General features: G+C 41.1%; 1 protein-coding gene across 2 annotated transcripts; it reads left to right on the plus strand.

Annotated features, from left to right (window-relative positions):
* Positions 1 to 19736: 19736 nt before the first annotated feature.
* On the plus strand, positions 19737 to 80763 carry SEPTIN7 (septin 7). 2 transcript variants are annotated; one of them, XM_069007611.1, is made up of 13 exons: positions 19737 to 19839; positions 53241 to 53347; positions 59276 to 59376; positions 59999 to 60133; positions 63097 to 63214; positions 64929 to 65021; positions 66246 to 66342; positions 68411 to 68462; positions 69366 to 69491; positions 73607 to 73627; positions 76376 to 76511; positions 79057 to 79196; positions 79747 to 80763. In XM_069007611.1, exons 1-13 carry the CDS (start codon positions 19830 to 19832, stop codon positions 79784 to 79786), a joined length of 1176 nt encoding a protein of 391 aa, XP_068863712.1. In that variant the 5' UTR covers positions 19737 to 19829; the 3' UTR covers positions 79787 to 80763. The 2 variants fall into 2 exon arrangements, with proteins under 2 accessions (XP_068863712.1, XP_068863713.1); XM_069007612.1 differs by lacking the exon at positions 73607 to 73627.
* Positions 80764 to 126628: the final 45865 nt, after the last annotated feature.

A 126628-nucleotide genomic window follows, 5' to 3' on the forward strand; every position in this document is an offset into this window, starting at 1 on the left:
AGGCATTTTTCTGCCTCTCTTGGAGTCCATGTTTTTCCATGTCACTTCTGTACTGCAGCGGACGTTTATCCCGGCTGGCAACAGCATTTCCGAGGAGCCAATTCAGGGTCTCAGGGACGTGCTAGCCCAGCCTAGGCGGTAGGGCTTGGCAGTGGGATTCCCAGGGTACACAAGCATCCCTCCGGCCCCCTAGAAGGATTTTACCTAGTGCCTGCCACCAGCTGCCTTCAAATGGTTTGGTTGTGGGTTGGCTTGTGGGTTTGTTTGATTTTCAATGAGTCCTCATTCATTACGGGGTACTTGAGCACCCAGTCAGGACTCCGTGCGGGGAGCAGAAAGTCGAGCGCCGCAGTGCCGCAGCCCGAGGCTCCCCAGGGATGAGGGCGGCTGGAGGGCCTCGCTCGCCCTGCCCATCCCGATGCCCATCCCGATGCCCCTCTCCCGCCGGCCTCTCCCCACGCCACCTGCATGGGCGGGCAGCCGCACGGGGCGCAGCGGCCCCGGCCCGCCGCGGGCCCCGCCAGGCGCGCACGGAGCGGCGCCGCTCCGAGCACGGCCCCGGCGCGAGCAGGGGGCGGCGCCACCGCCTTGCCCGGCGCGCTAAGCCCGGCGGACATCTTTGATCCGGGCAGAGCCGGCCCGCCCGCCGTGCGGCCTTCGCGCTCCCGCAGCGTGCGCCCGGCTTCAAAATGGCCTCCGAGCGGTCTCTCTGTTCTCCGGCGCGGCGCGGGAGGAAGTAACAGCGAGACCGACCCCGGGCTGGGAGGGGCGGGGGAGAGACGTGTGGACCGCGCCGGGCGGAGGGGCTGAGCCGGAAGCCGCTGCGTGCTCGGAGAGGCGGGCGGGGAGCGTGTGAGGAGCTGGGCGGAGGCGGCGAGGGAGAAGGAGGAGGAGCAGGCGGAGGCGGCGGCGGGAGCGGAGCCGCTAAGTCCGTCCGGCTGCGGGAGCGCGTAGGCGCTGTGTGCGGAAGGGCCGTGGCCCCTCGGCGGAATCGGCGTAGGGGGCGTTGGAGAATCGCCGCCGGGTTGGCTGGCGGGAGGCGCTCGGGGAGGAGGGGGCGGCCCGCTCGGTGCCGCCGCGGCTGAGGGAGGCAGGGCGGGAGGACGAGCAGCCAGCCGGAGCCCAGCGTCAGCAGCGGCAGCCGCACCGCCGCCGGCCAGCGCCATGGGTGAGTCTCCAGCCCGGGGCCGAGGCGCGGCAGAGGGGCCGTGACAGTGCGAGCCTGCGGCCGTGGGGTCTCCGCGATGGGTGGGCTGAGAGGCAGCGCGGGGGGGGATACAGCGGGCACCGCCGAGGCTCCCATCCCGGTGGCCCCGCCGCGGGGCCCCCCGTCCCTCTGGCCGCCCCCCGCCTTCCTCCTCCTCCTCAGATGTGGCTCCAGCCCCCCTCACCACCGCCTCTCCCCCCCCCACCCCCCTCTCAGTCACTTCCTGCCTCGCCGAAATTGTATAATGCCTGCGCGGGGCTTGGGGAGCCGGGCGGCGAGAATGCCGGAGATATTTCTTCTCCCTCGCTTTTCTTCCCTTCCCCCTCCATCCTGGTCCCTCCTCCCCTTTTTCTCCTTTTGCGCCCAAATTTGGGAGGGAGGAATTTGCTGCTGCAGGAATTAAAGCAGCCTTTCAAATATGCGGGAGAGGAGCGGGTGGGACTGGAATCGCGGGAGGAGGGGGAAGGAAGGAAGGGGGCGCCCGTGCGCGGGTGGGAGCGTGTGTGGCAGCGGGAGCCCGCCAGCCGCCTGCCCGCCTCGCTTTCTGGCTTCTCCTGCCTTTTTTTTTTTTTTGGCCTTTTTTTTGGCCTTTTTTTTTTTTTTTTCTTTAGGGCGTTTTTGGAGGGCTGTATGTCTCTTGGATCCGGCTTTTACTGGCCGCTGCACGGGCGGCCGCCCGCGCTGCCCCGCCGGCCCTGCCCCTGCAGCCCGACGGGGCCTCGGCCGATCGTTTCTAAAAAAGAGAAAGTAGAAATTACAATTTACGAACAGCTGTCCCGGGAGTCTGTATGAAACGCCTTTTTTGAGCAGTTTCTGTTTGATCCGCTCGCTTAGCGAACCAGTCTTGCAGAATAAATTGGAGGAGTGCTTAGTGTTTCAGGAGGGTGGCTGGGAAAAGGGGCGATTATGCACGAAGATTTTTTTAATGGGCGACTTAAGGAAAAGCAGCTAAACTTATTTTAGCGTGAAGTTGTTCACGCTGAACCAGTTATGTGCAAATGTAATTCCGAGAAAAGACAGCGTTCAGGAATCTTCTGCGTGCAGTTTGTGTGCCGCCTCCTGCAGATGAAATATGAACAGAAGACTGTCACAACTACCCATTCACTGAATGTTTTTTCGTGGCCATTGTAATCTCCCTCTGATTGGCAGTGGCTTCAGGTTATGTTCAGTGAAAGAAATGCTTCCATATGCAGAAATACCTATGGTCTGTATTAATATCATGACCAAAAAAATATCAGTTCATGTAAAGTATTGCAGGTTCAGCTCCCATGAAAGTTAGGTGGGCCACTGCTATGTAGCTGGGCTTAAAAGGTACACCATACCTTCTTATGGAAGTGAGGTTTTTTTGTAGTAATATCTTTCCAGTGCTAAATGATAATTTAATTTATGACTAGAACTTTCACTGAGATATCAAGCTAATATTATTCTTTATAATTCTAAATATATTGTAAAGCTTTTGCCTGCTGAAATGTTAGGACATAAGGGAAAATGTATTTCTGTGTAGTGTTTAGCATCTTTCACTTGATACCTGCTTAGTTGGTGGGATTACTAACATCTTTGGCTGTTGATTTGTGAACATAGGAGCAGTAGTTCAGTCTGACTTTGGATGACTCCATTTTTTTTTTTAAGCTGACTCGTGAATAGCAAAAATCAATAAATAGAATTTTTTTACCTTAGGAGAGTGGGTTTCAAGAAGCCATTGCTTTAAAGGTCAATTACTACCTTGTCTGTGTTGAAACCTGAATTGGAATCTAAGAGCGTCACCTGTTCTGTGTTTGCTGCTATGGAAGAGGGAGTTGTTACTCAAGTCATTTTGATGTTGAAGCAGATGTAACAAGAACTGTGCATATCATCCATGCACTGATAATAATTTACAGCATTTCCTTCTGTTTGCCCATCCGGACAAGTAACTGGTCTCAGTTAAAACAGTGCTTCAGATATATACTTAGTGCATGTGTGTTTTTGTGTATATGGATAAAAACGTGACTGTTTATCTTGTGCAGAAATAAAGGATCAGATTTGTCTGCTTTATAAGCTAAAATACAATAGTTTTTGGTTTTTTTATTTCATAGAAATGTCTAAATGTGCACAGCAGAATTGTTTTTTTTTTTTCTTTTACTGGCTGTCAGCTTAGTGGTACTTAGTCTCTTCCATGGGGCAGGCTCATACTTCGTGTGCTCTACATTGTGCAGTTCTGGTGCTCAGTGCTGCTGCGGTGGTGTTTTTATTACTACCTTAGAATACCCATTAAGACAACAATAGTTACAAAATATAATGGCTGCAGATTCAAAACCTCGTTTTAAACACAGTCAGTGAAGGAAAATTTGCCTCAGAGAAGGTGTAGGAGAGAGAACTGTGGTATGTAGAATTGTAGTATGACACACAATTTTAGCTTCAGTTTATTGCCAGACTATTCACTTAACCTGTCTAGACCAGAGATGTGTATGTATGAGCGACGTTCTGTTTTCTGTAAGTTGGTGCTCCAGCTCCTGAAATGAGCTAGTTAATTGCAAATGTGTGCTCTGTAATTAGAATGGCATTTAGTCACCATTTAAGTAGTTTAGTTAAGCCTCGTTTAAATTAGTAATTCAAATTTGGGGTAGTGTTAAACTGTAGGCGGTCACAAACTATTCCCTAGGAGCGTTTGAATGTCTTGAGCTGATGTTTGTGGAATAGATGTCTTGCAGAGGTGGGGAGGGTGGCATAAGTGAGGTGAAGGCATTTCTCAACTGCAAGGGCCAGGAACTCAGTTCACAGAAACCAGTGACTTCCTGTTCACCTTGGCAGAGTGAGTTTCATGTTTGGCAGGGATGAGTCAATTTTTTTCCCAGCCCTGTTTTAATGGTTGCATACTGATAGCTCTGTAATGTCATCAGGTAGCTCTTTTCTATTCTGTGGGGTTTTTTAATAGGAAAGAACCAAGTCAGCATTTACTTATATAACTTCAGTTTAATGCAGCAGCCCTGCAAAAAACAGGTATTGCCTTCATTGCGTGGACATGGCTGTGAAACTCCTGTAAGCTGCAACATCCTTACTTTACATTAAAAATCAAAATGTAGCCAGTAGGTTCATAAGCACTTCAGAGGCCAATGTGTATCCACTTTCCTTTTGACAGAGTTTGAGTTAGAGCAATGTAAAACACACGCCTGACTAAACCTTGTTCTGATGTGCATCCTGAACTTCCTTCCCCCAACAGCCACTTAATCTTCTGCTTTTTGTGCATCGGTGCTATTCCACGCTTCAAATGTGCCTTACAGGAACCTGCTGGTCGCACGGGCTGGCAGGGCTGCTGCCCAGAGCCACTGCCCAGCAGCCCTTCTTAAAGCCACTCATGGGGAACAGAATAGTTCTGTGTGTCTTATTTTCAAATGGCTCTTTGTGTGGCTGTTTTCATGCCACATTTCTGTCATTTAATGTAGTGACATATTCAGTACACATTTGAAAATAATATTGGAAGCAGTATTGCTGTACAATATCACTTTGGGTGTTTCATTCAGAAGCACTTAAGAAACTAAAGTAGAACTGAATTATTTCTTAGTGGCACAGAAGATTTAGAGGGTTTTTTTTTTTGGTCAACATTGAAAATAACACCTCTAGATACAGCTTTTCTTAATTACCTTTTTTTTTTGCTTATTACTATTATTACTGTTATTACTTACAACTGTTAATAGTTGTGTACTTCTTATTTTTTAATCTGGATACTTAAGGTGTTGACTTAAACCAGGGGAAGGATTGATTAAAACATTAGGTAGATTTCTTCCTCCCATGACCCATTGTAGCTCTAGGGGAATCAATATTAAGATACAGCACATAGTTTTGGTCTGGCACTTGTAAAATAGAGCTTTTTAAATGGAAAGATTGCATCATACTCACAAAAGACATGAAACCTGAAGAAAAGAAAAATTACTTTAGACTGCTCTTTTGTTTGACCACGAAAAAGATCAAAGGATGGCAGTGGTCTTTAGAAGTGTGCTCTTAAAGCAGAGAATAGCCCATATGAGGCTTTTTTTCCAGTTCTGTGGGGTAAAGCATGACAGGAGAATGACCAGAAAAATAGAAATACAAACTAGGTATATGAGGTGTGCTCTTCAACATTGTTAGCGAGTGTTGAGCTACAAAGTAGTAGTTTATCAAATTCCAGCCAAAACAGTCAATATATGCAGAAATCAGTCAGTCATGCAGTGGTGTTATTCCAAAGAAACCTTTCAGAAAGGCAGCTGAAGTCCTTGATGGCAGAATTTCTGGAGTGACATTTGTCTGAGAAAGCATTGTAGGTCATTGCAGTTGATGCTGAGAGAAATTTAAGATGGCATGAAGGTTGGTACTGCTGCCAGTGGTTGTCACTGAATTATGGGCAGGTACATTCTTAGAAGAACAATGCATTAAATATTGCATATTTTTATATATTGTACATTTAAAACGCTATTCATGTAATGATTCGAGTTGAACTCTAAATAAAATGAAACTTGACCTAGTGAGGTGGTTAAAATTGCCAAGAATGGTTACGTTAACATTAACGTAAAGCTTAAGTGAAGCCTCTTTCAGTGTGGGCCAGTTGCAATGTTTTAATTTCATTTATGTGTAATTCTGTCACAGTGTGCAGGAAATTCTAGTGTGCTCGGCAGTGTTCTCTGCTTTCCTTTTTGTTCTTTTGTAAGAATCTTACCATGTGGTTTTATAGCTTACACTGATACATAACTGGACTGCAGTTGAAAAATCCTGTCTTGATTGTATGTTTTTTCTACACACAGTGTAGAAAAGCTTCCAGTGTTCATATAGTGGTGTGATTAGATGAGCTTGCTGATGTAATGGAAAGTTAACCTTACAGTAGAGTAGTTTTCAGCTGGGCGTGTGAGCTAATCTCACTTGTTCCATGTTGTGCAGTTATCAGAACTGATAGGAGGGCAGCCTGAGCTCACCCCCGGTGGTGCAGTTCCTGGGTAAACCTGTTGGCCAGCTGCTTGAAAGGAAGCAATTCTGCTCTGCCCACCCTCCTGCCCCTTCAACCCAGTAGTGAGTCAGTTCGTGGAGCTCAGCTCACAGGATCTGCCTGTTTTTTCTTGTTCAAGACGATTTTTCTTTCTATTGGTTGAGTTCCCTGAACCTTTCATAGTACGTGATTGCAGAAGTGTTGGCATGGAAAAAGAAATGCAAGTGAGCTCAAGGCAAGAGATGGAACTTCAGCTGACCATTTGGGCAGTAGAGAGATACATTCTTGGTTTAGTGAGATACAGCCTTGGTTTAGCCTGTGCTTTAGACTGGTGTAACATGGCGCTGCTGCAGAGAGAAGAGAGCTTGATTTTCTGTTCCCACCCAAACACTGAATCTTAACGTAGGCTGACAGTTGCTGTGTTAGTGTGCCCAAGGCACAGAGATACATGGTAGTTGATCTAGTTGTACAACTTGTTTATTTCCACTCTATCAGTGGTTGAGATAGGGAAGGAGGAAGACTGTATCCTGTTGGAGGAATTAGTGCTAGTGGTTGAGAATGTAGTACTCTCCCCTTGGTGAGAGCTGGTGACTTATCTGAGGATAAACACAAGTGGGCAAAGTTTAATGTCTTTTGTTTCAGCTCCTGTCGCTTACTCCTTGATCACTGAATGGGGTGAGGTGCCTGGCTTTTTATTACTGGCTGTTGAATCATTGCCTATGACGTTTATGGTAATAGTATATTAGAATTAGGACTTTTCTGGTGATTTGCAAAACTAAGGCCCTCATTAGTGACGGCTGGAGAAGTCTTCCAGTGCAGAAGGTCTTGTAGTCATGACCAGATCCTGACTGTGATGGTATCTTAAGTTGAGATACCAGTTTTAGCTGGCTTCCTATTATAAAAGAAAAAAAAACAAAAGGCAGTTGTGAGGCATTAAAAGCTGTTGCTGGAGAAATGTAATTCTGTGCAATCTTTCTGACAGCAGAGGCTTTTCTGAATGTGTGATCTTGCCAATATATACTGTAGTAAAATTCCAGATGCTGGCTCAAATGTAGTATAATGCTTTCACATTTGGGACAGTGAAAATTTCCAAAGTAGACTGATGACAAGAAATCCTTTCTCTTAATTCTCCCCATCCCTTGCTTCTGGAAACAAACACATCCTAATTGTAGTCAGTAAAGGTGTACTAACAAATCAAGAGATTCAAGATTATCTTAGTTTCTTCTTGGGAGGCTTTGCCAGATGGTGTAAAATCAAGGTCTGAGTAATCTCTTGATGATGGGTAAAGAGAAGCCATCCTGTTGCCTTCTGTGTTCTTTATTTTTGTAGCACTTAGTTGAGGGAGAACTTAGCAGAGAATAGGCTGCAAACTGCTGCAGTATGGTACTGAAGTTGGCAGTCACCTACTGTTCAGCTGTGCCAAATTGTGACCTTCAGTGCTCTTATTTGCAATTCTGTGGACATCTGCAAACCAGTAAGTTCTCAGAGCAGTGGAAAGAACCTGCAGTTTCTGTGTGAGAGAGACTGAAGCAATGAGGAACAAGACCTTCAGGAGACTGGGGCAAAAACCATAGTATGTGGTTGTTTGTTGTACAGTTGAGGATTGTGAATAAAAGGAATCTGCTTTTCAGTCAGTTAAAGAAAAAATGCCTGAATGTTACAAGTTCAAAACAATGCTGAAGACTAGATGCATGAAAGGAGGAGAAAGTAGGGGTAATGAGCCCCCATCCCATAAAAATTTGGCAAGGAAAGCTGGGATTTTCAGCAGGGAGTTTCTCCTTACCAGCAGTTTCAAATTGAGCAAGTTAATTTTTGAGCTGGGTGGTGGTGTTCCTTTCATGTGTTTAATAACAGGGACTCTGTAGAAGGTCTTTTGAGGTTTGTTGTGTTCAGAATTCTTGAACAGTTGAAACTTTCTGCTGGTCAGTTCAAAATTATATTAATACTCAGTATTTTATGCAGACCAAGTTAAGTTATTTGAATGTCAGTATGTTAGTAATGAAGGGTCACTGACATCTTCTTTGTCCAAAGACATGCAAGAGTTGATTTGGAGAAGACTTTGCAAGTGCTTAAGACACAGCTTCTGTGAAGAAGTGTTCAATGGATGGCCTCTAACCTGGTCCCTTAATGATTTTCACTTGCCCCGGCTTTGTGTCTCTGGCTTCTCACCTTGTGATCTGCCTGCAAGGCATCCAGTGTCCCCCTAGGTAAACGTGATTCTTTTTTGGTATGTTCAGTTCTTTGTCGCTGTGGGCATCAGCAATGAGCCCGGGTTTCCTGTTGCTTTGAATTGTGTTTCTGGTGTGGCAACAAGGTGTGGAGAGGATTTAACTCCCACTCGAAAATTTGGCAGGGCTAGTCATGCAGGATAGCTGCTCTGCTGGTATACACGTTGGACCATGTAGTGCCTGCTCTTCATAGCCAGCTTCCTCACTAAAGCCAAAGCCAAAACCAAAAGGACTTGGGAAGTTGAGAAACCAACGGCTTTGGTGCTGTTAATCACTGGGATGGTTTACAATCCAGCTGTGGCTTCACTCCTTACAGTCTTTAGTTTTGTCACCCAAAGCAGTTTGACTGCTGGTGATTTGGTTGCTCTCAGATGTGTTGCTTTCCTCTTTGAAAAACGCGTGCAGTAAACACCAAGTTAAAAATCTACAGGTGAATAGCAGTTATACCAGTTCTATATTGTTACAATCTTAATATTAAACCTGGATGATAAATTTTACTGTAGATATGGAACATTCTTTTTATCAGTTGCTATTGCAACCCACAGGGAAACAATCTTAACTTTTACTTACTATCTTCCTTACACAGTAATTATAATGGGAGCTATCTTTCTGTGGTATCTCTCTAGCTTAAAAATAAAGATAATTAAAAACAATGCAGCCAGCCAGCTGTGTTTCATAACATCTAAATTTAACACATGGAGAGGTTTTTAGTACTTGGCATAATTCTTTGAAATAACACCTGTGTCTTTTTTTAATCATCTTGGTCTCATTAGAATTCTTAATATTCTAAATGGAGAACTCAGTGTGGACATAGTTAAAAGGTAAAATTCTCTTAAGTATTAGTAATGTAGTAATACCCCTAAGGACCACTCTCAGGGTTTGATGAACCTTGTAGTAGAAGTATTGAAACACAAAAATGAACATGATTTCAGCATATCATGAAAACTCAATTTATAATTAAAAAGCCTCAATTCTGTATTTTGGTGTCATTAAAATATGCTCTCATGGGGGGAAAATGGGTGCTGTGGAGAAATACCTACCCTGCTTCAAGTGATAATAAATACTGTAACTTAACTTTAAACTACCGTTATGCTTCTCTTCATAAAAGACATTTTTAAACGATTCATTGGTGACACCTTGCTAATTGAGATAGTCGCAAGATATATTTTAATTTTGTCCAAAGAAATTGTTTGAGACAGAGAAGTTGGTGTTTTCAGAAGTATTTGTGTTTCACTGTTCTGTGGTGGTAGTTTGCTACTGCACAAAACTGCAGTAAACTTCAAAAAACAAGGGACAGGGTTATGTGCCTTAGAATTTTAGCTCGAAATATCTGTTTTGGTGAAACCTGCAGGACTTTTGAAAGCTTCTCTGTGGCAGAGGGTAAGGAGTTAAGCATAGATACTAGTATAGGAAAATATGAATATACAGAAAACCAGATGACTTCCATATTGGAATGAGTTGCATCCACTCTACAGAAATATATGGTAAAAGCCCTTCACCCTAGTTACTTTCCAAATGAGAATTGTCCACGTTAACAGACGAATCAGGATGAAATACTGTAATTTGTCTCTTTAAGGGGAACATGCTTCATTTAGATTATGTTGAATGTACTTGAGTATTTTTGCATGAATGATTCACCTCTCATTAGCATTTCTGCACCTACATGTTCAAGAAATTTTACTAGATCTGATAGTAGCCCTTTGGGCTAGAAATGTAATAATGCAATTTCTTGTCCTGCCATCCTTACAGCTGCTTGATGAGGAGGGAGAATGGGATGTGCTGCTGGGGAGTTCATTTCTGAGGATTCAAGGCATCAGACAGAAGGAAGTGCAAAGTGCACACCTGTAAATGCCTTTTTCAGAGTGCTTTGGCTGAAATACTGCCAGTTGGATTGCAGCAATCTGCTCTTCTGAGCAGTTGACTTCTGTGCTTGGGCATATATGAGATGCCTGTGCTGTTGCTGCTGTTTCACTCAGGGATTTGGTGTGGGAATCAGTTTGGGTTTGTTCTTGAGGTGTTTTTTTTGTTTGTTTGTTTGTTTGTTTTTTTTTTTGTTTTTTTTTTTTTTTTCTTTTTTGGTGTTTTGATCACCACCTGCTGAATCTTTGAGTTAACTGATCCATCTGTATGCAAATTTTGAAGGAAAATGCGGTGTTAAGGTGAACCTGAAGGAACTGAAAAATGCTTGACAGTGATTTGGGTGAAAAGGATATGTCAAAGCATGACATGTTACTATGTTTCTTAATACTTACTGTGCTTTGTTGTTTTCTCCTACTGTGTTTCCAGTGCTAAGTGAGACTCTTGAAATGGTCTCCATGTAAGAGGCACTAATTTACTTGGGGGGGAATTTCCATTTCCCTAAAGATGGCTCTTTTCAAACCCATGGTTTAGTTGATGTCATAGGAGATGAAAATAGTGTGAGATAAAACTGAAAGGTGCCACCATTTTGGTATTGGTTGTTGGGTTTTTTTTTTGGTTTGGGGTTTGTTATTTTTTAAATTAATTTAAAATCTTTTATTTATATGTCTTTTGGGAAATATCCACAAGCTAAATAGGAAAGAAACATGTTAAATATGAAGTGTAAGAACGGATAGTTCGTTTTCATTCTTGTTGGAGTTGGTTGTTTGTGTTTAGTGTGGTTTTTTGCCTTGGAGGCTTTGTATCCAGGGATCTTCCACAGTTAGTTTGGTTTGGTTTTTTTAATTTCTTTTTCTTTTGTAGCTTTCATCTTGAGCCCTTGGTTCAGTGTTTGTACTGGAATAAACATTCAAGGATAGCAAAACTGAGGAGGAGGAGGAAAAGAGGTTAACAGTGGTGATCGACGCACCGAGTGATGTGTGGTTGATGCATGATCTGATGCTGTTCTTGACACCAGGTCCCCAGCTGCCATTTCGTTTCGACCCCTACTTTATAGAGTGGAAGATAATCGGTCACTTCACTGTCAAATGTGATTCCGAGTTGGTCATTTCAGTTGGATGCAAGTTGCTGTGTGATGGTGGTTTGTGTGCTGCTCTCTGCAGGCAAACTGAGGGTTTTTTTAAAGCCAGAATAAAGGGGGAAATGCACAAAAACTCAAGAAGCTTTCAAACTGTATTCTTGTACTTTAAAATTTCATTTAAATTGCAAAAATGGTTTACTTTATTTTCAAGGAATTCGTTGTATAGCTAATTCCAGTGGAGGTTGAAATATTACAAAACAGTTGTCAACATGTGTGGCTGTCCTGAATATTTTGTAGGGTCATCATGGGTAGAACTTTTAATATTGTATGTTTTAGTTATACAGGCCTGCTTTTATAGTTGGATAACCTTCCTCCCTCTCTGCCCCTTCACTCCCCCCATTTATCTATAGTTAGTTTTATTTTTCTAAATACTTAACTGGCTTCATTTTTCTGTAGTTGTCTGCTTTCTTGCACTTTGGCTGCCCAAAGATGTGCAGCACTGGCTGTGTTGGCTATAGTTGCTGTGCACATTTATTGTACACTGGCTCTGAAGTCTCTCAGATTTCTTTTTATTAGACAACTTAAGGCTTAGCAGTGTGCCTGGTACATCCTGTTTGTTTTCCTTTGGAGTTTTCTGCTTTCCTCCTGGATATGCTGCTGCGTCCAGCTCAACAGACAGATTATGCTGTCTACTCTCTCTGGTCTTTACAGTGTAGAATCCTTCTTGCAGAATCCTTTTGCTCTTAGACATCACACGTTTCAGCACTATTTTTACTAAACCAAATGATAGTGTCTGGTATGGGAAAAGGAGAGAATCCTGAAGCTCATTCTTCACTTGTACTCACTCACTATGCCTAGTGACATTTTGAGGAACAGTTGAATTAGTGCATTCAGCGGATCAGTGCTTGAAGTCAATAATTAATGACTTATTCAGATTGCTGCTAGACACTGAAAGAGATCCTCATTTCTTATTTGTGGTTATGCATTGAAAGGATTTTCTTTTTTTTCAATCCTTTATGAAAATATTTTTTTGTTTTCTCTAATGTAGGCCATACCCTCAGTTCACACTTGGAAATCAAGTTGTTGTCTTGCAAAGGAAGGCTGCAGCTGATGTCTGTTTGAGGGAATAGAAGTGCTCATTTCCTTTCCATCAGTGCTAGACTTCCATCATGCAGATTACAGCAGATGTTACTAACCCAGCAAATATTTTTACTTTACTCTGAATAATGAAAGGACAAAACATGTTCATAGATGTTCAGCTTAAGTTTAACTTTGCAAATAGATCTGATGAGTTTCCCTTTTATATTGTTATTTCCATACTTTGTTCTTTTGTTGTTTGGGTTTTTTTCTGTTGGTTGTTCTTTTTAATATGGATTGTGTTTATCTTAAGGATTTTTGTAGAGAAAAAAGTCAAGGCTGAGGTACTACATATTATCTTAACAAGGGCTCATGGATTGTAGGAGCATTATTATTCTAAATACTGCTACCTGAAGCCTCTATTTTAAGAATGCAGTAACAAAAACTGTAAGTTGCAAGATGTGCAGTTGCCATCTGTCTCTGGGATGTGGGAGGACAAGATAGGAAGATGTCTCACTTGTTTTCTTTATGTATTGCCTCCATATTGAGAAGTGGAAAAAACGCGAAGTTTGATAAACTAGAAAATTTAAAGGAGTTTTGAAGATGTTGGTAAGGCCTTCTTGCAAGTTTGGGGGGCTTCTCTTTATTGATGTGGAGACTTCAAACAACTAGCAATGTTAGAAAGAAGACAATAAAAAGTTGCCATGTCAGGGATAGTGGAGGAAATAGAAGTAAACAGTGTTTATAGTCTTTCTGCCTAAAACTAGGAACTATCAAACTGGTCATACTCACAGCATGGTAGTAGGACATTGCATAGAAATACTGTGGCTAAAGAGTTTGTAGAAATTTAGCTAAAAGTTCTAAAAAGATGATTTTAATTATTGAAATCATTGTTAGAGCAGGTGCAAATTCTTGTGTTTTAGCATCACTGACATATTTTCAAAGTAAACTGTGTATGAAGAAAACTTGCCCTACATCTAGATACCTTATCAGAATAAATTGACACCATAACAAATGTAAATTGTAGAAAAAAATACTGTGTTCAAAAGGTGCTCCTGGTTCCAGCTGTGTGAAATGAGTTTGAAATGGTCCTCTTTTCTTTTCATTGCTGATGACAACAAACAGTGCTATCATATGCCAAATGTAGGGGATATCTGCCCTTTTTAATATCATTTTATGTTGTGGTCAGATTTCAACAATTTTTGGGTTTTCTGTGACGCTTCTGGGTACTTTAAAAAACAGTATTCCCTAGGAGGTTACTGGAGGAAAAAAATGTATTTCTTTCTCTTAGAAAAGTTGATTGAGTAGTGCTAAAGCCAGCTTTGATTGGAAAGGACAGTGACTCCCCGATGTCACACTGCTTTTCTGTTTGGTCTTCTCTTTTCTCTCCATCTGTCTTCATTAATATTTGCTGCTAGTTTGGCTATGTCATAAATCTTTGAAGAGTTTTCATAACATCATATTACAGGCTGCTGGTTGCTACCAGTGCACAGCAGCTGCACTTACGCATGTTGAGTGCGAGCTGAACTGTCAGGTTGCACATCACAGAGGTAAAAAATGTCTTTAGCTCACCTTGGAAGTCCATCTCCTCTTGATCAGAAGGATAAGGTATGCTCTTTCATCAGGTACAGGACCTTAGGCCAGAGACTGTAATCTTTTGGTCCAGATGGTAATACCTGAAGAATGACTTTAAATTTAGCATTCCTGGACACAATCATCCGAGAATAAAGGAGAAATGTAAATTGCAGTATCTGGGCAATGATAAAGATGATAGACGTATTTTAAAAAAAAAAGAGTTGGTTTGTTTTTTTTTTAATCAGTGTTCTCCTTTAGAACTGCTTGGGAAGCCACTGATGCCTTGTTTCTCTTTTCACTCATTTGCATAGTTAGAGCAGTTTGTTCCTGACTGTTAATTCATTGATTCAGATGATGGATCCAAAAACACCAGCTCTGCAGCTGGTTTATGCAGGCTGTGGCATTTTGCTTGAGGGAAACTTACATTAAAGCAACATGGAGTACACAGAGTGGATGCACTGGAAGTCAGCTAAGGCCAAATTGATAATTGTATGGCTTGCCTTCATTTGTGCTAGCTTAGATCCGAGATGGCTGACAACTACAAGAACATACAAATATTAGAAGACTTGATATAAAATGATAGCTGGAATGCAGCATGGGTGAATGTAAAGTGATAGATATGGGCTGCTGTGCTGCATGCTCAGTGATAAGCTGTGAACATTTTTTAAAGCTCAGGAGTGAAGTCTTGTGTACAGTTCAGTGTCATCAGCTCAGTACTCGTTACATGTTGGGAATTGGTAAGAAAGGATCAGAGAGTAAGAGATAGCACATGATCAGACATTGGATCTGTGAGTGTTTTGCCTCTTGGATACTGTGTGTGCAGCTCTTGCCCTGGCCTCTCCAGAAGAGTACAGAGCTAGAGTTACGTAAGAGCAGCAGGAGACATGAAATGGCTTCTTTTATATGCTGTATGATGGATGATTTGGGCTGTTTTCCAATGAAGATACTACTGTGCAGCAGTTAAGCTATCAGGACATAATTTTGAAATGATAAAGTCCTCCTTTTTAACAATGTACGGATGGAGTGCTTGCCACAGGGACTCTTGTGGATGCTGGTTTTGTGATGATAAGAAGAATGTGCGTAGAAGAGAAACTGGTCAAATGCTGTTTGAGTGAAGAAATAACCCCATCTTAAATGCTTGTGAGATAGATCTTTGGTGACTGTGGAGGTGTTTAGAGAAACACTGCTCTGTTTATCCTGCTGTATGTGCTACCTTAGATGTATGTTTCTGGCCATTGTTGAAGGCAGCAACTTTGGTGTGACCCGTGTGGCTGTTCTTGCTGGATGATAGGTTTTGAAACAGTACTGCTTTTGTCTGGTGAAGGAGGCCCTTCTGTGCACTTGGTGAATTAGTGCTTGACAATGTTACCTTGTTTCACAGATGAAAGCAGTGACGTGCAACATGATACCTGATAGTAATATAGTACTTAAGGTGGCTAATATTAAAATCTTTGAGTAGTGGGACTGCTGCGGGATTTGCAGTATTAGTTGTATTCCAGCTTGTACAGCATGCTCCAGTTCGGCTGCATATGCATCTTCCTTCCAGAGCATCTTGTGCCACCCTTCTGCAGGGCACAGAGAAGGACTGGCGTTCATCAGCAGTGCTTTGCTTTTTTTGTCCTCTCAGAAGAGTGCAGCAGCAGCGTACCCAATGTGCTGAGCTGTTACGGCTCTGGATGCTGATAGAACATGAAGTGAGCTGTAAAAACAGAGGGCTTATATTGCATTAGGTAGAAAAGCAGAAGGGGACTTCAGTGCCACTTTGAACTGCAGTCTCCATCAGAGTGTAAATTTTCTAAAAATAGGTTCAGACTCTGGGACTAAGGGATTGATTAAAAAATTAGATGTTAAAGTGCAGAAGCATCTTAACTGCTGGCCAGATCTGCTATTAAGATATTTTTTCTTTTACTTATTTTTTGGTATCAATACCTTGAAATACTCAAGCATGGGAAGATGTTTAGTGACAAACTTAAAGGATCTTTGTGATACAGCTTTGTAGTTAAGGTATTGTAAGTGGTGTGTTGGAGAACTGTTGTAGACCTCTTGTCATGCACAGAGTTAGATGTTGTTGAACAGACACTTTAACTTGTGCTCCCTACTTTGTTCTTGATTTTATGGCTGTTGAACCATGACAGTTGTGCCCAAGGTTGCAGCAGTGCTCTAGTGCTCAGTGCTGCAAATGAAGTGAATCAGTGCTGTTCACTGAATGTATAAAGTGACTTAGAAATACAGAATCCTGGGAGACATTTGCTCTTTGTACCTTTTCCATACTAAAATACTATGGAGTAGTGTGGTGAAATGAGATTATGTATTCTGGTGAACGCCTCAGAAGAAGAAACACTCCTGTACCCATTGCAGGTTCAGATAGCATATGGCAAACAAAAACCATGTTGAATAACTGAAGTAAAAAGAGCTATTGTATAACTACCTGTATTGATCATTAAATGTCTGGAGTTCATGTAGTATATTACCATGAAATTAGGTTGTTTTATGTATAATCCAAAGTAAATTAAGGTTACTAACAAAGTAAATTAAGGAGACCTACAAGAAGGCTGAAGAGGGAATTTTAACAAAGGCATGAGGTGAGAGGACAAGGGAGGATGGCCTTAAACTGACAGAGGATAGGTTCAGATTAGCTATTAGGAAGAAATTCTTTATTGTGAGGGTGGTGAGGCACTGGAACCAGTGGTCCAGAGGAATTGTGGATGCCCCATCCCTGGAAGAGTTCAAGGTCAGGTGGGATGGGGCTTAGAGCAGACTGATCTAACGGAAGGTGTTCATGCCCGTGACTGCGGGTTTAGAAGCCAGTGTTCCTCAAGATCCCTTCCAAACCAAACCATTCTGTGATTCTGCTTAAAATGCTGTATACTGAGCATACTAGATGGAAAATATTGTGGGTTACTTTGATCAAATGTAAGTAACTTTTTCTTTTCTTTTCTTTCTCACACTGCCCCTGTTTCTTCTCTGGATTGCGGCTGTGCCTGTATGGACTCGCTCCTATGGTTCAAATTCATCATTTTACTGGACTACTTCTGGATGTATTCTATTGACATCTTCAATCCTGAAAATGATGGAAATGTGTTGTTTACAAAGTAGCTGTAAGTATTACTTTGGTGCAGATGTTTTACAGCTAATGTGGAAATAGAAGCAGCACTAGTTTTTTAGTAGATGAACTAAAATTGAGCTTAGGTAGCAGCTGGTTGAAAATCAGGAGGGGATGAAAGTTAAGGGGAAGGTATAAGTATTAGAAACATGAGATCTCATTTGGCACCATGTTCAAGACAGTGGAAGTCAATTCTTTTACAAAAAAGGTACTGAGTTCTTTTAAAAGCTGTTGCAGGAATTAAAGAAACTCAATTCCTAATTTGTTTTGGTCTCTTTAGAAGTAGCAAGTTATGAACAAATATAACCATTTAAAAACCAGTATGTTGAAATCTTCAGTTTCAGTTGGTATACCAGAAATCTGACTCTGGCATCCAGCTGCAGTTTTTAAAAGGCTCTTTCCTATCGATGACAAATGCTCACATTAAACATAGCATTAATGTCCAGTATATCTTCATCTTTCTGGTTAGTACCATTTATATTTCATTATCTAAATTTGTGGGTGTAATTACTGTAGACCCACTTAATAGAGCAAACAACCCAAAAATTCCCATCTGTTCTTTTTTAGCATTTCATACTCAGTGATCTAAAAGTTCTTAGGAGTAGAACTATCCTAAACATGGAGGTCTATATAAGGAGGAAGGGAAAAGAAATAACTTTAGTTCAAGACAAGAATTATATGGAAACCCATTCTTTTAAACAAAAGAAGAATTAGCTAACGAGGGGGTGAGCTGTTTCTGGTAAGCGTGACACACATTAAAAGCTATGTAGATACTGAAAAATGCAGGTGGTTGACAAATAGAACTATTAGGAGTGTCTGACTGTGATTACATATTTAATATGTGGTAGGATGAATAGCAGTTCCATATCCTTAATGGATATTAAGGACCTGCACTGTTAAGCAGCTCTTCAGTATCTTAAAAAGCACTGACCTGCATGTTATGTAGTATCTCTGAAGCATTGGCTTCTGCTCAGGGCTTTAGATTGTGATAAATTCCATTCCTTACCTGTAGTAATAGATTGGAAGATTAAAACAAATATTTGGATTTTAAATTCCTGGCTGATTTTAAAAATATTTTAAAACCTTTCAGATGAGATTATAGCTGCACCAAAGGCTATAATGAAAAAAAAAGCTGCTTTAAAAAAGTTCCTTGATGACACGATGCAAAGATTCCTACATCTAGAGAAGTAATAACATTTGTTGCATTGTGTATATTTAAATTTGAATCTCTAACTTAATCTTTGCAGTGGTGTAGCTTTGTTTGAGATTAATAGTGTATCTGCCAAATGGAGAAATCAGTTGTATGGCTTAAAGCAGAGAGTCCATTCATTGACTAGTGCTGTTGGATTGCCAAGAGGTTAGTTCTTCTTGCATTCAATACTTTAAAGGTAATAGTGGTTTTATATCCTTGCTTTAGTTAAAAAAATATTTTTTATTTGAAAATTCTATGAGTTATTGCTGCGTTGCTTATTCTGTCAGTTTTAGAAAGAAAAAATTTCAAAATAAGCATGAGTCAACCATATACCAAACTTAAATTAACCATACTGTATCCCATACAGAGAAGTTCTGAGGCAATAGTGCCTGTAGTAAAAAATTTTTTTACAAATTATTTTTTAGAATTCCTCTATGCTCATGAAGATAATTTTAGGGAATGGAATTTAAACTTGTAGACAGCACTTCATCTGTGTGGATATATACAGCTCTCTTAAACTCTGAGGCAGTATCACCATCACATAACATCCTCTCAACTTTGCATGGACATAAAGCCTAAAGGCTGAAATCATTGCTCCATGACAAGCATTGCCTCGTGTTGCTTTAAGTAGATATTTGTGTCAAGAAAGTGTTTTCATATTCTTTGGAAAATGTCTAAACTGTCCAATCTCATAAGACAATCCTCAGACCTGCTTCATTAATAAACAGTTGCAGGATTGTGCTGGAAGAGTAGTGCAAAGGTAGCAGAATTGATCTTTGAAAGATTGCTGGGTCTAGTACAGTGAGGAGGAGGCATTTTAAGCACCTCCAGCATTTTCATTAGTGTGGTGGGAAGAAGTAATGGCTAACATCCAAAATTCTGCCCTTGTTTCCCAGTAGGCACTATTTTGGGTAGGTTTTTCAGAGTACAAGGCAGCTGAAGTTTTACCTTTATGGAGAGTTTGTTGCAAGGCATGCTGCTTCAGCGTAGGTCTGGTTTAATGTGAAGGCCTCCAGATGTGTGACTCAGAAGCAGAGGTGTCAGGTTGGTTCCCATCATGCTGAGGCAGTACCACCATGACTTGGAAGTACAGGAAAGGTGCACTCATACTGCTGGCCTGTGTTTCAAATGGGCATTGGTACCAAGTTGATTGTTATAATTTGTTTGCACATGCACACTTTTGTGCTTGTACAAGCAGTCATAATATGACAATTGTATTTGCTCAAAATACTCTTTGTATAGTTGACTTTCTGTGCTATTTTTTTTGGCTATCCAGTCAAAAAAATTTTTTTTTTCTTATTTTTTGTTGCAGTTCATTTCACTGCCTTGAATGTAGACAGCTTGGGTTGTTCAGAGGTTGGGTAGATAGCACTTTTCTACACATGTGAAAATGAAGTGAACATTTCAATAACTAAGAATACAAGCCAATTAAGAAATTACATGCTTTCCTTTTAACTTTTTCTTTCCTGAATATCTCTTGCTTTAGCAACAGAAGAACCTTGAAGGATATGTGGGGTTTGCAAATCTTCCAAATCAAGTTTACCGAAAGTCTGTGAAGAGAGGATTTGAATTCACTCTCATGGTAGTAGGTAAGTTTGTTTCTTTGTTTTGAGTGTTGATCATTAGAAATGTTTTGACATAGTTCTTAAAATCTGTGATAATGATGTAAGTATGTTTTGCATGATCTCATGAGAAAACATGGATCTTCCCCTGCTAGACTGATAAATCTAGGTTGATTAAAAAGAACATGTCTGATCTGCAAGTTGGTGAGGAGACGAGTAAATTATGAGAACTGTATAGTTCATACAGTCATAAGAAAACAGTTTGGTGTGGATCTGGTCTAAAATGCTACTTGCAAGTATGACAGAAGTAATTTGAACTTGATTTTCATTTGAATAAAAAAGAGCTGGTTTTGTGGTTGAGTGCAACACAGCAAACCTTGTACATAACCAGGCAGTAGGATCCTGTATATCCTGCATTTCTGTGGCCACAGACCAAAAATCAAAGCTTTATTTAAACAAACCTTTCTAGTTTGTTTGGTTGCAAAGAAAACCAAATGTAAACAGTTTGTTCCCTATGGACTACAGAAAATAGGAAATTATCCTTAGTAGGAATGAGTAATACCATTCAGAACAGTTCATTTAGGCTTCAGTGATGACCCAAATTTGTCACCTTTACTGCTAGGACATCTCATGTCTTTATTTTTTCTTGCTCTTTTGAGTAGTTTTATGATAATAGACTGTTAGTAAAGTTGGGTACATTTGTGTGTAACTGATGCTACTGGGTATGTGACCCTGTTTTGACATGCTAATGAGCAAAATAATACTAATAGTTTAAGAAGTGTTTTATAATAGCCATCTGTCACTTTGTTATCTGGCTTTATCTTTTGTAATTTGGCTAGCTTGATAGTGCTTTGTTTTGTCATCAGCACAATGGATATCTTGTGCAGACTTTATGTACATGTAGCATGTAACATAATAATACTGTTGACAGAATTAGAAATCAAGGGCAAATTGGTGAAAGCTCATTGTAGATCTCTTCATTACAAAAGTGAGCTAGAATTTTCAAATTTGAGGGTTGTTTTTTTCTTATGGAACTTGATGACAGGTTCCTTTATAGTCTAGCATCCAAGTACATATCATTATTTGGTACTAAACTGTAAAGTCTAAAGTAAAATTTGGTTTTCTGCTATCTACAGATAGGTAAGAATGAGGAGGGGATGAAACTGTCTTCATAAGTGGTAGATGTAGGGATGTGTTAGAACTGGAGAAAGTCTGTAAAATTACCTTGATGTTCTCTTGTTTTCCTGTAGTATAGTTTAAAGCAATTACATTTAGGAAAGCTGTAGAAGATTGTGACCCTCAAGAAGAAAAATTGGTCCAAAATTAGATTGAAGATGAGATGTTGACTAGTTTTACTATTTTTGTGCTTATTACTGAGAATTCATTTGTTTGCATGGAAATCTGTGCCAATGTCTGGAAGCTTACTAGGAGATGTGGCAGTATTTTCCTGAATTAAAAAAGCCACTAATTCTCTTCTTTTGACCCCCAAGTATAGAAATCAGATACTTGACAGTGAGAGTTTAAACAAAATGATAGCTGATCTTTTGGTACTCTGGGGACATTTGAGAAGGGGTGGGGTAGAGAAATTACTTTGTTTCAAAGTTAAGTGCCTGGTAATAGTATGCCCTGAAAAAATGTGTTTGTTTTTAAATATGAAGATGAAATAGTTCTTGTATTACTGATCACTTGTGTTGGTAAGCACTGTAATATAATCTGCAAGTAGATTGCTAGAATTGTTATTCTTTATTGCTGTATTCATCCTGTGAGGTAGTGTGGTAATGACTTGGTGTGCAGTCTTTAGCTGACATAATGATAAAATTCTGTAATAGTAAATGGATCTATAGTCTACTTGGTAAAGTTTAAAAGTTAGAATGTATTGCTTATCTGTGTATGGTCACTGCTGGAAAGATAAGAATCTTGGAGATTATAAAAAACATTCTCTTGCTCCTTCTACTACTAAGAGTCATGTGTGCATGGCTACCTTTTGTTGCAGATTGCACAACTACTGATCTGCTGGCTATGCTTTGTTTGGAGGTACTCAGTGTCAGTGTGTTACCCATTTGTTCTGAAAGGAAGAAAGAGAAAAACAATGCTTGTGGTTGCTAAACAGGTACAATGAAGAAAACAAATCATGTTTGGGGTCTGTGATCTGTGTCCAGCTATTTTCAGGTGGCCATGAGGCTTGATATCGTGGCTAATGCATTTGTATAGAAACTGTTTTCCTGTTGTACAATTAGTCTGGAATTATCAGTTAAACTTAATAGATGTGCATAGTGTTACATCTGGCTTTTTTGTCTTTGGAATCTGTAGCATGAGGATTCACCGGAACAGTGTTTAGGGGGATTTGCCAGTACGGCTGTGCTGTCTTATGTTTCTACTGCTGTAGAAATAATTCTGTTTTCAGTTTAACAGTGTAAGATTTTTGTGATTGAGCAAGTAGTAAGTATAGCATCAAACAGATCTGATGTTTCCAGTAAGAATTTTTGCAGGGAAGTAGATGAGTTTTGCAGAACATTTCCTTTGCCTAAAGTGTGAATGTACTCCATGAAACGCGTATTTCCCCAGTTACTGTGATTGCCCTGGAGTTGATGGAGCTGCCCCATAGCCGTCTGTGGTAACTTCCTGCTCTTCTTTGTGCCAGTGAAGTTGGAGAGTAGGCATTTAAATGTGGGCATGCATAAGGCCGAGTAGTTGTTGAATAGCCTAGAGAATGGTTTCTGGAACAGGTTTTCTCCTCCTTATCTGAGCTAAGTTGGTTGGTGGCATTGCTTTGGACTGATGTGGACACTGTTCTGTCCTGTAACTCGCTCTTTTGAGTCAGGACTTGGTAGGATTAATGTATTTGCGGCTTGTAATGTTAGTGAGCTCTTTTCTCTAAGTGTAGTTGCTGTTTTCCAGGTGTTACATGTTTACATTAAATGTAACTAAGGGCTGAAGTGATTATGAACTGCACACATACAGGTATAAAGAGTGGATGTCAAAATACCTTTTTTGTATTAAATGTTTTAAGAATCATTGAAAAGTAAACCTTAATAGAAACTGGTGTTACTCTGTATTATTTAGCCATAATAAACATTTTGACATTTCTATCTCAAACTGTGTTTGTTTTCTCTAAGTTGTATTGGTTCTTTTGTTAGTGTTTATAAACTTTCCTTGAGAAACTGAAGACTGAGATAGCCCTTTGTTTTCCTTATTAATCAGTTTTCGTTGATTTGTCTTTAATCTTCATGGGACAATTTCATGTTAGTTATTCTCAAGTAGTAGTTTCAATCATGCTGCTTTTGCAACAAGTTGATTTTGCAGAATAAAAACTCACATGCACCTCCTCTGAGGATATAACAAAGTGGGCAGAAATATGCATTTAACTGAGCTCCATTCTTGATGGCTTTCAAAGTAAGACATTTAAGCAGTGGTTTAAAGCAACTAAGTCTACATCTGAAGCATTAAAGCTCAGCAGTGGAAAAAATGTCAAGTTTGCCTTGGTAGCCTGCTTCCTTCATACTCTTGTGTAATCTCTTCAAGTAGAAGATAGTTGCTGAAATACTTGAGAACCTTACATAAATATTTAGTCTGTCTGAAATCCGAAGAGTATTCTCTGTATTTCTCTGCTGTATGGTTTGTACTTTTTTGGAGGAAAGTACATGTTTAAGTCAGATGCTTTAGAAAAGAAAACTTCCAGAAGTAATACTGTGGTTAGTAACTCTCAATTAAAGAAAGTCTTAATTGTGGAATTGCAGTTCTGTCTGTTTATTAGTATAATTACACTTACTTAAGTAGTGGGTGTGTGTTTTTGTTTTAGTGTGTATGAGCTGTGGGACAAATAGTTATTTTTCAGTGTATCTTCCTTCTAAGCACTGAGTCAGGAAATCCCTCTTTTGTTTTTCTTGTATTGAAATGACGCTGGCAATGTGATTTGAACCAACACCCAAGTAGATGCACAGTAATAATTTTTAAAAATTCTTTTCTCCTATGGACTTTATGTACTTACTAATGTATGTCTGTGGTGACTTTTCCTAGAGATACATATTTCAAAGTGTTCAAGCTTCATGAGTTCGCATTAGAAGTTGGACATGTAGGTTTTATTTTTTTTAAAGTCATCTGATTTCCAAAGTACAGAGCACTTACAGTTCAGTGGCTTTCCAGAGGACTTTTCTACACAGTTCCTAGTTCTTGAGCAACTGTTTGGTAGCTTTGACTTGGAAAGTTGTTTTGAAACCTCGGCTATAGTAAATTGTCAGTTTTGTTTTCAAATTGTCGCTTTAGCCTTGTAGATCACCTGTAGATTACAACTTAAAGGAAAATGCCATGCAATATTGTTGGAGTGCTTCATTTGTAATTATATGCACGCTCAAGTGTTTTGGTTTAAACATGGTTTTTTGGCATGGATGCAAAGAGAAGAACTGTATTTTGCAAGACTTGAAGTTACATTAAAGAAGCAGCACACCCTGATTTCATTGTTCACCACTATTAATGTTCACTGAAGAAGGCTTGGACTGGTTTAATACTGGTATCTTCTGCTGATGCATGGTGTTCTGATTAGAATTACCCCCTTCACTTGTTCCCTTTCTGGAGCAGTTTATTCATCAAGACAACCAGTGCTACCAAGAGACTCAGCTACTCACAGATATGTGTTCTTCACTCTCCCTCAATTTTAATGCCAGGAGCAAAATCATTTATTGCAGGATAGGAGGAATAAGTAAATGAAAAGCAACATGTGGATGGGCAGTACAACTGAGTAGGAACTGTTTCAGGATGTTGCCGGTTCTTGTTGATCTGCTGTGATTTGAAATGCTCCTAGTTAAAGTTTCAGTTGTGTCTCTCTACTACCATGGTATCTGAGTAGGTGTTTGTCCTTTGGTGTGACCTGGAAGCTTAGAATCCATGAACTGCCATTGCTGAGTGTACAGTGCCTTGTGCATACAGCCAGGAGAGAGTACAATCTGGTGTACAAGACTGGAGTAGAGTCCTTTTTTTTTTTTTTTTTTTTTTCAGAGAAAGAGCATGTGATGGAAAAGAACTAGCAAGATTTCTTGCATGTGTCCTGCCTCCTTTTCCCCTGTAGGTTCACTTCTTCAGAATACTTGAATTCCTCTAGTTCTCTCATTCTCTGAAAACTGTCCTGTGTGCCATTGTACGTCTTTGGCTGCAGCCTGTTTTGGGCTCCTTGCATGGTGACTGCCTGTCTGGTACTGCTATGCCTGTGGGCTGGGGCTGGGTTAGACAGCACTCTTCCAGTTCTCAGGGTACTTTTTCTATAAAGAAATGTTGAAGTCTGGGTTCAGCTGTTGTGGTGTAGTAGATATAGCTCCTTTAGAAAACTAGATAAAAAATAAAATTAAGTTGCAGGGATTCTGTTGAAAGGATTATGAGGTTTCCATGAAGTATAGATATAGAAAAGAGTGTTTTTAAGGTTACAGAATTCTTTAAAGAAGTAATTTATTGTGTTCCACTGATGATGCCTACAAAGTATAAAAATTGATGGCTGAGTACTTCAACATGTACCTGATAGGGATGCCAAAGCAAAATAGGTTGAATGTAGGAGAATTGGCAGAGGTAAAACCCAAAGAAATTGAAAACTGGTGGAACTCAGAATGCAGCCAGTGCATGCCTAGAGATGACATGCTCCTCTGGAGCAATCTCTGTTTTGGAGTAATGCCTCATCAATAGCCTGTCACTTTTTTTTTTGTGGAAAGAGGTTAATAAAATTTTTTTGAGAGGGCAGAATAGATGAACTCCGAAAATCTTGCATGAAGAAATAAGTGTTTCTTCAAGATGTGAAAGATCAGTAACCTAACAGTGAGTTTACTGGCCTACATGATTTCCCACTTTCAGATGGGAGTTTGAAGTATATATTCATGTGAATAGTTGGCTTCAGTTAGAAAATCTTCTCTCATACTTTTTTGTTGGTTTATGGATGGATTTTTTTCTTTTTTTTTTTTCCTCTCCTCTTTCTTTTGTAATGCAGTGAACTACAGTTGGCAACAAACTTGCTGCTCGTACCTCTTTTGTGGAGTTTTCCTGTTCCTTTTTCTAGTGCTGGGGAAAGAAACCTACACAAAGTCTAAAACCTGATGGAGAAGAGAAACATTTTTACAGTGTCTTATTCTTGAAACTTATTGTCAAGGAAATTCGGTTAGTCTACCTGTTTGAGCTTATCTAGAAACTATAGCTTTTCAAATACTTTCACAAGTTGCTTACAGCATAGTGGCTTTTGATCACTCAGTAGGAAAAAAACGCTGATTTTAATTTTTGTTAAGCTCATTCTAAACATTTTCCTCTCTGCAGTAGCTTAAAGATTCAAATGAACAGAACTAAAGTTGGCATTTAATAGGATTGGTTTTCAATTCTCATTTTTTAATTGTTTGCAATTACAACATTATTTGAATTGTAGTGCTTACTGGATAACTCCTAAAGAGCCTTTGGATTTTTATTTTCTTATTAAGTGTTTGGATGCAAAGCTTCTTGAGCAGATTATATGGAAGCCAACTACAGTAAGGTACTTCTTATTGGATACTTGCTGTTACATGACTCAAGTTCTGACAACTAACCTTAAGTACTGAGTATTAGTATATTGATTGTCTGTAAATGTAACTGGTCTGTTTCTCACATGCCAGTATTTTGGTCAGATCCTAATTTTTCTATTAAAATTCTTTGTTTACTGGCAGAGGTTCTTGTGGGAAGAGACTTCTACTTCCAAGTGTTCCAAGTGGATGTGAACTCATAATTCGGCAAAAATCTGCCTGTAATCTAAATGGCTTGTGTTTTTTTAAAAAAGTGATGATTCTGTTGCAAAGATTTTATTTTTTCTATTCCATATATCATTTTCTTGTCAGTCTCATAACAAATGCTGGGAATTATTTTAGTGGGTCTCTAATAGATGAATTCAGGAAATTTCATTAAAACCATCTAATGAGAGACTGTGCTCTGCAGTGTGTAGGTGTCATCTTCACTTTTGAAGCTTTGTGGGTTTTTTCGGTGGCTCCCTACGTAATCAATCCTGTCACAGTATTAGCTGCCTTCAGGCCATTTGTGCTGTGTTCCTAACTGCATAAATATTTTTGTTCCAGGTGGTTTTTTTTCTTCTCCTACCTTACCAGTTTTCTGGTTTACTTCTAAATAAAAATGTGCTTGTTGATTTTACGTGTCCAGATACGTATGCACGTGCACACAAACACACAGTTACTCTGCTGATACTTAATTTTTTGCAGTAAGCTTGTTCATTATGGTGAGATCAGCATTTGAACCTGGTCCTTGTTCCTGTTGATGACAGGTTTTTAGGTCACAATTTAGTTGAAATGAATGGGTCTGGCATTTTGATACTAGAGTAAGGATAATTAGTAATGTGTGAACGGGAACTCAGAGAAGGTACCAAACTAATGGATAGGTTTTATTTCTTAAATTATCAAGTGGCTGGCACTTGTTTGGTGCTACTCAACAGATTGTTCTGAGCTGTCATGTGCATGGGTAGGTTGTGAACTAAATGTTGCATGTCTTGTAAGCAGTGACCTCTTAGAAGTCACATTAATACTGTTTCCAGTTCCTTAGCCCTGGATAATCAGGTGCCACAATACTGCAGCACTGGATTTTGAAGCCATCATTGCTACAAGCCTAGGGCAAGATTCGAAGTCGGAGTCAGTTTTTTTATCGATAAATATGCTGTAAGTGTTTAAAACTGCTTCTCTTTTCTTGTTGGCTGAAAATGTTAGTCTTGCCTGCTGTATCAAGAAATGCTGACAACTTTATTAAAGTATAGGTTCATATTGTAACCAAAGTGATATTCTTGGATGGAGTATTTGTGGTCTAAATATCCAGTTGTAGTAAAGCCCACGTGACCCATCAAATGTGATTCAATATGATTGTTTTCCCTCTGGCTGATTTTGCAACAGTCAGTTCAGATCTTCCTTGTCAGTCCATTTGAAACACATAATTTTTCTTCCTTTTCCATTATTTTTCTTTATGTACTATGGCTGTCATATGCAACTGTTTCATTTTGGGTTTGGGATATTTTTCTGTTGAGGTTCTGAGCACATTTACCAATAAATTAGAGTTTTTACCATACTCTTGTCTTGAATTTCTCTTATTAAAGAGAATTAATATCTTCTAATAATATTTTTTCTCGCTTCCTATGGTGCATCTGATGGTATTTTCCAGTCATTTACCATAATTAAGGCAGACTATTTAGATTTATCAGTGGTTGGAGGAGAGAAAGACTACTAAAGCTGACTTTTTCATCAGGTTATTTTTTTTGTGTTCGAGTTCTTGTCATCCTTTCATCCTAATTTTTCACTGTAGGTAGTTTACCAAGAGCACAAATTTGAGAACTCTGAGAGTCTTACCTTGGGATGGTACTAAGTTTCTGTCAGTGTTGATTTAAGCTGTGTTAAGTTTGTAATGATGCCATTGTGTAGTTCCTTCCCTCTGTTAAACTTGAAGTGAAAGTTTTTTTTGGAGGGTCCTGGTTTCCTAATTTCACTATCACTTCTAGCTTTATATCAGTGAAGCTTTGATTTTGGTCACAGATGGAACCTTAGCTAGAAGTGTGCTGATACCTTGTAACTGGAACCATGTGTCTGTCAAAGTTAATACAAAGTGCATCATTCTGGTCCTTCTGGTCATAAAATTTCTCCTGTGAAGTCTAAACAAATGTGTTTAATGCTGCAGAGGCTTCCTCAGAAAGGCAAAAATAGTCTGTGATTCAAGGGAATTAAACTCTGCCTTCTGCAGAGTAAGAAGCAATGCAATGGAAGGACACGGATGAATGTGGGCTGGATAAAAACATCAGGTGTCAGTTCTAACAACATCTGGCTATGCTGTTTTAGTGCCTGGGATATGTGGTGTTGCTTTCTGTGTAAGGTGACAGCTTGCTTTTTTGAAAATAATCCGGAGCATTCCCATGTGACATCTTAAACTGCAAACAGCAGTGCCTTTTAAAATAGCAGTTTTGCAGTCTGAGGTCATTATATGTTGAATTTTGAATTTATGGGCTAATCCAGAATCGTGGGCCTATTTTCTGTTGTCAAGATAGTGAAAAAATAGTAATTCAATGGTCTGAAGTAGAAAGATGTTGTTGGATGTCTGTGGAACACTTTTCAGTACAGGATCATGAGCACTGTGTTAAACTGAAGAACTGTGAAACAAACCACTGCTGAAGTATATATTATCAGATAAGCAGTTGTTGATGCTAAAATCAAGTGGCATGGAGTAACATAGGGCATTCACTGCACACATCCATTGATTGTTCCTATGTCTTCTATCTTTCAAGATACAAATACTATGTGTTGTATTCAAAAGCATGGTAGGGAGGAATCTCAGGAATATTCTGAGTTTGTCTCATGAAAGGTATGGGTGGTTCACCTCTGATATAATAATCTGGTAAAGAGCTAGTTGATATTTCATCTGTAAATGTCTCCTTAAACCCTATGATGTAAATCTGTAAAACATTTACTTTCTGTCCGTTCTAAACTGTGATCCATTAATTTGCCTTCACATCTACATGATTTTTCTGATGACAGGATATTGTTAAAGTTTCTGATCCATGTTAGAGGGTTTAAAGGGAGAATTTCTGAGAGTAAACTTCTTTGTCTTGAAAGTCAGCAATTCTCTTTTACCATCTGTTCTTCCTTGGTTTGATGTATGAGACAGTTTGTTGTCAGTTTCCAGTTATTTTTTGCCCCACTGTTTTCCTTATTAGCTATTTTCATCTGCCATTGATGAACATTATTTGGTTTGCTTTCTTTTTCATCCCAGAAAAGGTTTTTCATGACACTGGCACAGTCTATCAAAGAGCCCTTTGAGCAATTCATGTAATACCTTGCTGTAAAAATATCCTCTCTTCACATCAGACTGCACAAAAAAAAAATAACAGAAGGGGCTTTTTAAAGGACCTGAAGACAAGTTTTCTTGGGTCTTGGAAGAAGTGTGATGGTGTTTTGCTTGACAGGTTAGCAACATAAAGTAATATTCAAGTTTAATTGTAATTATTTTTAAGGGGATGTCCCTTCTGAACATTCTGGTCACCAGATTCTAACCTTGTATCTCCAGACTTCTGGCCAAAGACTTGGGGAATGTAGAAACCTTTTGAGATGTTTGCACAGATTTGTGACTAACCATTCTTCTGTGCTCTCAGCAATGGAAGTTATGTAAAGAAATAGTATAATCTCTTTATATAGGTCCAGTGTATGACACTCCCAGCTCTGAAGACGGCAGAGGTAGCTTTGTTAATATGAAACTTCTGATGGAGAAAGAAGTAGCTTTAAATGAAATCACAACCACCTTGTTTCCATGTACTCTGAAGCCTGTGTGAGGGAACTGATGCAGAGGGTTGGTTTGAGCAGGACAAAAGAAGCTGCTTGTCCCACACCCCACCTATGTTCCATGGCAGCACCATTTGTGGCCTGTTGATTAACTTGTGTGAAACTCCAGCAAAATCAAACCTTGAAGAGCATGATCTTGGTTGCTCTGTTAAAACTCCTCCTATATGTAGATTGCTGTATCAATAAAAATAGCATTTTACATTCACTTATTCTGTAAAGTTGTGCTGGAATTTTTCAGTTTTTATTCTGTTGTTATCTTACAGTACGTAAAATTTTTATTTGAATGATTATTTCAAGGATATATATTGTCTCCTATTTCTTCCTGTGTAACTGAAACTAAAAATCTAAGCCAATTACCACTGCAGGGCAATGTCTTTTATCAGTGATTTTGCAAGATCAATACCCACTTCTGCTACAATACAGGTAGGCCTTAATCCAATAATGCATGGTACTTACTAATCCACTTAATAGACTAACACAGTCTAGTAGTTGAAAAACTGAATTCTTAAGAAGAAAAACACTGTGTGCTTCTGAAATTCTTGCTCTGTACAATTTGATCCTTTTAGCCACTCTTGTTTAATAATGAAGTCATTCTATGATCAGATAGTTTTTAGAGACTGAATGCAGAGAAATGAGTTGAGACCTGGATGATTGGGCCAGATTTTAGCTTTAAATATTCGTCAAATTGAAACATTTTGGCTTGAACTATCACAGCTATTTCAGTCTACACAATAAGTAAAAAGGTATGATTTTTATATAGTGTTTGACTGTGGTTTGAAATGAGGACAGTGTCCAAATTTTTATTTGACTGTGAATTTATCTGCTTTGGTTGACTTATGTCAAATGGCAAGCATTCAGACAGCTGAGTAGAATAAAACTGACTCAGTGGAAGTATTTTATGAGCTTTGCAGATACTTGGACTGTTTGAGGTTCTACTCAAAAACAGCTTTTGCTTTAAGTAACAGTAGATGCATTTATTCTACAGCTAATTGCATCACATTTTTAGATACCTGTCTAATTAGAAAGGAGTTGAGACTACCATGCAAGGCAGCAGCTGTGCTATGTAATCAGAAGACAAACTTCTAGGCATTGTGTGTGTGTGAGTATATATGTATTCATTCTTTTTCCCTATTTTGGCTCTCATCTGAAGTTTTCTATTTGGTTTTGTTTTGGTTTTTTTCCCCTCTATAAATAACCTTGATTTCTAAGAAGTAATTTGCTTTTGGGGCACAGTGTAGAATGCTCTAATTGTATTTCTAGTGCCTTTTAAATCGTGTTGAGTGGCTGACAAAGACCAGACAAAGATACAGACAGCAGGATAAGTAGGAAATCAGAAGGGGATCGTCATAATGACAGTAGCTGAAATCATGACATGGTACTAATTTGGAGAAAACAACTCTCTGTAAAGATGAAGAGGTCTCCAATTACATGCCTCCTGCAGTTTGACTCTTCATCTATAGAGCTCTTTTAAAAGGCTTCAGAATAGCCGTCCTGCAAATAAGTGTTAAGCAGCCATTTCTTGCTTAAAGTTTGTGCCTCGCTGAAGTCTGTGCCTTTGGTTTTTGAGAAAGAAATTTTGAGTTTAATAGTGTGTGGGCGTGGCTGTTAATGGTTTCTTGTTTACTATTTATAACTTTACTGGAATGCATGTTGTTAAAAGGTCAAAATAAAGATTTCTGTCAACTAGCACCATAAACTTTGGGGGAGGTCAGTGATATTTCAAGGAAGCATCACTAATTGCTTGCATGCCTTTTTACAGAATCATGGAATAGTTCATTTGGATGGAATCTCTCAAAAGTCATCTGGTCCAGCTCCTGTTCAAAGCACTTTGATGTGCTTTTTCTTGAACATCTGTTTTTGTCCTCTCTCAGGAGACTGGGTTAGATAAAATAAGCAAGGTCTCATTTTGGAGTCACATTTGATGATAGTGATCTGGTGTCAGTTGCATTCTTGAACTTGTGGTGAAAGATAAGCTCTTCAGTTTGATTATTAAAATTACTTGACAGATGTTTCTGTCAAATCCGTTTACGGACTCAGTAGTCCAAGCCTTTCCAGAGATACCTTTGCAGCATCTCATTCCCATGACAAATCTCTACATGAGATGCTGCAAAGGTATCTTTGCCATTCAGCTTTCTCATTTTACCATTGAGGTTGTTAGTTTTGCCTCAAAAAAGGCTGAACTGCAGAAATGCTTTTATATTGTTTCAACCGGAAGTAGAGCTCAGGAAGATGAAAGATGTTGATAGTTTATAGGACTCTGAAATCTTTGTGAATCTAACACTCTTTAGAATCTGTGGTTAAATTTGTGTCCTGACATGCTTTGCAGTTGCTAATCAGGTGAAGTTAGGCCACTCACAGTATCTGGTTAATGAAAATACTTTACTCAAAAGTAGGTTTTTTTAGCCAAAGATGAAATAGAGTTGCCTCAAAATAGATAGAAATTAATAGAAACTAGCATTTGATTTAATGGCATGAAATGACAGTTCATACTTGAATTACACTAATTTTGATATGCAGAATGTGAAGACCTTTTTTGGTGTTTGTCTTTTTAATATACTGCTACAGAAAAGATAACGCAATTAATGAGTAAACCTGTCATTGATTATTTCTCTAGCATCTTAAAACTGACACGTTATTGTGTCTTTTTTGGATTTTCTTGTCACTGAAAAGTTGGGAAACAAAGGCTTCCCTGTTACTATCAAGATGAACTGCTGGCAGATACAGAGAACTTTTTCTGCTTACTCAAATAAGCCTGTGTTTGTCAATATGTGTATTTACCAGTTTCCTTAAAACTGCCAGCTTAAAAAAACCCCAACAATTTAATTCATGTTGAATATGATTAATATTTAAATAAGTAAATTATTACAATGAAATAATAATGATTTAAAGAAAAGCCCAGTAACCATGCTTCACTACTTCACTAAACATGTTGAGTGTTTTACTTGTCTGCATATTTCTAAGTGGTTTCATGTAGATATATCACACTAAGGTTAGGATATCCTCAGCTTGCCAAATGCAGAAATAAGCACTCAGGTTAGGGCTCTAGCCTCAGGAAAGATGATTCTTTTCTTACTGCATTTGATGGTTTTGGGGAGACTTTTCATAACTTCTGTGTGCTGTTCATATTTGTGCTTTATGGAATGCTCCTTCTTGAGAAAATGCCCATATCCAAACATTAATAAAGCAGTGGGATTTTTTTTTGCTTTGCTTTTTTCATGTTATCTGTAGGTTTTTAATATGAAGCAGAAAATTGCTTTCTAATTCTCTAGCTGCTGAGAACTACACCTTTGCAGGTAAGTAGAAGAGTCACATCCTAGAGAACTGTCACATCTTAGGCTGCATGTTTTTGTTTCTGCAAAAAACCAAACCTACTGTTCTAACAAACCTACTATCCATAAACTTCAGATGAAACTTGAAGCTGGTTCTTCTTGGGTAGGAAGAGAGAACCACTTAGCACTTTTAACTCAACAGAAAGGTAAAATATCAACTTTGACACAGAAATATTGCAGATTGTGGTGTCTTTTAGAGAGGTGGGTGTATATGCCCAATTTAGATTGGCAGTAATTGCTGTATATTTCCCCGCAAAGCATCTATCCTGTTAAAATATCCGGGTTTTTTCATGTCAGATATTGCTGTCACATATACTGATAGTATTATCTGAGTGACATGGACAACTCAGTTAATGTTACCTATTTATTACGAAGAAACAGAAATGTGCAGTTTCTCTTAATTATAATAAGCTGCAGCCTCAATTTGCTGATCCCCCTTTTTTGGTTTTTATATAAAGCCTCTTTGTAGAGGAAGTTTTATGGTAGATTCTGTTACATAGAGATGCAAAAATATGTAAACTCAGCTGGGTTTTCTTGATACAATGAGAAGCTTCTAAATGAAGTGTCATTAAAATAATTAAAAATAAACCTAAAAAAAAAAGAGAAATTTTTATTTTCCATCTAAGACTAAGATAACTAGAAAGACTATTTTTGTTTCTGTAGATGTTCACATGTGACTTCTTGGTTAAATTGTATCTTGAATATGTTTATGCTTCTGAGAATAGAAGATCAAAGGCTGTATCTTGCATGCCTTTCTACCTGTTTAGTTCAAGCTGCTGTGTCATAGCAGTACTGTTGAGTGTATTTAGCATTCTTTCATGTCCAGTAAATTGTAGTGATCTTGTTTCTGATGTTTCTGGCTGCAGCTTTTTTGTTGATGCGCTTGAACCCTTTCCGGAAGGCTTTTTATTACTTACTGTTCAAAAACATTTTTAGCTCTTTCCACATATTCTGACAAAGTGACTGCATATGTCAAAGCATGCGTATAGCTTCAGAGTTATCTGCTTCTAGCAGCAAGCAAAAGCTGTGGTTCTTTGAGCTATTCTTGGAGAAAGTGAGGACTTGGTACGCTGGGCATGAAGGTGGGAAAGTACCGAAGGGGAAGGTGAAAACAGGGGACAAAGGAAACTTCTTGTATTGTTCTTAGTGTTGAGATGTAAATTTTGATTTGCAAAAATAATTAGTAATTGAATTTCCATGGATAAAAAGGTGGAAAAATGTGACTAGAACAGATATACTTGCTGTGTGCTGCCCTCTTGGTTTGAATCCCATGATCCAGATTTAGCACTGGGTGCTGCTGAAGAGCTGGAAACCATGTGACTGTCTGGTGATAAGGTGGGCAGGAGCAGCAGAGAGCTGTGGCTCATGGAGAACCTTCTTCCTTGGTTGGATCTGCTGACAAGTGAATTTCTGTTCAGCCTCTTGCAGTATGCCAAAAGCAGTTGTCAGATGGTAGTACCCCATGCCCCACAAGGATTTCTCGTATCTTGAATCTGCTGAATACTGCAGCAGTATCAAACTTTTTGATCAAACTTTGAGGTGAGACCGTTTTAGAATCATGGACTTGTGAAGTAGAGGTGGTATGTTCCATGTTTCCCTAAAAGATTGGGATAAATGAGTTGCCACTTAACAGTTTGTTACAAAGCATATTTTTTTTAGGGAAGGCTTGATGTCTGACTTGAGTCAGGTGTGCCTGGGACTTTGTGCATAGACACTGTTCAGAATCAATGCAATTCCCTATATTCCACTTGAACTTTTTGGAAATGCTCTGATTATTGTATCATGGGGAATTTTTGAAAGCGTGAATTCTTCCTACCTCTTTCATCAGAAGCTTTTTTTGCCACTTTTGTTATGTGTGAGTTCATTGGGTGTTTGCTGTTGAAGCCTTAAATGTGTTTTGGTCCTGCCTTCTCTGTCGTCTAGTATCACTAAATACATGCAGTAATCCTCAGAATATCTCTTCTTCTGACTCATATGATTCACGTCTTACAAAGACAGAGACTGCAAAAGGTTAAGTGTGGAATTGGTTCTTGCACAGATGTAGCGTCCATTTGCTCATGGTCCGAATCATTCTATGGATCTGCTGACTGCTGCTGTTCTGAAGGGTTTTCTTGCTTTTTAACTCATTGAGAAGTTGGTTCAGTTTACTGCTTTCAAAGGTTGCTTGAATCTGAAGTCTCCATCTCAAACTACAGATGGCTGAAAAGAGTGCAAAAAAATCTGTGAAGCTATTCTGAAGCTCTTTGTCTTCATCAGCTCTTTTGAGACATGTAATCCCAATCACATTTGGTTATAGAGACCTTGAGTATCGGATCTGGGGTTTGTATTTTTTTTAATAAACAAAACCTGGATATGGAAATTATGGTTCTGGGTTTTGGCTGTTTAAGAGTCTTACAGAGTAGCAAAGAAAATTTTGAATACTTTGTTGGAAACCTTTTTAATATAAAAAATAAGTTTTGCTAAAATGCAGTAAAACCTTCCCTGTTTTATTTGCTTATATAAGTTGTTGTGTAATGCTGTTTTTGAAAGATTTTTGGGTGTTTTTTAGGATTTATTTTCAGCATGTCTCTATTTGCTCTTGGCCATATTTGAGTTTATGCATAATGACTATGACTTGTACGATGTTGATAATTTACTCAAGCTTGTTGAAACTACTCCAGCTTGCCTTTCAGAACAGGCTTCTTAATATCTCAGTTGTAATCCTGTTAATTAGTAGTCAGCATTGACCATAAATCAAAACTAAGCACTGTTGTGTGTGCTCTGAACAGGATGAATTAAAAAAGCTTTCTGCCTTGTCACAGGCATGTTTTGCTTGGCACTTCTTGTTGGATTATATATGAAATGTAGTAGTTGTCTAATGCTGATCCTTCTCAGTTAAATGCACTGAAGTTGTAAAAACAGTGTTTCTACTATGCTCTAGGTCCACTAGTGATTGTGGAAAGAAGTAAATGAAAAAGATAAAGATGACTTAAAAGCTGCAATGTTGTGGGGCTTTTTTATTTTATTTTTAGTAGTACCAATATATTTACTTTTATATAAGACTTGTATGCAAAAATGTGCTCAAATATGTTTTTTGTGAAGTCCGTGAGATCTGTTATATAATGACGCGTTTCACGTAGGAGTGTGTTTGCTATGTACTGTGTCATCCATCATTTTCAGAATTTTAAGATCCAGAGGTACTAGATGCAGTTCCTTTTAAGACATTCATGTACATTTGCCAAAATACTACTCAAAACAGCCTAACCATATTCTGCAGCATATTGCTGCCTGGATCAATGGACCAATGTTAGAATTGTAAATAAAATGTATTCAGTGGGCTATAAAATCTCTGAGGGTAGAAGTGAGGTTGCAAAAATTGCATGATTTTATGTAGACTCTTTCAGGTTTATTTTCTTGAGTGGGATTCATTAATAGAATTGAATAGAACTAATTTCTAGTCCCTCCCTAATAGCAGAGTCAATGGGTTGCTCCCAGTAATTATGCTCCAAGGCACCAAAGCTATTAAAGTTCTCAGCTTTGGCTCTGGAAGGGGGAGCATCTCTTCTATTTTGTGTGAATATTTTGTGGTTTTGTGCAAACCAAGCACTGTGTTTTGGTGGGGTCGGTGGAATGTCTCTTGACTCGCTGGTGGCTGCTTTAAGCTGTCTGAGGGGATGAGGACTAGAGAGTGCTGTTCTGCTGTAGATGAAACAATGCTTCTGCACCTGAAGGGAAAAGGAGTAAACAGAGCAACAGCAAAGCTCTGTGTAAGGAAGCTGGAGTCAAAAGCATTAATATAGATACATAGAAAATAGAATATAAGGAAAAAACTGTTTTGGGTGTGTTCCTGTTTGGTTGAACAAAGCTTACTTCCTCACTCCCAATTCTGGGTGTGGGAAGACAGACCCTAAAGTTTTGAGGAAAGGGGGAGAAGGGAGGTTTGTTTCCTTTCTGGACTGAATATAAATTATACCCCTATAATTAGATATTGTATCTAGGAAAAAACTTTGAGATAACTAAGGCCAGCAACAGTGATCATGCAAAACAGCCCCTTGCGACTGGGGAGGTATTCTGCATTCAGGTTTTAAAATTACTCCTTTGATAGCCAAACTCAGGATTATAGATGTTTGTGTTAAGTACTGGAGCTATTTTGTCCCCATACATTTTGTCTGGTACCAGAATACTTGTTATTCCTTGTGGATGGAAGTCACAGTGATCAAGGTGTCTGTTCTCAGATCCCTTCTATTCTACCATCTTTCAATGACTCTCGCAGTATTTAAAAAGGTGCTGAAGACTAGAAATGTCAGGTAATTATATAGATGCTGTTGCTGCACATTTTTTGTAGAATTGTGTGACTTTCTCTCCCTGGGAGAGAATATAAATAAGCTTGTTCTATTCTACATTTGGTGTTAGTTGGACAATTTGTTAGCACAAGTGTTACTGGCTAGCAAGTCTCACTTGTGTGCTAGATGGTTGCATCTGCAATTCAGTTTTTGAAGTAGATCTCCCAGTTATGCCCATTTAGTGGGCTTTCATTCATATCATGGGACAGTCTGGCAGCATGTGAATTCGATTTCTTTCAGAAAAAATACTAAATCAGAAGGTCCTGTCAAGGATTACAGCTAAGAGGGTCCATTTGCTGATTAGCATTCAGTCTATCTGCCTTGAGGCTTTCATCCAGGAAGAGAGAGTCCAGAGGGCTGAAGGAGGAACCTGTGTTAACTGTCTGGTAGGAAGGGATGGCCACTGGTGTCTAGAAAACCAAACTTGGTTTTGTGAGTTGTGGAATAACATGTGCAATAATACAATTTATAAACCTTTTTATAAGTCTATACTTGCAATTAAGCCCATAATAACTGCTTACAAATGAGGGCAATTTTTCTGAGCATAGCTGTTTCCAGTAGAAGTGTGGCCTTAGGTGTAGTAGTAAAGTCTTAGTTCCTGTAGTACAGCTTTGTATGCAAATTTGGTAGTGTTTGGCTTTTCTTGTATGTAGGAAGTAGTTCATATTTTCTGTTAGGTGAGGCTGATTTCTTTGAAAGGATAAAAGGAAGCAAGGTGTCTAGTGCAAGCTTTAGAAGTCTGGGGGATTTTTGTGTATGAAAACTCTGAGAAACCATAAAAGCACATGACACATTTAACATACAGGGTGTAAGCTGTAACATAAACATTTCAAATTAGATTGAATTAGCCAGAGCAGTTCTGACTGCATTTTATTGATAGATTACTTTGTCAAGTGTTGCAAACTTCTCAGTGGTAAAAGCTTCAAGCTTATTCATCTTAATTCCATAAATGGTAAGGTGTTTAACATAAACAGGTAATACTTTAAGTCTTGCTGTGGGTTTGCTGCATTTGCTTTTCCTAATGAGGAAATTAGCAGATAGTTCTGTTTCCTTTCTGATGGATGGTGGGATTTTAATGATTCCCCCAACCCCAGTTTGTTCCCGTTTGTGACATCTCAAGAGGGTCGAGTAAGCCTGAAGACAGATGCAGGAACATAGGTGTGGTCTGTCTGTAATAGACTTGACGAGCTTGCAAATATTTGTTAAGTAAAGGCCTATAGTCATAATGATCCTTAAGATAAGGAAATTGATTCTGACAGCAAAGAGAAGTCAGTGAAAATCTCTTAAAAATCTGACCAATTTTTTTGTGCTACTGTACAAATGCCGTGAAATGAATGTAGCATGGAGCAGATCTGACCTGATTTGAAGTAACAAATTTAATGCTAAAAGCATATCTTGTATCAGAGTCACTATAGCTAAAAATGGCTTTTCTGTTTCTTCCTGTGCTGCAGCCATTACAGTTGTTTATCACATTAGAGATCGTAATGTAGCTCTTTGTGGGCTATTTATACTTAAATAAGAAATTTTAAAAAGACATACTTTGGGACTGAAAGATGGCATCCCGGTCACTTTGTGGTTTCCCCAGTCATGGTAATTATCTCTTTTATTCACTGAAATGTCTTTCAAGTTAAACACTGTGGGCCCCTCCCACCAAGAAAAAACAAAACCAAAAAACCCAACCTGGGAATATGTATTTTGTTGGAGTACCTTTAGTACACTTGGTACAAGGACTTCAGGAGTGGTAGTTGAAGTACTTTATTTTTCAAGAAATGTTCCCGTTTAAATCTTCATTGTTTACTTTTAAATGGCTCCTTTCAGAATCAGAGCTGGGGAAGTTTTAGGAAAAATTTTGACCCAGAAATATGCCAACTTTGCATCCAGTCCTTTAGGATTGTTTCAAGCAGCAGAAAAGGCACAGCTTGCGATCATGATGGGGAAAGGGGAAACCCTTAAATCTTAGACAAGACAGGAATCCACATCTCATACTCTTTTTGCAGGGGACTAGGGGCCCTCTGAATACTCCTTTTCCAGTAATTGGGCAGTCAACTAACAGAGAAGGATAATTTTTATTTCTTTTTGAATTTATTGATGTGGTTGAAAGAAACAGTACAGCATTGTGACAGAGATTACAGCCCTGCATCTCCGATGGAGGGGGTGGAACGTGTTGTGAGTTGTAACTGGTGTACAGGTAGCAAGTTGGGTCCAATTACAAATAATTTCTGTTGTCTTCAGTACCTGAATTACCTCAGGAGAAATTTAGGCCTATAATTCAAATGAAGCATTATCACAGATGAGTGGGGAGGTAAAAATAAATCTTAATGGAAATCTGGAAGGAAAGATAATGTATTGCAGGGGTGATAGTGCCAACCTTGATCTTTACAGAATAGAAGAATTAAGATCAAACTGTAAAAAGTAGTTAACCTGAAGCACATGATACAAAGAGGAAGTTTGTTGTGGTTGTTTATGGTGAGTTTATTTTTGGAAGAGCAGAGCACTTATTGATGTACCCTGTAACACAGCTCAGCGCAACGTATTTTTGCTGAAGTTCAAATCTTGCCTAAAACCATTTTCCACAGCTTTCCAATTGATTTTTCTGCAGGACTGTTTTCTCTGCAGCATGTAACTGGATGCTGGGGTGAATGGTGCTGCTCTCCCAGTATATACTCAGTTTGGGACTTTGGCCTTGTTTTTTCTCGGACCAGTGTGCGTGATTTAGGTGCCTCACTGTTGAGATGTCTTGTTCAGAAGCAGCATAGGTTTGGGCTGCCTGTGTGTAGCTGCTGTTTTCAGATACAGTTAGCAGTTTATTTTTCAGTTTTATTCAAACGATCTTGTACCTTTTGAAGACTTACAACTTTCTCTTCTCACAGTTCTCCTCATTCCAGCCCCAGGTTTTCTGTTGATTCTGGTGTTTGACTGCATGCTGGTTTACCTTTGGATGGGTATTGATGTTTGAGGCACCATACAGTGCAGCATAATGACTGAATCTGCTGGCTTCATCCTTTTAATTCCCTGTGCTTTAGGTTGCTTAGTTATGTCTTCATTTTTGTGATCTTGACTTCGCTGTTGTCTTGCCTGTACTTTTGGGAACAGAGTTTTCAATAACACTTATAGGTATTCAAGTACAAAAAAGCACCCTGTTTTTTTCATCATAGTGAGTTTGATCAATAACTGATGTTATTGAAATTGTAAAAGTTCCCCTGTTTACCCCTGTTTTTATAAGGCTGTTATACAACAAGTCATAGCGTTTGGAAATGGCTAGGAAAAACCCAGACTTGCATCTTCCTTTTCAAAACTATTAGAATCAGTGGAAATTCCTTGTCAGTCAGTGCCTTAGATACAACTCTTTGGAGCTCTGTACGTCATCTGGCTGCTTTTTTTTTTTTTCATATCAATACCAGTGGATTTTTTCCCGTGGCTGTTTTTTCCACCAACGAATGTGATGGTGGCAAACTGTCTTTTTCTAGTCTTCCTTAGATCACTTCAATGTTGGTAGATCTGTAACATGACCAGCATAAAGTTACTACTGGAAAATAACTAGAGCTGCTGTCTCCAAGGCTGCTGGGTCCTTAGAGAGGTTTCCCATCAGAACATGGCATGGATGATGAGCATCACAGATGTTAATGGATGAAACACTGTGCAGAAAACCACATTATTTATTGTGGCTCTGGGTTCACTATTAGACTTGTTTATTTCAAGGTTTGTGTTCTCATTTTCTTCTAGCTTTTCAATAATTGCACATCTTTAAAAACTGTCAAACTTGAATGAGTATTTTCATTTAAGTGTCGTGCACTTGTCAGTTGTTTTTCATAGACCAGGTTATGGTGGCTTTTAGGAAAACAAGACTTGAGTACTTTATGTTGCCAAAAAAACCAAAACCCAAACACACAAAAATTACAAATACACACAAACAAAGCCAAACAAAAAAACCACACAAAAAAATCCCAAAACTTAAAAGGTTTGCTTGTTTAATGAAAAACAGAACAAAGTGAGGGGGGAAAAAAAATTATACAGTGCATTCCATATGTGGCCAGCCTCTTTTTGAGTAGTTTTTCTGTAGAGCTTTTTTTTTTTCCTGAGTCCCTGATGTTTTTTACAGATGCTGAAGTTCTCTTTTCATGCTGTTTATTAATGTAGTGGACAGCCCTTTAAAGATGCTTGGATGGGAATATTTGGTTGAGGTTGAGGGTGTCAGTGGCATGAGTAAGAGAATGCAAATGATTCTTCATAATTTTTAAGCACTTGAAAAATCATAATATCCTCAGTGGCATTTATAAAGTTTAAAGTCCTTCTGGTTTAATTAGAAAAACTGTGATCCAACAATAGCAGCTGTGCCTCTAGGCTGAAGTTCAGATTTTAACCTGGCCTAAGTCTATGCTGCTGCTGAAAGAACTAACAGCACTTGGCCTGAATTGGATTAGTGTGCAAATCCAGCTGGAGTGTTTTCTGGGAGCTGCAAGGAAGGTTATTGTTCAGTCTGCTTGCAGCAGGGCAAAGGAAAATCTTGTGTCAGCACAAAGGAGTGGCTTGGAGGCTGGGATTTAATTTTTTTTGCGGTGGCAGTACTCGTTGATATGACAGTTGTGAGGCATTTGTTTCAGAAAGTTGTCAAAATGTGCCTTGGTTGCATTGGACTAATGTTTTGAGTAAAAATTTTGAGCATTATGTAATGTTGTGGTTGTAAAAAGGATCTATGTTTGTCTGAGATATTTTTCCCTGAAGAATTTTGACTTCTCTAATTGGAAGAGCAGCTTATCCTATGGATAACTTCCTACTAAAAATACTAAACGAGGCTATGCATAAGTCAGTCTTGTAGGGTGGAACTTAAAAATATTCCTAGATAAATGCTTAAAAACTATATTTTGTGAATTCTGTATGTATCTGAAATTTTTGAGAGCTCAAGGGAAGAGCACAACCTGTAGCACTGCTCAGCTTTAAGTCCTGCATCAGATCAGCTAGTATTAGTGGATGTACATAACTACTTTGGTGACATGCTTTAGAGTTGACACTACTTTTAAGCATTAGTTGTTGCAGCTGCTGCCCAGTGTGGTGTAGGATGAAGGCAAGTATTTGTTCTTGGTTTTAAAAGTACCACTTAAATGTTTGTAAATGACACATTCTTTAGTATAGTGCAATCTTAGCTTTAAACTAGTTGTGTGTTTCTGAATCAGGGTGTGTGTTTCCAAATGAAACATTTGTGGAGTATGGAAATCTTAGTAGTATGAATTTTCAGATGACTCCAAGTTTTTATCAAATGGGGAGCTTTCACATATAAACTGTCAATAAATAACTACATGTTAATCAGGTCTATCTCACTTGGACTTCCATGCCTCACTGAAGTTTAACTGAATTTTTTTTGTCTCATTACTAAAATGACTATTTCAGGAGAAATATGTATCTGAGATATCACTTTGGACAACAAACTTGAATAGGAATATGATAATTGCTCAAATGAATTTTTAAAGATGGCAGAGGTGTGGGAAGACTTTTGCTGTGGGAGAGCAACATTAAGCTTCTTCAGTTCAGATTTTGAAGTTCAGAGGAAATGAAGATCCATAGTACTGCAAAGGTGATATCCTCATGTTGTAATTTAAGGAATGTAGAAATTATTAGACTATTTCATGTCCTTCTAGCCCTATTAAGGCACTTAACTTTGAAGTCCACAGTGAAACCCATCCTTAGTGTAACATAAATATTGAAATAGAAGATGAGGTGAAACTGTGGTGTTTTGTATTAAAAAGTTGAAGGGGTACCATTACACTGCAGTGGAGAAGAAATTGCAAGATTTCTTTATTTTTTAGGTCTTGAAGACGCAGATGCAGGTAAAAGTGTAGAATATATATAAAGTTGCTAATTTAGAGGAAACTGACTACTGACAAGTATTTATTTACTACTTTTTTGCTACATCAGTGCCAGGCAGAGCAGAAAACAATAGCTGCAACTCAGCAGGCACTGAGACAGAAAAGAGCATGTCAGATTTTCACTTACTTACCAAGTTAGATTTTTTTTTTTTTGGCATTGTATTTGACTGAATGTTTTAGGAATTTATATGAAAAAGTATTTTAAGAATTATGTTTTGTATCTCTCTTGATTAAACTCATTGTTTATCATTCTCACCTTCTGTAAAGGACAAGCCTATGACTTGCTAGGTTCAGTGTCCTTGGCTCTGGGCTGTGTCCTCTGTAGCTGGCAGGAATTCCAGAAGGATTTCTGGTCCACCTCCTGTGACTGTCCTTCAGACTTATCCACTGCAAAACATAGCAAGCACTCTGGACAGGTCTTAGGATACCACCTTATCAGACCTGTCTGTTTTCTTTTCCACTTTGTGAACAGATGTTTCTGTTGTTGTCTACAAAAGCAGCTCAGTTTTCTTCTAAGTCATTATTAGAAAACTGAACTGTGGTGGCAGCAATTTGGAAACAATGGCTTAGCACTTAAGCAAAACAGCTGTTACCATATTAAAAAGGGTGTAGTCTTGACAACACAAGCTTATTCCAACCTTTCTCACCCTTTTTTAGAGCTAAAATACCCACTTTTACAATTCTCGTGGAGGCTGTCTTATGGAAACAGAAGCATGTAACCACCCCCACATAACTGAGGTATCAAATTAGTGTATTTTGCCAAGGTTGCTTAAAAGTGGCAGCAGTGTATCTGGGATAGCACATTGCTGGGATCCTCTTGCTCCTCGGTTGGCTAACACCAGACCAAAGAAGCAGAATCGTCCCAACTTGAAAACAACATTTCCCTAATTTCTCATTCCTTATTGCCACAAAAATCAGATCACTGGGGTGAATTTGCAGAATTTTGTCTAGCTATCTGTATCTTCCTCTTGCCACTTGTGCCAGTTAAGGGTTTTGTCATAACATAGTTTCCTTTGTGCTGCCTGCTATAAAAAGTGCTTCCAAGGACATTAAAGAGAGAAGGCATCAAGAGGGAAGGTATAAGGTATTGAAAGAAATTTTTACTACCACTAGAAATGTTCAAAGTTAAGTCTTCTGACAAATTTTTGTGGATTTGCTTAATAGCAGAGTGTCCCACCTGGGATATTTTGAGAGCACTCAATATACTTCCAGTAGCTTTTATTCTGTTCTAGTGTAAATATTCAGGGGAAGAGCTGATGAAGTGTTGAGTAAGTCAGTCTAAGTGCTCTTTGTACTCTTCTGTAGAGACTCATTAGGTTCCATGTAAATAAAAATAATTTTGGTTTTTGTCCTTCTGAAATTTTCTGTGATACTCATGCCTTAGATGTATCACTTGGGTGGAGTTCTGAGGAAGATGCTGCTTAAAGTGCTCACCTTTCTCTCCTTTTCCTCAAGTTGATGTGTAGAGCTTCTTGTTTTTAAGTTGCATTCGTGCCAGACTGTCTGAGATGTTGCCTGTATCTGTACCAAGTGTTCTAGTCTTAAAGATTAAGTAAAACCCATCACTCTTTCTTTTTTTTTTCATTAGCATTTTGATAGCTGTGTCGGTTTTGTTTGTCCAAGTAATGAAAGAGCCTAACTAATCTGCGATCTGTGTTCATTAATATACCTTTCATTCTTCAGTCAGCAAATGTTAGCAGTTATGTGCTGGAAATGCTGGACAATTGCTTGTCAGCAGTAAAGATGACAAATTTCATGTTCTTATAATCTTTCTCTTTTCTTTTTTTAAATAATTAATATCATCAGGGAATTTAATCAATTATATTTATCCCTGTGTTTCCCTCCATAGAGTAAGCCCAGCTCTGCAGCTTTCTCTGGATGCGTAATTCTTTCAGATCCAGCAGTGGTGTCACACGTTTGCTTTCTTAGCCTTAAACAGAGCATTGTGCTTTAGCATTTTTCACAACGGTTTCTGTTCCTCTTGCTTTGATTTTTGAAGCAATATGGTTTTTTTCTTCTCTTCTGAAGGCTCTTTATTTTGGCTTTGTCAAAGCCTGTGAAAATTTAAGGTATATCCTGGTTATGAGGTTTAACCGTAGACGATTTGTCGTGGAACTCTGCAGCTTCTGTCATTTCCAGTTGAATTCTTCAACCCAGTTACTTCACATAGAGCTTGTGCATTCAGATTTTCCATGTAGGTCAGTTTTGTCAACTTCTTGTTGCTTGTAATGTCTCTAAGGCTGCATTCCAGTATGACTGACTACAGCTTAATCAGACATAGGAGTTTTATTTCATCTAACACAGAAAACAAAGCAAGGTAAGCTTTGGTGAGCCTGGACTGCAGCTGCTAACCGTGGGCTTGTAATTCCATGCAAGCTTGGATACCAAAGCTCAGATTGTTGCCTTTCAGCTGTTCTTGGTACTAGATATGAGCGGCCCAATGCCATGGAGTGTTTTTTTTCATCTGCAGTAGTGTTGAAGATCTAAAAGTGAAGAGAGACTTGTGGTTTTGATTCCTTGGTTTTACTGGACTACAAGCCTTTGCTCAAAATGCTGAAAGATTGCTTCCTGTGCCTTGTGTTAAATTAGGTAATGTCCTATTTTCAATGGCTACTTTGCAGACATGCTGTTTATCAGGAGCAAAGCCTGTATATGCAGTTAGAGGAAATACGACTTTCTTCAGGAAGTGCCACGAATTCTTTGACTTGTGAATTGTTGGTGATTCTTTTGTGACAGAGAAGAGGTCTAGTTTTAAATGCAGATTTTTTACATTTACTCTTGTTTCCAGAAAGAGAGGAGAGTATTTGACTTAGCTTATCTGATGTCATTTTCCCCTCATTTTCCTGTCCTGAAGCCCTATGTGCCCTAGTTTGCTGGATCGCTTCTTGCCTCACATGCTGCATTGTGAATTCTAGTGCAAGAGTTGGACTGGGAGTAGGGGACCATTGCTCTTGGCAGTAGCCAAAATTTCACCTGTGAAGTTAAACCATTGTTTCATGGCTGTTTTAATCTGTCACTTGTAGAAAGCTAGACCTGCTTCTTCTTTGAGAGGAAACAATAGTACTTGAAAAATGGTATGTAGAATCTGTTGCAATATTCTTCTGAAGTATTTCCCTTCCCTGCTAATGGCTTTTCTGAATTATTTAAATGTCATCTATGACAAGAATGATATGCCAAGAGTCTGCCTTCAGTTATTGCACTTTAAGTTCTGCTCTAAGAAAATTGATTAAATTGTCTTACTGTATCCTGAATGCTGAATTTTTGTTGCTGTTGATGCAGTTGCTGATAGGCAGAAATGAATTTATTGCTGCTAGACTTCCTCATTCCTCTGTTTTACTAGGAGCATCTTTGTGGCTCTAACATATGTTGCTTCCATAATTTATGCTTCACATTCAAGTTGTGAAATGGTGGAGCTTTGGCTTTCTTCCCCTTATAAATGTCTATAAAAGACAAAGTTGATCATTTGCAAGATTTCACATGACACCATCCTGCATGGAGTAGTAGATATATGGCAGCAGCATGGTCCTGCTTCCATCCTCTTCCTGACGGTTTTAATTTGGATGTTCTTACATGTTTATTGAATGTTGGTTTGTATTTTGTCGAGCACTGAAGGCAGGAACTAGCTTTTACAAAAGCTTCTAAAATCAGACTTGAAATTAAAAGCATCTTGCAAGCTCCGTTTTTGTGGTTGTCTATAATGACATGGCAGAGCACCATTCCCCCTCAGCAAGAGGGTGGTTCCATCGTATCACTCAGCATAGTTCAGGCTCTTTGAGTATTCATGTAACTTTCCTTCTGTATAAAAGCAAAAACCTGCGTGTTACAGTGTCATCAAAGCTATTGCACATTTGCATAAAGCTGCAGGTGCTGTCGTGCACATAAACTGTGAATTGTACAAGGATGAAAGAAGATGAAATGCATTATTTTTTATGCCTTCTGACAAGCTTTTTACCCTTCTTTGAGTCACCAGCATCAAACTAATGGGATTCTATTTTAAGCAAAAACTGTCACAATAATAAGAATTTATAAAATGGAAAAATTCCATGAAAAAACTTGCTCACCAGCTGAAAATAAAATGCTTTGATGTAAACATTCTGTTTAAGTAGGCTGTGGAGAAGTACAACATTTTCTCTATTGAATTTGATCCCTTTGTAACTCCTTGTGGCTATCAAATGTGCTATCAAATGCACTTCATCACAGAAGTAAGTATTGTTGGATATCTTTATTCTGAAGAAACAGTGAAGCAACTGCAGCTTATGCTTGACTGTATCAAGGAACTCTAAATACACGTTTTTATTTAGAATGCAGTGGAAGCTTCCAAAAACCCTGTGCAATTTGTAGAAACCTGGGTGCCTTGGGGCTTTATTGGTGGTTTATCTCGAATAATCCGCAAGTCCCACAGGGATGAGTTACCTTCTCTCAGCCATCAGTTAGCAGTTAATGCATGTTTTGAATCTGCAGTTCCTGCTGTGTCCAGTTAATAGGGACAGTGACAGAGACTGGGTCATCTCCTTGGTGATGATACATGAAGCAAATCACTTTGAGCAAATTAACTGAAGTCTTGGTTTATGGTGCTGCAAAGCATTTTTCTTGCTGGTAGGTGGTTCCTTGGCAGTCTTGTAGTCCCACCTGGAGCTTAGGAAAGCAACTTGAAATTCCTAAGTACACATAGCACTTGTGGTCATGTTCCCAGTGGTGCAGTTGACTGTCACAGGGTGTAAGCATGAAATACTGTTTCACTGGTAGATAGCCGAGTAATGATACTGAAGGGTAGAAAACTTCTTGTGATTTCTGCAAGGGTAACTTATGATGAAGAGGTAGGAAATAAAGCATGCAGAAAGCACGCTGAATATGTTCAAGATTGGTTGCTTACCTTGATCATTTGATATGTTTAATGAGCTCTCACATGAGGTCATAAACCTAAGAATGCAAGTCATGCTCTTAAGTTCAGGGCTTGGATTTTAGAAAACAAGATCCCAAAAATATATAAGAAAACTGATCCTGGATTTTCAGAATGATGTGGTATCTAGAAGAGGTAGTGTGATGCATTATTGAGGGGCAATTTATGAATGAGAAAACAGCAGTCTCCACCAGAAGTTACAGATAAAGCTGAAAGAAAGCTGGGTTGGACTGGTCTTCTTGCCCATTTTTTGTCGTATGAGTATTTTTGAGTATGAATGGCAGAGGCTGAAAAGTTGGGGGAGGTTGGAAATATGCCACATTCTCAATGTGCCACAGCAATGAATGGTGAAAAAAGCGTCATTAAGGGTAACAATTCACTTCCATCATCACAGGGAGGAGATGCTGGCAGTTTGAGGTTTTTTGTGGTAATAAAGTCATAGCAAGAACTGATGGAAACAAGTTAGATGTGAATAGATTTTCTAACTGATTATCACAGATTAGGATTTCTGGTTCATTTACAGGGAGGGATTTAGAAATGAAGGTGAAAGATTTATGTAGCTCTGTTGAGCTAGTTACTTAGTTTTTTACCTGAGCACTGCTTTCCCCCATTCACATGGATTGCACACCATTGTTGTAGTTTTTTAGTTGTTCATTCCCTTTACTTACTTGCTTTAGTATTATTCTGGAGACTATTTACTTGGTTTGCAAACTATTCCAGTGGTTGCCAGTGGTCTCCTCTGACCCCCAGAGATATGTTTGAGATGCATATGCTTGAGATATAAAAGAAGAAACTGAATGTGTTGGTTTTATTTTTTTCTTGGTCTCCCTTCTCATGTTACAGCTAGTCTTACATGTGTAGGGAAAAAAGGAAGTACTTGATCAGTGTTTTGTTCACAGAAGAAAAAATTTTGCTATCCAAGGTTAATTTTAAATGATGTGCTATGAGCCATCTTTATAAAGATGCTAATGGTCAGAAGGTAATTGTTAACCTAAGTGTATAAGAAGAGTTCCACTCTTTGTACAGCCATTTAGAAATTCATGGACTTTAGAAGAGTTGGAACTTTTGCTAGTCCTGTAAGGGCTCACAAAAGCTCTTCCTTCACAAGACTGACAGAAGTATGTTAGTAAAAGCACATGCTTATTTCTCTCAAGAGTGGCCAGCTCCATGTGTTTGGTTGTGGCTATAAAAACAGCTTGATAAAATGTTAACATTTTGAAACACTAAGTTGCTGATAAACAAGAGACACAAAATAATGAAGAAAAAAAAGAACAATATTCAGAAGAACTTGAAGCCTATGTGAAATATTTAGTGGGAGAGAGAGAGCAAGGTAAAAGCAGGACCTGGATACCAGAAATAATTAACCTTTTGAATTCAGGATTACCCTGCAGAATGTTTTCCTTCTTTTCTTCTTTTTAAAGCAAATTTCTAAAAATCGCTCACTCTAAATTGGGCTCCTAGGTCTAACCACATAATAATTCATTAAGTGATTAGAAGTTACTACTGTTGAAAAGATTCTATTACATTGCACCCTTTGGCCAGTTCATGTAATGGTCAAAGGGCAAATCTCATCAGAAGCGCTTACTGAAAGCGGGAAGATACATTTTATTTGGGATGTACCTTTTTGTTTCTGCCAAGGCAAATGAAACTTCACTTGTTTTCCCTTCTCCCTTGCTGTTTTGTTAGTCATATTCATAGCCTGTTGCATCCTTGGAAGCTGATTTCCCAGCCTTTCCAGTAGGCAATCCTTTCAGGTGAATTTCAGTTGAGCAAGGTTGAGCATGGGAAAGACAGAGGGTTTTGTTTGGGTGTGGACTTAAGGGGGCTTTGTGTGGTTTTGTTTGTTTTGGGGATTTGGGGGGGGTGAATTTTTTTTTTTTTTTTACTTTTTACAATCTTTCTAATGAAGATCAGGATATTTAAATGTGTCCAGAAAGGCTACTAGAACTGTTCAATTACAGTTGATTTCTCTAATCCTGCTTTCTCTGTAGTCAGCAGAGAAATTCTTGTTTTATTACAGTAGAAGCAGCATAATTCCCCATAGTACAATATTAAATGTTCCAGTTAGGGGTTTTGCCTACAGTTTCAGTGCAATTGTTTTATTTGATATTATAGCCTTTTACTACCATTGTAGATGTTGACCCTTGCATCATCTAAGGCACAACTGCATCCAGGATTGGTGCATTGAGGCAAGCTCTTACATGTGGTACCTCAATTACTGGTAGCATTTAAGCAGTTTAAACTGTTATAATCTGCACTGGCTGATTACAGTTAGCATGGTGGGTAAGGATATCTAGGAAACTGGGCACCTTTGGGAACAAGATTGTGCATAAATATCCTTAGCATACTTTCTTTTCACTGATTTCAGTTCAAAATTGTCTTCATAACTTTGCCAGCTGTAAGGGGGCAAAGGGTGAGGAGGGGAACAAACCTCAGATCTCCCAGGATGTAATGCTTCAGCAGTTAGTTCAGGGTCTGCTTGGTATGGAGTGCCAGAACTGCCCAAGCCATCTAAGGCAAACTGCTGGTTTTCCATCACATTCTTTTGAAGCTGAAAATCTTAGTTCCATATGTTGAATTTTAATGACAACTTGACAGGTACTCATTTTCAAGAGAAATGGTTGTTCTCAGTGTTTTTCACCTTAAATTCTTTAGCATATTAAGACCAGCAGTAATCCTAATAGAAGGGAGAAGAAGGGGCAACCCTTTTTGTATGATGAAGTAGAATCTGATGTTAAATTCTTTATTCAATACTGTAGTAGGGTGACTTTTGCAAGATTCAAGTTAAAAAGCAGAGGTCACTGAAAGGATATGAATTGTACATTTAAAAATCAGAGCCAGCCTCTTGAGGGCTTCAGTAGGGTGGATAAAAACCTTCACATTAACTGGAATGGTATGCATTTCTTGAGCAGGGCTGTGATGGAGACGGTTAAGCTTTAACCAGGGTGCATCTATGAGATTGGAAAATTGTGCATTTCAGGAGCTTTTGTGTTGCAGAATTGGTAGGGAGGCCCCTCGGCTGCAGCTGACCCTGCCCTTAAAGTCTTGCAAATGCAGAGTAGAAAACTTGGGTCCTTTATAACCGGACTCGGAGGCACTGTGTTTACTGCGTAGTTCCTAAGTTCCTCATGAATCTAACCACGGGAAAAGGCAAAATTTGCAGGATATTGGTGAAATCTTCTCAGCAAGCGTGTCTCTGCTGGCTTGCATAAACCTGTCCTGGTGGGGTTAGTGTTCATTGCTATCTTGAGACCGTAACTTGAGTATCTCCCTTTTCCTTGGCTGCCGCAGCCCATCAGCCTGGCTGTGGCCAGCCGCTGCTCGCAGCACGGGTTAGCTCATCTGTCCAAGAGGGTGGGGTTTGAAGAACAAGCTCTACTGAGAGCGCAGACAGCCGGCAGGAGCTCTGGTTGCAGTGTTTCATCAGCTGCTAATCCGTTTACCGTGTAGCTAATGAGATTGCTCTGCTCGGTGCTGCAGACACTCTGTGCTACACCACTGTAATCGAGATGGCTGGTGTGTGTCAGCCAGCTCCTGTAGGAAACCCAGATGCCTATTGCAGAGGAGACAATTAGTAACTACTTTCTGTTCTGCAACTCTTGCGTTAACCCAGGACATTTATCTCAAGACAGGCTTGGAAATTTTCTGAGTTCAGTCTCTAAATCAACACTACATTTGTTGAGGCTAGAGGGATTAGTACTTTAGTTAAGTTTTTCCTTTCAAGTATGGGTGCCGTGCAGTTCATTCTCCTCTTTCAGTGAAAGTATATAGTTTGCCCTCAAATTTGTTAGCTTGAAAGCAAATTTCTCTGTGTCTGTTTCTGTTTAGGTAAATGTATTAACAGACTGCATATGAAATTTGAACAGAAAGAAAGCATCATTTTTTTATACCTTTTTCCTTAGTTCTCATGCCAGCGTGAATTGTTGTGTTGAAGTAGTTTCTTTACAATAAAAAATTAAAAGACTTTTCTTTTAAAATACTCTTAAGTAGTTGATCTGAAATTCTTGCCCTTATCTCTGTAGAGCTGTAAATGGAAGGTAATATTTGCTGTGGGGTGTTTAACTGTATTTGCTTGGATTGTCATGGCAGTAGTGTCTCCAGATTCTTCAGCAAGGCTGACTTATTGTTGCTTGTGCACAAATTACCAAAAAAGCCCAAATAAAATCCAGCCCCCTTCTGTGCCCCAACAACAAAATTCCCAGGCAAACCACATAGTTTGAAACTTCATTTTATCTCTTGTGGCTTTAATAGTTACAGCACACTAATCTCAGTCTTTCTCCCTCCCCCCACTCCTACCCCTGCTTCTTTTTTCCCCATCCTGATAATAAAGACACTCAAACAATATTTGAAATAAAGGAGACAACATAATCTGCTTTGGCATTATGATTAGTTTTACCAGGAAGATAGCTTGTGTATAAAATTTAATGTAATATCATCTTTGTGTGTTGTAATGGGAACAATGGACAAAAGTGCTGAATGCACTCAGTATGATCAGAAAAGTAAATGTTTATAGAATCCAACAGTGACAGTGGGATTTGAAAGGTTTTCCTTGAAATTTGAAAAGATGATAGATTCTCAAACTCTTAAGAGTGCAGTGCATGTTTTCAGGTACTATGTTTCAAAAGTGTTTGAAATGTAGATCTAAATGTTTATATTTTACACGATACTCCTGGTTTTACTGAAACTGTTCTGTTTTCTTCTAGGTGAATCTGGACTGGGAAAATCAACATTAATCAACTCATTATTCTTAACAGAATTGTATTCCCCAGAGTATCCAGGTCCTTCACACAGAATTAAAAAGACTGTACAGGTATGTCTGGGGTAAAAAAGGTACAGCCTGAACATTGTAACTTGCAATTTAGTAATGTAAGGTGATACACAGTTATCACATAAGCACCTGAGTTCCAGGATGCATTCAGTCATGATGTGAACCACTAAGAATACTCAGTGTGTCTTTCAGTCTATCTTAGCTATACAAAACTTTCAGGTTCTCAAACCTGTAGCCTGTAGAAATGTGGGAACCCTGAAGTGTTTTGTGTTTTGCCTGTAGATTAGAAAACACATATGTGTGCAGAAATTTTTGAAAATGTAGTGTTTATTATCAATTAAAATAGTGAGTAACTCTGTAGAAATGCATAGATGTGCAGTAAAACCTGTGTGACTGTTGAAAGCAGGCTTTTAGAGGCCAAATACTAAAGGATTTCACAGAAGTGTGGGGACCTGGGGTATGAAAGTATCTGTGAGTCTTCCGCAGACTGTAGTGTTTGTGGTACCTTGTTTACCTGTTACAAGTTGTTATTCTGAAACATCAGGGACTAGGATGAACCTGTCTGACTTTAAGCACTAGACTTACATGGGCAAAGATGATGTTCCTGCAAGTGCATGGTGGAACTGGAATATTTGGTCCAAGGCTGGAAGACTGAAGTTGATCCATTTGTTTTGTATAATAACTTGCTACTGATCAATTATATTTTCTCTCAAAAAAAGGAGCATGTTTCCTGTGTTACAAAAAGATTATTAGAAATAACAATTACCTAATGCTAAGAAATAATAATGTTATGGGTAGTTTAGGAAATCATTGTGTTTGTGGGGTGTTTTCTGCCTCCACAGCTGACCAGCTGAATAAGGTTGCATGAACTCTGCTTATCTGGTTTGATTTGCACTTGTTTAACACTTTGGTGAAGATACCTTATGATAATCTGACTTCGTACAGGTGAGGACCAAGGGTGCTCTCCATTGCTGCTGTTGTCCAACAGTGTTCCTCCAGCTGCCAAATTCAGCTGTGGCTGAAGTGACTGAGCAATTGCAGAGTTGTCATAAAGTGATTAAGCCCTTTGTTGAGTTAGGAGGGTATGCACAGTGCTAAACAGAAGTTGTAAAACAAGTGCTTTTTTACTCATTGAAATTAAGTGATTCAGCTTCAGTGCCATGAACCACTGACCTTACTGCTTTGTGGGACCTCTTTTTTTTGGTTCAGGATTTTAGGTAAGACATTTTTTAATCCAGTGAAAGAACACTGAATAATTACTACAGTACAAGGAAGAAGTTAGTTATGCCTGTACTGAGAAGTTTGAATGGCGATGCTTGTCAATGAAAACTTGAATGCTATGATAAAATGAAGTCATTGCAGAATACAGATTTTTTAATTTGGAGGAAAGCTTTTGAACATCCTGAGTTTGATTACCAATACATTAATACTTTGTAAGCTTTGATCATTTCTGTTAGGGTATCTTATAAGTTTAATGTAGAACCATAGTGACTGACAAAATGGACTTGAAAGCTTGTTAGTAGGGGCATCAGACCATTATTTGTATTAGAAAGGTTGACTGAGATGTTAAGTGGAAAAGAGGTCTTCAAAGAGTTAAACTCTCATATAATATGCTTATTACTGAACTAATCAGTGACTATTCAAAAACCAAATAGAAGGGTGACTTTTTTTTATAGGAAGAGAGATGTAGCGTGATTTCATTACTGATGATTACACACTGGTTTAGCAGAAGTTAAACCAATTCAGGTTATGTTAATAGAATTTTAGTTTAAATAATTGTGGGATGGATTCCCTGTCATTGGAAGATTTTTGGTTTTTTCAGTTGGGAAAAATCTTTGGAAGAATTTGTACACAAGCTAACAAGAAGAAAACCCAGACCAAGACATCTTTCAAAGATAACTCGCTCCCACTCTAGTTAAAGGTGCATCAGTGTAAGAAAAAATAATATGAAACTGTGTGGAATTTCTGGAATTTGAGTTAAGTACTTTCATCTGTTAGGTGACGATTAGATGACCCTGTTCATTCTGACCATCAGGGGTGGTTTGATTTGTAATGATTTACTGGTTGAAGAAAAAGATCCATACCTTTCAGAAAGCCTCACTTAATGATTTTTTTTTTACTGTAAAAAGCTGGGGGGGGGGGGGGTGGGTAGGGAGGGAATCCTTGAACAGAGCTCAGGCTGATAAGCCATTGCATTTTTTTCCTACTTCCACTGTGTGGGCAATAGCTTGAGGCCAAGAGCTTGCCAAAACTATATTCAATAGTAAATTGGGTTCTGACATGACTTAGAAAATAATATGGTGGGAATTAAGTATATTTAAAGACTATCTTCCCCTCTAGAAACTACTGTTTACTTTATCTAATAAGTACTTTCTTTTTGTTTACTTGCAGTGCAACTTTGCTTTCAGTTCCTTGGGATGAATGAAAACTCAGTGTAGCATTTTAAGAAAGAAACTGGGAAATATCTTATTTCAGTATAAGTGAGGATAAAATTGTTTCCCTCTATAAGCTTGAAAATCTGTATGTGCTAGCAACTATGTGTATGATCTGGAGGTGCTTCCTGTCAAATATTGAAGAATAAGCAATGGGAGCTGCTGTTTGGATCTACTGGATTTGTACTCTGCCAGTGAAAACCTTTTTAATTTGAGGGTTTTGTAGGGTAGGGATGAGAGGAAACCACCTCATTTGAGCGTCCTCAAATCTTGGTTGTAATAACCACCTGTATGGTGGGACCAAATTACTGATCAGGAATTGTCTAAAAGGCTCTCACATAGATAAACACAAACTGTGGTTTGGCCTGAAAACCATTGCAGTTTGGAGTTGTTTTGTGAGGCAGGTCCTTTGTAATAATCCCATAGAAAATGCAGAAAAACAGTTAAGACTAAGTGATTTGATGTCAGATGAATTCAAAGGAAACAGAAATGAGGGGCTGTTAAAGGTGTTTACTCTGATCATTATCTGACTGCCTTGAATGCAGGATGTTAAAAGGAGTGTTTTGTCCAATAAAAAGCTATAACAAGCACCAAGTCATGAACGCTGTGTAGTAACTGCCAAGGAGACCCGTGTGACCCAGCTGACTGGAGTGCATGGGAAAATGGCTGTTGGGAGGAGACTTTTCTTAAAAAGTCTTAAATTCCAAGACTTTAACTAATGTTTTCCATGAATCCCTTGGGAATACTTGTAAATCAGATGATAGGATGCAGTTGGATGCTTAACTATGAATGACACTAGTTTACAGTGATTTTTTGGATCTTTTCCAGATGTTGCTGCTTTCTGTGCCTTTGACCATGTATGGACACATCCATCTAGGTTAGAAAAATGCTATTTTGCAGAGGCTTTGTGGCAGGGTCTTCATCTACTGTTTCCTGCCAGTAGAATCTACTGCTTACAAGATATAGTGGATGTGGTCTGATTGTCTGCAGCACAAGCTTAGGACATTTAATTCATCAGCTAATGTTTCTTGTTCTGTAGGTTTGTGAAAACCCCACTCTGATAGCAAGATACCTACATGAATTATGAAAAGTAAGAAAAAAATTTAAATCCTCACCACCCAGTAATGTATTAGCACTGTCTGCAGAGATTCAGTTGCTGCAGACCATTTGTCAGAAGGTGACTTCACAAATTCAGCCACACATAGATTTTACAAGCAGACGGAATCAGGGAAAATGTTTGGCGTGACATTTCTGAGGATCTCCTGACCTTTCTTTTTTCCTTTGTTATAAATGTATGTTCAAGGTAATGTTTTGTTAATTGCTTCTTTTGTAAAAGCATTCCACTGAGAGCCCATAATAATTTAATGGTTCTTGCTGGGAATTTTTGTGCTGGAGAATGAAGCTGATACCTTGTAGCTCTTGGCAAGACTACATCTCTTTAACATTATCTTCTCTAGTATTTTGCAAGTGTTGTGAGTTTCTTATACTCGCAGAGAGTTTGGTAATAGGAGGGCTGTGTGGTTACTATATGCAAGATAGCCAAAAGAATGCAAGGAATCAGAAGTTAATCTCTTGTGTGTTAAAGCTTGTGAGTAGTAAACTCTTGGCTGAGTTGGCTGTGGCTGGGGATTACTGTCTTGAGTTCTGGTATCAATTGTGTACAATAAAATTTCTTTATAGAACTCTTGAGGATGGGGGGAAGTACACTCACCATAATTAAAATGTAAGTTTCTAAAGCAGTGCATATACTCCTAGGCTCTCATGGCTTTCAGCTGCACACTTTTGGAGGGATGAGAGTTGTATAGATTGTGAAAGAGTAACTTGGTGGTGTCTTAGGCTGGTGTGTGTACAGTTTTGTTTGCTTGATTTTAATTCCTGGTTGTTTATACCTTCCTAACCTTGCAGTCAGGCCTGTTCATGTTGGAGTTTGAATTGGGTGGTCTTAAAGTCCAGCCCAACCTGTGACTAGCTCCCTGGTAGCTGTTAACTCTTTGAGAGCTATCAGCGAAAGGGATTGATCTGACTTGGGTAGGATCCCTACTGATGAGTAGATAAAAACAGCATCCTGCATACTCAGAGGTTAAATATGAAGCTTTCTTTGTAGATAGTTGCTGTTTTCTGTGATTCTGTATGTTCTCTTCTGAATTGTAATCAGTGTTTTGCTTGTGCAAGAGGTATTTAGTTCGACTTTCTGCAGTGTTAATTTATCTTGTGGATTTACATTGCATCACATAAGCAGTGATTGCAGAGCATTTGCAACAATGTTCAGGTGTGGCTGTGAGAGTCTGTTTCATTTATATAACAATTAGGGATGTGCAAGAGCTTAAGAAGCATTAATATGGTATTTCTCAGATCTTGAACTAGTCAAGAGACCATCCAGAAAGGGCTTATAAATAGAACTTTCTTTTCTCTCCCCAGTTAGCATTTGAGTGGCTTAAGGAATGTTAAGCAATGAGCAACAAGGTGGCATCACCTTGAGTCTGCCAGCTCTCACATGGTTCATATGCAAAAATGGCTTGCATGGTGGTTTCTTGAATCCATATCTGGAAAACGGTGTCACTAGTGATTTAAGAGGAATTCTTTTAATATCAGGAAAAAAAAAAGATTAAATGTCTGAGCAATTGGAAAGAAGCCAGCTTGAGTTTGTCATTTCGTACAGCTGTGCATCTTACTGATAGGACAGTGGTTTACAGCACTTTCTCACACAGATGGACCTGACATTAGCAATATCAGTAATTAACTGAGATACAATTAGGAAGAAGGGGGTAGCAGTCCATGTGCTGTTTAGCCTAGATCTTCTCTGTCATGACATGCTTAATCTGTTTGATGACATGTTACTTGCAAGCTGCCTGAGCTGTGCTGCAGATTGGTGGTCACAACTGGAGGCATGAATTCCCACACCCAGATGTTGCATCATTCCTTGTGCTGATGCATTTGCCTTCTGAGACGGGTTTCCATCAGTGACCTGAGTGAACAGGAACCCAATCCATTACAGTCACATGAGGTCTAGCTCAGCAGATTGCAGCCAGATTGTATTACTTTCCAATATAATTCTGTCTGTAACAGGAAACCCTCACTTTGTGATTCCATTCCCAACCAGTATGGAGAATAAATGTATTCTTAAAAACACAGTAACAGGACTAGAAATGTTTAAGGTGCTTGGGGGGAGGATGAGTTACGAAAAGTGTAATTTTCTTTGGACTGACTGAAGTTTGCAACTTCATCAAGTTTAATGCCTGGTTAAGGTTTTCCCTGTTTAATCAGGAATTAAAATATTAAGCTATCCCATATACTTAGAGGGTTTTTTTAATCACTGACTTTATTTAAATAATGATCTTTTTCTTTTAAAAAAATATTAATTATTGTAAAATAATTGAGGTTTTATGAGCAAAACAGACACAGCATGCCTCTGAAGCAGAAAAGTCAGCAATTCTTTGTCAGACTTCCTACTCATTGAATGCTAAACAGTGTTTAAGATAGGTGACTAAATTGCTAAAAATTTTATCTTACATTATTCTCCTTACCTTATTTCATTTAGGTTGAGCAGTCAAAAGTTCTAATCAAAGAGGGTGGTGTTCAGTTACTACTTACAATAGTTGACACACCAGGATTTGGAGATGCTGTGGATAATAGTAATTGGTAAGACATTCTTTGTATGTTCTCCCTTGACAATTCTGCACTGCATTTTGTGCATGTGTGTGAGATAATACCTTGTGACATATTTTAAAACGCAGGCTTCAGTATTCAGTTAAAATATTAACACTCCTAAACTTTTCCTTTAGAAAACTTCTAACTACTGTAATTCCAAGTACCTTTATAACTTGATTGAAATGCTGCCAGCTTTTCCCCTTAAACTGAATGGTGTGTTTGGCTCTCCATGCACTTTATGCTCTTTATGCAGTGTGCTGAACCATCTTCCATGCTGTCACAAGATGTGTTCAGTGAAGCATATTTCTCTGGCTACTGTTCTTAAGTATTCTAGTTTATGCTTTTACGATGACCGTGATTGTGTTTGAAAGGTTTTTTCAGTGGACTCACACATTGTATCTTCTGAACTATGTAACTCAATTTTAAGTTGAGGAGCTGGTCTCTTGAATTGCAGTGTTGAAGAATCTTAATTTTAAAAAGTAAATGAAAAGTGAAACAAAAAAAAAATCAACCCAAGCTGTGGGGAAATGGTGAACATCTATTTCTCAGCAAAACCAGATTTCTTTATGTAAATAATGTAACTTACGGGTTTTTATTCATATAATCTCTACAGCTGGCAGCCAGTTATCGACTATATTGACAGTAAGTTTGAGGACTACCTGAATGCAGAATCTCGAGTGAACAGACGCCAGATGCCAGATAATAGAGTGCAGTGTTGTTTATACTTCATTGCTCCTTCAGGACATGGGTTTGTATTAATGTATTTTATGTTTTCATTCTGTCTCCTATTTCATATAAGTATCCAAATTTGGCAATCTAAGTTCCAGATAGGATTTTCTTAATGGCCTGCAGATCGTGCCTCATTTCAAAGAGGAGTTTACTTTGGCTTGTCGAACGTTAGCAAGCCAAACACCAGAAAATAAGATTGCACATTAATTGCATTACAAGAAAAACGGAATTCTAGCAATGAAAAATACAAAGACATTGACAAGTGCCAGGTCTGTGATATCTATGTCTTTAGATCACATTAGAAGGAGAAACTTGTTCACATGTCAAGCAACAAGATTTTTCGTTTCCACTCTTCCTCACTCCCTTTAATGCTAAATTATAGATGGGAAGTTTCATGCATCCTTGTAAGCATGCTTTAGTTCACTTGGTGTGTAGTATTTTGTCCAGTGGCAATTCCAGTGTAGACATTGCAGATTTTTTTTCAGTTATTATGTTATCTTCCACCTCTGCTTGGTGTTTAACTTGATCAGACTTCTATCTAGTGGTAGACAGGGAGAACTGCATTTCCAGGGTTTGTTAGGTACAGATTGACTATCTGAAACTGGTTGCTTAGCATTTTATCATGGTATCATGATGAAATTTGTCAGAGACTCCTGAGTTATACCTTCAAAACCAGAAGTAGACGAAGATAAGTGTAAGTCTATTCTATTGTGTAGGTCAGAAGTAGTAAAACTTGTTGGAGGGAGTGATGAAGGAATTTAAAGAGTATTCCTCAGGCAGTAAAAAATGCCAGCTGTTACACTTAGCTTCTGTAGCTAGCATTGGAATGGGTCTAATAATTTTGAACTGTACAGATACTTCCAAATATGGAAAGAAATGTCAGAGGGTGGAGTTTCTTATGTAGACTTGCCTTTATTAAGTATTTTTTGTTGTTTCACAGGCATGTTTGTAATGCTAGTTTTGCTGAACATTCATGTCAGTTTTAAATGCAAATACTGAATTCTTGACATGTTGTTTTACTAGTATGCAAAACCCAAAATGTAATTTAAATAAAGGGAGGATGATTCCTTGTGTTAGCCAATTGATTCTGAGCTAATTTTCAGATTCTTCAAAAAACATGTCTCCTCTCCACACACCCCCTTATGTGTTAGAACTTCCTAAATCAGTGGGAGGTACAAATTGTTCCTAAGGAAAGAGAAAGGTAGTGTTTCTGATAGACTAACATTTGGTCACTAAATTTGTGAGGCTAAAAGCTGTAGAAGTATATTCCTTGTTACAGGTATTTCATGTTATTTTTAGGGGAGAAAAAGGTGTAAAATTATGCTAGGTTTGCATACTGTTTTTCAATTACTGGAATAAATGCTTAGAATTGTCATCTAGGTAAGGAAGTTAATGAAGAAAATTGGTGCTGCTTTTAGCAATTCATTTCCTCTTTTAAGATGCTGCCCTCTCTGAAAGGACAGAGCTCACTTCCTACCTGGACAGAGCTCACTTCCTACCTGGTTTTTGTGGTGATGCAGTCTTTGCTCCTGTTTCCTGTGCAGACAGCAGCACATCTAACCCACCAAGTAGTGTCCTCTTCACTCTTAATGCATGATTATATTTACGTTGAATTAAAAGCATTTATAGGTGAAGTTACTTCTACTTGTCCTTTTACATTTGTAAAAGCCTGCTTCAGAAATATAGAAATTAAAAATCAACAGTTTAAGTCATTCCATTTAATGCATCCCACTGTTTTTAGCTAGTATTTCCATAAACACCTGAGCTGATTGAATTGGTTTCTGTGGGAGCAGGGGGAGAGGGTGCAGGGGCCAGGAGGAGCCTTCCGGGTAAGTGAATGGGGCCTTGATGGAATTCACCATCTTTCTGCAGTTCTGGGATCTTTACATAAAGCTTTCCTGCTTCAGTGTAAACTCCCAGGTCCTTACGTGTTCACTGTTGTTTTGATCAACTCTGCTTTGGCAGCTGCCCAAACCCAGTGTTGGTGCCCTAGAGAGCTTTATGAAGCAAGTAGAGGGAAAGCATATTAAGGTGAATGGATAACCAAAAAAGTGTTTACAATATAGATGTGCTTTAATGTTAGATGTTTAATGGAAACATGTTGAGAACTGGTGAAATTCAGTGATAGGTAGAAGATGTTAAAATTAAGTTACTAAATGTTAAAATACCTTCTTCATTCTTTTATGTATGGTTTTCAGAAATTTCGTTACCAGATGAATCTGGTTTTAATGTTCCTAATACTAATTTCTTTTATATGAAGAATAATCTTATTAAATCTTTTAAGTGAATCCTTTAAGCCTGACTAAGCTTGCTATAATTCTGAAGTATTAATGTATCGAAACCTCTCTAGTTTTACCTCAGGAAACAGGAAATACCGACCACTTTGATCCATATAGATGGTGAATATGCTACCACCAAGCCATCCAATACCTGTACGGTGGTTTGGTTTTTGTCACTGTCATCCACTTTCATAACTGGTTTTTGTTTTATATAGCAATTTAGAGATGAGGTATTTCTAATTCATTTGTACATAGGTCACAGAGGTTACTGTCTTCAGCAATCTTAAGGTCTTAAAAAAAAAGCTTCCTAGCCCACTCTCAAGAAGAAGCATACTAAGACATGGCTTTCAGAACCTGCAGCTGTGTGAACAGAGCATAATTCAGAACTGTGAACTCTTATCAGTCAGGCTTTAAGTTGGATTATCTTCCAGCTAATAACACAAACTTTACTACCTTCATAAGAGAGTTCTTATCACTCGCTTAATGAGTATAATTTCAGCTAGCAGAAGTCTCATGACTGCTAGTAATATTAGTATTATACATTCTAGGGGATTTCCTGTAATAATTGCAGGTAGCCTTTTCATTTTCAGTCATCTGTCACTCATAAATCAGTGTCTTAAGAGTAGTTGTCAAGACAAATCTCATCATTTGTACAATCTTGTTTAATTAATATAAATTGCAAAGCTCTAATGCTGTATTTCAGACTTAAGCCTTTGGATATAGAGTTTATGAAGCGCCTGCATGAAAAAGTGAATATCATTCCACTTATTGCCAAAGCAGACACACTTACACCTGAGGAATGCCAACAATTTAAAAAACAGGTGAGTTGAAAAATTAATATTGACAACATAGGATAATTTAGTAAGTTGATCTCTATGGAAATGGTGAGATTTAACTTGCATGCAAAGTTTAAACCCTGAAGCAATAACTTGAGACAGCAAAGCTAAGTAATTTATATCTCTAGATTTAATTATAATTCTTGGTGAAATAATCTTGTTTCTGTCCTCAGGGGAAGAGGTTTCAAGTATAGTGTGTTTTTTGGCAAGTGAAATAATTCACTGCTGAGATAAAAATCAGTAAGGGAGGAAAAAAGCTTTCAAGATTTAGGTGCCTAACAGAAGTGTGTTAAAAAAAAAGAAGGTATTCAGCAGTATCACAGTACTACTGATTGCACTGTGGTGTTCACTTCCACATTGATGCAGTGCATTTATTAAAGATAGGTCAGGTACTAGATGAGAATCAGTAAACCTGTTCACTCTTGGGTGTGGTGATGCATTTTAAAGATGGTGAGATAATTCTAACATTGATACAACTGATACAATGTCTTTGTACTTGTAGAATATATTTGCTGTGAGTGTCTACAAGTGGTTTATGTTTTATTTTCAGATACATAATCAGAGTAGAATAGTTAAGCTTTGTAGTATTGTATGAAGAGGACAAGGAGGACCCAGAACAAGACAAGACATAGTTTGTTTTACTGAACTCTGTCAAGTCCTAGTTTAGAAGAACACAGAGTTCTGAAAAGAAGGTGGCATTTAGAGATATTGTGTGTAAAACTCTTGATTTAATTATGTTAGATTAAAAATTAGATTACAAAATGGAAGTAAAAAATGGTAGAACACTGAATATTTATAAACATATAAGCAGCTTTATCAATGAGTGGACGTTAAATAGGGGAGACTTTCCAAAACCAAACTTTGAAAATAAGTCCTTGCATGATTTGAAAACTTAAGTTCTCTTAAGACTGTAAGCCCATGAGCCAGAAATATTCCCCAGGGCTCTGCAGTGCAGCTGTCAGCTAAATGGTCTAATATTTTTCCATTCTAAAATTCTGCAAAACTAATCAGCTTGTTTTTAAAAATACCCTTCAGACAAATAGAGCATCAAAACAGTACAATCACTTTTTTGATGATGCTCTCAGTTATTCTTAAATTTCCGTTAGTGCTTGCAAATAGTTTTCAACACTACTAACTTCTAGTTAGTCCATCAGTCACAAGCTCTATTAAAATAGGCAGGTGATCCTGCTTCAAGCACCTGATGGTCAGGTGTGCTAGAAACAGAAAAGGAGTGACAGCAGTAGCCATTGTGGGACCTCAGAGGGATAAAGTGTGCCTGCGATTATCCATTCAAATGTTTGGGTTTTTTAAGGGACTCAGTTGTGAGACTAGTCTGACAATTTGTGTTGTATTAGGTTTTGCACCTAATTCTATGCAGGTAGAATTCCCATTAGGGTAAACCTCTTATTTGTCCCGTTGTAGAAAACCGGTATTAATTTTTGCTGTCTTGTACTGGTGGATAATATTCTGGTAGCTGGGAGGCTCTAGCTCTGATTATGTCTTCTCCTGGCTAAGAAGAGATGGTCATACTGTGAACCCCTTGGGTGTTAAACATGTCTAAGTTCTATGTTGTAATTTAAGTCACCTAAATCTAAAGGATTTTACAATGCTGACAGAAGGAGGAGAAGCAGACTGCAGCAAAAAAATCAAGCCGTTATGGAATATGAAATCCTCAAACAAATAATAATTTTGTTTCTAGATAATGAAAGAAATCCAAGAACACAAAATTAAAATATATGAATTTCCAGAAACAGATGATGAAGAAGAAAATAAGATTGTTAAAAAGATAAAGGTAAACTAATTTTCTTTTGAAAAAGTGCTTATGGAGGGGCAAGGGGGGGGTTGAGTTTGAAAAGCATTCTGTTGTTAATGAAGGACCCCACCAAGATGTTTAGAAGATAGAAATCAGATGTAAAGCTGTCCTAAGGGGGTCATTGTTCCTTATCAGAAGCAATGAATGACATTATCAAGTCATCTGGCTAAGTCCTTCAATGGCTAAAATTCAGAATGAGAGCACTAGACGACATGTTCATTAGGGACTCTTAAAGATCACTTTTTAAAATTCATTCTAATTTGACTTCTATCCACCTACCACATTTTTTTTTTTTCGGTTCTGAGCTTTGAAGGAGGCAAGGGTTGTCGTTCAGACGGAGGTGTGCAGTGGCATGAAGTGTGTGCATTACAGCTAATAGCACTCTGGCTGATTGATACACTGAAACCTTCATGGAGACGAATGACTAAAGAAAATCAAAAGGACTGTCAGGATGTTGAAAGGCTTTTCTTGGTTTACTCATGTTTTCAGTTTGTTCTTTCATGTTGGAGTCCATGTTGTATATGTTTCTTGAGCCTTGCTTCTGTTTGTTCAGTAGATGTAACAGCTTGTAAGATCTTTTTAATTTTTTTTGTTACTGGGGAAATCTCCTAGGTTAGATAAACACAAATAGCACAAAAATGGAAGATGTTCTGGGACTAAGCCTAGAGAAGAGCAGAATAAAAGCAAAGGCAGAAGTGCAGAGTACTTAGCTTTGTACCATGTCCTGTTCTGCCCCTTGAAGCTGCTCTTGGCTCCTTTGTTGCTTGTTAGACTGGAGGCATTCTGGGTTTAGCTGAGAACAAGAACTTGATGTAGTTATTTGCCAAGCCTTTGAAAACTGGGTACAAGATCTAGTCAAAGTAGCAGCCCTAGTAGCCAGTGGGAATATGAATTGGTAAATAATGGTGCAGTTGAGTAAATAGGAAATGGTTTGCCTCTTGCTTAGCTTACTAACAGTAATGTCTGTTTCTTAACTAGATTTACAGAATCCAGCAGCATAAGGAATTCAGAAGGGGAGTGTGTGTATATATAAGTCATTCAACTGGGCAGAGGTCAATAAACATCACTATTCTTGCACTTCTGGGGTAGCTGCATTGCAGTGTTACAGTACTGACCTGGCTTATGTCAAGTTGATACATGGGCATGCTTTCAGTATCTTTTGGCAGCAGATTTTGATTTTTAAAGTCATACTTTGTCTTGTAGGACCGTTTACCTCTTGCTGTGGTAGGAAGTAATACGATCATTGAAGTCAATGGCAAGAGAGTTAGAGGAAGGCAGTACCCATGGGGTGTTGCAGAAGGTAAGGCTTTCTTGTGATTTTTTTAATCCATTTAAAACTTACTAGACATGAGCCTGTATTTTAAATGTTTGAAATGCTTAATTTGAATGGTCTTTGATCTGGAAATGAATTTAATATATCATTTTGTTATTCTGACGCTATTGAACAGGGTAAAGGTTTTGCAATGCGTAACTTTGCAAGCAGATTTCTGTTGAAGCCTCAGTGAGGAATTGTAAAACCTGTAGTAATTTACTGCAGGTAATGATGTGGCTTAAATTACAGTTGTTTTCTAGCTTTCTTACCTTAATTATCTTCATCTAAAACCTGTGTATTAAATAATTCTTTCTACAGTATTCATGTTATAAATATTAATTTGATCAGTTCTATTGTCATAAAGTCAATTTTCCCTAAAACATCTGAGCCTTAAGTGCTGGGGTGTAGCAACAGAAAGGTACCTGGTAATGAATAGAATACTTTTATCTTTCTTTTTCTTTTTTTTTCTTTTTTTTTAAATTTGTTTAAAACTTACTTTCTACTGCTATAGAGACTTGAAGATTACTGCATGTTCTGGCAACCATTTCTTGTGCTTTAATGCCATTCATATATTTCAAATGCCACATGGCATGACTTGCACCATGCTCTGTAGTAAAACAATCACTATTAGACTGTTTTTCCATGATCATTGAGTTTTTTCCTTTGGCGTGCATGTATTGAATAAAGAGAATATTTTTTTTCCTTGCTATTTCTGCCTTCCAAGGGCAATGGACTATAAATTGGATGCAGTGTAAAACAGAAAAAAAACCCAGCCAAAAAGCAGTGTATGGACCAGTACTTTAAAAAGGAATGCTGTAACACTTTGAAGTACATGTCTGGCAGGAAATGAGGTTTGGCAGAAAGTAAAAACCAGCTGCATCACAGAGGATCAAGCTTTATTTCAGGCTCTTGTGTTGGCATTTGGAGATGTGCAAAATAGTGCTGCTTTTCTTTATTTCAAAACAAATTTCTGAAAGGTTTCATGTTCACGACTGTATGACTTTTGGAAGGGAAGAGCTAGCCTAACTAAAAGGAACCTCTTGGAGTGGCTTGCAGTCTGTCAGCTAAGGACCGAGCTGATGCTTTTTTGAGAGTATGACTTCATGTACCATCTGAGCGGAATTTACCACTCTGTGTAAAACCATGGAATAAAATAATGCAGGAGTGCTGATACAAGAATGCCATTTTGTGTGTTCAGTGTTCTGCATTTTTCTGTACGACTTACTGAATTTACTTGGGCTCTTTTAATTCCTTCATCCTGTTTTTTTCTCTCCTTCCCATGAAAATGTCTGTCTTAACTTCAGAGGCACATTGGAACCTGCCCTGTGCCTTTATTTTGCGTGCGCTAAGAGCTTTGTGTGTTGCCTTCTCTATCTGCACAGCAGGGAGTTCTGGAATGTGCATTTTTATCCAGTGTCATTTCATGATCTCTCAGGGAAATGCCACTCACAGCATCAGCCTCTTCTACATTAGTGGGATGATAGGCTCAGTGGAATAGGTGGCATCTAATGACAGCTGCCAGTTCTCTCTTGATCTGTAGGTAGGTGCATCAAATTCACAATACACAGAAGTACACAGCCTTCCTTTGCTTCATTAATTAAGAGCTAAAGCCATATTAAAATAAAGACTTCTGCAACTTATTGCGCAGGGAGAAACAGGTTGAGTCTGTCTTTTAAAGGTTTTTGGGTATAGCTGGATCTAGACTGAGGTCTTCACTTAGTGTCTGATCCTTACACAGCTGTACTAGTAGGCATCCAAGTGACCAAACAGTTAGTTAAACTGGCAAAACTGTGTTTCTGTTGTGGTAACTTATTCTGCTGCACTGACTCAGAGTATGGTTTGCCAGGATGGCTTAGGGGAGCATAAGAATTCTGCTAGTTAGACACATTAATATAGTTACATTGTTAATGCTTTCCTTCTGCTAACACACGTTTGAGAAAGGAAAGGCTGTAGAAGTAATTTGTTGGTGGAATGAATGTAGATGGATGACATCTTACCTCTGTGTAAGGCACAGATTTTGGTTGACATCTCAACAAAAGCTTATGTCTTCTTGCAGTTGAAAATGGTGAACACTGTGACTTCACAATTCTGAGGAACATGTTGATAAGGTAAGTAACTGACAGGTAACATTAAGTTCTCTGGTGTGCCTGAGAGATTGGGATATTGTGTATTGGAGAAAAAAGAATTTGAGATAGTGAGTTCATATGAATTCCCATTTTTTTAGTTGCAAACAGTTATCTTACATTTTATGGTATCTTGTTTAACCACGTATTTAGCAAGCAGTGGTGTTGATAGTGAATTTTTTGTGATTACTTGTTCTGGAATATTGTGACAGTCCATAGGAACCTGAGTTACGTGTTAGTGCTGATTTGTACTTAGTTGTAGGCATTTTCTAAAACATTTAGCACTGAAAATTTACCTAAAGCAAGAGTACCTATGCTTTGTTTGTTAGGTCCTGAGTCCTGTGCTCCCAGCAGTCCACTAGACATCTGCTGTTACAACTGTTGGTTTGATTACTGAGCTTTGCTTTTCTCCAGGCTGACAGTGGAAAATTGTGAAAAGAAACTAATGCTTTTAGCTTAGTCTTGAGCTTAACATTTTTAGCTTTTGTAGAATTAAAAGATAGAAACTAGGAAGTTTTGGCTTGTTGTTTCTTGCCTGACATGCTTTTTCTCACCTACTGCAGTAGTAATACACAGTTTTCTTATCTGCCTATCAAATACCTTCAAGTTTATCCACAGAACTCAAACTTTCCAAAGAGTGGCCCTGTAACTTAGTGTTTGGAATATTGCAAGCTTTAGATAGTTCAGTGCAAAATAATGTGGAATTTCTGTGCCTTTGCTGTCTTGACAGCTGTGATTCAAATAGTAGAGTAACAACATCATGGGGAATGGGATGTTAATGGAGGGATATCATTCAATTCAAGTCAATCTGCAAAATGAACATGGACTGATTTTTCGGATAGTGTTTTGTATTTGTGCACTAAGCTGATAAATTACACTTATTGACAGAACTCATATGCAGGACTTGAAGGATGTCACAAACAATGTACATTATGAGAACTATAGAAGCAGAAAACTGGCAGCTGTTACATACAACGGTGTTGACAACAACAAAAATAAAGGGCAGCTAACAAAGTAAGTTCCTGTTAAGTCTGTATTGCACTTTAATCTTTTTACTCTCCTCTTCTTGTTTGATTTGTTTTGTGAATGTGTGGTGGTATTTTCAGTTTTGGGTTTTTTGGGGAGAGGTGTTGGTGGGTTTGTATATCTATAGCCTTCAGTCAGTTGTCTCTTTGCTGTGTCTGAAACTATATGCCTCTTGTTTACTTGTAATTTGGGTTTTTTTCCTCCTTCACTGAGGTTTACACTAGTTTCACTGAACATGTTAAATAATAGATTCAGTTTTGAAGAGAACCCTTACATTTTCTTGGAGTTTTATTTCTCTGGTACTGCTAAGTTTTTGTGCATTAGTGTTTCTATTTTGGTTTACATGTTACTTTTGGAATTATTGGTTCTTCTGCGTGAATGATCAATACTTGGTGTCAAGGATGTTTTTGAGAAGAATGGGTTCATACTTGTTTAGAAACTCTGAAAATGCAGACCTGCTACTGTCATCTTTGAAATGCTGCTCTGGCTACTCATGTGGCTGCTTATCATGGCAGGGAAATTATTGCAACATCATTATCTTTTGTGAGAAGTGAGTTGCAACGCAGTGTTTGGGCACTTTTTTAGCTGCTGTTTTCAAACCCTGATATGTCATTTTTATTAACCTCTCACAAGAAGTTACTTGCCAACCTGATGAAGTTATCGAAAGATTTAAAAGTCGGCTGTACTGTGTTCTGAATTGAATAGTGCTATTTGAGAACAGCTACACTTTTAAATGTCCTGCTCTGCATATAGTAACTGTAGCAATAGCAATTAGTGATTAAATAATTAATAATTAATGATGCTCTTATTTGTGTTACTATATTTAAGTACAAATTTCTCTATGGAAATATAGGGTACTATTCTTTTCAGCTTGGTATGCAAAGTTACAACTCTTCTTCCTGAAAAAGATCCCTGAAATTAGTTGGAAATACCTGCTACTTTCATCCATATGACAGCTACAAAGCCATTTTTCACTAAAGAAATGTCTATTCTACGCTCTGTTAATGCTTTGAAAGTGGCTGTGAGGGAATGATCTAAGTGGACATGACTTAGTTTCATCTAGTGTGAGCTTACATGAGACTTTGCTGCTCAGCACTGGCAAAAAATGTAATAGTTTATGTCAGTTATAGCAACTCTTCAGAAGTGTACTTGAATTTAAGTAGAGTTTCTAATGAGGTCAAGTCTTAAAAATACTGGTTTTCAAATATGTGTGTCCATAACACTGTGGTTACTTCTTCTCACTATTATGTTTCTTGCCATCATGTTATCCCTGACTCATATCTCAAGGCTTCTGAGTGCACATAGCAAGTATGTCAGGTGAAAATGTAGTAATAGAAGTGCAGAAGAGAAGATTCTGCATTTCCTCCAGGACTTCTAACTTGCTATTACTATGCTTTTTACTGTACTATTATTTGCTATGACTTTTTTCCCCATTGTTATTTGGGATTATCAAAGGAAGTTGTTTACATTTTTCTGTGTTTGTTGTTAAATACTGGGGTTTCTTATATACCTTTCAAAATCTTTGTTTTCCTTAGACTTTGAAAAATCTGAATTTGTGATAACACTTTCGCTGTTTTTTGTTTTGTGCCTGCTTCGATTTATGTTAGTCTGCACCTACAAACTCAGTCTGTTACCTCATCCAAGTAAGGACTGGTTATTCTGCATTCTTAGAAATAACAGGGACTTTTTTTAAAAATAATTTTTTTATTCCCATGTTGCAGACACACTAAGATGTTATTTTATACAAAAATGCATCTATAAGTAGGTTTTAAAACTCTTTGTGACCTTCATTCACCCTTCCACCCCACTCACTTTCTGATAGCATTGCTGATCCTTTTTATTGGAGCCAGAACCTACACTAAGAGGATCTGGAATTATTTTGCTTTCTGAAGCATGCTTATTTTGCATCTCCTGTCACTTCAGATCACTGTGCTGTCCCACCTGAATATTTCCAGGTGAATGTGCCTTCTGGAACTATTTTCTTCATTAGAAATCTGTTACTTGGAACACTGCAGTACTGCAGCTCCGAGATGAATAAATACAACTGATGCTCTTTGCTGTCAGGGGTTTTTTGTTTTGTTCAAGAGAATGAGTAAATTATTGCAGTTTGATTCAGCTGGCAAAGTCTATGGCAAACTTACAAAGAGTATTTTGAACATTTTGTAAGAGTTTGTTCCCCAGAACACAGGGTGACTTAATAAATAAATACAAGAAATTCTTGAATGCATGTGCTGGTTATGAAGCAGCTGATGCTATTTTTCTGTTTTTACCTTAACTGTATGTTGAGTTGCAGCATTTTTTTTTTAAGCTTTAACATGCTTTTTAGGCTTCAGTGTGTTTTTGCAGCTTTTGGTTTTTTAATCTAGTATAGTTGAAGCAGCATAAAAGGAATTTTCCTAAATAACCCTGTGCCTCCTGGAAATTGAGGGGGATGAACAGATATTAACAGTTTATCTGTGCCTCCCCTTAGGAATTTTATGCTTGCCTGCTTGCCTTTTGGAAGAAGTATCTGTGTCTCAAAATGGGGCAATGTCGATTCTTTCATGGGAGACAGATCCTGTGTCTCTGTGTGAGGATGGAGACGTGCTCTGATGCTGCCTGCTGGTATTACAAGCATATGGTTAAACACAGATACACCCCCTGGCTCTGGAAACTCTAAGCTGCTGGTTTTTTGGAGACTGGGAGGGCAGACATACCAGGAGATATACATACATGCAGTGGTGCTTGTACTTTTCCAAAAGTATCTCCTCCTGGCAGCTGTTGGAGGCTGGATTGACCTTTTGTACCTTTAAAACAGCTGTATTTTTATGATCTTAGCAGATCTCAGTTTTTCATGCAGCTGTTAACATATTTCTTTAGGCAAAAATGCAAATGTGAAAACAAATAGAAGTATGTGTTAGAAGTTTTAATAATACTGTGCAGATGAATTGAAATAGGTTTTTTCTATCCAGTTAATAATTTTATCTCTGATTTGCCTCCTTTGATTTGGTGAAACTTGACTGTTCTGTAGGTAACTTGTTAACCTAAGAGCTATCCAAAGCATGTATTTTCCATGTTTTATGGACCTTTTTTGTATTTTAAGTTTAGTCTGATTTTTCAAAATTTCAGTATCATCCTAACCATTAAAAAATAAGATGTCAAGGGTAGTCTTCACATATGTAGATAACTTGTCTCTGTAAATTATTTGGTAATTGTAATTTTGCATCTGTACTATGTGATATGTGAGAAAATTGGCATTTGCTCTGAAATTTAGAAGTTGTAATTTGGGAAATATTTTTGGTTTGCTGTATGAAGCTGCTATCTTCAGTGAAAAACGTATTTTTTTTATTGAAATGACATCTTTTATATGTCATATTATACATTGTAAAGATGGGCCTTATCCATCATCGATCCAGGGTAACAAAATATGCAGTGCTCAGGTCCTTCTGACTGCTGAACCCGGACCACTTCCAGCTCCTTTTGCCTGTATTCTTGGCGAATTCTGTGAGACGGCTCTAATGTCATGAAGCCCATCTGACAGAATGGTGAGATCAGAGCTTGTTTTCAGCCCGTTTTGCGCTGAGCCGAGGCACCCTGGGTGAAGCATCCCGGTGCCCGGAGGAGGTGGCACTGCAGCCGAGCCGCCGCTGAGACCTCTGCTGGCCGTGGGAGCCAAGTGCTCTTCCTGCAGCGCCAGAACATTCCCGGGCGTTCAATACACTGTCCTCTGCTAGCTGACAAATTCTAAACGAGGAGATAAGCCTCCAGATGGCATTGGTTTCCGAAAACTTGTTTAGAGCAAGTGGTGGTTCATGTCACTAAAATATTTAAAATCTCTTTAAAAGCATAGATGTTGTAGGAAAACTATTCCTGAAAGCATCTGCACATCAAACCTGTGTTAGCATTGACATGGTGTAGTGATTAACTAACTGAATTTGAAATAAATATAACAAGCTTTAACTAACAGTTTTTCCTTTTAGTATGAAAAATTTGCTTTTGGGGGAAGCACATAATTAGCTTTAGGAATCTATTAATATTGAATTTACTTTTTTAATTATTGCTTTTTGGTTTTGTGGTTTTATTTAAGCATGCTAAGCTAAGCCTCTGTATTTTTTGTTTTTTAGATTTGACACAGTTGAAGGCATGTAAGTGGTCATTTAAATTTTTCCAAAAAACTTAAGACAAAAATTCTATAAACACAAAAAGGATTTCACTGTTTGATGTTTCAAATTTAAAACAGTTTCCTGGTATCCCGCTCTTGGCATTGTTTTCTCCCCTAGCAGTTGGTTTGTTTATTTTTTTTTCCCTAAAGCTGTGCTGCCATAAATTTTAGGAATTTATAAATGCTTACAGTGACAAATACCTCTGTAAAAACCCATCCTCTTTAGAAGCCTTTTGGCTAAGATTCAAGTCAAATTTGGTCAAATTTCAAAAATCAATGTGCATAAATTATGGAATTCCCCCAGTTTCTATCCATAGCTCAGTCATCTTTATATAGATACTTATAAAGAATTAGTGGAATTTTCATTCTTACCTGTAAATGTGCAATTCTTCATTGAATTGGGGATTTAGTAACTTCAGTAATTTCTGACTATGATTTTATCTTATGACCTGCTTGCAGAGGTTCCACTTTGCACATATCTAGAATAATTTTTAATTTTTGCAGAATAACTTAGAGGACTGTTACTAGAGCACATGTCCTCTGAAATCAGTTAAATGTTTTACATCTTTATTTAGTGGTTTGTGGGATTTTTTCCCCCTTCAGTGCTTTTTTTTTTTTTGGTTTTTTTGGTTTTGTTTTTTGTTTAAGTCTCTTGTATAATTTTGTCCTCACAGGGTGACGTGCTTTTACCCGTGTCACATACTTAAGACCTAACAAAGCCAGTTGTGTCCTATGTTGTAAAGCTCTCAGCTGTAAATGCTCTCTTGTCAATCAAATTTTCTGTCCAGACTTTTACCACTTTCTCAAACATCTCAAACACAGCTTGCATGACATCCCCATTGGATTACTAAGTTGTCAATCAAAGGACTGTTCTGCTCCCTTTTCAAGTTAAAACTGCAGCAATGATTTGTCAGTATTTACTCTACTTTGTAGATTAATTTTTGAAGAGCAGTTGCATTTGAGAACTTTACATTTCTAAAAGAAAATAGTCTTGTTTTGACAGCTGCTTAGCTTCCACAAGTACTGCTACTCACCTCTCACCTCTTCCTTCACTTTCTTAGTATTTTTGTGCATTATCATACCTCATCTGTGCTTAACCATTAATTTTTTCCTTGAAAAAGGTTGCTAGCAGTTGGCCTTTTGAAGGGCTGAAATAAAAATTAAACTGAAGATCAGTTTCAGTTCTGTATATTATACAGCATTTTACTCACAAATCCAAATGTTGCAACTATTAACTCAGATTCATATTAATTTTTTTTTAATGGAGATGCCATTTTCTTCCTCCTTGCCCCCCCCCCCTCCAGTTACTAGCTTTAAAAATACTGATATTTAAGAAAAAAATTCATACAGCCCTGAGTTCATATGACATTGCTTGCTTTCACTGCATGGCTAGATGGTGAAAATGGGTGAGCAGGAAGGACAAAATGAGCCAGTAATGGTCAAAGTAGACCTTAACTATGTTTGATATGTAACCTCCGTTCCCTTCAGAATGCGTGGCAAATTCTGAATTAAAAGCAATACTGCTAATTACGCTTCAGTTATCACTGAAAGTTAGCCAATATTTTTCTCCTTTCAGAATGCTTTTTCTGCATGATTTGAATCAGAACATGGTTTCTTTGGGGTTTTTGTCTTTTGCTTGTTTGGTTTTTTTGAAAATGAAAATAAAAATCTCATTTTTAGTAGGACTCAGGCTTGCCACCTCTATTTTACAATTTGCTGGTCTGAGTGACTTTTGCATACATTACATTAGATATCCTCTGCTTGTTGATTGTAACAATTCCAAATATAATCAGGTCTTAATTTTTGCCAACACAGTTGTTAAAACTTTGCCACTTTAAGCCAAAACTGAAACAAGAGGCCAGTGATTTGTTTTGATTGCTCTTTGTGGAACAGCAGAGTTTTAACAAAACTCTGTGTAGCAATCATCACTAGATCACAATCATCCTGCTTTATTAGATACTTACAGTGAAACTTGCTATTTAAAACCCATATCACCATAACATGGATAGCAGGCTTATACAGCTTTAAAAATCCAGTAGAATCCAGGAAAAGATACAATAAAGTGTATGGAAAAATTAAAAATAATGTACATTATTTTTATACATTATGTTTATTAATAGATTTCTAAAGGAAAATCTTCCAACTAACACTTTGAAGTACCAATGTTCAGTTGCCCAGACCTTTTTTTTGAAGGTGATCTCTCTTCAAAACTATGACCAGAGCATTCAACACAATTGCAATGTTAAATGACTCTTGGGCTCACTTGGAACAATGAAGATTTAGAGAGAAAATAGGACTTTAGTCTGCAGCGCTCTTAATTTTCTTGTTACGTCCATTAATTTCTGTATATATTTGAATTATGGGGAAGGAAAAGATGCCTGAAGATCACTTGGAAGATGCTAATTTTCTTATTCTTGTTATAACATTGATTTCCTCTCTTCCCATGACCAGGTGGTTCTACAGATAGAAAGTCAAGAGTTTCTGTTAACCCAAATGTAATGTAAATCAATTGTGGGGGAGGAAAAGACATTGTATGAAATGTCTTTTTGAGTAAAGCTTTATTGAAACAGTTAATGTAACAATGCAAATTGAATTTAAGCTAGCAGTGCCTACAGCGATGTATTTATCTTACTGCTTCAGCATTTTTATCTTGCTTTTTCCAGATGCCCTAATGTAACAGACAGGGAAAAAAGGTCTTACTAGCTAACTACTTCTTCTGGATTTATGGCAGGAGCCCATTGGCACAGATGGAGGAGGAAAGGAGGGAGCATGTAGCCAAAATGAAAAAAATGGAGATGGAAATGGAACAGGTGTTCGAGATGAAAGTTAAAGAAAAAGTTCAGAAACTGAAGGACTCTGAAGCTGAGGTAATCAAAATGTTTTAAACACCAATATAACTTGAGGCCAAACAAGTGTAGAGATGGGACTTTTTGCCAAGACTTTGCAACATAATTGATTCCATAGTTGGCTTTTTTGTGTAAAGACAACACCATTCGCCTTTCTCAGCATGTTGTCTTTGCTGAAATAAGTATGAACTTTAAAATGTAATTTTAATGTTCACATGCATTCTATTTTTATTTTCAGCCATAGCATGTTAAAATACTCCTTAACTTCCTTACCCTCTTTTTCTCCCTTTTCTTTGGAATATTTTGTGCTTACTCTTCCATGTGATTTTAAAAGTTCTTGAGACTTTTATGGCTTGCATAAGCTAATGCAGTAATGATAATTTGCTGTGTGTATTGAAAAAGTATTTCAGGAATTGGACACAATGCCTATAGGAAATCAACTAAATGAGAATTACTAGATGAAGGAAGAGTCAGGGATATGTTTTTGTCAGTGTTCTGGTATCATTTGAACAAACTTTATGGATACTTAGCTCTGATTTCTGTCATCTCCAGATGAAGCCCTCACAGTGAAACTGGTTTCATACAGGCTTCAAGGGGTTCTGAAAGTGATTTTTTAAAGGGACTATTATAATTAGAAGTTTAAGCAAAACTAATTTTCTTAGTTTTGGGAAAACAGTTTATCACAAGAATCCTAATAGAGAAGTTCAGAACTGTCAAAAGTTCCTAAAGAAAGTTTGGCTCCATATTTGAGGAAAAAGGAAAAAGGGGGAAACTTGGAAGGGTAGTTGGAATGCTTGGCAGCTTAGGCACTGTAAGGAGCCAAGGCATACTGGATCAGAGGAGAAAAAAATCAATCTAGGTCTGTTTCTTTTTTTTTTTTTTTTTTGAGAACTGAATAGATTGGGGGGATATAAATAGTAAGTTACACCAGTCAGCAATTTGAGGATTTTAAAGCTAGATGTTTTATCAGGATCATGGTTTTGTACTCACTGGATTTATCTTTCCTCAGTTTCTGGCTTGAATCTTTTTGAACCCTTTTATACTTCTGGCCTGAACATTCTCCTTATGATGTGAAAAACAAACAAAAATGTTTCTGGCTTTCATGTACTATCTCATGACTTCTTGACTCAGTGTATCCTGTGATACCAGCTCTTTATGTTCATGCGATTCATTCCTCTTTTTTTTTCACCATTCATGGCTTTGTAAACTCCTGTTGTATTTATCTAAATGTAGAAAAGTAGGAATAGACAGTGCCATGTAGAAATGTGTAAAAGGAAATGCGTTTTCAAGGGTTTGTGTAAAAGAAAGAGGAAGTTTTATATCACTCTCTGAAGTGTGGACATCAGGTCAAGGGAGGTGATTCTGCCCCTCTTCTCCACTGTGGTAAAACCCCACCTGGAGTGCTGCATCCATCTCTGGGGTCCCCAGCACAGAAAGGACATCGGTGTCTTGGTGGCCTCCTCTAGACTTGCTCCAACACAATTACAGGAATGGAGCACCTCTTGTATGAGTGAAGGCTGAGAGAATTGGAATTGCTTTGCTTGGAAAAGAGGAGGCTTTGTGGTGACCCAGTTGTGGCCTCCCAGTACTGAAGGGACCCTACAAGAAAGATGGAAAGAGATTATTTACAAGGATATGGAGTGACAGGACAAGGGGAATGGCTCTAAACTGAAAGAAAGTAGGTTTAGATCAAGTATTAGGAGAAAGTTCTTTATTCTGAGAGTGGTGAGGCAGTGGAACAGGTTGTCCAGAGAAGTTGTGGATGCCCCATCCCTGGACATGTTGAAGGCCAGGTTGGATGGGACTTGGAGCAACTGGGTGTATTAAAATATGTCCCTGCCCTTGGTGGAAGGGTTGGAATTAGATGATCCTTAAGGTCCCTTCCAACCCAAACCATTCTATGATTTCAGTTCAGAAAAACATTACACCACACAAAAGGAATCACTTTTTCTGACAAGTGTTTCCATCCTCACATACAACACACTTGATTGTCAGTCTGTCCCATCAACTTGTGGGAGAGACTTCTTATTCTGTTTTGGAGTGTAGACTATTCACTTCTTCAATAATGCTGATTCATTTAATTAGTGAATAAATTAATCCACTTAATTTTTTTTTCCAGATAGATCCACAATATAGTTAATGCTATAGGATGAAATCAATGTTTTGGGGTTTTTATCCCGCACAGAAAGTCGAAGATGCTGCTCTTTTATGCATTACTGATACTCAAATGCTCTGCAATTTGCTGCTTTATGTTTGCATCAAATACCTAAGTATTTTAAAATTTCCCTTATTTGCCAAACATAGCTGCTTACAAATCCTATTTGTAACTTGGGAAGCATTTGGGGCATTTTCTATTAACTGTAAAATGAAGTTATGGGATTAATAACCTTTTGCTTTCTGTTATTGGCAGTACCTATCACCTTAGAGTTTTCAGTCTGAGCTACTTTCTCTGAAGAAAAACATAATACATAATTTTGCTGCATTAGTAAGTTTAGCTACTGATATTACAGTTCCAAAAGTTGCTGTGTTTTCTGCACTTACTGATTCTGTTCATAATCTTCTACAGCTGCAGCGACGCCATGAGCAAATGAAAAAGAATTTGGAAGCACAACACAAAGAATTGGAGGAAAAGCGTCGTCAGTTTGAGGATGAGAAAGCGAACTGGGAGGCTCAACAACGTATTTTGGAACAACAGAATTCTTCCAGGTAAATTGGAGTCTTGTCCTGCAGTTCATGGTAAAAGTTCTGTAGCTTTTTGCTAAAAGGCAATTTCTGAGGTAATAATGGTCCATCCATGGTTGTTGACCACTGTGGAGGTGTCACTTAAAAGCCAAGAAAAATCTTGAACTGCTTTTAGTTACAAATGACCATATTTCAGCAATAGTGGGAAGATTATTTGCTTCTAAAGCAGATTTTAGCCTGAGAAAACATGGTACCCACACATAAATACATCTATGTAAAAAATAAGTGTTTATCTTGCTTGATTGCATCAGACTTCTGGGGATGAAGAATTAAAGCTTTGAGAATTAAAATGTTTAATTCCCCTAGTTCTTGGTAGGGGAAATCTGGTGATAACTGCATTGTTTGATTCACACAGTACAAGTACTGTGTACATAGCAAGTTTCATCCATTGTGTTGCAACCAGTAAGGCCTCATTAAAATGCCTGTTTTAAAAGCTGTATATTAGTAATTAAAAGAAAAAATCAGAACATGTATGCATTATTTAACAAACTTTTTTTTTTTCATGTCATTTTAGAACCTTGGAAAAGAATAAGAAGAAAGGGAAGATATTTTAAGTGCATCATTTTGACCACCAGTTATGTATTAGTTGCCAATATGCCAGCCTGGACATCAGTGTTTGTTGGATCCGTTTGACCAATTTTGCACCAGTCGTATCCATAATAATGGATTTAACAGCATGACAAATTTTTGTTAATTTTGATGGAGAATGAGATGCCTTGAGTTGTCTAGGGTGTTGTGTACTTGGAAAAATAACAGCTCTAAGTACCTTCTTTCATTTTTTTTTAAACAGGTGTCATTTTAATGCAAAAGAAAACATTTTACTGTTGTACAATCATGTTCTGGTGGTTTGACGGTTTACAGAATATCTAAAAATGCAGGACTCTAGACGGTTTTTAGTGAGGATAAATTGCCATAATATGATGCAAACAATGCTTCTCTATTATTATAATACAAGAATTCCATTCAGTGCAGCATATACAGTAATGTAATTTAGTCTAACACAGTTGACCCTATTTTTGACACTTCCATTGTTTAAAAGGACACATGGAAAACAAAAGTTGTAAGCTTACAGTGCACCTAAGCTTTTTATAACAACCCTTTTATGTTTTGGATTCTTTAAATATATGCTATTCTCATTTAGTAACTTCTTTAGCCAGAAGGATTTCATTACTGCTTCATTTTTTGTAATAACATTTAATTTAGATATTTTTCCATATATTGGCCCTCCTAAATAGAATATAGCTTCTTTCATATGGTAGGAACCAGTGAGTAAAACTTTCCTTTAACTCCCTTTTTACATTTTATGGTAAGTAGCAGGAAAATGCATTTATAGGTCATTTCTAGGCAAAATTGTGGAGTTAACTACCAACCTGTTTCTACCTGTGTGCAGTCTTTCTTTATTTTACTAGAAATGGGAATATGGCCTCAAGAAAAACATCACCATTTTGCATTTAGCTGTATTCATATACTGCATTTCTGTATTTTTGTTTGTATTGTAAAAAGTTACATAATAAACAATGTTGTGATGTAACATGCTGCTGTGTCAGGAATTTTAATGGAGTTGAACAGCTGAGGACTTGAAATGTGTGAACTTTTTCTCTGATTGACCTGTGTCTTTGATTCATCTGAGGAATCAATTTAAGGTGTAGAAGACCCCATTTCCATGGCCATGCTCTGAATTGGCTAAACAAGGATCTTTCTGTCGTGCCCAGGAGAGGGCACCAAGTGCCTGCACACCCTATGCTGCGTCCCACCAGCTCCCCTTCTGGCAGTTCTGCTTTTCCCACTGTCCCTACTGCCTTCTGCAAGCTTTTATGAGTATCTGGTGCATGGGTGGGAAACAGCACATTTGTAAGTTGTTAAAAACTGATGGGGACTTCTTATGTCTGTGTTTGCCTATGGAATAATGAAGAATCTCTCTTCTTTTTTTGCAGATGTTCCCTGTATTATCCCTGCTATCACTGTGTTTCTGCTCATTTTTTCTTTTACAGGAGTTATGATTACAGAAATATGATTTACTCAGCTAGCTTCTCAAAGAAATTGCATTCTCAGTAGTCTGCATAAAGACCTCCTTGTAACTAATTTCAAATATTCTGCCTGTCTGTTTTTCAGAGAAGACACTGAGTATCAGTAAGTGCACATCCCTTTCCCTTGCAAGTAAAGAGAATTGCAGAATCTGGTCTGTGATACATCAGAGGATGTACACTGCCTGCATCTGCCCCTCAAGTTTCAGTTTAATTCAATAAACGGAATAAAGTAATAACCAGGCAACATTTACCATCTAAGACAGAAGCTGCAGATTCTGAAGTGCTTTTTGGACTCATCAAAACTGAGGATGCAGTCTGTGTGGGTATATGCTGGTGCTTTAGCATCCCCATTTGCTCTGAAATAGAGATTTCATTTATCAGGAAACCTGGTTTCACTATGCTTGTTTTCATTCTTCCCACTGTTACTCTCTAGCCTCTCACACACAGAGGATGATCAGAAACTTGTAAAAGCTTATTGGATCTTTTATATTAATCACAGAATCATGGAATGGTTTGGGTTGGAAGGGTTCTTAAGGTCAATTTCCAGCCACCTCATCATGACTAGACCAGGTTGCTCAAAGCCTCATCCAACCTGGCCTTGAACACTGCCATAGATGGGGCATCCACATCTTCTCTAGGCAACGTAATCTATTATACTGCATTTGTATTTGAATGCAGAGCATCTGTTTGGAGTTCTCTTGTGAAATAGAGCATTGTCTTTTTGGGGAAGTCTTCTGTTACCTCTTAATTTGTTTTTTAAATGCTTTGGCTTTTTATAGTAAGTTTGGGCTGCTCCAGGACTTCTTTATTAAAAAAGTAAAATTGAGAATGATGTGTGAACCTGTGCAATACAGTAGCTGTGTAGCCAGTACAAAACCTATAAGCTAAAGAGGTACTGTGAGAGAGCCCAGGTTTGTAACTTTTTTCTTCCACTGAATAAAACATAATTTAAATATGTTATTTCTGCAAAGCCAAAACTCATTTGACTTGCTAATATTTGGGTACTTAAATTTCCCTGAATTAGTTGTCACAATTCAGAGAACATGCAGCAGAGGTTTTGTGGTGTGTGTGGTGCTTGGCCAGGAACCTGTTGCATCCAGGTGTCACTGGATAGTACTAGACTTGTCTCCTGTTTCCTCTAAAGTGTGTAGGGAAACACCACCTGCTCTGCAGAGGCACAAAACAGGAGGTGTTAAGGAGCAGTTCTGTGCATCTGCTGAGCATTTCTGTAACAGGTGTTGCTACAACAACATGGTCCAGGCTCCAGGCACTTGTGGGGCTGGAAATTTTGCTGCTCTTGTATGAGAATTAAGATCTCTATTTAGCTTTGTGTGTGTCCTGTGAAAGAGGTAGTGAGGGAGAGAAAACGATCCTGCTCCTGCCAAGCATGGCACTGCAAACAGCCCTGTTGAATGTGCAATTGCAGTTAAATATGGGGGATAGGTATATTTCATTTTATATACAGATAGGTATGAAAATGCATCTATATTTTTATATATGAAGAAGTGAGTAAAGACTGCAAACTTGGGATTTTCTTCTGATATAAAATACATTGCCATATTGGGTAGCCTGACCACAATTAAGGTTCAGCATCCTGATACTGCTGTTTCCAGCACAAAATACAAAGTTTTGAGGGAGTGATGTAGTTCTTTTGGTTTTCACTACAGTTTTCCCATTTGGTAGGCAGTGAGCTGTTGATGCCCTGACTCCTCAAAAGGCCACATGTTGGACCTCTTTGGTTCGGGTGACACTGTGTCACCAGAGTATTCTTCTGGTCAGGCTGCCAAAACCATTCCTCAGTTGGGCACCTCAGGGAATGATCTATGTTTCCCCTTCACAATTTCCACAGTAAGCATAAGAGATTCTTAATTGTTTGAGGATTGCTTTTGTCTTCATTGATCCGAGAAGCCCCTCTATATGATGTAAATGTAAATGGCTTAAAATAATTCTTTTAAAGGTTTCAATACAAATAAATCAAAATGGAAATCAAGAATTGGGCTGGGTCACTGGTTCATGCTTTGACAATATGAAGAAAGTGTAGCTGAAGTTGTAGAGCAAGCCAATATGTGAAGGGTTCATCTTTCTGTTTGTGCAGCATTGTCAGGCTGATTTGTCTGTGGGTAATGAGGGCAGGCTGTGTTAGTGCCCAAGGTAAGGATGTACTTTTCCCTGTGAATTACCTGGATGATGTTGCTTTTGCACACAGTTCTCAGCTTCCCAGCCCTTAATGTTTACAAGCCTTTCTCAATGCAGTTGGTGTTTCTCCACTGCCAACATCTCTGTTTCCTGACCTTACCCTGTTGAAGGCTCAGCAAAGGCAGTTGCTCCCTTTTCCACAACCTACACCTGCCTCATCCCACATTCTGGTGAGTATCCTGTTCTATGGGGTGGCTGCTGGGTTTGGTGGTCAGCCATCAGGATAGCCTGCTCCTCACACCAGGTTCTGCTGCACTACTCCTCCTGAAAATGGGCTGCCTGTGCCAGCACCTTCAGGAATGGAGCACTTAGGGAGCTTTGCGCCACGCTGTGGGTTTGCCCACCCCTGCCTTCCTGTTGCCACATGGTTACTTCTCAGCTCTGAACTACTCAGCTTGTTCCTCTTGGCAGCTTCCCTTGCTTCTAACTAGTCACAAGTGTTCATTGTTAGAAGTGTGTGTTTTATCTTGGAATGGCAGAAGTCGACTTCAGGGGGTGCCAGTGGGATTCCTCCCCCACATCCAGATCTAAACACCTGCTGGTGCTGGAAAAAAGCACTGTTCCCATGCTCTTGGCTTGATGGAGGATATTGGCTCTCTTTGGCTCTGGGCAGCAGGGAGGAAGCCCAGTGAACAGAAGGCCTTCCCTTCCTGTGGTCCCAGGAATATATAGCTGTGAGACTGGAGAGTTTGATCCATTCATCAGGTGTGCACAGCTGCCTGGGCATCTCTGCATGAGCAGGATGGGATGCACGAGGGCATCTGAGACTACATGTGGGGACCCAGCAGCAGCACTGGGGGTCCTGCAAGTGGCCTCCAGGCAGTGCTGCTGCCATGGCTGCAGCTGCAAATAATCCCTGCCTGCTGCATCCTGGTCTCTTCCCTTGCGCTATTAAAAGTGGATGACCACTGGAACAGATTTTTGAGCAATATCATGAGAAGGAACTGCTGACTGACAGGAAAAGAAGTCAAAATTTTTATCCATTCCCCTCATGATTGGAAAAGCAGCTCTGGTTCTGTAATATATCACCTCTGCACTGTCATCTGGAGTGGTCTCTGAGGCAGCCAAGATGCTTGCTTTGTGAAGACAGGGCAGTTTTTTAACGAAGGCGATCATATTTCAGCTTGCTCTGGGACAGCTCGACCACATAGGTCGAGATAAAACTTGTGCTTTTGCTTTACTAAGGGAATGTAATTCCTCTGTTTTCTCAGATGTGTCCTGCCCCGGTCTGCCAGCAATAATCTTCACAATGAAAGGAAATGGAAAAGCAGTCATGTCACGGTGACCAGGTTTTTGTAGTGTAGCAAGAGTACAGAGAGGCAAGAGGAATCCCTTTTCTGCTCTCTGGACCTTCTCATTTGGTAACCTTCAGAATTTCCTTCTCTCCTTTGGGAGCTGCTGAACCACTTCTTCCCAGACTTTACTCATCTGGGGTCCTGCATGTGTTGGGGCAATCCCCAGCAAAATACAGGCTGGGCAGAAGAGCAGCCCTAAGGAGAAGGATTTGGGGGTTCTGATGGATGAGAAGCTGGATATGATCCAGCAATGTGCCCTTGCAAAACCAGAAAGCAAAAGACTGCATCCAAAGCAGCATGGCCAGCAGGGAGAGGGAGAGGATTCTGTTCCTTTGCTCTGGTGAGACTCCACCTGCAGTGCTGCATCCAGCTCTGGGGTCCCCTGCACAGGAAGGAAAAGGACCTGTTGGAGGAAGTCCAGAGGAGGCCACAAAGATGATCAGAGGGATGGAGCACCTCTCCTGTGAAGATAGGCTGAGGGAGTTGGGGATGTTCAGCCTTGGAGGTTCCAGGAAGACCTCAGAGCACCTTCCAGTACCCATAGGGGCCCTATAAGAGAGCTGGAGAGGGATTTTTAACAAGAGCATGGAGACAAGGTAATAATGGTTTTAAACTGACAAACAGTATGTTTAGATTAGGTATTAGGGAGAAATTCTTTGCTGTGCAGGTGGTGAGGCATTGGTACAGGTTGCCCAAGGAAGTTGTGGGTACCCCATCTCTGGAAGTGTTCAAGGCCAGGTTGGATGGGGCTCTGAGCAACCTGGCCTAGTGGAAGGTGGCCCTTCCTGTGGAAGGGGGGTGACGAACTAGATGGACTTTGAGTTTCCTTCCAACCCAAACCATTCTATGGTTCCTGGTGAAGAGGAAGGCTTTACTTTGTGCCATGCCTGAGAACTGTATTGACAGCATTCAGGCCTTCGCATGGCTAGTAAAGGCCTCCGAGAACTTTGGAAAGTCACCTAAAATTGTAGTTTTCCTCAGTTTTCCTTCTGGAAACATAGATTTGTGCCTCCCTGCAGAAGCAGCATTTTCTTTACCTGCAGGAGATGTAGGCAGGGCAATGGGCCTTGGCAAAGTGGATGAAGCTAATTTGGCCAGCTCCAGTGACTGAGTGCCCTGCCACCTGGCATGGCGTGAGCTCCCTTCCCTTTCTGCTGCTGTGTTGGTAATTTTAGATCCTGCATGGAACTGGTTGAGCCCCCAGAAAACCGACCAGTTGCAGAGTAACTTCATCATGTCTGGAAACCTTACAGAAATTCAGTTCAGATTAAATCAGCGTGATTCCCAAGGCTTTGTTCTCCATTCCTGTGCACCGGACCCTGGTGGCATTTCTCCCTTGTCCCCACAGATGGATGTAGTCTCTGCTGTTCCTTCCTGGCCACAGCCAGTGGTCTGGCTGCTCAGCACTGTTGCCAGTATCCCAACTGCAGCTGCAGCTGAGGCTCCCTTCCAGATGGTTGTGATTAATAGATCTTTCCCCAGAGGCGTTTCACCAGGGGGAATAGCAATCCAATGCTGCTGTTTCATCAGCTCTGACTGCAGAGCAACGCAGGCTCATTTTATTTTATTTCTCATTGTCTGCCAAGCTGCTGTCTCACAGAAACATCAGCCTTTTTATTTAATCCTGCACAAAGAATGTGTGCTCTAATTCTCAACATTACAACCTAATTCTTTGAATTGCAAATAAGGGCAGCAGTTCCACTCCTATTCCTAGTGTGTGTAGACCATACACTTTTTAACAGTTCTTTGAAAATCATTTTAAAAGTCTCTTCTGTCTTTAATTTGCTTTTGGGTGCTCAAAAGTTGGCTCTCTCCGAAGGTTGTACACCTCATGCTAAGAGGTGCCAGGGGAAAAATGGCAGCTAAGTAAATGGCTGGGCTCATCTGGAGGCTTTTAAGGTGATGTTTGCTTGCTGCAGTAGCTCACCTGATTACAGTGAAGAGACTGCAGAGAAGGGAGTGTTTAATGATCTGTTGTGTTTGCCAGCACTACAGTGGAAGAGGAGTTGCTGGCACCTGTGTTACGAGCAGAAAAAAATAATCTGTTAGTCCCTGGAACATGCACAAAAAGTCAAATCGCAGGAATGACCTAAACCACAGGGAACTGATGTCTGCCCTTATTTAAACAGCAGGTGGCAACATCCTCTGCCTGATGAAATTCATCTTAGGTTTTTATGAAGGGTTTATTCCTTCTTTTGGACCAAGAGAAACCTCAGGCTCTGTTTGCAGCCTCTGCTTTTCTTGGGAGCACCTTGCCAGTGCCTCCGAAGGAAAGTCTGCAGAAGCACAGTAGGAAAGTGTCTTGACTTTAGTGCTATAGTTGCTGTTTCAGAGAAGGTGTTCCTTCCCCTGGGGGTTGAATGGCCATCACTGAGCGTAACCTGAAGTCAATCAGTGGTGTGTGCAAGGCCACACAGGAATGCCTCTGTGTGTACTGATAAATGCTTTCCCTACATGGTGGCTTTAGTAGGTTTGGGAAAGATGCAGTAAAAAATATTTCCCTAAAAAAAGGATGTGCACAGGTGTGTGTTTTAATGGCTTCTCAAACTAGTAATTGAGAAAAACATCTCCACTTTCCTATTTCCAGCATTTCCTTGCAGAGCATCTTGGTGACCCCAGGACTCTCCTCCTCCTCCTCCTCATCCTGCCCTTGTTTCCCCAGTCGCCTGCTTGCTTTCCCTGTGTTCATGCCCTGATCCTCCTGCTCTGGCCTCTTCTTCTGCTCCTACAGTGCCTGATGTGTCTGATGATCCCATATCATGTGGGCTGGTGAAAAAGCTGCCTCCTCCCCACCCATCCGGCTCTTTTCCTCCACCTCCCCATTGTCCTCTCCTTCCATTCCCTCATCTCTCCTCACTGTGCCTGCAACAGCTCCTTGTACAGAGGGTTTTGTTGCTCCGGTGAGCAAGGGGATAATGAGGGAAAGCCACTTGGGAATGGACTGCTGTGCTGGGCAAGCAGGGCTCAGCCTCATGGTCTCTCTTCAGGGTTCCTCCTCATGTACTCCAGCTCTCCACCTTCTTTTTCCAGCTGTTGGGCACAGGGACTGCTGACTGCTCAGCTGCCCCAAGGCTGGCTCTGCCCTGCAGGGAGAGGTGTCCTGAAGCTGAGATGGGAGGTAGCAGAGCTGTAGTTCCATGTGTTTGGGATGCAAGCTGGGCACCCATCCTGGATGACATTTTAAAGCATGACTCTGAGTGTCTTGTTCATACTGCCTTTAATGATGCATCAAGTCTCTTGTTTAAAGCGTGTTGCTGCGGCTGTTCTTTCTGCTCCCACTGCTGAATCTCAGCATCCTCCTGAAGTCTAAAGTGTGGGCCTTAGTGGGCCACAAACAAAACCTGTAAATATGAATTAAAGCCCTAACTTGAAATATCCTGGCACCACTCTGATATTGCAGGGGTTGCCTACAATACACAATCCTTGGGACCACAGACTTGTAAATAGTCCACAGCTGATAACTCAGTCATCTTTGAACCTCAGCTTCTCAAAAACCTTCTGTAGACTCACTGACCCAATTCACTGTTTGTTTCTGTGAGCTTCATCCACCACATTGCTTAGTCTCAGTCTGGTGGGATGGGGAAGACATTTGGGGTTTATCTCTAAGGGGAGAAGGCTAAAGCTAATTTTTAAATTCAAGCTGCTTGAAGAAGCCTAAAAATTATGATACTCCTGGCATAGAAGGATACAGGCAAAGGGCCCAGAGTCCAGACAGGGTGGTTTAATGGTATGATTTCTAATTAATCAGAGAACCCCTGTAATTTCTTCTGTGCCATCTTCACCTTACATCTGTGTTCTTCTGAAGCATACTCAGTCTCTACTTTCAAACTCATATTATTGGTGGATAATCTTGAGGGCCAGAGGTAAAGTCATATATTATTTTAAACACAGAGGAACTAAAAAATGAAGTGAGTCTATTACGGAGAAAGAAGCAGCCAGAAAATTATGTCAGATCACAAGATCGTGGTACAACAAAGATTGTGTCTGAAACTCTGCAGACAGTAAAGGCAGCCCAGAAATTCCCAGAAATTGTGGAAGAGACACACATGACACTGATTTAAGAGATACTAAAATATTTCTGTCCATAAAGACAGATGCTCAACAATAGATGCCTGGAAGCTATGAGGATTTCATTTGATCTGGGTGAGGAGGCCAACTTATGAAGTCACAAAGTGATTGTAAGCAGTAAGGATCGCTATGGGCATTGGAAATAGACCTGCTTCCACTTTCTATTTCACCTTCTGCTTTTGTTGTGGTTGTATTTCTGGTGTGTGATTCATACAGCTCTTTTCCACTTGCCTTAAACTTTTCCTTTTAAAACCTCCTCCAAGCATTGTTCTTCTTAAATTCCAGGTTTATATGTCTTCCTGTCTTTCCATTTACAGGGACAATCCCTAGCCACATGAAGCTAGAGAAATGCAGTTCCATGGAGAAAGCATGCCAAAAAATGGTCCTGTGTACTTAGAAATGTATTTTTTGCAACAGAAAAGGCAGGAGCAGGTGTTACTTGCTGCAAGGGGGAAAGACTAACTCCTGAGAGCAAACCTGGAGAGGGACTGGCCAGGGAGCAGCACTGTGAGAAATGCCTGGTGGTGGAACAGGAGCTGGGTGTGAGCCCCCAGGGTGCCCTGGCAGCGATGGAGAGCAGCACCTCCCACGCCTCTGGGCAGAAGCACGGCCGTAGGTTGAGGCTGTAGCTCTCTTCCTTCACTTGGCACTTGTTAGACCACATGTGGATACCACATTCCCCCTGGTACCTGATGGATGCAGTGAACTGCAGTGAGTTCAGGGAGGCCCCATGGTGGCTGTGCAGGTGCTCAGGAGGCTGGGAGGGCTCCATCCCTGGAGGTTTTACAGCCCAGCTGGATACAGCATCCCGAGTACCCTGCTCTGAGCTTGGAGCAGGGAATTGAAATACAAACCTGTCATGATCCTGCCGCCTGTCTTACTCTGTGCCCCTCAGGTTGCTCCAATGGGAGTGGCAAAGACAAAACCCTGAACTAAAGCGGTCTGAACTCCACAGCCACACGGAGCAGCCCAGGCTGGCAGCAGCATTGCGAAATGTCGAGAAGGGACCACCTGACAGTGTACTTGCTGCTGCTCTGCAGTTAAAAAAAAAAAAAAATAAAAACCACACAGAAAACCTAACTGCCTTCTCATGACTGAGAAACAAGGAAATTTGATGCCGCTTAAAATGCTAATCAAGAGCAATGTCCTGTATGTCTTCATTTATGTGAGTTTATATAGAGACGCTGTGTGTTTATAGATGGAACGTAAAAAGTTGGCCGTGGTTTTGCATGGTGAATGGGAACGTCCCTCAGCAGCTGGTGTCCCCCCTGCCCATGGCCTTGTCCCGTGACTAAGACGGTTTCCTGATCTCCTGTGTAGCTTTTTTGGATAATTCCTCCTTACTGGCAGTTTCTCCCAGTTTCCCGGGAATGTTTGCTCACGTTTGCAACTCCTCCCCATGATGTGGCAATGGCTCACAGGTGACCGACCCGAGGGACCAGCCCGAGGGAGGGCAGTGCCCTGCGGGGAGCCTGGGGCCATGGCTGGGACAGGGCCATGGGACAGGCGAGTGCAGCCTCCCTCCTCTGCGGAGCAGCCCCGAGCCCCTCGGCCACGGGGAGAGCACAGATGTGCAGACCCCCACAAGCCGCATCCCGGGCTATTTATGTCACGGTGCCTGAGTGGCGCCGGTGCCTAATCCCCGCAGAAAGGCAGCTGCGGGGCCAGATGTTACAACTCCACTGACCTAATTCGGGAGCGAGGGGCTGGTGCCTGCCCTTCCTGCCACATCTCCCAGCGCCCTGGAGCAGCAGCAGCCAGAGGCAGGAGCGATCGCCGCAGGCTCAGGCCCCTGCAGCGCACCCTTGTCCCGGGGCATCGCTGTTGTGCCGCCGGCAGCATCCCGGCTGCGGTGTCAGCTGTGCTCCAGCCCCGCATGGGCGCCGCAGGACGGGCACACGCCCTGGCTTTCAGCGCGCTGAGCCGATTTGCGGCGCGCCGTGAAAGGATGGCGTGCTGGGTTTTCATTGAGGGCTGATTTCCCAGAGGAGGGATTTCTGTCAGGGATATTAACTCCCTGCTGGTTCAAGCTGAGTGCTTCGAGTGGCTCTCACTGATGTCTTAAAAATAGAGATATCCTTATTAATATATCCCAAAGACTGAAAGGTTCTTGTTCTCCAGCAAAACTATGTAGTCATCCTTGCATAAAGCATCATCCTTCCTGCCACAGCCTTGCTGGCATTTGACTTTGTCCAGAGGAGAGTCAGGAGGTTGCATCCTTTTCCTCAGGATCATTGCTTTGTCAAAGAAGAGTTTGGGCTGATTGAAACCCCATGGGTTTTCACAGACCTTGGCTTTGTTTTGATGCTTTTCAAGAAAGCCAGTGAGTTACACCCCTCTGTTCCCCTACACACCAGTCTGAATGAACTGGCATCCAGCCTGGGCTGGGCAGTACCTACCAAGGAATAGGTGTGCTGGGACACTCTCATAGGATCACAAAATCATCATCAAGGTTGAAAGAGACCTTTAAGATCATCCAGTCCAGGTGTCCATCCAGCACTGCCACTGTAACACCTAAACCACATCACCCACAGCCAGAGCCAGAGGCCTCGTAAGCACCCCAGGGATGGTGACTCCACCACCTCCCTGGGCAGCCTATTCCAATGCCAGACCACCCTAACAGTGAATTTTTTTTCTAATCTGAATCTCCCCGCTCTCATCTTAAGGCCATTTCCTCTTGTCCTCTCACTGCAGGCCCGGTAGAAGAGACCGGCCCCCACCTGGCCACAGCCTCCTTTCAGGTACTTGTAGAGAGCGATGAGGACCCCCTGAGCCTCCTCTTCTTAAGGCTAAAGCTCAGTTCTCTCAGCTATTCCTCATAGACATGTTTTCTAACCTTCCAGAGCCTTGTTGCCCTTTGCTGGACACGCTCCAGCACCTCAGTGTCCTTTTTAAAGTGAGAGGCCCAGAACTGGGTACAGCCCTCAAGGTGTGGCCTCACCACTGCCGAGTACAGGGGCGTGATCACTGCCCTGGTCCTGCTGGCCACACTACTCTGATTTTTCTGTGAGGGATTAGCCTTGCCAGGACCCTTGCAATACATGGCTTTCTCTGTCACACCAAGGGCAGCAGCATGGGGACAGGGAGGCTGGATTTGGAGGATTTGGAGTGCTGAATGCTGACTGAGGTCTGACCCCCTGCCTCTCATTTGCTGTTTTATTGGCCAGATCTGCATCTGGATGGGCCCAAAAGAGCCCAGCTCTGTGTATGGGAGCTCAGGCACATATGGGAAAGGGCTCTACACAGCAGGAGAGCTGTGGCCAGCCTTCACATATTGTTTATGTGAAAAAAAACCCCACACGATTTTGCACTATTTTTGTCCTTAATCCACATTTGCTGTTCCTCCTAATCTTCTCTGCTGTTGTTTACAGAAGCACTGGGGGACGATTTCAAGCACACTGCTGCATCTCTGATCCCAAAGACTAAACCCCATGGGGAAATGGGGTGGTTGGTTCAGCTGTGGGGTCCTGGGCTGCTGGGACCTGGAAGCCAGCAATCCTGGCAGCGGGCCCAGCTGCTGGTCCCAGCTGCTGGTCCCAGCTCACGGCAGCCACCAGTGACTGGCTCACACTGTGGAGGCACCAGCTGTCCCACCTGGAATGCTGAGGGAGGAAGGTAAAAATACCTCCTCAGTCACACGCTTGTGAGATTCCTGGATGGAAGATGCTAAAAACAGCACAATGGTTTTGGACATGTTGGGTTTCTTGGCAGTGCTGTCAGCAATTAGGCTTCCTCCTGGCTTTGCACTGAAATGGAGGTGTGGGGGATTAGGGCTGGGAGAAAGCAGTGCTGCCCTCGGGTTGTGTGTTGGAGGATGCATGGGTGGAGCAGCCTTTTTCCAACTTTCTTTCTGCCTTAATACATCCTGACAGAAGATCTTCACAGCCAAAAAAAGGATGTCCTGAAATCATGAGGCTGGCTGGGAACAGAGCAGACACAGGGCTGGGCCAGCCCCTGCTGGTTTAGAACATCAGTGAGTGTCATATGAGAAAAAGCACTGTAATGGTCAGACATGGTCTGAACAGACTCACCCCATGCGTATAACAAAGGGAAATTCTCAAGGAAAAAGCTGGGTTTTTCTCCACAGCACAAGGGGACCAGGGGAGTCTCTGCCCTCCCAGACCTGCTGCACTTTTCTGAAGCAGCACATCCATTCGGGACCTTCCCAGGGGAAGCCTGGGGGTGAAGAGGAACTTGCCCTGCGTGGGAGGAAAGATGCTTGGCAAATGCAAGTTTCACATTTCTGGGATGTTCCCTAAAATAAGGAAAAATGAGGGATGCTACACCCATTATAGGGAAACCAATGGTAAAAAAATTGGGAAAATCTTTTACATGGGAAACCTAGAGAGCTGTGGGATATCCTTGCTATGGTATGAATAGTCTTTTGTAAAACACAAGTTTCATCCTGTTTATTTCAGTTGTAACTGCTTTCTAAAATTACAAAAAATAAAGATGGCAGGAGAAGGAAACCTGGAATAAGCAGGGAGGTAAGAGCAGGCAAAAGACTTGTGTGATCCTATTCCAATGAGTTGCAGGAGCTGTCCCAGGCAAACAGGCAGTCTGCAGCTGCAACTCCTTGTCTCACCAGCACTTCCCTGCACTGGGAGGCTTGCAGGATCCTGGCGGCAGGCAGCACCTTTGGGCAGCTGCCTTTGGCCAGGGGCTGGATGTGGCACGGAGGCTGGGCACTTGTGTTGAGTAGGATGAGTCCCATAAATAGAGCAGAAACCCTGCTGTGGCCTTGGCATCACTTAACCCAGCTTCCTGCAAACGCTGCGTGCAGCTGCTCAGAGCCCCTCAGCAGCTAGGCTTCTCCCCAGTATAATGCAAGCAGATTTGGTAGGTGCTCAGCCAAATAAGCCCCAAAGTAGCAGGGTTGTGCTGAGACCTCAGTGGCTGGGACAAGGGCAAGAGGTGCCTCTCGCCGGTGCTGCCCCACACCAGTGATGGCTGTTGAACTCCTGCTGTGGTCACTGCCCAGGCTTGACAGGGAGCACGGAGCAATGAGAAGTATTGGAAGGTTGAGCTATTAGTAGTCAGCTTCTCATCAGCTCCTGGAAGAGGAGTGTGTCTCTCTCCCCAGTCAGCAGGGCTGCAGCCAAGGGAACAATGTGATGAATTCAATATTCTTAGCAACTCTGTATTTTGAGTTACTACCTCAGGGAGGCAACAGCCTGTGAAAAATGCCTTTGAAAACCAGTTGCCAGATAATCATTGGGTGAAGCAAGATGTAGCTTGAGTCACCTGCCTTTGGGCTGAGTACCAGAGCTGCTCTCCACTGTTCACCCTCACCCAGCAGGTGCACAGCTCCCCTTCCATGAGCTGGGGGCATACCTGGTGCTGTTGCGGGATGCCCAGCTCCCAGCAGTGCTGCTGCTGCTCTCCAACACCTCCTCAGGAGCCCAGCTTCCTGCTCCTCATGCAGGGAAAAAGGTCTCTTTTCCCAGTGGAGGCAGCTGAGATACCCATAATGGGTGAGGGGGAGAGAGCACCACAGAGAGAGAGCTTTGTGCTTAGACGTGAGGTCTCTTGGCACTGCTCGTCCGGGTTATCTTAACTAGCATGCATGGACTATAACTTTAAAATAAACTTAAATAACTTTAAAAATATCCATCTACATGCTGTGCAATGTCAGCTGGCTGCCGTCTTGGAACAGCTGCTGTGGAAAGTTGTCCATCCGAGGGAGCCGCTCTCACAGGGCAGGCATGATCCTGGCTGATGGGAAGTCGCAGGAAGGAATAGTAAATCAGGAACCAGCACCCTTCCCATTTATTTTTAGCCAGTGCTGTTTACGGGAGTTTCCTGCTCTTCCTCTGTGTTCCTGTTGACTTCCTTCTCAGTGATGTTACAGCTTCAGTCAGCACGACCTACAAGCAGATGCAAAGAAAAGATCAAGCCCTTGCCTGGCTGTGGGGAGGTGTGCCCATGCTTAGCCTGAATGGCTTAATCCTTGGTGATGCTTTCCTCAAGTCAGACCTTGCTAAGAGTTCAAATCAACCCTCTGAAACTGTAAATGTTCCCAAATCTCCATCCCCACCTGCCTGTAAGAGGGAGTGAGCCAAAGCAGTGCTGGTGGCAGGTGGCAGCAGGGCATGCTCCATGAAGGTGCTCTCTCCAGGCAGAAGTGGAAAAGCAATCGCAGTTTTATGATGTGTTGGGCCCTGCTGGGCGTCTGTCACGCTGCTCCAGGTCGTGCAACTTCAGTACCATTTAGCAGCACAGCCTGTTTAATTATCCCACCTGCTCAGCAGTGGGAAAAGGATGGCATTCACAAGCCTTGTACATCACCTTTTCTGGGCTCCACAAGGCCTTTAGATCCAAGAGCTGGCAGGGAGCACACCAGGCAGCAGGATGATGTTCCTGCTTTCCCTACACTGGCAGGCAATAGCAAGCCTTGCATTCCCCCTCTACCAGCCCTTTCTGCTGCCCCTCTCCCTTTCTGGCAGGGCTTAGAAGACCCATGTACACCCATCCTTGGCATGACAGGACATTCAAATTCCTCAACCCAGGAGGGCAGCAGTAGGGCAGCCCTGCTCCCAGCCTAGCACACAGATCTTTCTGAATATCATGATGTCAGTCATGATTTGCCATTTTACCAACTGCCTGGTTTTACTGATCAGGTAACAGAGGCTGACCTTGCCTCCTGATGGGCTTTGCTCTAGGGGCTACAGATGGAATGGGCAGACATGGGGCACAGAGAAACCCAACCCCATCCCATCCTGGTGGGGCCAGGGTGTCCATCTTCTCCTAGCACAGAGATCCCAACACCTTCCTGGTGTGGTAATAGTGAGTTACTGCTGACTTCCATCAGCTGGGGCTGAATCCCCAGCAGCTGCCAGTCGTGGATCCAGGTAATATAAAAAACTGAAGGCCCTTTCCCAGGTGAGAAGTTTGAGGTTGTTTTATTGCTGTAGTCTGTGTTTCTGGTCTGTTCCATGTACTGTTGTACCAGGGACCTCAGAAGACATTTCAGCATCTGAGAGCAGGGGTGGCAGGTAAGTCATGCTCCAGAGAGGAAAGAAAAGTAAGGTTTTAAACAAAGAATATTTCTTCCCATTTTTATTTCCCATAGATTAAACCCTAAAATTTTAGGAGCCCCTGTTCTTACTGCAAGTGCTTCTTTGTAAAAGATTTGGGCTGTAAGCTGTTGTGTTAAAGCTCCTCTCACAGCATGCTTTACCTCCTAAATATGCCTGTGGGTTGTTATCCCTGCAATGGAAGCCAAAAAAGAAGCAGGTTATGAGGTTTAGTGATAAAATAAAGCAGTGAGGGCTAAGATTTTAAATCCCCCCTGTAGTAGGTTAGCTGGCATGTGGCTAGAAGGGTTTGTCTGGGCAGCTATTCAGAGGGAAGAAGGGATGGTGTGGTGAGATGCTTTGTGGCTCACCTAGAAACCATTTCAGAAAGATGTAAAAGGTGACAATTTTCTGCCAGAAAAAGGGGCTGAAAACAATTTTTCAGAAAAACAGCCTTGGGAACACAGTCTGACTGGAAGAGCATTTGAAGAGGGCTTGGCAGCACTCCTGAGTGAGGGGTGTGTGAGAGCTGTGTACTTGAATGATCAATTCTGTGCAGCTGAACTCAGGAAGCCACTGCTTCACCTGACTCTGGCCCAGCTGGTTGATGTGGCTGTGCAAACTCCTGGTGGCTTTCTGTCCTCTGGGGGCTTCATTATTCCCTTCTTTATTTCTTTCCTCCCATTAAACCAGTAAAAGAACAGGTTCCAGCGTAGTATGAATGATGGAGGGTGGGTGAGATTTTGGGGTGAAATTCTCTTACTGGTTTGAGCCTTTGAACACAAGCAGTTGTGCTGGTGTTGATGGCTGTGACTCTTCGACTACCAAGGTTTGCACTTACTAGGCTTGTGCACAACACAACCCCTAGACACTGGCTTGGGGGGATGGTTTTAAGCTGCTTTTGGAACAGCAGCAGCTACCAGGTGCTTGGGGTGTTGTGCAGAGGGGAAAAAAAGAATGCCTCTTTCCCAGTCTTCATGGAAAGAAAAGGGAGCAGCAGTTTGTCTCTATTCAAAGACTGCAGTGGCAAAACTCGGTGCTGCTGTAGGCGATACTCGTGTGCCTGCCCACTGGGGAACAAGGGCACATACAGGTGGTTTCATACAGGTTGGAGATGCTGGCCAGGTTACTGGCCCTTTCCTTCAGGTGGTTTGGGATCACTGTGTGGGAAGTTGCTACTGATTTGAGGACACGGGACTTCGAAAGACCCCGTGCTGAGGTGAGTCCCTTCCTGACTGAGAGGGTGATGGAATGAGCTGCCTTCAAATCTGGTCAGGGAAGCTCTGATGATTGCCTCACCTGCTGTGCCCAGGGGACCTCTGCTGCCCTGCTCCCTACAAATACATGCAGGGGTCTGGGGGACCTTACATCTGTTCTTGGGAGTAATAACAGCAAAGCCAGCCCTGGTCTTGTCTGAGTCCTTCTGCATCTGCCCCGCTCACTGGCTCCTGGCATCTTGTCGCCTCTCTCGCGAGTGAGCTGCACAGCCTTGCTTTTCAGAAAACACTGGTGTTTTGTAATTTTTCTGGCAAGTGAGACAAGTTCTTTGCAGCTATCTGAACTTTGCATTTGTTTAAGCAATTTACTGCCGTGTTGCTCAGAGGGGTCATTTGTTCAAAGCTGAATAGCTGCGGGGTTGGAGAATAAACATCAGCCTCTCCACTCTTGCCTCCAGCGGGTATTGGCCAGCTGTGAGTGATGCAAGATGAGCTTAGCTTCACCCTGTTTAACAAGTCAATGAACCCTGTATCTCTCCTGACATATGGGGTGACTTCTAAAAAGAAGGCTGGTCTCCATGGCCTGCCCATTCCCTGGGCAGCAGGAGCTGTGCCTCCATCCCTGCCCTGCAGCAATGGGGCAAACAAATCTTTGGCCCTGGGGTCCCAGGGAAGGACAAGGGTTTGTGGTGGTGACCTGTCTCCAGAGGCTCTGTAACAGTTGGGTGTTTTTATCCTAAATAAAAATGCTTTAGAGATGGCGACAAACAGCACAACTGGGTACTTGCAGGCAGGAGAGGCTTGTGCCAGAACCATGACCCGAGGATCTCTCTCCTTGTTCCCCAAGGCTCTCCTTGTCTCACCCTGCAGCCTTTAAAATCTGGAGGAAATCTCTTACCCATCCTTCAGGACAGAAATAAAACCTCTGCTAAGTACATAGAGATACTCAGGTCAGGGGTTTTTGAGACATAGGGTGAGAGACTGAATGGAATATCTTTGTCCATGCAATGGAAATATCACCAACTAGCACAGGGGGGTGTTCCCTCGCTACAGATGCATAATGTTGCTGAGCACTCTTACTGCTTCCTAGAGGTCAGGCAGCTTTAGAACTAGTGAGGTGTCCTGCTGTTTCACCCCCAAAAGAGCACAACAGCATCTCTCAGAGCACACAGTCAAGAGTCCTGTTTGCTTCCAGTTCATAGCTAGCAGACCCCTGATGGTGATGACTTCTGGGCTTAAAATAAGAGGGATCCACCTGAAGCTAGCAGGCTCTGCTGGGCAGCCATCCCCACACCTTTGATGGTGCAGTACAACTTGCTGGCTGGCAAGAGGTGCTTGCCAGGCTGGCAGCCCCTGTGCACCCTGGCCACGGCTGCAGAGCCCAATTTGGAGTTACAGTCTGTGGCTGAAAAGTGAAAGACTACCCGCCCTGACCATTGCCAGGCTGCACAACTGATTTGCATGACAAGGGGATGTTGGGCTTCCCAAAAATATCTTCAGTGCATCTCTAAGGTTTCATTTCCTTGTGGTGGCTGCTTTCTCAGACGCCTACACTTCCACATGAATACGACACATCTCCAGCTAAAGCAGCAAGCACCCCAGCAGCCTGGGCTGTTGAGGCCTGGAGCCAGACCTCTGGCTTTTGTTGGAGCAAGCCAAAATTTCTGCTTTGCACTGGATCAGGTAGCACTGCTCCCCTGTCCTGCTCGGGGACCCAAAACTTGTGGTGCGCAGCAGGGGAGAAACAAACCTAAAGCCTGTAAAACCCTCCCACCTGGCCAACACACTGTGCTCACAGTTCAGCTTCCTTTTGGGTTCTTGATGCAGTGGAATGGCAGCATCTTTGCAGGCACCTCTTTGTACCATCTGCAGTGTTATGGCCTATGCGTTTTCAGGTTTTCCACATGGTACAACACAAAAGCAGGGACAAAACATCCGTAAGGATGTGTCAAAACGGGCCAGAAGCTGCACAGGCCCCTTTGCTCCCTGGAAGTGCCTGTAAGATGCCTGTGATGGGCAAAGAAGAATTTGAAAGATGTTGCTGGCTCCTGTGGGATGGCCTTGACAGGGCTGGGGTGTGCACAGAGCTCCCCATGCCACCGATAGCAGGATCAGAGCCTCCACCACGACTTGGGGCTGTGGAAAGAGTCCAAACCACTGGCTGGGTGGGAGCTCAGGCTATGCTGAGTCTTGCTGGGGCAAGAAGGAAACGACGTGAACACTCACCTCATTGAAAACCCCAGAAAAAGTCCCAGATTTTTTTCTAGCAAGACTGAAACCCCAACATGCAGATCACAGCCCCAACCTGGCACACTGCCCAGTGCTGCATTAGCAAGCCCTAAACTGGCAGGGGAGCCCCTTTCCCCCAGAGCATCCCTCTATGCAGTGAGGGTCCTGCAGGTGAGTCCAGCCAGTTTTCCTGCTGTCTCCATACCATGTGCATGTACCTGCAGCACCTGACTCCAGACCTCCAGCCTCCCACATGCCACAAACAGAAGCCCTTGGCTTTGCCAAAGATAAGATGCTCTGTTCTTGCATGTGGTAAGCTGGGGTTTCTGTTCCAGCCTTGACGGGCCTGGTTACTCATGATCCTGCTTTGAAAACTATGACTGGATTAGCAGCAACAGTCTAGTTGTTGTTCTCCCCTGCCCTTTGTGCCTCATTGACCAATTTATTGCCTGATATGAGGCCTGATCTTTTGATTCCCACCAAGCCCTTTGTTCCTGTGTTCCTGGCTTGTCTTTTCCTTGACAAATCTCATTTACTTGTTTCACTCTAATTTGTTGACTCACATCATGCCCTCAATCATTCCAGACAAAATCGAATTTGGGGGCTTCTAAAGACCTTTCTAGGAAAAGAGAGAGGGAGCTGGAGTGCACCTGTCTGCCTCCAGCCCTGTGCAGGGACATGCACACACCACCCCCAGGCAGTCCTTGCAGGGAGTGTGGAGTGGTATATGGGACGATGCACTGGCAGGGCTGTCAGCAAGGCTGTTTTGATCGTGTGGAGTTTAGTAGCAACCATCACCAGGCTTGCTGTGCTGAGGAAAAATTGCTATTTTTGCTTCCACCTGCCCCCCTTGTCACCTCCTCTGTGGCAGTGGTGGTGAAATGAAGTGTCATTTCATCCTTCACATTTTCCTGTGTGTAAGGATATGGCAAACCCAAGCTATGATGTGATTTGGGAAGAGGAATGAGGCATTTCTCTTCATGAGCAGAGCTGCTGGTGTCCGGCCAGCACCATGATGTGGTTTACTTCTTCTGCAGAGTAGGAAACGGAACAGCATCTTGAAGTGCTCTTTCAGAGAGGAAAAACTTACATGATTTTAAGAGAACAATAGAAAAAGTTAAGTTCAATGATTCATCTGGGGGGGTCTGGTTCCTGTAGAGACAGCAGCAAGAGCCAGCCTATGCTGTCCCCTCTCCCCAGGACCACAAACTCCAGGTGCTGAGCCTTGTTCCCCATCAATGGCTGAGGCAGAGAGCACAGAGGTGGTTGCTCAGGCCATCATTAGCACCTCAGGGCTTGCCAGGGATGTGCTTCCTACCTCCTACAAACCCACATTTGAGGTACCCTACAGTGAACAGAGAGCTGGTGCTCTTGCAGTAACCTGGAGGTTGTTGTCCTTGGTCTGGAGCAGAGCCAGTGCTCAGCTGCAGCTGACGAATGAGCTGTTAGTGAGATAAATGTGCCATTTGGTGACTGGCCAGAGTGTTCTTTACCATTTATGTAGGGAAAGCTCAGCCCTGCAGAAGGTGGTATATGACTGGCATAACCAAAAGCAAAGGGGCAGCCAGACCCAAAAGGCAGAGCCTCGGGCTTTGCCTGTGGGAGGTTTCTGTCTGAGCACAGCTGGCAGAGCTTGGACAGCTTGTGCTTCCCAACAGACTGGATCAGAAGCAGTGAGATACTGGATTTGCAAACATGATATGGGGAAGCAAAGGCTCTTCTAAGCTGACTTAAAGCTATGAGAGAAGCCAGATGCCCATAGCAAGGTTTAGCAAGCTTGCGTTTCAGGAGTCATTATTTCAAAAACAGTGTGCTGCCTGAGAAATAAGCCAGGAATTCACCAGACCCACCTGTATTGCCACTGCTACTATGGTGATCCTCCAGAGTTACCAGCTGTGTGTAGCTCTGCAGCAGCAGAGCTCAGAGGTGCTGCAGCAGAGAGAAGCCTTTCACGGATGGGAAAGCTGAAGCACGAGGAATGCTGGTGCTCAAGAGCCACTAAACTCATCTCTCCCGTGTCTCTCTACTCTGCTGGATGGGCTCCTGTGCTGGCTGCTGCTCTGGAGCCAGAGCAGCTGTTGCTTGCCATGGGAGCAAGAGACTGGGGTAGGGTATTGATGCTTCTTAATTAACAGGATTGTCTGAGTTTCTTTGCTGGCATCAAAATGTATTCCTCACATAGCTGTACTCTCTGCATTGCAAAATGGACACTGCTGCTATTTTTATACACGTATTTTTATATGTGTTTTCCCAACTGTTTTTCATTTTTCTGTGCATCTGTTCCTTGCATGATCTTGCTGGGTAGCCAGGAGTGAAGATGAAGTAAGAAAAGAGAAAACACTGCAGTTTCTCATTTGGGCAGCCATCTGGAGGCTTTCTTAAAACATTGAGAACCCCCTGAAACTTTGGTCTTTTTGCAGTGTTTATGCTGGGCACTCCCAAAATGGCATCATCTTAAATCACAGCTCTCTTTGGAACATGAAGGCCAAGCTGTGGTGGTTGGCAGAGATGGCAGGCACAGTAACAAGTACCAACCTCCCTCCAGCGCCCCTCTGCTTCTCCCACTTTCTCCTTGCTTTTCTCCACCAGCTGCTGCAGGGTGGGGTGGAGGCGGGCGAAGGTGGATGTAATCCATTTAATATTACATCCTTGCTCAGAGTGACTCTGTGATGTGCCAATTTGCTCCTGGTGAAAGGAGGAGCTGTGCAATGCAGGGCCTTTCTGTCCATGCACCATGTTCCTGTCACACCCCTGCACCATGTCCCAGCATGGTTGGAACCAGGCTTCTGCTGAGCACGAGGGGCAAAGCCCTTGAGCTGCTGCTTGTGGAGAAAAGCAACCTCAGGAGCAAGGCTGTGCTACCTCTTTCTGGGCAAAACATAGAGAGGCCTTCTTCCTCCCTCTCTGTTGTTTTTCCCTTGTGAGGGATTTAGATAACAAACAGTATATATGGTATTCCTTCAGTGTAATGGCGTTTTGTGGCTGGCAGATCTTGACCCCTTAGATGTGTGTGTGAATTGAGCTGTTCCTCATTCTGTGCAAGCATTTACCAGACAAATGTTTCTGTCTCAGGCTGCCCTTAGGTATAGGGCATACTGAGGTGACCTCAGTAGCTGATGGAGAAATGTTCCCCCTGAACATGATTCCTGCTCAAAATCACATTCTGGTCTCTTTTCTCTTCAGAAATTATGATCTTTAATAAATATAATGATTAAAACAAATCTCTAACAAGACTGGTTTAATTATTGTCTTGGTCTCCTTAGCTAAATTCAGCCTCCATATATTCAGGAGGTGTCCTTTAGTAATTCCATCCCTGTGATGTGCTGGTGGGAAGTCATTGCAGCGGAGGCTGTGGCACAGAGTGGAGCCACTTGGCTCCTTTGGTATGGGGTGGCAGAGATGCTGCTGTGCAGATAAAACTGCATGGCAAGAATGGCTGAAGAAGCTGGAGGTGGAGATATAGGTTGCATGGCAGTAAACTCTGAAAACTGTTTGTAGAGCTCAGGGAAGCTTTGCTTTTAGGCACCAGTGATGACAGCTGGAGACAAAACACTGGACTCTTCTCTGCATTTCTGTCACACTCTGACGTCTGGTGGGGAATCTATTTCTTCATTCTGTGTTGCTATCCGGGCTTGGACTTCCAACTTAATTCAGAGTGAGTAGGAAACCTAGACAAAATGCTGAGAGGTGCCTTAGTATAACCCCCATCTCAGGTAAGCTCAGAGATGGACTTTCTCCCCCTGCTCTGCCTCTTGGGTTTTTTTTATTTTGCACTCCCTGTATGCAGAACACCAGCATGCTCAGGCTGCCTTCTTTCCTTGTCTCTTCAGAGCTGTGCACTAAGTCTGGCTTGTTCCCTTGAAACAAAAGGACAAAGGAACTAAAGTTCCTCAGCCACAGACCATGTACAGGGTCTGTCACGCTCAGCTTTTTTTCCCTTGCTGGTATTTCTGAGTTTGAGCTGGTTCACAAGCCAAAGTTTCAATCTAGGCTTTGGTCCCAGAGGAATTCAGCAGTTAACTTCTCCCTGCCTTGGAGGGAGGAAATAAATCCCATCCTCTGAATGCCATGCTGTGCACAGTTCCACATATTTGGGATGGAGGATAGCATGTTTCTAAGCTCAAGGAAAGAGTTCGGAAAACACAAACCATTGGCTGGTTCCACCGGAGTCAGGTGCGTAACTCCAGTTGACCTGCCTGGAGACGGTGTTAGGCCAATGCCCAGAAGTCTTGAAAAATCCCACTCCTTTAAAACTATCTTAACTGTGGGTATCTCTGTTCATCATAGAAAATGCTTCAAGCCTTCCCAGTCTAAGACCAGTGACTAACCTGTGGTTCCCATGGTTATGGGAATGCTTGAGGCTGGTGGGTTTTGTGCTCCTCTCCATGAAGCATGTCAAGGGCTCAGCCCTGGATGCTACAAGGCTGGTGGGGCTGAACGGGCTCTGTACAAAACTGCTGCTGAGGCTCTCTGTGTCCAAAAGAGCACAGAAGTCTCACTGTTTGGCTGAAGTCTTCCCAATAAATATCAGGCTGTCGTGGGCTGCCCTATAAAGCTGTTGAACATGCCCGCCTTCATGTGGGCTGGGGATAGTTTGAAGGTGTCCTTGAGCACGGCACTTCTATTGGCAGGAAAGCAACCCAACTGTGCAGTGTTGAAAGCAGGAAGGAGAAAAGGGGAAGCCCTGCTGCTTTGCCAGGAAGACAGAGTTTTGCTGGGCTTTATTTAATTGGAAATGATTAATATTCCCGTGTTGCCATAGTTCCTCTGGGGCTCTTCCTCCCTGTCAGGATTTTCATTTAGTATGTTTTTAATGCACTCTTTGTATATCTGCTATCACATCTGAAAGTCACCTCTGCAATATATAACAGGCAGGTGGAGGAGGAGGATGGAGAGGAACGAGCACAGATGCCTTTTCAGCATGCGCTGAGTGCTGTCTCTGGAGTAGACCTGCTGGCAGGTAGTGCTGGGAAGCTGGTAAGGCTGTGCCCTAAGCCAGCAGGCAGGGAGTTGGGAGGATGGCAGGCATTTTGGCATGTACCAGTTGGCATCTGGTGCAGGGAATGAGTGGGAGGAGAGGAGGGGAAAAGGCAGCCTGATTCCTCAGAGTTAGCTGCCAGCTTCCTCACCTTCGCCGCCTTGCCAGCTCCCGGAGTTCAAAGTCGTGAGGCAGCCCATCCTTTGCCTGAAACTATGACTTGTTGTTACACCATGAAAACATCCTAATCTCAGCAAGAAAACAATACTAAATGCCTGGCTCTTTCTGGGGTGCGGGTAAGGGCGTGTTTTCAAGCACTGCTCTGCAAGCAGGAGGGCCAGAAAGGCAGGGGTGATGAGTGAGAGCTGATGCCCTCCCACAGTGGTCATGGGGACTGAGCTGCCACTGCTGGGATGCTGCCTGTCAGCTGTGGAGGCAGCAGAGATTTTGGGCAGTATGTGTTCCATCAGTGTCCAGATCCCTCACACTTTGTAGGGATGTTTTGGGTTTGGATGGCCCCAACCCAAAAGTCTGGCATGGTAAAACTCATGTCATGTACTCCAAGCAGGATTGAGTGGGAGAAATGTCGATTCACTTTGGTATTAGTAACACCAACACAAGTTCTGACTGGGTTGTGGGTTTGGTTTTTTATTAAAATTTATCTTTGTTCCAAATGAAAGTTAAAGAGAAGAGGATTGGGGTTTTCATGTGTTTAGGCCTACCTCCCCTGTTGTATTTTCTTTCTAAGCAGTAAACACTGCTTGATCAACTGTTCCTGGCTGCTGCCACCTCCTCATCTTATGTTGCTAGCACCTGTCAGCTCAGCCAAAATCTGTCAGCAGAAGTCCAAGTGCACTTCCTGACTTGCCAGCCCACCCAAAACATCTTAGCCATCCCAGCTGGCTTTCCTCGACCTTCACACAGCGCTTACCAGATCAGATAAATCTTTTTCTGTTGACGACAAGACATCTCTGTCTATATGGGTCATCTGTGCACACCTTAAAATTATGATGAAAAACCCCCTAAACCCATGTTCGCCACTGGGAGAAAAGGGGTTTATTGGTAATTCCAGGACAGTCTAGCATTGCAACACTCCCTGTTTGGAAGAGACATGAATGGTCAAATTTGTGACCCCAGCACAGGGTTGTTAACAGTGCCTGTCATCACCCTGTCCCACTCCCTGCCAGCAGAAACAAGTCAGAAGGGCTCTCAACTCTCAAATGGAATGTGTCCCACCTGCACATTAAACTTTTTTGATGTTATTGCTGTTTCTGTGTGGGTCTTTTCACCTCCTTCAGCGTGTGCTGTATTTTAGCAGATGCATTTGCATGTTACAAACCACTTTTGCATATGGAACCAAGCAGCACACAATAAAACAGATCTGTTAAGCAGGCCCTCATACTACCAGAGTCTAAAGCAGCTTTGGAGAGAGACCAAGAATATCTCAGTGATAAATCTCTTTTCAAAGGACTTGGAGCCACCTGTATAAAAATCAGTGATAGTTTCACATTGGTCATTGGTTTCTGGGCTGAAATACAGAGAGCAAAGACTTGGTTCAAGGGACCATGATGATTGTAGTCATTGGCTACATACTGAAAAATAAGCCTATTTTGTCAGTCATTAACCAGAAAGAAGAAAACAGAAGATGGTTCATTCAAGAGACAGTTTATGCCCACTGAGTTGAAACAAATGACCTTACTTAATTTTATGAAGTAATTTTCTAAGCAATTAGTTTCATCCTTACCCCTTGTAGCTGTGATATGCTGACAAATATTTTTCCACAGCTAAGAGAACTGCAAATGACTTGTCCATAAAAACTCTGCGGGTCTTCTGGGAATTTTGTTTTGAGAAGAGGTGGCAGTTGAGTGAAACAGGCTTCCCCAAACCCCTTTTTCCAGTTTTAGCTTGGTTGAACACCATTGCTGGAGACCAGATTATTATCATTGTGGTTTTAAGAATCCCTGCAGACACGAGCTTGTGGGATAATGAGTCAGTTTAACATGGTTGCACCCATCAAAACTACTATTCTTGTCAGACCTTTGAGATGTAGGAAAAGATTTGGGGTTTGTTAACCCGAGTGTAACTCCTGCACTGAATAAAGTCTTGGAGTACTGAAGCACTTGAGCAAATTCATAAACCCAAGTTTTATTAGTCAAAATATGTAAGGTTGTGTTTAGTGTCAAGGGTCCAAGAAACATTTATTTCAAAGAAACCTGAAAGGGACCTTTGGAAACCCAGAGTCCCTGTCACAGGGAGGCCACTTGCAGTCCTCTTGGTTATAGTCTCTCGATCAGAGGCATTCTTAAAGGCAGGCTGGTGTTGAAGTGTTGTGTTGGATCAGGGCTCAGGAAAACACAAAGGAAAGAACATTTTTATTACTGAAGATCTGTTGCAGGAGAAGTTATGGGGATGATGCTTTCCCTGAGAAATGTGTGTTGTATGAAAACCATGTTTATAGCAAGGAAAATGTTAGCTCTTGCAGGCCAGACACTGGTGCCACCTAAGGGATAGTGGCCTTGTCATAGGCAGTCTGTCGAATATTGATTGTATATTAGCTGAGGCTTCCTACTGATCTCACATATGTGTCTTTTAAAGAAGATTAGATGTTTGCAATTTTTAATGGAGGAGAGCAGAAAAGAAAGGCCGGATCCAGCACTAGCAGCATTTCTCTGTGCCAATTTTAATGTCTATGATTCTGGGAAACTATTAGTGTCTTAACTGTTGCCTAGAGTCTGGCAAAGACAGTCTTGTGCATGAGGGCTTTGCAGGATTCCTATCTTACTTTTTTTTTTCAAGGAGAAAAATTTACAAACAAGACAATCTCTATTTCTTAAGTTTGTACCAATGTGAATAACAGTCAAAGACAAACATCTTGATCTCTTCCTGACACTTGTGGTGGGGAGTTCAAGGAACAAATCCAGTCCCATGTCAGTTGACCCTGCAGGGGTGGGCAACTGCTAGTAGCCAGCCAGGATGGATTTAATCCAATGGCATGACGAGAGGAGGTAGCATGGACAGTGAGGTTTGGGCTCCTTGCTGAGGACGCCCTCCTGTACAGCTTGGTTATGGATGTGTATCCCTCAGGCTCATCCCCCAGCCTTTCCCTCTGGCCACACTAACTACGACAATCGAGTTGCCCATCCCCATATTCCCCCATGCCTGGGGAACTGTAGTCAGACAATGGTGGCTCTGTAAGGGTGGTGAAGATCTATTTTGGGGAAGCAGGTCAGATTTGAGTGTGAGTGCGTTGGTTCTCTGCGTGCGTCTGCCACAGCAGAGCCCACGGATGGGCTGACATTTCAGTGCATCCTGTTTACACTGCAGCCCAGACAGCAGGAGAAGTATTTTTAAACAAAAATGCAGATTGCATTGTAATCACCCCATGTTAAGGAAACAAACACTTTTGCCACAATGCAAAACCAAACATTTGCTCAAGATTTAGGATTCCTTTCCCTTAAGCTATCTGCAAAACATAAACTCTGACTTTTTCTCTTTTCTCCAATTGATTTCCTCACTGCTGTCCTGTGATACATTAAATGGAGAAATGTTTGCCATAGGTAACAGTTTCACATTTTTGCATTTCATAGCATGCCAGGAATTTGGTTGCTGAGCATTTTGTGTTTTGAAATGTCAGGCATGTCTGTCTGAATCAAGTGACTGCAGTTTGCACTGCTAGCGATGCCTGTATTTTGACAACATCTTTACACCGAAAGAGAGGGGGGAAAAACCAACAGAAAAGCACAGGCTAAAAATTACCCTGGTTGCTAAAAATACTGAGGACAGGAATAGAGAATTCACCACTCTGTTTTTCAGACTCACGTGTGCTTTGGGTTTATTATAGGATTAGAGCTGCCAAACTATGCCAAAGGCTGTGGCTGAGCTTCTATTATAAGTCTGCTTTTTGGCTTCTCCCCCAAACTTTGAAAAGCTTCATATAAGGATGCAAAATCTGTAGGTAGGAAGCCTTTAGGATGAAGGGGTAGATATAAGGGAGTTGCTTTTCTTTCTCCAGCAAATTTCGAAGTGGGGATGTGGAGCAGCCTGGCTATTGGGAGCATCATGCCCTGGTCATTGGAATGAGGAACAGCTGCTGTTGGCCACCTTGGCTTGGAAGGAGATTGTTGTCACTGTAATGAAGGGTGGAATTCACCTATCCCACATTACACCCCTCACTGTGCAGAACCACGATGGCAGAAACACTTGTCTGAAAACTGGGCTTTGTCCTATCAAACCTTTTTGTCCTACCTTTGTCCTCCTAATGCTGGTGAAGAGAATTAAGGGGCTGGTGGGACAAGAGAGCCTTTTGCAGAAGACACTAAATTGGGAATAGAAGTTAAAGACAGAATTAGCATTTAACCAAAGTCATATAGTAAAAATCCCCACCCAATCCATTGTTGCCTTTTCATGTGATAGGAATTTGAAAGAAAAATTTTCAAGGTGGCTTCCAAGCAGGGGTCCCCTTGAGGTTCTACATAGTGCTGATGCTGCCTCGCCATACCTTCCTAATTTCCCTTCTTTTTTTATTTTTTAATGTGGTTTTATTCTTCAGCATGCAGAACACATTACTTTGAAGAGCTCAATCTATAAAAAGCAACAAGTAAGTTGGAGCCTTGCCTCAGCTGGGAGCAGCTCTGCCACTCTGAGTTATCAAGCTCCATTTGCAGAGTGTGTGCTGGGAAGGGAAGGAGCAATACCTGAGGGGACTAACCCAGATAATTTGAACAGCACTGTCTCTTTTGCTTCTAGCAACAAAGAATGGCTGCTGCAGGTCATTACTGTAAAGAACCAAGCAGGCAAACAGGTGCCATCAGCTTTCCAAGTGCCAAAGCTGCACACAGAGACCAGCTCGTCACCCGCACTGGCACCACTGCGTCTCTTGGTCAGGCCACATCTGCAATGCATGACAGACTCGAAACACCTTGCAGCTGGCAGTAATGATAATAAGGCTAATAAATAGACTGGTTGCTTGTGAAATGATAATTTGTTCCAAAACAGTCCTTATTAATAGCCCATGGATGGCAGTGGCCATCTGGGGCCTCTGCTATGCAAACTGGTACAAGAATTTGCTCAGGCTCTGCTTTGCTCTGCAGTTGATGGGGAGACACAACTGCTGCTGGTTTAGTCCTAGGTGAAGTGGGTGCGAAAATGGGGAAATGTTTCTTTGGCAAAATATATTTCCAGTCAAAACATCTATTTGTTGCTCTGAATATTTCATAACATGGTCACGAAATATGCAGAAAGAATGTTGACCCCTTGAGTATGATATGGCTGACTTCATGAGACTTATTCCCTTGACAAACTTGGCCTGCTTTATTTCTTAATTACATTTTTGAGCTAATTAAAACCCTCCCATGCAGATAGCTTGCTTCCCAAGCAAGAAAGAAAAAAAAAAAAAAAAAAAAGAAAATTCCTTGAAGCCTCCCCTAAAGGTCAAGCAATGCCACAAGCTGTGATGAATGTGTCTATTTGTCACCTCGGATGTGGGGCTATCCAGAGCAGTGACATTTCCCTGGTAAAAGTCAATAGCAAGTCCTGGGTTTGCAGCATGGTGTGCAATTTGCCTGCTTTTCCTTTTTCCTTCTCCCATTTCCATTTAAAGGATGTGGTGGTCTGTAGCAACCCCCACCACTGTACCAGTGGTACCAGTTGGTCTCAGGCATGCAAGGAGCTGCAGAACCATCCCAATGAGACCTGCTCTATCTGGGAGATGATGGGACTGAGGGACCAGGTGCTGGGAGAGGGTAGAGCCAATCCTGCAGGAACCATTATCTGCCCAAGCTGCTTATTAGCAATGGTACAGAGCCAGGTGTGCTGTCTTTGTACTCGACCCTCTTTTTCCTTCAGCACAGAGATGCAAGTCTGAGAGTCTGAGTCTGTGCCTTCTCGCCTCCCGCTCACCCAGAACAGTTGTGGGCTGGGATGTGAGGGCTGGATGCACCTGCAGGGTATTTTGGCTCACTTGACCCAGGTGCCTGGGAAGGAAGCCAAAACAGAAGCTGCCTTCATGTTCACATCAAAACCGGGGTGGCCCAGACCAATTCTAAGTCCTTGTGACAGGGACACTGTCAGGGTGACCAGACCAGACCTCCTCTGAAATAAAACCTTTGAACCGCTTATAGTGCAGGGGCACCAGCTGCTTTGGTCCACTGATCCATTCCTAGCATGCTGAATTACTTGCTAATTATAGCCAGGAGGCAGACCTTTCCCCCTGCCCTGCTGAGCTATGCTGGCCTCCCAGCGAGCTGCAGGGAAGGCTTACCCATATCTGTTACCATCGAGTGCCAGGACTTCATCCTAGCACACAGCTGGCTCTGGCTGCTCTCTGCCAGCAAGGGCCTGTTACACTTAAAGTTTTACTTGCCAGGTTTTAGTTTTAGAAGCAAAGGCTGGAGCTGTGGTGTCCTCCTACACACCCTGCATCTTCCTGGCTTGTGGCTTTTGGGGTGTCTGAAGAGGATCAGAGGGAAGAAGTGGCAGAAGGGGAGACCATATATCCCCACCACCACTGGTGCAGGATAGGGAGGGGGGGAAATTCACTGGCAAGTGAGTCATGTGGAAGAAAATCCAGAGCTGTTTCAATGCCCTCCCCCCTTCTCTGTACTCTCAGTGACTGTTTTGGAGGATGTTAAAAGATACAAGCTCTTCTATAGCTGAAGTCAAAGCTGTCTGCCAATAATAGATATGTTCTTTCTCTTTACTTCACCCACGCAGGTTGATCTGTGTTTTTTATTAAAATTTATGGAAGGCACTTTAAACTTATAATGATTGAAAAAAAACCCCACAAAACTGTTCCTTACGTTGTTATATTTGGGAGCTTATTTGGCTCAACTGTATTTTTGGCTTGGCTTAGACATTTCATGCTTGCCTGCTCTGCTTTTGTTGGCCTTTCTGAGACTATATGCTTTGTATATAGGGAGAAAAAAGAATAACAAAGTGTAGTTTTCCCTAAGGGTTCTGAACCAGGTGGGAGAGCCTGTGTTTTATTCCTACCAGTGAGAAGTGGGTTAGCTACTGCAGCGAGCTGGCAGGAGGAAATATCTTTATTTTCCCTTTCTTCTATGCCTGCTGCCTGTGCCACAGGTGTAGAGACCTGCTTTGGGAGACACAGCACCCCTGAGAGTTGTGTCCAGAGGGGAATGAGAGGTGCCTAGGCAGGGAGGGAATGAGAGAAACTGGGGAATGAGGATAGGCAGGTGAAGAGAAAGGGAAGGAGATGTGGGTAGGTGGATAAATAAATGGGGAAGCTGGAGCTGCATACCACGCTTTAAGGTGAGGCTAATGGAGGTGCCAAGTAGACAAATATATGCAGAGATCTACATGTAGACATACCTGCAGATGCATACAGATAAAAATGTCTCTTAAGAGTTTATAAATGATTTGAGCAAAATGTAGCTGTGTGTGTACATCATCTAATAATAATTGACTTCTGAATTTGGTACTCTTCAGTGATCATATCAGTACTGATCTATAAATCCAGCACAACAGATCCATTGTTCTCTAAACAGACTCTTATTTTCAGTCTGTATAAGGTCTGCAAAAATCAGGAGGCAAAATGTAATGTATGTTAAGTGAAGTAAATTGCATAGAAAGAGAGATAAATGGTGCTCTCCAGGGCATGTGCTGGAGGAAACTTGACACTTGCAACACTTTTTATCTCTGGACACTCTGAAGATGAGGTTTCTAATTGCAATGAACACTTTGTGAGGAACAGACCCATTGGGACATTAGCTGGGCACTTTAGTCTTCCCCGCTGAAGTCTGTTCTCTAGCAGCATACCTTGTTCACTTGAGCATCCCTAGTACCCTTGAATTAGAGAAATTAAAATCAGTGGGGGGGAAAATAGCAAAAAAAGGAAAAAAGGAAGTGCTAGCCAGGCTGAACACACTTTTCAGCTATTCTCTGGTGTTTTCTGACAAGGAGTTATGTTAGAAAAAGGTGAAACAAGGAGCCCCAGCACTGGTGTGGGGCACGGACTTTGCAGAGGGCCCTACAGTAGAGGCAAAGGCATCCCACATGGGATGGGCATGCTACACTGCAGCTGACATCCATTCATAATCAGACAACTGAAAATTCAGTAGGATTTGAGTCCTTTTCATAGGATCTGAGGAAACTCCCAAGCCAGTACTAAATTACTCCTTAAAAATTCAAAGGTTTACTATTTATTGCAGTCATCACAGTGGGATGTCAGAACTGTGCCAGGGCCTTCAGCAAGGAGAAAAAAAATATGGCTTATACCTTATATCAAGATCTTATGTGGGGGTAAAAATTTATTGGTATATGCAATGTCACCAGCAGAGTGACAGAACCCCCTGAGAAGTTTAATTGCAGTGAGTGCAGAGTAAATGTTATAGGAAATGGAAAATTTTTCCATGTTTTCCTTAAGTCCTACCTTCTGGAGGATAGAAATTATGTGTCTTGGGGACTTGGTGGATTCTTGGTTCTGATCAAATGGCTTCACAGCAGTGCCTGAAGCAAGGACTGGGGCTCAGGGGATGGCCCACATCAAGATCCCCTGAAGACAGAGAAGCCAGTACGGGGGCAGAGGCATCATCTGGAGTGGCATTTGCAGTACAAATTGCATTGGTTTTGCTTTGTCAGCTTTATTTCTTTGCAAAGAAACACTCAGATTGAGAATGTTTTGCTTTGTTTTGTTTTGTGACAAACCTGAGCTCTTATTCAATACCCACTTCTGCACAGAAGCATCCCAGTGCTTGGCTGATGCCTTTATTCTTTACCGGCTGAAGGCAGCAGTTAAACACTGAAATGAGACTGGAAATCACAGGGTAGTCCTGACCCAGAAGATGCCTGTTTATCACTGAGGAAATATAGAAGAGTTTCAAATAAATATGAAAGGCCCCTGTAATCCCACACTTTAAGACTTCTAATGTATTTTTTTAAATTGTTTTTAATGCCTGTCCAAGTCAATCTCTCCCCGTTTTTGCTTTTTTGCCATGGGTTAGCATTTCCCTTCTGGCTTGAAAGACTGATAAGATGTCAAAAGCTGGGCTGCAGCCAGGTAATCAGGTCACCAAGGCAAAATTCAATCAAATGTTTTTTCGGGCAGTGTCACTGTGGCCTGGACAGACCCCAGAGCCACAGCTGCCTGGCAGCCCTTGTCCCCTGATAAGCTCAGAGCTGATCTGCACACAGTTTCAGCATGTGTTTAACTGTTTACATCTTGCTGTGTTCATTTTGGTGATGGGCTTGCCTTGCTCTCCTTATGCCCACACCAGTGGCTGGCTACCAGCATGGTCCCCATTTTTGTGCCGCCCTTCCCCTGGTGTGAGTGCCTGCCTACAAGTCTAAGGATGGGGTACACACAGGTGTTTTCTGGGTAGTTCATGGCTCTCAGCTGCTCTGTCTTGTTGGCTATCCTGACATCCTTGGGGTCCTTGTGAACTGATGAGTTCTGTACCATGAGGTGACACAGCTTGATGAGGCTTTGTGTGAAGGGCTGCTTCTTTTTCTTCATTTTAAACCTGCCACCTTCACTTAATATCCAGAAAATAAAAGGTAGTGAAGGGGCTGCAAGGGTCCTGTGGCTCAAGAGGTTTCAAAGCGATGCTTTCTTCTTCTGTCAGTGACCAAGTTTTGCGATCCAGACTGGCCCTGTTGGGAAAATTAGCTTCTCCTGGTAGTGTCTAATCCGGAGCCAAAGCTGAAATATGAGACAAGTCGATTTTCCGCTGGGTGTGTCTTAATATTTCATTGCCAGCACTGCACAAGCAGCACTTCCCCTGCATTATAAAATGGCATAAGATGGATGCAGAATCCCAGCAACAGGCATTGTTAATTTACATCTTACAAGTGTTGTTTGTCAAATACAACCATTGTAATTGCTTGCTCTCCATTTCTAAAGTGTGCTAGCAATAAACTGGAAAAAAATAATAGGATACACATATTTGGCAAGTTCTTTCCAGGGTTTTATAGCAGTCCTCTGCTGGATTCAATTACGGATGACTTGAATTTTTCATGCAACGTCTTGCTTCTTAGAAATGTCTCATTTCAAATCAAAACCCTCAAAATAATTTGAGAAAACTCTCAAGTTGTTTTAAGTTTTCTTCCAAAATTTTTCATGTAGTGTGAAATTGGATTTTTGTGTTATGTGGAAAATGTTGTTCTTCTTGAGATAAAACTTCTTCAGCATTTCTGTGTAAATGGGTATATACTGAGCCAGAGCAAAAGGGAATTAATTTTTCCTAACATCATTCTCCTCTGATGCATTTGAATAAAATTGCAAGTTGGTATCCAACTGGCCTGTTCATTGCAGCTTAAGCACTGTCCAGGCACATACTTCCCCAAATTAATTCATATGGCACCCAGTCATGATAATAGAAAACCAGGAGCCTGTGATTGTAGGACAGCTTCTCTAAGGTTTGAGGATCTTTCACTTACCAAAAAACCCCAGTGGCTGCTGGGATTCTCAAAAGTGTTATAGCTTCTACTGAAATAGATGATACCACTGGGAACTGTGCACTGTTTGTGCACATATGGCTGTTTATCCCAAGTCCCTGAGTGTGGCTTGGAGGACATCAGAAGCACCGTGGTCTGTTTATCCTTCTGTTTTCCCTTCTTGGGCAGTCTTTGAGTTAGGTTCCTTTTCTAAAAACTGTGTTTCAAGTGAATGAAGCAGTTGTTGCTCATCCTAATTGATTTTAGCTGAAGTTAACAGTGCTAATTATCTCTTACACCTCCTTCCTATTTTTATCCACTGCTGTTGAAAACAGAGGAGAAGCCATCGAATGAAAATCCTGCAACACAGTGGATTTCTCTGCTAAAACCTCTCCTGTGCAACGAGGGGATTAATAGTACATGGCGTTATTAACTGTAAATCTCGGTGCCCGGGCCGGTTCCACTTTAGCACAGGATTGAATGTTCCCTCTTCCCGCTCAGTAATTTCTGTCTAATGCCACCCCACCCGTTGCTGATCCTCTTTTATAACGGGGCTGTCAGTCATGGCAGACCTGGCCAGCGAGCTGCACGATGGGGAATGCAGCGAGGGTGTTTCTGTCTGCACCCGCAAGGCCTGTGCTTCAAGCTGAACACATTCCTCCTTTACCTGTTTCCTATCACTGGCAGGTTATATTTTTAAAGGTCACACAGGCACAGAGTGAAATATGAGCATCCTGCCAGTTGCAGCTCTGGGCTGCTGCGGGAGACATGTAATTTCTCTCTGGGAAAGGGGAGGAGGGGGAGGGCTGCAAACTTCCCTTCTAGAAGTGGAACCACCTGGGAGAGAAAATGCAGGGAAAAGAAAGAAAAATGACATAGCAGCATTGCAAAATACAGCAGTCCTGCAGAGACAGTTTTCTTCAGCCTTCATTTGCTGATTGGTATCACTAGTGCTTCCCTGATGGGATATTTCAGTTTCCTATAGCTCTCCATGTTCATATGCCATGTGTTTCTTCACAATTTATCTTTACAGATGTGGACATAGAGTCAGTAAGAGGTGAAATGCCTTTGCTAAGGTCATGGAGCAGAATTGGGAACAGGTGTATTCCCTGATACTTTCTCCTTTTAAGCAGGACGAGGCAATGATTTTTGGCCAAGGTCTTCCAGATGGTTTTAGTGGGGCCAATAAAGCAGCTACAGCTCTGTTAGATTCTTCTTACTTCCATTGTGCAGCTTTCTGAGACACTGAAAGAAAGCTAAGAATAAGGACAGTCCCACAGGCACAAAAAGGACTATCACGTGCATCTGGAAAATACAACCTTGGGCCAAATGTTGCAGGGCTTACTGGTCCCTCCTGACCCTCATGCCAGGTAGGACACAGGATACCATGTAGTACATGGGAGCTCTGGGTATGGGACACATCCAGCATACACCAAAATATTCCAATGGAAAGATTTGGAAGAGAAAAGCTTTGAGTTTTCAGCCTCATAAGAGCAGCACTTTGCCATGTCATGGGGCTTGGTCATTAACTTAGTCTCCAGTAATTTAGAAAGGTCCCTGATTCAAGGAGTAAAATGTTTGGGGAGAAGGGTCACTCCATCAGCCCAAATGGGGTAGCTCATAAACCATGGGCTGTTCTGAAACACAGAGAATAAGTGTTCTTTCACAGTAATGAGTAAAATATTTATCATAAAAATTAAGCATATTTAATAGAAGTGGCAACACTTACTCAGAGAGCTGAGCCCTTGGTGTAATTCTTCCCTAAGGCTGCCCCTCAGTTTTGTTTTTTGGTGTGTGTGATTTTTTGGTGGTGGTTTTTTTTTTTTTTTTTTTTTTTTTTTTTTTTTTTGTTGTTTTTATTTTTAATTCAAAGCTGACGCACAAATGTTTTGGGCCACCAGTAAAACTATGATGAAAAGAAGGACAATGTGGAGAAACCCTGTTATCAAACTGACCTTTCCTGGCAGAGATTCAGTGTGCTGGAGTGACAGAGGCTGTAAGAACTGACCCCATGACTTTGACCAGCTAACCTGAATGGCTTGAAACTAAACATTGGGCACCAATTAGGGGAGTAAACTTCAGCAGACTGAAGCCAGCAGATACTTTTCAGTTCTGATGTGAAAGCAGCATTCAGGCACCTCATTAAGCACTGGAATATTTTTTGTGTAGTTTCTGTCAGATGCAAGGGAATTTTTAAAATCTAGTTCATGGATGCACAGGGAAGTACTGAGGACATAAAAATTAAAAAAAAAATAAAAATCAGAGTAGCTTTCTTGTCCTTTATCTCTTGTGACTACAAAGATGTGCATGGGAGAGCACGGAGAGAGTTGAAATAGGCACCCAGGGCTGTGAGGTTGGTCCCACAGTATCTGCTCCACAGTGTTGACATCAATGACCAAATTACTTTCCTCCTTCTTCTTTGGCTGCTGGAGTAGTACAAAGGGACCAATATCTGCCTTGAGAGGTCACTTGATATGGCTTCATAGAAAAAAGGGCTGTAAGGATGTCAGCAGTGTAGAGGTTTCCACCTTTTGGCACATTTCTGAGTCTGGTTCTTGGAGTTGCAGGAGGGAGAAATGCATGGTTGGTAATCTTCAGCTATGCATATCTCTGGGCTGTCTTTCACCCCTCATGCTGTACCCTGAGGTTAAGGTCTACAGCCTGTGATTCCACAGTTTGTAGATCAGGTTCTTTTTAAAACAGTGTAAGCTGTAAAGAGTTTTAAAAAGGAGAGAATCTGCCAAGTTGGGCAAAGCCTGCAAAAACTTATTTCCTTTTGTCTCTACGTTAAACATTTTCCCTTTCAGCCACTTTCACTGGACTACCAGTGCCAAACAAAAAGAATAGGAGCACTCCAGGAGAATAACTGACAGTAGTTTGAGTCTTCCATTACCTTGCATGTGCTGAGCTTAAGAAGTGGTGACTTTCCATCATGGACCTCCTGGGTCTTTCAGTTGGGTTCAGAAACTCATGTAAAGCTCAAAGAAGAATGCATGTCTGGAAGATATAAAACAAGCTGTGGAAAAATGGGAGTGAGGTGGAAGATACTCAGCTCTCTATATTTAGAAGTCAGAGTGTGTGTGCTCCCCCAGCAGCTGTGAGAAATAACATTATATGGGAAAAAAACTGGCCTAATGGGTTCCAGCCTGCCTGTGGTGGCACCGTGCTTTTGAACAGCTATGGTATGAATTATAGCAGCTCCAAAATTTTATTTACAAGCCAGGGACCAGCTGGAACTCAGCAGGATGCACTGAAAATGTACAGTCACACGTTACCAAACCCTACTTACAGAGGAATTGCTCTGGCATGGGGGGGATAAAGGAATTAAAAAATCCCACTGAGCAGATCACCAATGGCAAAAAAGCACCAAATTTTATAACTCTGTAAAAGATAATCTTTTATAACATGATGAATTGTATTTGAGTAGGATCCTTGAGGCTAAAGCAGCATCAGGAACCCTTGGGCATGCCTAAGGATATGGGTCTCTGCCGAATTTAGCCATCAGAGCACCATAGGTCATTAGAAAAGCAAGTAGGACTTTAAATATAGTGGAGCACAGATGTCGTGTGGCTTAAAATTAAAAGGTATGCTTTTATCTAGGAAAGGGTAAGCCCTGGGGAAATGAATTGTGTGATAAGGGAGGAATTTAGGACAGTCAGTGCTGGGAGGAGACCTGGAGAGAAGAATTTCCTACCTGCCTAAGTGAAACTTTATACACTGCCATCTGCCCAGGTAGACCCATATTTCAGGCAAGTGTTAGAGAGCAGATCTTCCTTTTAACTTCACTATTTTCTTTCATCAGAAACATGAGGCTCTAACAAAATGTATTTTGGAGAAAAAGATCTCTGGCATGGAAGAACTGAAGCAGAATTACTTCAATCTTTTATGTCCTATGTTTCTAAAAATATAGATGACTAATTGAAATAATAAAATATTCACATAGTCAGGAATCCATGTTTACAGTTAATACTGAATTACATCCAATGACATTTTTAAATGGGAATTTAATGGATATCTTTGAACAGAATGAGAGTTTTTTTCTCAGCTCACTCCTCAGAGGAGGAGCTTTGGGAAATCACTTTGGAAAGCCCATCATCATAGCCTTGCCAAAATCCACCATGCAATCCTGGGCAGCACATCCCTCTCTGTCTGCAGAGGACCTCCCTGATAGGAACTGGCTGCCTCCTGGGCTGGTGCTGTACCACACCAGTGATTTGGGCAGCATGCTCATTTCCTGCTATCCAGGAACGTAAAACCAGCATTTTTCTTCTTTTGGTGGGTTTAGAGGGGTTTTGTGTCAGGGACTCACCAGAGGCTAGATTGTGAGTTTGGGAGAAAGGAGCAGGTCTGGGGTCCCTCTCCATCCCTGTGTGGCCTGTGTGGCCCTAGGATTGGTGTGAAATGGGAAGAGCTGTGCTGCTGAAGGGTCCCATGCAGAGGGATGAGTACAACTGGCTCTCCTGAAGCAAGTTCCATTTCGGAGCAGAAAACACTGACCTGGCCTTGAAAAGCCTGGGATTTGACATCCACTTCTGTTCCTGACCAGCTGAATATCCTTAATCAAGATGTTTCACTTCCCCACAACTCAGTTTTCCACCTGAAAAACCTATCTGCCTGAGTTTTGCTTTCCCTGGTCGTGGTGAAGAACTGTCCAGAAGGTACATGTGACTTTAGAGCAGGTAGGGAGCCAACATTGCCATGGGTCAGCACACCTTGAGGAAGCAAGCTGGCCCAGGGCTGCAGATATTGGTGAGCAGTTGTCTCAGGAAGACTCTAAAAAATAACATAATAAAAAGAAAAAAAAGGATTGAGTCTTCCATGATGACAGCATGGTGCCATTTGCTGTGGTTTCCCAAAATTCTGGTAGTGAAAGTAGATATTGAGGAACACAGATCTTTACAAACTGCTCATTGTGCTTTTTGAAGATGTTTGCAAATCTACCTACCTTTCAAAATGTTACATTAGGGTTTCTAGGGTGGTCCATTAATCTGGATTGTAAGCATGCTCTAGCTAGGGAACAGATGATGATTCAGGGATGAAGTAATCTTCCCTCTTCCTTCTGAGAGCCAGTATATTTTCTACAAGGCACAGGCTGTTAGGGGCTTACTAGAGTGTTTCCCCTCTCAGCTTCTAATTTCATAATAATTTTTATATTGTTGGCTTCATAGGCTGACTACCCTATCTCCCCTGCGTCATTTTCTTCCTGTTTACCTTTTTTTTTACTCCATACCTAGAAATGCATGAATCTAAGACAAACTTTCCAATCCATAATACCTGACGGGATCTGAAACAAGGTCAGAGAAATTCATCCATCCCTACAGGATAATCCTGCTGTTCTACAGCACTGCTGGATGTACTGCAAATGCTACAGACACACTTGCAGGTCTGACAAGAGAGCTGGGGGTGTATTAAATGGAGACAGTCCATGCACAGGAAAACGAGCAGGAGTCCTGTTTGGCCATCCCCTCTCTGGGAAGAACGTCATGTTGGACTTCTCTGATTTCCTTGCAGTAAATCTGGAAATGGCATCGCTGTAGCAAAACAGTCAGCTGGGTCTTAATGGTTGTCACACTGCTGCATGCCAAGGTCATTTAGAAAGTCACCAGTGAGTTTCTGGGAAAAGCAGCTCTCACCACTTCAAAGGCTCAGGCTGCCACCAGAGCTAGTTTCTCTTCTTCATGCCGGGCCTCGGTGCTTGCTGCCAAGCATGAAGGAAAATCTACAAAGTTAGTCAATGTTTGCAGTTTCAGAACATGAAGAATAATTTCCTTCACTGCTGCCAAGGCAGGACTAAAGGCAAGGAGCTGAACAGCACTGACTCCTCCCCATCCCAAGGGCAGCAGCAGGCGCCTGTCCCTCTTGTTCCTTTGCAAGATAAGCCATTCCCATTCCTGATGCTGGGGGTTAAATCCTTCTGGAGAGATGGTGTCAAAGGACATTTGCCAGTATGCTAACATGGTCCTGTGCTTCCCTTAAGAAAAAACATGACACTGAGGAGAACTTCACATTGCACCCAAAGACGTGCACTGGCTGAAACAGACCTTGGATTCAGACACAGAGTTAGGCCTGAGGCTGTCTCAGAGGACCCTGGTAGTTTCCAAAAACTTTCTGAAAGAGGCATTTCCATCTGCTTTTGGCCATTGCTCCTGGTGACTCAGCCTGTTTAAGCCAAGCTCAACAGAATCGACCACCCCCTCTTCCTCTTCCACATTATGCTTCCCCCATGCCCTCCTGCTGGGGCAGGTAACTGCTTGCGAGGACATGAATTATCCATTCATAACTGGGGTGGGAGCCAAAAATAATCCCCCAGAAAAGCCTCTGGGGAGAGGGAGGCTAATGGAAGATCTGGCTTTGAGACTGGTTGTTGTAAACCAGTACTTAATCATTCTTGGGAGCTGGAGAGTTCTCCCAGGCTTCTTTTTGGCAATTTTTAAAAACTGTTTCTTCATCTTTTTCTTCCTCCTCCCATTTGGATCCGGAGTGTTCACAAGAGGTAATGCAGTAGACATTTGGCCAATCAAGAAGCCCTAAAGGGCCACCCAAATGCATGTTGCTCCCACCTGAGAGAGATCAATGGGATCAGGTGGGAAGTTCCCCCTTCTAGTGCAAGTGCCAAAACATCCTGGCTTCTCTGAGAAGGGGCATGCTTATGAACAAGATAAATGCATGGACATTATATGTAGCTCATCTGGGTGAAACCAGATCTATTTTCCCCATTTTAGAGCTGATCTGTGGACCATGATGCTCCATCTGCTCTGGTGCATGGCCCTTTACATGCCAATCTCGGTACCTGGCTGTTGTGGTGGGATCAGGCACACACAAATCTCACTGGAGCTTGCCAAACCTAAGTGACACAGAATTGAACACCAAGCAGAAGAAGAATGGTGGCTGCCATTTGGTTTAGAAAGCAGGATTCTGGTGAGGCAGTGTTGCTCTGATGAGCTACGTGGGAGTGAGTGTGTCATAAGGAGGAATATACAGCTCTTCCCCAAGTTAGGAAAGCTCTTAAGCTCTGAAATGCAGTTCTGGGTCAAGTAGTGGAAGGATTAATCATTTTTGCTTTACAGCTGGGCTAAAGATACAATTCTAAACCAGTTTGATCCAACATACACTGACTGAGGAAATTGCAGCAACCAAGACTGAGGCTTGCTTTTTTAAAAAGGAAGAGCTGTGTTTAAACACCACATCCCACCCCCCTTTCTAGTAGCAGGATAAAGTCACTTTTCTTCAACTTGAGTCTGCTCTTGCATCTGTCAGCAGAAGAAGACCCCTTTAGCAAACAAACTGGGTGACAGTCTTTGGATATGATCCAACTTGCATGTGAAGTTAAATGGAGAACAAATGACACACTCTTGAGCCAGGGAATGCTGTAGGTGACAGAAAAACACCCTGTGGTGAATGACAACTGCGTTTTCATAACCAAGCCAAAGCCTTGGGGTTACAGGAGAGGAGAGATGAGACACCGCAGTGAAGCCACAGCGAGGAAGAGCTCTGTGCCCTCACCCTCAGAGGTGCCACTGTGGTTGCACCTCTGGTCACAACAAACCCACAAAGATGACAGGTGATGTTCAGCCTAAAACCCTGCACCTCCACAGAGCAGCCCAGATTGACAATCAGTTTTTGCCCTAGGCCTAAGGAACCTGGTCCCGTCTAGAAACCCGAGCTTCACGTGACCGTTTTGCACCATTCATACTTCTGGTAGAATGAGTTCCATACACGGGACCTCCATTTGTGCCTCCTACTGCCATCACTACAGCAAAGAGCATCAAAAGCTGGTTCACAGTTCAAAGCATTTGTTTTGACACAGTCTTGAGTCTTCACAGATTTGGGCATTAAAGCATCATAGTTTCCAGTAAGAGGTCACAACGTGTTTGCAGATTTTATTAACTTGGATAAAATAAGATAAAACTTATTTAGCTTTCAGAGTGTATGCACCATGCAAATGCCAACTGATCTGAGCTTAAAAACAATATAAAGCTACAAAAAAGAAAGGAAGATAATTATTTTTAGCTCTGATTCAATGCACAGCAGCAAGCACTCTGTATATCATAATGAGGAGAGAGGAATGATGCAGAGGCAGGGAAGAACAAAGCCAAAGCCTTTGCCATGGAGAACAAAGCAAAAAAAAAAAAAAAAAAGAGAGAAGATGAAATTTCTTAAGCTATTATTGCCTCTGCAGTCTTCTTATCTGGAACTGAGTACAAGAAATAATTGAATTACAGTGCAATAATTACTGGGCTAATGAGGGCAGACAGGCAATTGCAATATTCCTAGAGTTTTCTTCCTTCCCTTTCCTGAAAATACTTAAAATAATCGGTAAACAAAGTGGGTTATTTATAAATACAGAGAGACTATACATCCCAAACCAGTACAGCTAAGCAGGGAGAATGGAAAAAATTATTTGCCTGGGATTTAGAGACACTTAAAGGGAAAGCTTCCCTTAAGGAAACAGTGCTGTATAGTATCAGAGCTAACGTCTCAGCTTGCTGTTAAACTCCCAAGCTGCTTTAAAACTTGACTTGGAGATGCTGAATATATAGTTTTAACTCCTAATGAGGTGTTAAGTGGCTCAGTAATTTATTTCCTTCCCAGAAGCTAATGATCATGTCAGAAAGGAAAGGGCAGCTATCAGCCTTGACATTTTGGTGATCCCCATCAGGACTGGTAGAATGATTATTGCCTTGTTTGTCACAAGGCTGTGAGCTCTCCCGGTCTCAGCAGCACAGTGGGATTTTTTTTCCCCCTTATTCATGTTATAGCAGCCTGTGTTATTCCTAGCCAGGGCTAAACACTGCAGGAAGGATGACAAAGAAGTAGCCTGTGCCCGGGGGAAGTTTGTCAGGCAATCTCAGGAAGATGAGGAGCTCCCATTGAAAACCAAAGCTGTGCCAGCTCATTAGTGCTCTATGGGGAAAACATCTCCTAATGACATGGGATGCAGCTACTAGGTGCCTTTTTTAAGCACCAGGTTTTCTAACTCAGCACAGGTCAACTCTAATCAATGTGGGTTTTAACCCTCAGCTGCCAGCTGCTTTTGAGCAGAGCCTCTCAGAGAAAAGCTGGGAGTGGTTTGTAAAGGCTTCCTTTTCTGCTTTTTCCGACCAGGCTGAAATCAGGAGAAAGTAAATATTTTGTTTCATTTTGGTTACTTTATGCCCATGTAGGTGCTGCTTTGCTGAGGCACAGCCTATTGCGCTGAGCAGCAGAGTTTGTAATCCTGTGTGGCTGCAGAGCTCTAGTTTGATTTCTCAGCTAGAATTGCTCATTGAGTGAAACGAGGCTAAATCTCAATGATTTCCATGACGAGGCCAATACAAGAAGTCAGTCTCTCTGCAAGCTGGGAAGCACTTGAAGTTGGGAAGAATTTGTGAAAAAGTCACTTTTTAAGCATACTAATAATGATGAAGTACAGACAAATTCTGGCTGTTTTGGGGTACTGCTTGGCTCAGTAAAGATGAGCTGTGTGGGCTAACATAGAATCACAGAATGGTTGGGTTGGAAGGTACCTTAAAGACCACCTATTTCCAACCCCCCACCATGGGCAGGGACATCTTTCACTAGACCATGTTGCTCAAAGTCTTATCCGGCCTTGAACAGTGGCAGGGCTGGAGCATCCAAAACTTCTCTGGGCAACCTCATACATGTGGTAACGTAAAGCAATGAATGAATCCTGTTGTGCTGACATGACACGTGCTCTGAAGATGTGTATGATCAGGTCTGCAGGTGGACTTTGAAGGTGAATGTGGAAACAAAAGCTAGCTGCCTAGTGCAAGAACTTGCAGAAAGGTGAATATTTAGAAAAAAAAAAAAGTCATATTATTTTTTCTCTTCTTTTTTTTCTTCTCCTCTTTCTTCTTCCCTATAGCCCATGTCTTTTGTTTATAACTGGTTTTCAGGAAATATCCATTATGAAACATTGCTACAGTCCTTGTCTTACAATAAGGTAGCTCCAGTGGGACTGGTGTTAGCTTCAGAGAAAGAAAAATGTGGCCCCCTGGTTTCCATGGGTGAGGTAGGCTTTCTCTATGCTGTCTTGTTTGTCAGAGCCCTGTGTTCAACCTCTCCTACAACAAAATCTCTGGCTCAGTAGATAAGATCACAGTAAAGGCTTGTCATACCTGTTGTCCAATTATGTCAGTCTGTAAAAACAGCTCCAAGTGAATAAAAATAGCTTTAACAGTGTGAATTATAGTGTTCTGTTGTGTGACTAATTTTAGTGCCTTGGTGTGATAACTTAGTTAAGACTATACAAAGCCCTGATAACAGATATGAAACTCAGAGTTAGGCCCATCTTAACTCTTTGTCTTAGCGTGTTTTTGAAATGGACTTTGCCAAATGTCTTTTCCACCCTGCAGTCTAAGCTAGGAGAAGGTATAAATTTTTTCCTGCTCTATTATCACGGTGATTTTAAAGTTTTAATTTATTTATTTCAATCCACCTGTCACCTGTTCGCACTGCCTTTTGTAGCTGCAGCATAGAGCATCTTTTCCAGAGGACAGGGCCAACTGCTGCATGCATTGCTTGGCTTAAAGGACACTGCTGACAATCCCAGCTCCTATAAGTCTGTAGGTCATGGTGCTGAGGTCAAGCAGCCTCTTAGAAACCAGGCAAATGGGACATCTGAAGGGGCCCTCTTCCAGCCAAAGAAACACAAGCATGCACGCAGGACCACTAGGCCAGTAAAGCCAGTGGGGTTATGCACACACTGCAAGATGAGCAGCTGCTTGGAAACTTTACTGCGTGGAGAGGGAGGTCTCAGCACACACAAGGTCTTCAACTTACTCAGCTGCACTGCATGATTTTGAATGACTTAATGAATAATGGCACAGGAAGGGAAGGGTGGTGTATAGGGTGACCTTTTTTGTTGTATAGAAAAATAACCACTGCCACAGAACTAGACCAAAGTTCTCCTTGTTTGGACTTCTTCCCCTCACACTCTGCAGTATAGTTAGATGTGAGCAGAACATTGCACAAACATAGCTGAAGACTCAGCTTGGCTACTTAGTCATGGGGTTGTGGCATGCCAGCTTCCAGGGGTATATTCCATTTTGAATTGCCTCTGAATTACTCCTTTGTAATTCGTCACACTGCGGGATGAGAGCAGTGTCTGTGCTCCATTCCATTGCATGTCACCTCATCTAAAGTTAAACTCCAAAATAAAATAAAAGTTATCCTATCTGTTGAGCATTAAGTATTCAATAGGATATTTAGCTGAAGTTAGATGTTACAATTCATTCTGACATAGCAAAGGATAAAAGGGATAATAAGAAGCCCTTGCATAGCTAAGCTTTTGATCTAAGAAGCCTTATGGTATATAATTTTATCTTGTTAATATATTAGTCTAAGAGTCAGGTGGCCAAGATTTCACAGTCCAGAAATAAAACCATCATGAGCAAGGATTCAAATGCAATGTATGTCCATGCCACAAGCCATTACAGTACAGTGATGTCTAATTTTCATTTGTATACAGAAATTCTTTTCAATGGATATAGTCTTGAAAAATTGGTGAGCTGGCAGGAGAGGATACTGAAGGAAGAAAATACTTGCTTTGACTCATGCAGGATAAATGTAGTGCCTGAATGATGTTTCTCAAAACAAATTGCTGTCCCAATTTTCTATCCTGCCCAGCCTGACTTTACAGGATTGTCTGTATGTCACATATATTCCTGGGGCAAGGGGAAAGCCTGGGACACATCAAGCTCTGTGACTTCAGGCATTTTATTTTATTCACTGATTTTTCAGTTGTAAAAAGAGCTTAATGGCACTTCCATTGTAACAAAGGTGCTATGAGGAAAGATTTCTGTGATGTTCCTGAAGCACTTAGATTAGAAAGACTGGGGAAAGGACCTCAGGAAATGACTTCCAATCCCACATGGTTAGTTTTTCATTTTTCAGACCTGCTCCTTTTGGATCCCACAGAGCAACTGCCTCTGAGCTGTTTGTTATGAGACTTGGGATCATCAGAAATCTCCAGGAAA

This window comes from Aphelocoma coerulescens, chromosome 2, assembly GCF_041296385.1.
Source record: "Aphelocoma coerulescens isolate FSJ_1873_10779 chromosome 2, UR_Acoe_1.0, whole genome shotgun sequence".
Lineage (NCBI taxonomy): Eukaryota > Metazoa > Chordata > Aves > Passeriformes > Corvidae > Aphelocoma > Aphelocoma coerulescens.

What these genes read in the sequence shown, in the direction of transcription:
- SEPTIN7 (XM_069007611.1), top strand. An exon ending in GAATTAAAAAGACTGTACAG is followed by an intron (nt 53,348 to 59,275) that starts GTATGTCTGGGG and finishes TATTTCATTTAG; the next exon opens with GTTGAGCAGTCAAAAGTTCT. An exon ending in GCTGTGGATAATAGTAATTG is followed by an intron (nt 59,377 to 59,998) that starts GTAAGACATTCT and finishes TAATCTCTACAG; the next exon opens with CTGGCAGCCAGTTATCGACT.